This window comes from Anabrus simplex, chromosome 12 (assembly GCF_040414725.1).
Source record: "Anabrus simplex isolate iqAnaSimp1 chromosome 12, ASM4041472v1, whole genome shotgun sequence".
Lineage (NCBI taxonomy): Eukaryota > Metazoa > Arthropoda > Insecta > Orthoptera > Tettigoniidae > Anabrus > Anabrus simplex.
The window spans coordinates 78,803-222,981 of record NC_090276.1 but is presented as its reverse complement, the minus strand read 5'-3'; the positions used below and the strand labels follow the sequence as shown (position 1 = coordinate 222,981).

The 144,179-nt window shown below is 39.3% G+C and overlaps 1 long non-coding RNA gene across 1 annotated transcript; it reads right to left on the bottom strand.

Annotated features, from left to right (window-relative positions):
• Positions 1–51,205: 51,205 nt before the first annotated feature.
• Positions 51,206–138,511, bottom strand: LOC137502835 (uncharacterized). Its single transcript, XR_011018875.1, has 3 exons — positions 138,275–138,511; positions 89,020–89,152; positions 51,206–51,428 (listed from the first exon to the last, which is right to left on the bottom strand). It is a non-coding gene; the product is annotated as an uncharacterized lncRNA (long non-coding RNA).
• Positions 138,512–144,179: the final 5,668 nt, after the last annotated feature.

Below are 144,179 nucleotides of genomic sequence, written 5' to 3'. Positions count from 1 at the left end.
GATAAACGGGGTTAAATGTCGGGTTGTGAGTTTCAGAAATAGGAAAAGTCCTCTCAGTTTTAATTACTGCGTTGATGGGGTGAAAGTTCCTTTTGGGGTTCATTTTAAGTACCTAGGTGTTAATATAAGAAAAAACCTTCATTGGGGTAATCACATACGGTAAATATGATTGTTAATAAAGGGTACAGATCTCTGCACATGGTTATGAGGGTATTTAGGGGTTGTAAGGATGTAAAGGAGAGAGCATATTTGTCTCTGGTGAGACCCCAACTAGAGTATGGTTCCAGTGTATGGGACCCTCACCAGGATTACTTGATTCAGGATATGTAAAAAATCCAAAGAAAAGCAGCTCGATTTTTTCTGGGCGATTTTCGGCAAAAGAGTAGCGTTTCAAAATGTTGCAAAGTTTGGGTTGGGAAAACTTCGGAGAAAGGAGACGAGCTGCTCGACTAAGTGGTATGTTCTGAGCTGTCAGTGGAGAGATGGCGTGGGAGGACATCAGTAGACGAATAAGTTTGAGTGGTGTCTTTAAAAGTAGGAAAGATCACAATATGAAGATGAAGTTGGAATTCAAGAGGACAAATTGGGGCAAATATTCGTTTATAGGAATAGGAGTTAGGGATTGGAATAACTTACCAAGGGAAATGTTCAATATCTTTCCAATTTCTTTGCGATCATTTAAGAAAAGGCTAGGAAAACAGATAGGGAATCTGCCACCTGGGCGACTGCCCTAAATGCAGATCAGTAGTGATTGATTGAAAGAAATGAGACACTGTGCGACGTAAAGCAAATTCTAAATAAAAATGAAAAAATCTTTTCACAGCCCCTCCCAAGGGGTACGCCACTGCATCCACTCACCATTTAAGGTACAAGGTAAGCCCGGTGAATGGTCGGATACTCAAAATACACCACCGTTTGCGGTTATGACTCAAAAGTATAAAGATAAGTAAGGGACGGGGTGTAGTGTTTTAAGTAGAATCCGTATCAATAGAACGTGACTTCCCATTTTTAAAAAGTTTGATGCATCGCCTGCGATTCAAGCCTGGGCCGTCCTGATGAGAAGATAGAACCATTGGAACTGAATTATCACCATCGCCAATTACAAAATAGTTTTGATGGTGCCATTTGAGGTTCCAATCAGTTTCCCTAACCTACCTATAGGCCTACCTATGGAACTTAGGCACGCATCCGCGATTGTCTTGCTACATTCCGCCCCCCTACTGAGTAATCCCTTACTAATTGCCCCTTTCCTCATGTCGTGACATTTGTCAACACACGGTGGCATTCCCAATACTGAGGCCTCTACAGGGAAATATCCCCGCGCATCACAATCCTAAGTGTTTTCCTTTCATTAAAGCAGTACAAATATAGAGAATTTTGTATGGCCCTATTGAGCCTTGCTAGTAGATTCTTTGTCGCTACGTTAATTTAATATTTCGGCGTTAGTTTTTAAGTTGTTCGTACCGTACGTAAAACATCGGCTGATCCTCGCTCTAGTTTCAGGAAATATTTTGGGGTGGGCCCGGCCCCCCCTGCCCCCCCCCTCCCGGCTACGCCAGTGATGAGCGGATGTTATGATGACACGTTCACCACGAGGTCCAGATCCCAGAACGTGCGCAAGATTTTCAATCAGCTTGAGGCAGTGCCTACAAAGGGGATCCTTATGAGATCTTCCTGGTACTGATCTAACTGTTGACATGTTTGCTGTAAACTTCATATGCCACACGCCATTCACTACATGACAAGCCTTGATGGTCTCGAATCAGGAATTGGCAGGAGTATATTCATTGTATAAACATATATACACCTTTTCCTTCCTGCTGCAAGTTACACCACTCAATGGTTGCTCCTTATCTGAGTACTCTTCTCACTTTTCTGGCGTCAGTTATTTCTAAGTGAAGATGTAGCAAATTGTCAGATGAAAGGACTACATGTGTATTGTGTATTGATTACAAGGATAATTAAACATATTTGACAATTTGTTTAAGATTCTATTAAAGTCGAATGCTTTTGATCGATTGATGAAATCTATCAAAACAAAGGAAACAATTTTGAATTATGCATGAATGAGTGAATATACATGAGAACCGGATGTTCACGAGCTAAGAGCCCACTGCTGTTGAAGAAGTTCAAGAAGAGTGTAAACGTTAACTTTTTACATTTCAAAATCCCTTGACTTTTCAAATAAACAGAGGACAATATTATGAAGTGTAGCATAGTAAGATGATGGAAAAGAAGTGCCGGTAAGTGCCAGTGGAGGTGGATGACAGACGATTGTCGACGAGTGACGGCAATGTTTTGTAGTAGTGAAATCATGACGGCGGTTGTTTCGAATATTTAACCTTCAACTGGTATAATACGTCTGCGAGTCTAGGTTTCTACATCTCTGTACCCGTGTGTACCTTTCAGTTGGATTGTAGGCTCCATACGGTGAAGGTGGCTCTATTTGACCTGTAGTAAAAGCGTGGTAAGATCGCTGCGCTGTTTCTTAGTCTGTTATACCGAGTTATGTAGCTGTCATTTTGAGTCGTGTTAATCAGAGCTACAGAAAGTCCTAAACAACCTTCACAATTGGGCAGTTGATAACGATCTCAACATAAACCAGAGAAAGACAGTGTACATGTCTTTCCGAAAAGGAGGAAAACTAGCAGCGGAAAACAATGACTCTCGGCGAAGAACAACTCACGTCGGTCAGTACCTAGAAATACCTCGGCGTCACCCTGCAAACAACGTGCCACTCTTTCAGACACCACATGACGGAACGAGCAACAGCTGCCATCAGAGGAATATACGATCTGAAGAACATAACCAAACTCTCACTACGAACAGCAATGACTCTCTTCCACGCCAAAATAACTCCCACTATCTCATCCGGCCTAGAGCTACTGTGGGAAAGGCTAACCACAACAGACCTAAGCACGATTCCTTAAGAGAGCACTGGGCGTGGCAAGATCGTCGCCGTCCAAACTAATTAGCAAGGGAACTTTTCTGTATAGAAGACCTCCGATTCAAACTACACCTGCAAATGGAGAAGGTACTTGAGCAGAAGCATCTGAAGCAACAGGACATAGCACTGGATTTTTACGCAACGGAAGCAATGACCGATAGACGATGGACACGGGAAAATCAGGAACTAAGAAACGTAATCACTAGACTCGCCGTACATGGCTTCCATCACAAAATATGCAAAAACATAAAATATCATGAACCGAACAATGAATGTACATGTTCTGTGTGAGAATCCATGCGACAAATACCACATAACACTGTCTAGTAAAAGGAAAAAGAGCATAGTTGACTATAGCAAAGACTAAACCGCCTTGAGCATCTAATTTCATTTCTTTTTCCGATTGTAGGTTCGTTATAAAAGACTGACATAGCAGAAAAGTAATCATAAGTTGCGTTTATAGATTTTTGAGAAAAAATAGGAAGGTCCACTTTTTTAAAAGATTAATTTCGGTGTTTTGGTATTTTCTTCTGAATTTGTAATCTTGTTTCCTAAATTTGCTGTGACATGTGAAAACATGTTTCAACTAATTAAATTCAATAAACAGCAACAAATTTAATAGTAAATTTCTGGAGTCTGACGTGCACCATTATACCAGTTAAGAGTTAAAAAACAGTTTTTGTGTAAAATAGTGTTTGAATATTTGTGCTTTAATTATCTTTAAAACATGGACGTCATTAAAAAAAACTTCTTTGTATGCTTACAAGCAGAGTAAGGTATGAGTCAAATATTTGATCTGAGATTAAGTGGAAAGTTTGTTTGTACGTAACTTAACGGGAAATGACTTAAAAAAACTATTAAATCATGCTGTTGCTTTTACGCCGCACGAACTATTTTTGACGGTTTTTGGTAGACGCCGAGGTGCCGGAATTATGTAACGCAGAATTCTTTTACGTGCCAGTAAATTACCAGCACAAGGCTTCATATACCACCGGACTGAAGCAGGATCGAACCTGGGGTCTGAAGGCCAGCGCCTCTCATTCCTGCTTAACAGAAACTCGGTTTTAGCCCCCTTGTTATTGTTAACCTACCGTCTCCACATATAATTCAAATTTCTCTGTATCACAGCAATATAAGTCTTATCTCTGATCTTTCATTTGGAGGAAAAATTAGGGAATATTAGGGGCCAGTGACCTACATGTTAGGCCCCTTAAACAACAAGCATTAGGGAATATTAATTCTGTGTGAATACTGTACATAACATATGCACTAGGAGCAGCATGGGGGTGAGAGGGGTATTCAATAATTTAGATTTTTATTGCTGACATGGAAGTAATTGTCCAGTCGTCGAGGATGGTGACTGTTGTCGTCAAGCAATATATACTAGCTATATAACTCGGCGCTTCCCGGTCACTTACCCTGAAAACTCTGGATTCATCAATAATATACAGTACGTCGTTTTCGATTCGTCCCCTTCGCGAAGGGTGTCGTATCCCACATAATTTTTTTCCACATAGTATAGTAAGCCGTGTTCAACAAGTATAGTTGACAGATATGCAGGAATATAACACATACATCCATAATCTTGGCCATTTTGGACATTCTTTTTCACCCTTTCTCAACCTCCATTCCGACTGGGGCTGAACTATGACTTAAACGCAGTTATGGCAGTCCTGCCCCCAGATAGTAAGCCGTATGTGTACAATGTTAGTTGAGGGCTATGCTGGAACATACACATTCATCCGTAATCTCGGTTATTTTGTATACGTTCTTTTTCACCATCCTCACTCCGTGTCGATGCGGTTGACCTTGGACTTAAACGACACCTGGAGTATCACTATTCATCTCAACGACCCCGAAAACTGTGGAATCTATTTTAATAATGGTTGTTTTCTATTACTTTTATACTTCACCCCCCCCCCATCTTGGACGTTTTTGACTTTTTTTACCCCTCACCCTCATGCTGATGGGGTTTGAACTCGGACTTAAACGATATTCAGAGTGCCAATGTTCATCTCATCGATCCCGGAACCTATGGATTCAATACTATTTTCGATTATTTTTTTCTGCCACTCTGACTCCACAGTGTTTTATCCAGACAGTCATATGTGTAGCAGAATCTCTCCCTGGGCTAGCCTACCTTGACGCACATGCCTGCTTCGAACACCATGCCTGTATTCTATTGTAAAATTCTTGAGCTGACGTTGCCATGATTACGGCTGGTGATTCTTCATCCGATTCATAGAGTGGGATAGTGTGATGCCAATATCTCTATAACGGTTGGTTGTAGGCCCTTAACTCGGTAAGGCCCTATGGGCCCCGAAAGCCATATTTTTTGTTATTTGATCCGTGAGGCTTAAAATGAGCTTTGTCTCGTTCTTGGTATGATAAATTTTATATTTAGCCTATATTAGCCTATGTTAATGATCCAAACGGCCTAAATTTAGGGAATGGAGAGGGATGTTAACATTTCTTGTAGTTGGGGTTACCTGGGGTCCTAAAGGGTAAATAAACAAAATTTGGTTCAGATTGGTGGAACGGTATGGATTTGCATAAGGAACAGACACAGTCAATGGGTATACTGTATCTGCTTTCATGTCAACAGACAAGGCCGTATCCAGGGAGAATCAAAAGGGTTCAGGCATCCGGGAGATAGTAGGTTCGAATCCCACTATCGGCAGCCTTGAAAATGGTTTTCCGTTTTTTCCCATTTTCACACCAGGCAAATGCTGGGGCTGTACCTTAAGGCCACGGCCGCTTCCTTCCAACTCCTAGGCCTTTCCTATCCCATCGTCGCCATAAGACCTATCTGTGTCGGTGCGACGTAAAAAAAAAAAAGGGTTCCCCTCCCCCTCTCAAATGAACTTTAAAAACCCGAAAATGTTTATATTTTTAAACATTCAACGCATTAACTATTATGAAATCAACAACTTGCAAAATAAAAGAATTGAATTTAATGTATAAAACTGGGCGGTATTTAAATGTTTTTCTATGAACATAGTTAACAAATTTACTGGGAAATAATTGAAAATCTTGGTAAGATGTGTCCCTTTCATTTTAAAAATAATTTTTTCACTCCAGACGAATGGTTTGTTTGGACATATTTTCAGTTTTATGTATGTAAACGATGCTAATAAAAATGGTATTGTCTTATGAGTGTTAAAATACGTAGGCCTATATATTTGAATGGTTTTATGTTTATATGAATAAACTATTGAATGCACACAAATATGTTATCAAGCCACTAGGAGTTTTTCGAAAATGTCAGATATGTTAATATCTTTTATAATAATTATAGTGAAGAAAAGGTTTCCTCCATTTTTAAACAAATTGCAATATGATTTATGCTTGCGTGTGCTGTCTACTATGTCACGGTTTTCTCAACCCGTTGATTTTTCGGTACTACTCAAATCTCTTTCATAACTGAAACTATGCATCGTCCGCCTTCGTAGCGTACCTGTTAGCTGCCGTCATCAGAGGCCCCGGGTTTGATTCCCGGTACTGCCAGAGATTTATGTATGGCGAGGTTAAATTGGCACAAGCAGCTCCCCTCCATTGGGGGTGTGTCTGAAAAAGCTGCACCAGATCGGAACGAGCACACGAGTTTTGTCCGGCTCCATGGCTAAATGTTTAGCATGGTAGCCTTTGATTGAATGAGTTTCGGGTTCTATTCCCGGCAGGGTTGGGGATTGGGTTCAGGGGCTGGGTGTTTGTACCGTCTTCAGCATTAAGTAGGGCGCAATCCTCAGATGCGCAGGTCTCCTATAGGGTGTCATCCCCTGCACTAGGCCTCTCCGAAGGCCACACTCAGCCTCTATTAACACTAATCAGAGTGAATGTAGAAGAACGAAGACATCAACAAAAGAGTCTTGCAAACTTTCTAACGTGGGTTAGAGTTCACTACGGGTGGCAAGAGGTAAGTGAGGAGACTGGGCACGGTCTTGTTAACAGTAGTATCTTGTTGGCTTCTTGTGCTAACGCTGTGGCTATGCTCAATAACTTGTCTACAGCCAGCAGAAAACAGTGAGTTATTTGTAGAATGAACTTCTTTCCGGAAAATCTATCTGAAATTCGCTGAGAAAAGAATAAAAATGCAGACTAATATTATTACGCCAGCGGAGAACACATTTGTTGTAGCGCTGTACAGTGCTGTTGGCGGTAGAAAGTGGCCAGAGAGTGCAAACTTCCCCTTCCGCCATCATGTCCGCTTTTCCCCACCTACCCCTGGCTGGGTCCAAGGCCAACACTTGCAGCAGTTGCTCGTTAGCCAGCTTGCTGCTAGTGTTATAGGAACTGTCGGAAGGGATAGAAATGGTGTGAATATTGTATTCGGTTATTCTGGCGTGCCCAATAGTTCGTACATTGTGCTCGTTCGCACAGCCAATACAAGGTCAGGCCATTGCTTTCCACGAGTTTCTATGCCAGGGTCAGCTCCACGCTGTTTAACAGTCTGTCACTTCACACAGGCAAACGGGTACGTGCCACATTGAACATCTTTTAATTTTACAATGAGCGAGTTTATATACGAAGAATTATTGATAGGTGAAACTGAATAGCGTCCATGTTAGTGGGACACTTGAATCTCGTATTTTTGTAACAAACTGAAGAAGCCGAATCGGTACATACGTGTTGACAGAAAAATGGAAGAATGTGGTAAGTACGGTCATTCCTTTATTTTAATATTGTTTACACACACTCATCTCTTCAGGGGAGCGTTAAACAAAAATAGGGCATATTCAAAGAAAAGTTTTGAAGTTTATGCATCTCAATTTATTTTTTGAAAGCTGCCGTGGAACAGCTACATTTTCGAATTAGACAGCACAACTTCCTCTAACTGTCTCTGCAATCTTAGAACTTTGGCTATCAACTCCTACGTCATGCTTAGGGCTATTAACTACAGATAAAGTGTCTTAAAATGAGGTATGGTTTACAGTTTAGATACAGTTTTACAATATTACACATGTTTTAATTACCGGTATATCATTCAGGGCCCTGTAGGTCATAGAAATGAGACTACTACGTATAATGTTCAATAATGGATTTCTAACTATGTCGCTGTCAATGATGACATCGCCCTCTCAAGCCCAATAGGTCAGATGAATAGTGTTCAAGAGGGCACATTTGTTTAATATAGCAGTTAAAGATGTGATAGTTGAAATTATACACATAGATGAGAAAACAAAATTCTACTTTATGCCGATGATCTAGTGCTGGAATTAACAAGAATTATCAAGAAACATAACAAAACTACGGATTTCCTTCATCAGGCTAGGGAAATAAGCAGAGGAAAATAAATTTATAATTAAGTAGCAAATGTAGCCGTGCTTCGCTACGGTATTCTACATTGCATACGGATTTTTACGTAAATTACTGTACACGCGGTGAGGGAGACTTTATTAAATTGCACCTCCTAGCGTTATCGGGGAAACTGCATGGGGGAAATCCTCATACGTTCTTTCCCGTGTAACGTGCGAGTTGTGGAGTTGTGATAACGGAAGGCCCACTTCTCTACTGCCATTCAAGATCGAGTTGGAAAGTTTCATTATAATGGCAGGCCCCCTTGCCTATCACTCACATTCCAGTTGAGTAGTTTCATCATGATGTCAGGCACGTTCCCTGCTGCCAGTCAAGATTGAGTTTTGTTGTTATTATAGGAAGACCCTTTTCGTAATGCCAGTCGGCTTACTGCCAGTCGCATTGTATTGGAGTTACGATTATATTAGCAGGCCACTTTGCCTTAAGCCAGTCAGTTTTTAGATGGGTAAATTTCGTAATAATGGCTGGCACTCTTGCGTACTGACAGTCGCAATTGGGAAGGAGAGTTTTGATCAAATTTGTATGCTCTCTTGCCTTCTGCCAGTCAAATCGAGAAAACAATTGTTCATTACAACGGTAGGCCCTCCGTACTAATGCCAGTTACAAGAGTTGGAGGAGGTCTCCATTCCCACTGTCAGTCGAAATAGATGTGGGGAGTATTCATAACAATAGCAGATACCCTCCTGCTGACAGTTGCTATAAATTTGTAAAGTTGTGATGTTTGGGACATCACTGTATAATTTTAATTATTGAACTATATATTTAATTGATAATATGTATATATTTAATCACTGATAGGTCATTTTAAATTAATATGTATATATATAGGGCTTTTATCATCCATTTCAATCATCATTTCATTTCTTTGTATCGCGGCTATAACGTATTCTGAACGAACAAATTATTGGGTAAAGTATTTCAACATCACGCATATTTATAACTTGCAGTAAATTTTCCAATAGCCGTTGTGAGGTGACCAGAGTCAGCAGGCTAATTTCAGCCCAGTTCCAGGAAAAGTACGTCATCGAGGTTACGAGAGATATTACCCTCTCCACCTCATGAAAAGACAGTTGATACATTAACACCCACTTTTCAAACTCAGCTTCGAGACGCTTTATTTCAGCGGGAAAGTTCAGCCTATGTGAATGAACGTAATGAAGCAACGTGATGGATGCACAGATATACAAGGGAGAAGGGATGAGACCTCGAATCTTACTGGACCATGTGATATGGCTGATGGAAGGAGACTTTTGAACCGATATATACCACCGACAAGGGCTGGAGAGGACACTAACATTCTCATTCAGACTCACATTCAGATTCAGATTCGGAGATTCGGACATTCTGATTCTGATTCTCACGCTTGGAAGATACTCTTACTAGGATTCTATGTGTACACATCGGAGAAGATTTTAACTTAGTTCACTTCGCATCTGAGTATATTCTACTCAAGTTACTCTCATTGGGACTTGTTATCTCAATGACGAGAGGTAGTCAACGGGAGACCGGTTCTGACTGGTATAGGGGAGGAGAGCTTTTATTATGAATTTAGCTACGCTACTGTTCCGTAATTCGGAAGAATACGAATGTATTCTCTCCATGAACATAACCCATGGTGGTTTTGCACTTAAAATTAGGACTCATTACGACTTTATGTAAGGAGTACAATAGGAAGTGTTAAAGACAGGAAATGTGGATGTAGGACTGGAATCCAACAACAGATGAGGCAGCCTGTACGAGAGATCCACCCATCTTCAGCTTCAAGACAACAGAGTCTACATTTGGTGAGCTTATGGCATAAGTTACTGCAAGTCTTCGCGCAACAGTTCATTTTCTTAAAGTTAATTTCATTCACTTTTTCTTTTGCTTCCGTAAGTTCAGATTTCGTTAATACGCCGTTACGTCACGTTTTCATCTTAATAAATAGCTGTTTTAATTTGTATTTCATGAAATTATTATTAATGATCCTTAAATTCCAAGTTAGTGTACTTAATGATTTGTGTTCCGTTCACCCCACCCCTGGGAGTTTTTTGAGTCTCATTACGTATTTTTATTTATTATTATTATTATTATTATTATTATTATTATTATTATTAATTATCTACTTTTGTTTTCAAGCCATAAGCCTGAAGACTGGCGCCCTTGGGATACTGTTTCTGGAGAAACAATGACATATCATTTATTTATTTTAATATTAAAGTGACCCGCCACGTTATAAATTTGTCATACATCTGTGGGCTAAGTGGGTACGTCACAAAGTATTAATAATAATGGCAGACAGTCACTTTCTAGATCGGTACAAATAGACTTCAATGAATATAGATCAATATACGAAAGTATATGCACTTTTACAATATTTCAGACATTCACGTACGGATTAACTGATGCTTAACGGTACTTCATATCAACAAACAGATTGCACTATGACACGCATCGTATAGCGATCTAAATGGTAGATCCTATGAAATTTTCTCCTATATCCTCTATTTGTGTTAAATTGAGTTAGAAACGTTGAATAGGACGGAACTTGGGTACAGTTTCCACACACTGCATTATTTTCCGGATACACTTGTGACAACTAGAAACATAGAATTTGGTTCACATATGGCGAATATGTTCGTCCTGAATTTGATGATTCTATCCTTACTATAAGTGTGTCGAACTATGAAATATACGTGTAAAAAGCACAAAACGTATGTGCAATTGAGAAATACCGCCAAATCTAACGTAAAAGGGAGAGGTACAACAGTAAGTCATAGGACCAAAGTTGTTGATCACTCCATATTGAACCAAGATTGTGCCATCCGTTTTGTGATAAGACTTTCTGTTTAGCCACCAAATACCTCGAAATGAAGGTCTGCGCCGTCATTAAAATTGCTTCCATATTTCAATATTTCTTGGATGTAAAAAATGGAAAATTGGCATTTTTCCGTCCGTTATAGGCTAATTCAAAAACAAATAACATAAGCAAAATATATTCATAATCTTATCTTAGAAACTGCCATTACAAACTAGAGTAACATGAGACAGAAGACGTAATATAAGAACACATGTTCTTAATATCAGGAACTACATAAGCACGGTAAACATACATTCACACACACATTTACTCCACAATATTAATTCAGTCTGGCGACACACATCAAGGAGATGCTCACGGCAAGACGACTTAAAGGGATTTAAGCCGTTTATGGCTCTGTTATGGGGGAGACAATTCCATATTCTAGCTCCTGCAACAAAGGAAGGGCTATATGCTGCTGACCTGCTGAGAGGGATAGCAAGTGTGCTTCCGGAGCGTGTGTTATGCTGGTGGAAAAGGAAAATAAATTCAGTTGTGAAGATAAGTAGTATGGGATATTCTCATGCAATACTCGAAATATTAATACTGCCACGTGGAGGTTTCTGTACTGTTCAAATTTTAGAAGAAAGTTGACGATAATAAGGGGCAACATGAACATCATAGCGTAAGGAAAAAATAAATCGAATACACGAGTTCATAGCACGTTGTAATCGGTTTAGTTGTCTCGTGGCAACAATTAGTACTATGCCAGAGTAGGAAAATATAGGGAGGATAAGAGTATTTATGTTGTATGTCCGGCGCTCCCTTTCTCGCTCCACCAGCCAGCTGCACGCGCGCCTGTGTATCATTCTGCCAGCTTCGACGCGCAGCCCTCAGTGCGCGTGCCTGACCATCGAGTGTACTATAAATAGGAGCTCCCTGCCTGCTCACTCGCCCACTTGCCCCGGTGTCCAGCTCCAGAATACACCCTACGTCGAGCACGGAGGCTACTCCTCTTGAAAATGTGCTTCGACCAGGTGGACTGAATTTCTGGCAGTACGAGGTTTCACCTCTGGTCACCGTTCCCTTACCTGTTTTCCGCTGCCTATGTTTCGTAATTCTTTTACAAGCCATTTTCATTCCCTAACTTATGCAAGCTCCCTTAGTTTCGCTAGGTGGAATTTCTTCAATCAATTGAACTTGCTTTTTTAGGAATTCAGGCACTTCAACAAACAAGGACTCTCATGACATTTATGTTAGTGTGCCAGATAGTTCTCGACTATCAACGTGTCAATTCACAAAGACTATCTTTTCAAGATAGAAGTGTATATAAAGACTGCAAACCTGTACATATTGTATAAAGACAGACTTTTCTCAAGATTCAATATTACTTTTTGCTTCAAAATAAATTTCAGTTATTTGTGTAAATATCATAAAGTGAAGCAAATAAAGTTGTGTTCTGTAAACTTCAACCTTGGTTACAACAATTTATATGCCTAATTCTCTGTTTAGTGGCAGCATATTAATATTTTAGTGGGTGGAGGTAGGCGTACACTTTTCTACAGACATTGGTAATGCTCTCTCCCCAGTTAAGACTCTCATGTATGACACCTAGATTTTTTGCCGATTTTTCGTACGGAATAATTTTATCAGATTAAGTTAGTGGAGGATTTTTCTTTCTTTTTAGCACACTGATTTGTTTCATGTGCCCAACAATTATAGCTTTATTTTAATTAATCCATCAGAATCTATAGTTTCATGAGCGTATGTACACATATTATTTAAGTCATAATTCATACAAACTATTCCTTGATTTATGTCCGAAATTTGAGTGATAATATATTTGTAGATCGTCAGCATACAAGTGGTATTTAGTGTCTCAGCCGTGTTGATGTATCAGTAATATAGACAAGAAAGAGAAGTGGTCCAAGTACTGAATCCTGTGGCATTCCTGAATATTTTGTTACCCATTCAGATGACCTATTCTGAATAATTACGCTTTGTTTTCGTTCGGTAACACACGAGTGAAATAATTCTACCGCTGTCGGCCCTAGGTGGAGTGATTTCAACTTAGCATCCAGTATTTCTATATTTACTGTGTCAAAGGCACTGCTAAAATCAAGAAGTGCAAGTAACGTTACTTGCCGTTCGTCTATCACACGTCTCATAACTTTCAGTAGGGCAGTGGGCTTACTGTGTCCCTTTTTGAAACCAGACTGAAGTATCAAACAATTTGTATTTTAGTCGGTTAATTGCACGTGTGCCATGCGTTCAGGTGGATTAGAGAGAGATGGAAGTATGCCGAAAGGTGGATGATGTCTTATAAGTACAGGTGAGGGAGTTTTTGGAACAGATTTTATAATGGCATTTCTCCACATTGTTGGAAAGAGGCCACTTGTGATGCAGGTGTTTGATATGAGTAATGACAGGAAGAATGTCAATGTGTTTTGAGTATGGATATTTCATCAGGTTCTATAGTTGGTGTAGTCCACGTTTCACGTCAATCTGTGACTTCACGAAATTCAAAGAATGGCCTATTTGGTGGTAGTTGGTTCAGAAGAGAATTTGTATTTCTACATACTGTTACAATTTTCGGTTTACTTTTTAATTCAGAAAAATGGTCATCTAATCTCTCCACAGACATGTGTATATTACATGGCTGGGGCAAAACTTCCCCAATTCAAATGGAACGAAGTTTTTTCCAAGTGTTTGGCACATTTACATTTCCAGCCAGGGTTAATAAAAGGAAAATTTCTTATTTCGGGTTATTTTAACTACATTCCGAAGTGTTCGGCTCTTCAAGCGCACTGGGTGAGTGCGTCTGTAGAGCTGGTGTAACGCGTCGCGGTGAGACATCATTTGTTCGATATCCTCGGTCAGCCATGTACAGGGGGGTCGGGAGACTTTGTCCGTGCGCGTAGGTGCATGTTTGTCCAGTATAAGCGAACTAAATTTTCAACTGTCTTATCGATATTGACGTCATCCCATGGAATATTCAAGGCATCAGCTCTTAGATGATCTAAGTTTATATGTTAAATGTTCGTGAATGTGATGTATCTCGTTTAATACTTGCGTACTATGAGCGAGTAAGACAAATATTGTCATGTGTCGATGTGCTGGGAGTAGGGATCTGACCATGCGATACTATTTTCTGTGGATTGTTGGTGATCATTAACTCAATTAGCGTAAGTGAAAATGAGGTATGATTTGTCGGTTTCAGTGGAAGTATCGTCATGTGTGGAAAATACTTAAGTTGTTTTGTATCTCCAGCCTCTTCCAGTAAACTAGTATTTAAGTCTCCAAATATCAAAATATGTTTATAAGCAGGTGATAGTCCCTGTAGAATGTCTTCAATGTCTGACAGGAGACCCACCTGTGGTGGCTGATAAACTATTCCTATTAGGACTTTAACTGTTGTCACAGTGATCCCGGCAAAAATGAACTCGGGTCTCGGGTCAGCACAGTGCGCAGATGTGCATATAATTTTTACATTTAATATAATCTCTACAGAACAAGGCTACTCCTCCACCTCTTTTACCTATTCGGTCATGCCTGTAAATATTATAGCCCGTTATGTGAACCATACTACTAGGAATAGTTGCGCGTAACCAGCTCACACTAACACAAGCTACGTGTACATCACTGTTTTCAAGAATAGCTGTTAGCTTTTCGTGATGGGCAGGTAGCGATTGGGAATTTAAGTGAATACAGTTTAATGCTCGAGAGTTGGTCTGAAATACTTTCACTAATGAGCTCTGGCAGCGGGGTGTCTCCAGTCTCCGATAGGAGTGGTTAGGGGTAGGGGGTCACAAGAGTCTAGCTCCTGAGGGAGCAATAGTTTCATGTTTCGCCACATAGCACTGTAAGAAAATAATCGGACAACTTCGGGAAAGTTCGGTGAGTGAGCTTTAGTTTCAAGCTATGGCACGTAATGTTGCGAGCGCGCTGGTGAAGCGGGAGCAGCTGAGAGACATGCTTGTACAACGTAAACACAAACAGCTGATACGGAGTGCGACTCGGTCGTCGTTACTATATATAATACTAGGCCTATAAAATAACTTCGTAAACGAATATACCGAATGAAACTACAGTGAAGTCACCAAGTAAGGACTTTTGTCAACAGAACAAGAAGAAATTATAATAAAAATATAATACTCACCATTGACGACTAGCGTATGGGAGAATAGAGACTTGTCATTTTGTCACTTGTCGTAGCACATTACAAACGCGCACACACTATAGGCAATAAAACACTTGTCATTGTCCGAAAATTAAGTTCGGATAACTGTCAAATATGCATTTCTAAGCTTACTAGATGCCCTAATGCTACTGTACTACAAAATATTAGTTCAGTGTGGTACCATAAGACAGTTTCTTAACCTATAAAATACTTTTTACTGAGGTGTGTGTCTCAGTCTTAGATCAAATACAGTAGACAGTACTATACGCGCACTTTATCTTGAGCCCGGATCTCCATAGTAACGAATGGCAACTAGGGCTCAAGATAAAGTGCGCGTACTATACACGACACTTACGGATTTCGCCTTGCTAAAATGGGAGACAATTCGACGGTGGCGCTCCTAGTGACTTGACCTGAACAAATCGCGCTAAATTCAAATAACAATGGAAATGCATATACGGAAATTGATAAATAAATTACGTCTAGAAAGAAAGTGGTATTGAGATATTAACTTCGAAGTTGCTAAAGCAATTCTGGATAAATGAATGAAGAATTATTTAAAAGGTTATTATTCAAAGACTAAAATTAGACATATAAACAAGGTGTGAAATGGACTGCTGTGAAATGGCTTGATCTTCCATTTATGCATTACTTTTTTAGCTTTAGCATACCTGCCTGAAATCTTACGGTTGGATTTGTCTTTTTTCCTCATTTGAAAACATTGTGTCATCACATTAAGACATTTGTCAATAAAAATATCGGCACATTCCTTACACATATGATGCAATGAATTAACATTTAATAGCTGGACAATTTTCCTCTTAACATGAAGCCTACTAACAGAAAGAACTATAAAATCTCGGCTTTAATCTGAGAAGAGGGATAAAAGAAAGAAAAGTTTGAAAATGTTGTCGATAGTGATGCTTTGAGGAATATTTACGTACAATTAGAGTAAAAATGTAACATACCCTTGGCAGTATAGTATTTTTAAAGTCGCTGGCCTGGAAATGATCTGAACAGATCTTATAATTCTTATACAAGCATGTTCTTGTCACGAGGGAACCTGACGAACGACCGCGCATTTTTCTCTACTTCGTAATTACTGCAGCCAAACACAGCACATACCTTTCCCCTCATGTTGAGAGGAGATATCAAGGAATGACACACGCTACTATTTAATTATGCCAACTCACTGAAAACGCATAAATAACACCAAAAACTTCACACAAAAATACACGTGCTCTTATGACAGAATCAGTACCGTTCAGGTCTATCCGCTAGAGTGAGCTCCAATAGCTGTCCCTCGATATCTCGCTCAGTGTCGGGTATTGTCTCTACTGTATTTGCTTAGATGTAGGATGGTTAATAATGCACTTGAATGAATTGATCTAAACATGAGCATTCAGAAGCAGTAGGTATTGTTCATAGGGCATTTATTGGTTCCATGCAGAATGTCCCTCATTGTCAACAGAACTGATTAAATCCAACGTAATAGCTTGTTGCTCCGCTGGAGATGGTTTGGTCACTGTACTACTTTTTGTCGATCTTTTCTTCTTGGTTGAGATGAGTCCCCGTTGAGGTTCAATTTTTCTTTTCTGAGATGTGTCTTTTGATTATAGGGCATGTTAAAACTTTGAACTGCTGCTAATGTAGGCTTAATTGGTAACAATAACTTCTCTAAAGCATCTGCTTCTTGAATGGTTGTAAAATTTTGCACCAATTCCTTGATTTCATTTAACTGAGATAATAATTTTTGTTTCTTGATATCTAACCATGGTTGATTATTGGTTTCTGTAGTACTGGTGCTTTGAAAGGCATTGGTAGAGATTTGTTTCAATAATACTTCTTTTTCAACAACTTGTAACTCTTTTTCAGAATATATTTGAAGGTGTTCTTGGTATTCTTTAGGCTGGACCTCTACCTTTGAGATAATCTGGCATACAAGATGAATGTGTTTGCACATGTTGAATCGTATGGCAGAATCGATGCACATGCAAGAGTAGCTGTGAATGCATGACTTGCAGTCATTACATACTAACTGGCACTCACAGTTTTGTTTCAGGGGGACAACTGTGTATATATCAGAACTGGATGTTGATGGAATAGTCCATATGTTGCCTTCCTGTATAACTAAATCTTTTCTTAATGTCAGACTAGTTTTGTGTCTTTGCCTAAGGTCCCTCAGCTTACTTGTCACTTTACCTTTATGCATGGTGATGACCCTGTCAAACATCTTATCTTTGAGGAATCTCATTATTGCACAAATGGATTTGTCCAGGCGCTTTATTTTCTTGCCTTGCAAGTAGATATGTTTTATGCACTTGTGCAGGTTCTCAATGTGCATATTTGTGTTCAAACCACAGTGCATCCAATAGCTATATGCCCACTGTCTGGCTGTGGGAACATAATTTTCTAAAAAATATTTACCAAAATCATGGGTGTCAGGGTCATCAATTAATTTCTGAACAGCTGGCTCAAAAATAATACTGAATGTATTCACATCTCGCTCTTGCATAAGTGATCTTATCATTTTGTACACTTCTGCTTGTTTGTCTCTAGATTTGATTTTGCCAAGGTTCTTACGCCATGCCCTGTCAACGTGCCAGGAGCAATACAGCCTTTGATTTGGTTCCCCCATAACTTCAATCCAAGCATTAAAAAATGAATCTGCCATATCTGACATAAAAATCTTTGGAGACAAATTGCCAAGCTGGTCTTTGATTTTTGAAAATAGAATCTTTAAGACTTCTTTATCAGTTCTGTTTGTAAATAAAAATGAACATGGGAAACCCTGAGGCATATCATCGATAATTATGGGAGTTATCAATTCAAAATCATATGCATTGAGTCCATGGGTACCATCAATGCATACAGTATCCCCTCCGTATTTCTCCAGCATAAAAGCTTGTGCATCATTCATTAATGCTAACACAGTCATTTTTAGCCAAGAAAGGATACTCTTCAGAAACCTTCCCCTGAGGCTTATAGAATAACACGCAATCCCCACTTCCTGCTCTCACCTCATTCACCCAGGCATCAACACTCACTGCATCATTAGAATGCTTCACAGCTTCTGAGCTCAAATTGTAAGACTTCTCAATGCTATGCAAGTCTTTTCTTGTGAGGAGATGAATTCTTTGCAGTTCTTCTGGGGTTTTCAGACTGCTTCGAATATCATCTAATATGACATCAAAAGGAATTTTTAATGCTATTTTAGCTGCCAAAGAACTCTTTTCATCCTGAGTTAAAAATAAATGCTCTAAATCATTTTGATGCCCCACATGAGTAGGTGAAAACACAGCCTCATACCTTCCCTCTTCAACTAAAGAAACTTTTATTGTCGAAGGGCAGAAACCATCAGTCTTTTTGGTGCCTTGGCTCTTTAAATGACGGGCACCCGACCCCTTTGATTTAAAGTGTCCTGAACGATGACAATTGTAATATACTGTTCCACTTTTTGCAGTGTCCTCAGAACCAAACATTAAAACATATTTCACAAGGTTTTTTGCTTCATAATTTCTTTTCCATTCCTTAAACTCTTCAAAAGAATTAAATGACTTACTTTCACTTATCACAACAATGTCATGAATATTTCGGAAATGTAACAATATATCTGACTTTTTAGAATATGTATGTGAACATACACTGCATGTAAAATTAGCGGCACTAGTTGCATTAGGGCCACTTGAGTTAATTTCGTTATGTGTACTATTAATGTGTCTATTTAAACTTTGTCTATGCCTGTATAATAAACCACAGTCACTACACTTGAACATTGTAAAAAGACACCTGAAATTATCCACATAAATTTATACACTTATAGAACAGTAACACCCATCTATTTACATGTTACAGTGCTGGCTAATCACCGCAACATTCCTTCAAACACGAGCGCGGACAAACAGATAATCTATCGCCTGATGTATAATCACTTTGAATTAGACGCGTTATATGCACTTCCTAAATTGTAACACACATTTACATGGTACTACTCTAGCTAATGAGCGTTGACTAATGAAGAACGAACACAGAATGAAAATACTATTTAATCTGTCACCCGAATTACTTTTATTTTTCTACGGTGCTACGCGACGCCAAACTCACCGAAGTTTTCCGAAGGGCTACGATTACTATTTTCCTCCGGCGCTATGCGGTGAAACACGAAACTATGGCTCTCCCGAAGAATGGCATTTATTTTCCTACGGCACTTCGTGGCGGCAAATACACAGATTCTTTTCCAGTCTGAAAAATTCTATCACTAACGGAACAAATTTCTTTCGAAATGAATGAATTTGGGTTTGCAACTGCCCTTGAATGTCTCTTGCCTGTTATATAAACCTACAGTTCAACTAGCAAATTCGATCGTTCATTTCCTTCACGAAAGCAAACTAACAGTATAACATAAGAGTTTCTGTGGCTGGACTGTGGTTATGCCGTAGATGCGGATTCCAATAACGACCAAGAAGAAAAAGTAATTCGTTGTGGGAACAATGTGGTTAGGGGCGCACAGCTGTGAGCTTGCATTCGGGAGTTCGACTTCCACTGTCGGCAGCCCTGAAGATGGTTTTGCTTGGTTTCCCATTTACACATCAGGCAAATGCTATGGGGGCTTTAGAATAACACTCACGTATCCCCTGCCTGCCGTAAGAGGCGACTAAAAGGGGCCCCAGGGGCTCATACCTTTGAAGCGTGGATTGGCGCGGAGCTGAGTACTAGCACTGCTTCATCTTACTTGTGCCAAGCTCCTCACTTTTATGTATCCTATGATCTCCCTTGGTCAACACGTGTTCTTTCCCGACCCCGACGGTATTAGAGCATTCGAGGCCTCGGGAGTCTTTCATTTTCACGCCCTTCGTGGCCCTTATCTTCCTTTGGCCGATACCTTCATTTTTCGAAGTGTCGGATCCCTTCCATTTTTTCTTTCTGATAAATGTTATATAGAGGATGGTTGCCTAATTGTATTTCCTCTTAAAACAATTATCACCACCACAACCTGGGGCTCTACCTTAATTAAGGCCACGACCGCCTCCTAACTCCTAGCCCTTTCCTATCGCATCGTCACCATAAGATCTGTGTCGGTGTGACGTAAAGCCAATTGTAAATATATATACACTATGTAGTATTTTAATTTCTACCAGGAAGTGAACTTTGCAGTCGCAACGACCTGATTCGTATGGGCTCTTCTTGAATTATTGTGTGATACATTTACTCTTCTTCATTAATCGTCATAGGAATATCACTTTTCTATTCAAAACGCATTTAAAAAAACCTTTCTAATGTGCTTTTATGGGGAGACCAGGACACTGGAGCGAACCGAGACTTCGTCTCTACAACACAGGCACTCAGAGTCGCCTGCATCTTCGAAGAAACCATTGAAATGATGATGATGATGATGATGATAAAAAGGTGATGAAAAATAATTTGCTTTTGTGTGCAAGTCATTCTCGCACTGCCAATTGGAATCGCGCTGAGGAATGGAGCGATAGCCGTATACTTAGCGGCACTGCTTTAACTTTTGCTTCTCTGTCAATTTAGTAGGCCTGCTTGAAAAGACCGCGCATGCAGAGGCCTCGTAGACAACGACCCGTTTCGTAGCTGGTTCGCAAGATCCACTACACCAGCGCGCTCCCGACGTAACGTGCCATAGCTTGAAACTAAAGCTCCCTCACGAAAGTTACCGATGTCTTCCGATTATTTTCGTACAGCGCTATGCGGCAAAATACGAAACTACTGCTCCCTCAGGAGCTAGACTCTTGTTAGGGGGTCAGTCAGGTCCACAGCTAACAGTGGCTATAAAGGTACTCATCACACAAAGTAGAATACATGTTTCTTACCTTCGAATCTCCTCCGATGTCGTACCAGCTTTTCATGCACTCACTCACATTCACACTCAAAAATAAAACACGAATTGTCACTGTCCGGTTGCGGAGTATGTCGAGCTCCGCGGGTATGTTTAGTGTTTCTTCCCGTCCTTGTCCATTATCACTATTCGATCATCCTGTGACGAGACCCGGCTCACGCACCTTGTTGAGCAGCCCTTTCCCAGTAGCATTGAGACACTCCGTGACCAAGGATATCAAATTAAAGTTGAACACCAAGATAAGAGCAGCGCCGCAGTTTTCTGAATTCTCTACTCCATTCAAAGAAGGGGAAACCAAAGCCGCAATAAAAAGTATGAAACTTGGAAAAGCTGCAGGATTTGATGGAATTTATCCTGAATTTTTGGCTCATTGTGGACCAGCCACAATAAAATGGTTAACCAACTTCTTCACTAATATTCTGCAAACTGGAAACATACCACCTCTGATGAAGAAAACAAAGATAATAGCCATACTGGAACCAAATAAAGACCCATCTAAAGTGGAAAGCTACCGTCCAATAGCACTTCTAAGTGTTAGATATATACTCCTTGAGCGACTGATCTACAATAGAATTTATGAAACAATCAACAGCTACATTTCTATAGAGCAAGCAGGATTTAGACCTGGAAGAAGTTGTAATGATCAAGTACTGTCTCTCGCCACGTATATCGAAAATGGATATGAGAGATCCAAAAAGGCAGCCACGCTTACTGATTTCCTATCAGCTGCCTATGATACTGTCTGGCGAGAAGGACTCCTAAAGTTTTTGAGTGTGATCCCATGTCGTAAACTTACGGCCTTACTTAGCAATATGCTCAGTAATAGGTACTTCCAGGTCTACGCAGATAATGACAGAAGTAGTGTTTAAACGATGGTTTACCTCAAGGACCAGTCTTTGCCCCCTTCTTTTCAGTCTGTACATATACGACCTCCCAGACACATCATTAAGAAAATTCATTTATGCTGATGACATTTGTTTGGTGACTCAGTGCTCCAACTTTTATGATGCTGAAACTACTTTAGCCACTGATCTGGAAGGCTTGGATGTACACTTTTGAGGATTTAGGTGAAGGCACCATTTCTTAAAAACAGTTATATCTACGTTCCACTTACGCAACAGACAGTCTAATTACAAATAAAAAGTCAGATTCCGAGGGAAGTGTTGCCGTTCTGCAGTACACCAAAATACTTGGGAATAACACTTGATAGAACTTTGACTTTCAAGCAACATCTCTTAAATGTAGCTGCTAAAGTAAAAACCAGAAATAATATTCTTCAGAAACTTGCTGTTACATCATAGGGAGCCAATACTCATGTTCTAAGATCAACAGCATTAGCCTTATCATATTCTGTTGCTGAATACTGCTGCCCCTCTTGTATCAATAGTGTTCACACAAAGAAGATCGATGTACAACTCAATCAGGCAATGCGCATAATCACGGGTTGTATTCAGCAATATTCCACCTCCAGCCCTAAGACGATCAGAAGCTCTCCTAAAGGTTTGGAAGTACATTCAGCAGAACCCCCAACTACCCATCCATCAAGATATTACGCACACTGAACATCAACGACTGAAATCAAGGAAACCACCCTGGCGTACAGCAATGGATCTTGAAAGAACCTCTTTTCATGCTAACAGTTCATGGAAAGCCCAGTGGGATCAGTCTTCAGTAGTGAACAAACATCTGGTTGAGAATCCTTCTAAACGAGTACAAGGATTTGACCTTCCAAGACGACAGTGGAGAATCATCAATCGGATACGAACTGGACAAGGCAGATGTGGTTATCTGTTGTGGAAATGGGTTGGACTAGGTCTGCAGATTGTGATTGTGGTGTCTCTTCTCAGTCAATCCACCACATTGAAAGCTGGAATTGGGCAGTCAGAAACAAAGGAACACTAATGGACATTCACCGCACATCGGATGAAGCAGTTGATTGGGTCAAAATGCTAGACCTTGAGTTATAGTATTGTACGGACTTGTGACTGCACCTTTACCCTGAACTATATACATGTGTGTACATAGATTCATCATACGATAAATAAATAAATAAATAAATAAATAAATAATTAATTCCGTGACCAGGAGATCCGCCCCTTTGAGGGCACGTTTAGCCCGCCAGACCGCATTACGTTGATGATGGCGAGTGCATTTCACTTATCGGCCTCTTCCCTGTTGTTAGAACATCAGCAGCAGCTGTTCTACGGGTGCTCACCCATGGCAGCAGTCAATGCTCTCGATGTTTAGCTTCTGCTTCACCGTATTGAGCTACATCTTCCTTTGGGCACTCACTGATCCCATGGATGAAGAGGCAATTTCGCTTTCACTGTTCGCTGCGCTCCTTTATGGAGACCAATTCAGCTCCTACAGTGGGCTGGAAATCAGTGAAGTCCGAGCGGAGATCCTGGAGTATGTTGTGGGAGTTAGTAGCACTGTTGACAGCCACGGTCGCTTGGCCGAGACGAGCTTGAAATTATTTCAGCCGATTTGAAAACAAACCGTATTTTGCACGGCCTTCAGTCATTTTGAATTTCGTAAACTCTTAACGGTAAGTTACAGTAATTAGACTGTTTTGATCATTCCTGGGCCGCCTCTGTGGTGTAGTGGTTAGCGCGATAGCTGCCACCCGGGTTCGATTCCCGGCTCTGCCACGAAATTTGAAAAGTGGCATGAGGGCTGGAACGGGGTCCACTCAGTCTCGGGAGGTCAACTGAGTAGAGGTGGGTTCGATTCCCACCTCAACCATCCTCGAAGTGGTTTTCCGTGGTTTCCCACTTCACCTCCAGGCGAATGCCGGGATGGTACCTAACTTAAGGCCACGGCCGCTTCCTTCCCTCATCCTTGCCTATCCCAATCTTCCCATCCCCCTACAAGAACCCTGTTCACCATAACAGGTGAGGCCGCCTGGGCGAGGTACTGGTCATCCTCCCCAGTTGTATCCCCCGACCAAGAGTCTGAAGCTCCAGGACACTGCCCTTGTGGCGGTAGAAGTGGGATCCCTCGCTGAGTCAGAGGGAAAAGCCGAACCTGGAGGGTATACAGATGATGATGATGATTATTATTCCTGAAAACTAAATGAATCTGTAAATGAAGATTTGGCTAGATTAACACAGAGCGACTTCGCAGACGCCATTTTGGTAATCATGACAAAAACGATCGCCAGTTAACATGATGGAACAATATTTCCATGTCAGCAATGCTCGGCGTTGATACGGACTAAACTATTTAAATTAATCTACATTCGTGAACTTTTATGATGGTGGTCCCCCTGTGGGTGGGGACGGTAGAATAACACAAATTGTAACCCTTGCCTGTCGTAAGAGGCGAATAAAAGGGGTCTTACGGGCTCTCAATTTAGGAGCGTCCGTTGGCGTCCACGGGGCCCGTAGGCGAGTCGTGTTATTGCTTTCACTTACGTGTGCCAGGCTCCTCACTTTTATGTATACTATCCGACCTCCCGTGGGCTGACCCCGACAGTATTACGTATGGAGGCCTAGGGAGGCATTCATTTTCACGCACTTCGTGGTCCTTGTCTTCTTCAGTCGATACCTTCAATTTTCGAAGCGTCGGACCCCTTCCATTTTTCTCTCTTATGCATAACACTAATGATCGGAAATTGTATTCTGTATGACTTTTGTTATGTAAGTTAGTACTTTTCGGTAGGACAAAAAAATTGGTGTTTACAAGTTAAATTTTAGGCGCCTTCCCCTAAACAGCCATTTCATCCAGTTGAATACAATATTATTTATAGCCTAGAGTGTGTTATAGTTCCTTATTCCCCGACTTTACATAGCGATTTTCATTACATTCTGTTAGCCCACTTTCTCGTGGTTCGGCGTTGTTATGGGCTTACCATGAGTATCTCTGTTAACATAGCCAGTACGGTGAAAATGTATGCAGTATTTATCGACATGACTACTAATAACATAAATATTTGTCGGACTCGTTGGCTGAATGGTCAGCGTACTGGCCTTCAGTTCAGAAGGTCCCGGGTTCGATTCCCAGCCGGGTCGGGGATTTTCACCTTGATTGGTTAATTCCAATGGCCCGGGGGCTGGGTTTTTGTGCTGTCCCGAACATCCCTGCAACTCACACTACACAAAACACTGTCGTCCACCACAATAACACGCAGTTACTTACACATGGCAGATGCGCCCACCGTCATCGGAGGGTCTGCCTTACAAGGGGTGCATTCTGCTAGAAATAGCCACACGAAATTAACATAAATATTTGAGAATTAACTTTAGGCGTTCCGCTAAACTGCCATTTCACTCAGTGTGAATAAAATAATTATATGCTAGATTATAGTGGTTCATTTCCCGACTTTATGTAAATCGGTATGTAAAGTCTTCTTTCTTTATTCGTGTCAGAAGTATCAACTTATAGATATTTAACAAAAAGCAACATCTACATTTCTACTATACAAATATACAAGTCTATTATACAATCACAGATAGAGCAACAATATTCAAGAGCTAGATGATGCTTGCCCAGTATTGGGCGACGTCAATAGCCGTTTTTTCCGTGATGTGCGTACACACAATTGTTTTTAAATTCTCAGCAATGTACAGACAACTCTTAGAAGTTACACTTGCTAGGTTTTATATAGAGTTCAGATGGAGTCAAAACAAACTCTATTCAATGCAGTTATAGCTCGGAGTTGTACTTTGGCGTCTGCTCGTGAGAAAGCTGCGTACAACTGTGTCCAAAACGAATCGACAGCTCAAATGCTCTCAGAGCACTGCGGAGAGTCTTGGAATTAAATCCAGGCCTTTGGCACGCATTCTATGGCACCCCCTACCGGCCAACATTCAACGGACGGTGCTCGAACCGGTTAACCCTGGCCACTGGGTGGGTCGCAGAATGGAAAACATTTATTCGAGAGAGAGCATTTTTCACTGAACAGTTCAGATTTGATGGCTTGTATATGTGGAAGGCAACAGAAGCCAGGAGGCACGCCGAAAGATTTAGCTGTTTATGTAGGTCGTCATGATGGAACGTACGTTAGGTTTATTGTATTTTACTTGTAAAAAAGACAAACCTTCTCACTACCGCTGTGACATGTAAACAATGAGCGTTCGAGTGTTGGTCTCGCGCCCTTGTCAGCTGCTTCGCGGGCGATGTTGCTAAATGTGCACGAGGACCATGCCAACCGGTGCTTGTTATCAGCAGGGAGGCCCTTCTTGTATTGGTGCTCTCAAGCCGAGCACATTTAGCAAATCCCATCTGAAGTCTCCCGTGAAGCGATCTGATTGGCTAGCTTCAGCAGGTGATAAAACAATAACAACCCTCCATGGCTCGTATACCCGGTTCACCCTGTGCTGTCCTGTGCTAAGAGAACTCGTAGTTCCTTTATTACAAGACTTGTTTATGGTGTGGTTCGACTAGTGCGCTTCCTGGCTCGATCGCCCCGACCTATCTTCCATTGAATGTGTTAAAAATAATAATCGTATGGCCTCAGCTACCGTGTCCAAACATTTCAATTTGACGCCATCTGGCTGTCTGCTCGTCAATTTCGACGTTCCGTTTTACTCTAGGCCCACTAGATGGCAGACCGAAGTGAATGTGTTGGGATGACATCTGATGCAGTATGTGAAAACAGCAGGTGAATGGTATTAACCACACTGTTTTGTATTCTCGTATACAGATGATCGTACCTGCGACAAGGTGAGGGTTGTGCACCGAAGTTCCCATTGGACACCCGTGTGTTCAAGTACCCTTACAGATGTTACCTGAAGTGAAAATGCCAGACTAGCGGTCACTCACATTATCAGGTCTTGCGGGTGGTTCTTTCCTTCTGTGTGAATATCTGTCTGCTCTACAAACTTTCTGTCGTTATACCTAGCACCCTGTGCTAGGAAAGTCCTATTTTTTGGACCACACGCGCCCGTACGCGTGCGCGCACCCCCCCCCCCACACACACGCACAAATAATCTCGGTCATTTTACACTTTGTTTTCCTCACCTTCTCACTGCGCCTTGTCGATTTGGGCGAACTTCGACTTAAAGGGCGTCTCTACGACCCCGAAAACTGTGAATTCTGTATTTGTCATTTCAGATTTTTTTGTTTTGCCTTGCGACCCCATTCTCTACGAATGTTAGCTGTGCCTCAACCACGCATTATCTACATCTGATCGTAAGTCACATAGGCCTATGTACGAAGAGTAGGTTTAGTTGAAATTGCTCCAAGCGTTCGAGTTATCTTGGTACCTATTCAAAACCCGTCAATTTCGGGATTATCAAGTAGCATGTGCATGATTACGGTTTTTTCGCCCCAACTTCAATGCTCATAGGTGGGCAACGCTCTCCCTGTCAGCGGCTTCTGTGCTCACCGTGGCTCTTTGCAATATAATTTTTCTGCATTATATCTGATCTTGATTTGATCTCTTCATACCAGTACGTTGGGTTAATATACAAATAATACTGACAGATGTGCAAAGTTGCCGGGACTATTTCCATAGCAACTCTCTTTACGCGCTATAGATAGATACCGGCTATCGTATGTGTGTATGTTTAGTCATCAGCCCGAAGGCTGGTTAGATCCTCAACAGTTCCGCCATGAGCTGTCATAGATGGCCTAGGCATCACTGAAGAGGCGTACTAGGGAAATGAGGAGTCGGACAACTTTCATAAAACTGCCTCTGATAAACACCGTTCATCACTGTATCGGAGGAAAGGTGTAGAAGAGAAATTGTAAATAAATATTGCTATGACCTATGTTAATGTAAAACCAATCATAAGAGGTAAATTCAGTTTTATGCTTCCGTCTCTTTCTGAAGCACTTCCGCCTGCTGAAATTTTGGAAAACTCTTACCTAATACTCTACTGAACCTTATTTTAAACTGAAATGCCAAACTTCCCAAAAATCCACCCATCCATTTCTCCATGATGGTGTAACGGACACAGAACATTGTGTACGGATCATTCTAGTCTTAATACTGCATTGTCAATACAGACAGCGGTGAACAATGCTCTGCCGTTGAGTGTACACACTCCCCATTCTTATCAGGTATCGAGCAGCTGCGATACTGTGTGTCTCATGCAGCCTACCAGTAGTTATCAGAACATGCACGAAACGGAGGAATTGCATGTTGAAACATAAAATTATTTATCTTTCTTGCAAATTGGGCCAGTATTCACTTGGACTGCTGTAGTCGATTAGCTCCCTCAGCACCGCAGCAGTATTGCACTCTATCGGAGATGGGTGGAGGCAAAAGAGGCAAAACGCATCAGAACGAACAGTAGTCAACGAAATGTTACTGTTGATCAGATTTATTGGCTTTCGATATTAAATACCTTCGCATTTACTTTTCTTTGTACTCTATGATATAGGGCATTCAATGTCTCCTTCCTTTCACGAGTCCTTGTCAAATTCTTATTGCTACTACAGATTTTTCTAATTTTGATGGTCGTCATCACACTTTTCCTTCTCTTTATGAGCCGTTAACTTAAGAGCTTATGACAAAAACACCACATTCTCCAATTAACGTGACTGATCAACATTTCCATGTTAGCGATGCTCCACGCTGTTATGGACTGTCCAAGAAAAGACTAAATTCATGAATGTCTGTCTTATCACAGCGCCACGGAAAAACTGTAGATCGGTGTTGTATTTTGTATGGTATTTATCCATAGAACTTCTAATAACGTTAATATTTCAGACTTAAATTTGAGGCGTCCCCTAAACCACAGTTTCACACTGAGTGAATGAAATCATTTATGACCTGGAGTGTAATGCCTTTTTCCCCGACTTAACGATTTTCATTTTCTGATAAGTAATTTTCTTGTGATGCGTCGACAGGCAGACACACAGACAAATAAAAATATCTGTTCCCTGTCACTGTGGGCACAGCCAATACAGAGGTACATATCTAAAAAATATTCCGAGCAGGTTTGACACGACTGCGGTATATGATTCTGGCTGGTGTGTGAACGGATCTGTCTGGACCAACCTTTCTCATTCTGAGGTCTATCATTTTAAGTTGTTTCCTTTTTGTTAATTCAGACGAAAATAATAAGGGTGTATGGGTAACATGACTCGGTGTGATGAGTGCGTTCGGTTTCCTTCACTTCTATTCGAACAGAATCCTAGAATCCTACGGCAGGTCTTGATGTTCATTCGCGTTAGAAAAACTGGTTTCTTTTGGTGACCAATACAATCTCACTGAAGTATTTCAGTCAGTAGGATGCATGAGGGTTGTGAGACATCCGGCTAAAAAGACAGGACGCATTAATCTGGTGCTGGAAGGATTTAAGATCCGAACATGTGCGTGATGAACTGGGTAGGTTTGCTTATCGACCGAGACACTTAGGAGTGTTGAAGTTTTCCTAAGACATTAATTTCAGGTAGCTCACCTTCACATAAGTACTAGACATTTTCATTTTTATTTCCACTTCAATTTACTGAATAAAATGAGATATTCAATTCCGTGCTAAGTCAGATAAAAGGAAATATTTAATGTTCGTTTCACTTGTTTTACAGTATTTTCAAACAGGTAAATTATGTAAATGCGTACACACCTTCGTGTCACAGCTAGCATTATTTCAGGAGGAGAAATCGTTCCACATATTGCTGTCTTCATATTCCAAATGATGAAGATAATTTTTAGTAACATGTCAAATGCAAAAATTTAACTAGCTTTGTGTCGTCCTATCGTAGTTTTAGAAACAATGCGCTAAATGCATCAAATTTGCATCTGTCTTGCAACACAAGATGCGCCCGGTCTTTTTTTTTTTTTTTTTGTAAAAGTAGTATACTGCGTTATGCGCGTACAATGCTGCCTTACACCACTGAAGTGGAACACTGCACGCTTGACAACTCCGCACGGTTTACCTGCTGGCCGGCGAAATTATCGTTCTGCCGTGGACAAGTGGCCTAAGCCGTAATTCTTCTACAATACTGCTAAACAGATTTGTATGACTTGCCCCGTCGTCCTGCATTACTAGCATGTCAGGCTGGTGGCCTCATGTCTACATCGCAGGCGCAGTGTGTTTATGCATACCCGCCGTACCTACCCGTACCATTGGTTGCATACAGAAGTGCTTGAGGGGCAAGACAAGTTATGTAGACCCGCACGACATTCTTGCTATGGTTGTTGCCTCTCGAACGATTCCTAAGGGGTTAGTCATATGTGTAGCACGTATGTGCAAAATTCGTTGAGAATTTACCAAGGGCCGCCTTCCAGTACTTCCGAATTCCAGACTTACTGGGTCTATCCTGTTCAACTGCCTGGGACCTCAGTTTGTTGAGATCAATTATTGGTGTGAAAAAGCCTTCGAGGTTTCCGTATGGCTTAACATGAGCAGTTGCTTTGACTATCCGTTAGCTCTCGAGTCAGACGTCTTTCATCTATCAGGAATGCGGAGAGTCAGTTTTCACAACCGGAAGGCGATTTTTTTCTCTGCATTCGAAAATATGCGAAGATTCAAGTACTGAATTATTGAGCTTTAGGCTCGTGTGAGTTCTTGGTGTACTTGTGAGTGTGACAAAAAATGTACTGATTGGGTTTGATTTTCAATTTTTACTTGCATTTATTTTAAGAAATGTATAATGTCCACAATGATGCTAACACATGCAGAGCCATTGATTTCTGGATTTAACATTAAAACTCCTACCAGGATATTTCTTTCATATAATTTTAATGTGATTAAAGGTGTTGAGCATGAAGCAATTCATTTACACGTTGGGGATTGTATTCTTTACTTCGGAAATGTTTTGAATTCTCAAATAATATCGGGATCTCGTCAGAGAAAAACGGTCATGTGGGTTAAAAAGATAAATTGGCGGACTTGTTTGCCGCGACAGATCTACTCGTTGTATGGTCCCGTTTATGAGTGAATAAATGTTGGTCGAAATTATTGGCTACTGCATAAAGATCCTGACAAAGTTGTGAGATGATCGTCAGGCAATGGTATGATGTTTATCGGAGTGAAAGGTCAGGTCGTAAGTTTCACGAAGGGGAGAAGTCCTCTCGGTTGTTGTGTTGAGACGACGAAGAAGAGATCGTCATTGTGGTGATCACATAACCGGGATTGTAAATAAGTTTTACATTGCTATGGGGTTTATTTTGGGGTTTTAGTAAGCATGTAAAGTAGGCGTGCGACCCCATTTGGAGTATGTTTATATTTGTACGGGTCTCTCGCCAAGCTTACTTGACACGAGAGCTGGAAAAGATCCAAAGGACAGCAGCATGATTTGTTCTGGGTGATTTCCGATGAAACGAAATGGTGTATGGCTTTTAGTGCCGAGAGTGTCGGAGGACATGTTCGGATCGCCAGATGGTCTGTTGATTAGACGCCCGTATGCGACCAGCGCGTCGTGATGAGGATGAAATGATGAAGACGGCACGTACACCCAGCCCCCGTGCCAGCGGAATTAACCAATTATGGTTAAAATTCCCGAGTTTGTCGGGAATCGAACCCGGGACCGTGTGAACCGAAGGTCAGTCTCTGACCATTCGGCCAAGGAGTCGGACATGATTTCCGATAAGAGTAGTGTAAACGAAAATTTTGGAAACATTAGGCTGAGAATACTTATATGTAAGGAGATGAGATGTTTCGAGCTGTCGGTGGAGAGATGGCTTGGAATGATAAAAACTGCACTAAAGCTTATTCGCTTATTAATAAGAGTATAACAGGTCATAAATCGAAGATAAAGTTGGAATTCAAGAGCACAAATTGGTGCACATATTGATTTTCTAGGAAGAGGAAGTAGGGATTAAAATAATTTATCAAGGGTGATGTTAATAACCACTCTAAATGCAGGTCAATGCTGTTTGATTGATCGATCAGTTATTTGGTAAAGATTGGTACAGATTAATGGGCTATTGCCCTACACCTGTTCATAAATGGATGGTAGTATTGTTTTGATTAAATTTTAGGGTGCTCTGAATCAATATTGTGGATTCAGAATCAGTTACTTCTTATAGATCAGAACACTCGTTAGCCTATTACCGCTATCCTGACTCTTCGACAAGAGTATTTAACTCTCATCAGAAGACAGAAAAATTAGATTTAGTGCCTTGTGTTCTCACAACATGGCTGGTACGGCTCGCATGGTCATGTCACATGATTCAAAAGTACTACTCGACAGTTTCGTAAAAGCTGCACTACTCTCCAACAAAAGTGTGTTGAAGTCTCCCAGAAGGTTGAAGAAGGTTGAAGGGAACTAGTGAAAGCAATGTATAAGAATTGTTCCAGTCGCGTCCAAAATTTGTTTATTATGCTTATGGATGAAATTATGAAGGAAACAAAACAATATTTGGAGGGGATATGAAAATTCAGGCCAGTGAGATGACGTTCCTGAGGAGTGTGGTAGGAAAGACAAGGAGAGACGGTAAGAAATGTTGACGTCAGAAAAGAGATATGGGTAGAAAAACTGAGTGATAGGATAGAGAAGCGTAAATGGAGATGGTTTGGACATGTTATTGAGGATGTAGGCGAGAAGGATACAAAAAGAAGTGTAGGAGGTTGATAGAAGGAAAGAGGGCAAGAGGGTGGCCTAGAGCAAGAACTGTATGGACTGGAGGGTTATCTCTTTGCTGGTCTCGAGGTCTCTTGGGGTGCCTATTTCTTAATTGTGTTTGGGGTGGTTTGTTTCCGGGTTCCTTGGTTCGACTCTGTGTTGGTAGTATTATCTCCTTAACTTGGGCACTTTATTGATTGTTTACTTTTAGACATTTTATTACCTGTTAATTATGTGAGGTGAATTCTTTTAGATTACTTTAATGTGACGTCGACTGATATTTTAAGAACTATTCTGTAGCTTAAGAGTTGTGTTCAATTTCAGGTTTCATTTATGGATTATTTCGTTTCCCTTTATTTAAATTAATCTCGATCATTTTGAACATCTTCATCGGCAGGTCTCTGTAGCTGAACTAGTACTTAAATGGCATCCCGAGCATCACAATACATCTCAGCGACCGTGGAAACTATGGATTCGACGCTAACGTTGCTCATTTTTTATTTTTCTTGTATGTCATTCCCTCTCCTAGGAATGCTAGGGGTGTCTTACCCCTCCAGTATCTTTTCGAGATGGTAATTCGTGTTTGTGCGAAGTTTGGTTGAGAGCTGTTCTGGAAGATACTGTACACACTTACATCTACAATCTTGGTCATTTTCTCTTTCACAGGAATTGTATTAACTTTTTAAAATGTTTTCTTAATTGTGACATTGACTGCTAGTTTATGAGAAACACTGTGTGTATAATTTTACGTTTTTTGTTTGAGATCTTTTAGTTTCGCATTAAAGTTTTCTTTGCGGCAGCCCAGATTGTCTGGGAAGTAGTTAATCCTTTGAAACAAAATGTATATGTGCGTCGCGTTATAGATACGTTCATGACTCCAACTGTCACTGGGACTGCCATCAATCAGCCGAGGTACCCCGAAAACTGTCATCAACACTAATCTCTGTCAATTTGGACATTTTCCTTTTCGCCCCTTCTGAACCACCATGCCGTTGGGTGATGAACTTGGAATAAAACGACGTCCGGAGTGTCGGTACTAATCTAAACCATCCCGAAAACTATGGATTTGACAGTAATATTCATCGTTTTCTACTAATTTTAATATCACCCCCTCCGCTAAAGGTGCCATATTCCATATCATTTCATTTCCAGGTAGTATAGTGAGTCATGTTTTCACCAAGTTTAGTTGACAGCTATGCTAGAATATAATACATACGTCCATAATCTCGGCCATTTGGGACATAATTTTTCACCCCTTCTCGACCTCGATTCTGACTGGGACTGAACTATGACTTAAACAGCATCCAGAGTGTAACGATGTTATGGGAGTCGTGCCCCCAGAGTTTTAGCAGATATAGCCATCAGTGTGTGTACCACCAAGGCCAGGTTTCTTCAACTCTGTTAAATTTTACTTAACAAATGTTAACTAACAATTGTTATTAATTTAACACTTCGTTTAAAAGTGCCCTGTTTCACGAACACATTTCCAACATTTCTTAGAAAACAATTGTTGAAGACAAACTAACACATTTCCCTGAGATTTCTGAACGCGTTTGGCAGTGAGCGTCTTTTGTTTGTTTACATAAAGCGCTCCTGGTGGTGTGTTGAAATAGTATTGTCAGACACATGGTTGACATTATTATAGGTTATGGTCAGCGGAGACCGATAAGACGTAATCATGTCAAGTAAGAGGCAACAAAAGCGTTATTTTGATGAATGCGAGACAAATGTTATAGTTTTAATTTAACATTATGCGAGTGTGCTTAAAAAATGAAAGAACGGGTTGTTACATCACAACATTGGATATAGCCTATTCTTATATTCTTATCACCGGGGAAATGTGATAATGGATATCTTTTGAATAATTTTCGGGCATTCTGTTATTGCGAGGAAAATAATGTAATGCCTTGTTGCAGTGGCAGCAGGAATTCTTTGCAGGATTCTACACACTTTTCTTGCACTCATGAACATTGTCTCCTACAATTACATAAGTGTGTCAAGCATAATATCTAACAAGTAGAGGCGAGACCATGCGGTCAACCGATTTCACCTATCTTCAATTTACCTGTGGGGAGACACTCAACAGTAACTCGTGTATAAGGGTTTAAGTCAATACGCTTTTGTTTTCGAAAAAAAAATGAGGTCAGATGTCATTACACAGAATCCGCTTCGGACAAAGGGGAGGTGATAGAACACTAAAACGCGAACAAATTTTACTTAAACATGTCAAGTCCGAACCTAATAACTTCTGAAAAATTGATGAATCCTTGATTCCAATCCAAGGCATATATGTTTGGGAGTTACATCACAGCGAAACGGAGTGGTGGCCTAGTGGTTACCGTACTTATCTGCGAACCTCGAAGACGTGAGTTCGAGTTTCGTCGCAGCTATAATTGTACAAAATAAATTAATATTTGAGGGAACGATAAGATAAAAGTTGGAACCATAATATTATGCAAATTGCAGTACACTTTATTTTCTACCTGAAATTAATATAGACCTAAACGTTCTCACAGTTACTGCTGGATATACATTAATTTGAGGTAGAAAATGAAGTTCCACTGCAATTTGATTATTAATTTTATTCGAAATTTTACAGTCACATTCCCTGAAATAATAATTTAATTTGTATAAAAAGTACGGCTATGGCAGGACTCGAACTCACGTCGCCGCGTTTCGGAGACAAGTACGATGACCACTCGGCCACTGCTCCATTTGTCTGGGTTGCAACTCTTCAAGTATATAGTGTACGCGTTGCATTAGAATCGGGGGATTCATAAAATTTTCGGAAATTATTAGGGTGCAGACCTGACAAGTTTTAGTAAAACGTGTTCGCATTTTAGTGTTATATCACCTCCATGTGGTCCAAAGCGGATCCTGCCTCATGACATTTGTCCTTATTTTTTTTTCGAAAACGTAAGCGTATTGCCGCCTCTGTGGTGTAGTGGTTAGTGTGATTAGCTGCCACCCCCGGAGGCCCGGGTTAGATTCGCGGCTCTGCCACGAAATTTGAAAACTGGTGCGAGGGCTGGAACAGGGTCCACTCAGCCTCGGGTGGTCAACTGAGTAGAGGGTGGTTCGATTCCCACCGTAGCCATCCTGGAAGTGGTTTTCCGTGGTTTCCCACTTCTCCTCCAGGCAAATGCCGGGATGGTACCTAACTTAAGGCCATGACCGCTTCTTTCCCCTCTTCCTTGTCTATCCCTTCCAAACTTCCCATCCCCCCACAAGGCCCCTGTTCACCATAGGTCAGGCCGCCTTGGCGAGGTACTAGTCATTCTCCCCATTTGTATCCCCTGACCCAGAGTCCGAAGCTCCAGTACACTGCCCTTGAGGCGGTAGGGGTGGGGTCCCTCGCTGAGTCCGAGGGAAAAACCGACCCTGGAGGGCAAACAGAAGGAGAATGAGAATACGTCTTACTGTTGAGTGTCCCCCAACAGGTACAACTGCTGCACTGGAGTTTCAATCTGTTGGAAATTCTAACCCTGTCTAGTACCTTGTTCATTATGGCTTTGGTAATTAGAAATATTTCTTCACATAACTCTTATTTCTTAGTATGGGCCGTCCTTTGCCTTCTTCAGTTTATAAAGTCTTCATACAGCAGTAAATCTTCAAACTTACGTCTTCTACATGACTCCATTTTGAAATTTTAGCAGCTGTTAAGAGTTTTAACATAGGGCTGCTGCCAGGTTAATTTAACACAAGTATGAACAATTTGTTCGAGTTAACAATTATTGACCGGGCGAGTTGGTCGTGCGCGTAGAGGCGCGCGGCTGTGAGCTTGCATCCGGGAGATAGTAGGTTCGAATCCCACTATCGGCAGCCCTGAATATGGTTTTCCGTGGTTTCCCATTTTCACACCAGGCAAATGCTGGGGCTGTACCTTAAGGCCACGGCCGCTTCCTTCCAACTCCTAGGCCTTTCCTATCCCATCGTCGCCGTAAGACCCCTAGCAAAAAAAAAAAAATTGATGAGACGACCGTTTTGTTAAATGTGTTAAGTCTCCTTAACAGGAGAGTTAAGTGTTAACATTCGTTGAAGAAACTGGGCCTAAGGTATTTCACCTACCAAGGGCGGAATATATCTGTGAATTGTGTAGTAGGTTGTCGTAGTACAGGGCATGTCTGTATATCTTTGTAATTTTATGCACGATGTGCGCATAATATAATAATAATAATAATAATAATAATAATAATAATAATAATAATTAAGAGTATTGGGTTTTTTCAAGAAGTACTGTGGACATAAGATTTCTTAGGAATGTGCTCCTGGAGTGTTTGTGTTTATCCGTGTTAAGCATGTAGACTATCAATGCTTAAACCGTTTTTATACGTCTTCTACACTACCACTAAACAGATTTGTAGGACGGGCCCCTGGGGCGGCGTGCTATAAATTCCTATATTACCAGCATGTTAGACTGGTGGCCTCATGTCTACATTGATATGCAACCAATCATACGAGTAGGTACTACGGTTATGCATAAACACACAAAGTGCTTTAGGGGCAAAGAAAGTTATATAGCCCCGCACGACACAGTTGCTAGTGGAGGTTGTCTGTCGAACTGTACGTAAGGGGTTAGTCACACGTGTGGCATTTATGTGCAAAATTCGTTAAGACTTAACTAATAGTCGCCTTCCAGTACTCCCATATTGCAGAGTCAGTGGATCATTCCTGTTAAACTGCCTGGGACGCCTGTTCATTAAGTTCCATTCTTGGTATGAAAAAGGAGTCTAACTTTCGGTATGGCTAACATATTGACTACCCGTTAGCTCTTGAGTCGGAGGTTCTTATTCTATTGGGGTATGCGGAAATGCATTTTTTGAAACCGGAAAATGCTTTTTGCTGTGTATTGGAAAATATTTCATTGTTGATCCTTTGGATCGTGTGAGTTCTTGATAGTGTACTTGCGAGAGGGACAAAACATTGTAGCGATTGGTTCGTTCATTTATATTGAGGACTGTAAATGTGGTAATTAGAGCTGTGCCATGTTCGAATAACGTAGTTGGCATTGAATGACGAACGCAGCATTTTATTAATAGGGTCTTGTTTAATCTATTTCGTATGTATAGAATTCAACTAGGATGTATAAGAAGCAAGAGCTCTGAAAAGGAAAGTAACATTACCTCCGATATAAAGAGCAGTTCAGTTGAAATAGAAGGGAATTTCGTTACCTTACCAACCTAACCTGACTTTGTCACGACTTTTGTACGGTGCTTATTGACTCACGGCGTACGAACTATGCTTGTGTACTGTTACTTGTCGGACTGAAGTGAAACCCCGCTGTAATCATACATTTCAAGAAGGGAGCCGAATTACTTGCACATGAACGGTTATAGTAATGCGTCTATCAAAATAAATGCAAGAATATATAACACTTGAGTGTGAGGGAGAGTGTATTTCCTTAATTCATCTCTGAGCTTATTTATGAATACCTTGATTGATCATTTACTTCCATTACTGATAACGTACTCGTATTGAGGTTAGGTTGTTTATGGTTATGTCTCGTGATTTCAGTATGTAACTAGTGAAGTTGGCAGCAATGATGAGCTATGAGGGCGGTGTATTTTGCACGTAAAGCATTTGCACTGAACACTAAAAAGCAGAGTACTATACACCCCCGCTTCTCCATTAGAGTGTATGAAAAGCGTAATGTGCGGTCACTTCACACCTTGGGGAAGCAGTGAGGTCTGTTACCCTCGGCGAAATACCTGCCACTAAAAGCTGTGGGAATCTCAGTCGGTGGTGCTTCCGTACCCGGCGGACGCACATAGGGATGAGAAAATCATATGAACATGTGCTACAAGAAATCCTTCCTTTTATGTACATTGTCATGTGAAAAAAATAAGGAAATAGGTGGTGATTCCTTACCTGGTTTGAGGCTGTAAATATATGAAAGGTTTTTTTTTTAGAGCACCTGAAGTGGCAGAGAGGGGTGATCGCTCCTCGATGCCTCTTTTGTGACTGTCTCTCCCGCTCTAAACAGTACTTTAACTTACATACATGCATACATCATTATAGACCATTAAGCCTTTCAGCGTTCAGTCTGCAAGCCTCTGTGAATTTACTAAATGTCCCCACAATCCTCTCTTTGTGACTAGTGTTATGGCCGCATTTAGTTCCATACCTCTTATCTTCACCTCGTTAGAAACTGAGTCTAAACATCCTCGTCTTGGACTTCTACTTCTCTTACCCTCTATAGAGAGTCCATTATTCTCCTTGGTAATCTATCCTCCTCCATTCGTCTCACATGACCCCACCACCGAAGGCGTTTATGCGTACAGTTTCGTCCATCGAATTCATTCCTAACTTAGCCTTTATCTCATTCCGAGTAACTTCGTGCTATTGTTCCCACCTGTTTGTACCATCAATCATACACGCTACTTTCATGTCTGTTACTTCTAACTTATGAATAAGATATCCTGTGTCCACCCAGCTTTCGCTCCCGTACAGCAAAGTTGGTCTGAAAACAGACCGATGTAAAGATAGTTTCGTCTGGGAGCTGACTTCTTACAGAATAGTGAACACACGTCCCAAATACTTGAAACCAGCTTTGTATCACCAATCTGACATTCAATTCCGTTGAATTTCTTATCTTACCTACTGACATCAATTTAGTCTTCGAAAGGCTAATTTCCATACCATACACATTGCACCTATTTTCAAGTTCCAAGATATTAGACTGCAGGCTTTCGGCGCAATCTGCCATTAAGATCAGTCGTCAGCATAGGCCAGACTGCTTACTGCATTTCCACCTAACTGAATCTCTCCCTGCCACTTTACATGGATCATCTGCTGAAAGGTATAAAGTACGAACACCAAAGGTGAAACATTACAGCCTTGTCTATCCCCTGTAAGTACCCTGAACCAAGAACTCATTTTACCATCAATTCTCACTGCAGCCCAATTGTCAACGTAAATGCCTTTGATTTTAATAATCTACCCTTACACCCATAGTCCCTTAGTATGGCGAACATTTTTTCCCTCGGTATCCTAGCATTTGCTTTCTCTAGATCTGCGAAACATAAACATAAGTGTCTATTCCTCTCGATGTATTTTTCAGTTTCCTGGCGCATGTTGAAAATTTGATCTTGACAGCCCGTCTGTGGTCTGAAACCACAGTGGTTTTCATTCAACTTCTCTCAACCACTAATCGCACCCTGCCTTCCATGGTGCCAGTGAATAGTTTGCCTGGTACACTAATCAATGAGATACCTCGATAGTTGTTGCAATCCTTCCTGTTCCCTTGCTTATAGTTTGGTGCAATTACTGCCTTTGTCCAATCTGAAGGTACCTTACCAACACTCCATGCTAATTTTATTACTCTATGAAGCCACTTCATCCCTGCCTTCCCACTACACTTCACCATTTCAGGTCTAATTTAATCTGTTCCTGCTGCTTTATGACAATGGAGTTTACTTTCTACCTTTTCCACTTCCTCAAGCGTAATTTCACCATCATTTCCCTCTTCCCCATGTGCTCGGTTGTGACACCACCCGAAAGATTTCCTTTCACGTTGAGAAGATTTTTCAAAATATTCCATCCACCTATCCAGTGATTCCCTGGGATCTATTATGTGTACACCTCAATGGCCCAAAACACTGTTCATATCCCTTTTCCCTCCCTTCCTAAGATTCTTTTTTGCTGTCCAGAAATGTTCCCCTGCGGCTTGACCCAGCCTGTTCAGGTTACTACCAAAATCTCCCCAAGTCTTCTTTTTGGATTCCACGACTATTTGTTTCGCTCTGTTTCTTTCATCTATACACAAATCCCTGTATGCCTCGGCCCTTGTTTGGAACCATTTCTGATAAGCCTTCTTTTTACGTTTACAAGCTGCTCTCACTTCATAATTCCACCAAGATGTTCGTCTTTACCCATCTTTACACACCGTTGTTCATAGGCATTCCATTGCTGTTTCTACTACAGCATCTCTGTATGCCACCCATTCTCTTTCTATATCCTGAACCTGCTTACTGTCTACTGTTCGGAACTTCTCACTAATCATATCCGTGTACTTCTAATTTCCTCGTCCTGGACATTTTCTACCCTTATTCGTTTGCAGACAGATTTCACTTTTCTATCCTAGGCCATAGAGATACTTAGTTCACTATAGATCATATAGTGGTTTGTATCATCAAAAAATCTCCGGAAAACCCGCACATTCTTAAGAGATTTCCTGAATTCGAGATCGGTTAAGATAGTCTATTATGGATCCGGTACCCCTAGCCTCCCATGTGTAGCGGTGAATAGCCTTATGCTTGAAGAATATATTGGTAACTGCTAAACCCATACTAGCACAGAATTCCAGCAAACGCTTCGCATTCCTATTAGCTTCCACATGTTCTCCACATTTGCAAATCACCCGTTTGTATCCTTCAGTTCTGTTTCCAACTTCCGCATTGAAACGCCCATTAGCACTATCCTGTCTTTGATGTTGCCCCTGACTACGATGTCGCTCTCAATGCTTCATAAAATTTGTCAACTGCACCCTCACATGGTGAATACACTGAGACAATTCTCGTCCTAATTCCTCCAACTGCCCAATCTACCCACATCATTCGCTCGTTTACGTGACTAACAGAAACTATGTTGCGTGCAATGGTATTCCTGATGAACAGCCCTACCCCAGACTCTGTCCATCCCTTTAAACACCCATCAAGTACACTTTATAATCTCCTATCTCTTCCTCGTTATCGCCCGTTACTCGAATATCACTTACTCCTAGCACATCCAGATGCATCCTCCTTGCTGACTCAGCCAGTTCTACTTTCTTTCTTCCATAAGCCCAATTAATATTGATAGCTCCCAATCGAATTCCATTTCGTTCGCTTCCAAGAAGCCCGTCGCCTGTCAAATTGGAGTGGGGCTCCGTTACTCTCATAGGTCCGAGGCCTGTTTGAAATGTTCTGAGCTCGGTCAATTCATGAACCAGGATGCTACACTACTTACACATAGTCCGAGTGAGATCTCTCCTCTAACGGGTTAGGGACCATCGGTGGATTATATAACCCTAGCCGCCTGAGCACAAGGAAGGCCATGGCTCAGAAAATGTCCGAGATGCCCCCTTTCATTCCGTAGCAACTGGTATCCCGACTCTCAGGACCACTCAGCCGTTGCCCATGGTTCACGAACGAGGACGTGACTACAGTAACCCACACCATGAACCACTTTCACTTACATAGTTGAATTAAAACTGAAGATCGCCATTTTCTTTGTTCCTAATGGCTAGCTGCGATCAGCTGTGATAAGGTTTGATGAAGGCAATTTTCACATGAATAGTAGCCGCAGGGTTACCACATTCGGTGAAAGAAGGAAAGAGCGGCATGTATCCCGCACTGGGTACAGAACATTTACCGCATGCATGATATTGTATAGATGTTGTAAAATTTCAGTGATCCACTATCTCCATTATTTGAATGTAGTAGCATGAATGTTTGACTGCATACAACAGGGCCTACCTTTACTCTAGTCATTTGTGTTGCGACGTAATTATTGAGAAGCATCCCCCCATTACCCTACATTGAAGACTGTTGAATGTGTGGTTGTTTTGTAAAGCGTGTGTATTTAGTTTATTAAGTGTGTATTGCGCTGTGAAGTAGTGTATTATGTACATACACGTGTACGAATGTCCTTTGCCGTGTAACTGTGTGTTCGAACACTAACTAAAAATATATTTTCAGTTGACACTCATTCCTCGATATTTCCAGTCTAAAATCACTACAGCCAAAACTACTTAGGACGTTTTTGTGGGGACCAAAACAATTCATAAAGAGGGAACGTGCTAAAGAAAAATGAAACAATTTCGCAGTTAAAGTTTAGGTTAGGTTTGAACGTAAAAATAATTATTTTAAAAACAAAGAAATGTGTTTACAGTTATAATTAATGAAATAAAGAAATACCAACATAGTAAAACTTCAAAGAGAAACGTTCTTAGAAACGCGAACTGTACACGTCGCTTACAATTATGTTTAAAGTTGTGACAGGAAAGTCCAACATGTGGTAGAGTTGCACATGTTTCCTGTGTGGTGTAGCATCCCCTTTAACTTTTCATCATCGGTAAACTGTCTAGCAATGTCCTGCAAACCACCATGCGTAGGTACAGTGTACGTTGTTACATACTTAATTTACGAACGTAAAAGCAAGCACCAACATGTTAGCTGTATACTTAAGTACAGTCGGCCTATTTACGTACATAAGTCACTCAGGAGTAAAACGCGTCCGTGTGTATGTACGGGTGCACCCGCTTCCGCTTCCGCTTACACACACAACGGGTCGAGTGGTGAAAAACTCGCCGCGCTTTCCAGCGGTTCATTTTCAACACTATTTTCAGTGTGGGTAATGAATATGGACCATCATAGTCTTCTTTTAGAGTTAAGAGTGCCCTGTACATTTCGTTAGATAAGAAGATGGGTAAAATTTTGAAGATGCTCTCTAAATCTCGCTTTCCCAAACACGAGACCACTGTTATTTCCGACATTGAAGTCAAGTTCTGAGTGTCTATTTCGGGTTCCATAACCAACCTCTATACATCACACAGAAAAAGGGAAAACCGCACGACTAACTTTTAAATTGAAAATGAGAAATACGATACGTCGAATCGGTGAGAGTGGGCCTACTTTCGTTTATCGTCGAAATAAATTTCTACTTTCATATAGGTTCTGCACTGATGTCGCGAGCACGGTCGATCCGTTACACCAATGTCCAATAATAAGTAATTGTGGGCGTGGGACCGCGACTCACCACGGACTGCTCGCACAAACATTTCTCCCGCGCGGTGTTACTCTCCGCCTCCGCGTCATTTGAAAGATTCTATTTGAACAATCAGTTCTTAGTTCAGGCCTAGCCGGTTAAGCGCGGAAGCGGGTCGAACCCGCGCAGTCTGAAAGAGGCTCACGAACGTGAAATTAAGCACCAACACGTCAGATGCAAAGATAATAAGAATGCCGCCCCTTGCGAACCGCACTCCGCGGCCGTGAAATTAAGTTCTCTACCAAATCCTTATTTGGGCCAGTTGTCGCTGGCCTGTCGTGCGCCCAACGTGCCCGGGAACGGTAACTTAAATTTCTTATGGTGGGAGTTACGAACGTACTAAAGAGTGACGTAAGTGTGCTATCCAGGTGTCTTTAGAATGTGTTAAATGGGACACGTCCTGGGACTTCGGAATAACGACGCAATAACGAGGGAAATGCCCTAGGGAGGGACGTCTTAACCAGTTTCGACTACATTTTGTATGCATAGTTTTGTTCTCAAGGCATTTACTTAATTTTATTTTTTTGGAAAGTATTTTATTGCCTGTGTAGTCTAGTGTAGTACCGTCTTCGTTGTTGTAGCGGCGATCGGGGATTAATTATACAATTATAAAATAAAAAAACACTTGGAACATTAAATAACATTTAGAATCGTTAAAACCATATCATAAAATACAAAATAAAACAAGGAAAAATACACGGAATCTCTAACGGCAGGATGGGGACATGGGAGGAATCCTGCTTTGTTGTGGATCGAAGGACTTTTGTGGCCGAAACTTCGACCAAAGAATAATTAAGTTAATACCTACTTATACTAAATACTTATTTATTATAAAAACATTAAAGAAAAGGAAATAAGCAACAGTACTAGTAGCATAAACACAAAATAGAAATACAAACCCAGATGAAATGAAGTTGCAGTCTTACAATCTTACCGATGCTAGTCTTAATGGAAAATACTTTTAATTTTTTCGTAAAGGTGATCGCTTCACATTACAATGCAGGTCAAAGGATAATATTTCCAAATGAAGCAGATTTACTGAGGTCAGTCCCAATGAGAAATTTAACTTAAATTACAAACCTGTTAGAAAAAGCTTGCCTCGTGCGAACGTGAAGATGTAAAATATAACAAACTTTTCAGTCTGTCAAACACCCAGGAAAAAAACCGTGAAGATAGATGTAAGACGTCTTTACACCATCGCAAATGACAATTGATTTCTCATGGAAACATCGACGGGTAAACTGCCGTGACGAATTAAAACGTGAAGTGAATTTCCAGATGTAAATTAATATAAAATTAAGATTTACTTACCCCAAGAGAAGGCAATCTCCCATGGAGCACACGTCCGCTCTACATGATGCCGAAGACAGAATTAAGACACCCTGCGGCGCCCGTACCGAAAGTAGCCCACGCTGGATGGTGTAACCGGAAATGCGGAGCAAAATTAATGACCAGTGACAAATGTTTAATTGGACGCTTATTATCTTGTCCTTTGGAAACGTCTCGAAGCTTATATCTTGTGCAAGTACCAGAAAAATCGACACGTGTGGTACAGGTGTCCCACAGTTTTCGACGATAAAAATTAATACAATTTCAAATGATCCAAAATTTACTTGAAGGAGGCCAAATATGTAAACTCTGGTAGCACACGTCACACTTCTCAAACATATTTTCTATAAGGGTTCAATCAGGCGTAGAATACATCCAAACAGCCTTTTCAGTAACAAATTGCTAATAATCTTCTGAATATATTTCACCGTAAATCACGTGAAGTTTGCAAGAAGCTTTCCACTTAAATGTTTAAAATTTGTTAGGATACTTATGTCTCGTTGGATGAACAGTTTGTGTAAGCAGATACACTACAGAGAATACGTGCCACTTAGCGAGATACCTCAAGCGCACCTATCGGGGCGCCCTTGAAACTGAGTGTAGTAGTACACTGTATGTATGTTCAGCCTTAAGGCTGGTTGGATCCTCAACAGCTCCGCCATCAGCTGTCATCGATGGCCTAGGCATTACTAAAGAGGCGTTCTAGGGAAATGAGGAGCGATGTAGTTTCCCGTTGCTTTCCTTACTGAGCCAGAAGTTGCTATTACATATCAGTCTGCCAAGCCCACTGAAATGCATGCACCAACCGACCCTATGAGCAACATTTTCACACCATTCATAGCAGGGACTGGCTGCAGAAGGAATGTATCGCTCATACCTCAGTCATTTTCGTATCGTCAAATCCAAGGATGAGACTGAGACAGATCAGTGAAAGTAACAAAATTGCTCTAGCCTATACCAGAAGACGTAGTGCACTGTAAACACTAGGTCCTGTCAGGAAAGGCATTAGTACACTGTACACTATGAATTATGTGTCTGGTAGCAAGTCGCCTTTAATTAAAAACTGGTTACATGAGTTTCTCCATTTCACATGAGGTCGTAAAATTATATTTTCTAACGTTTGCAGCAGAGAAGTGATGAAAATAGATTTATGTTTCCCCGCTAACGAGCTATTACCAATTTAGTAAAATAAGTATGGTATTTTAATTGATGCGTATTAAAATACGTAAAATTGAATCTAAAAAATATCTTAGAACCTGTTTGAGAGTCTGTTGTACGCAGCTAAAACAACCTTTACGAATCTGAGGCTGGTATTCACTATTATACGTTTGTGCTGGTTGGAAGTGTAGTGTGTAGCCTGAGTAAGAAGAGGAAAGTGTTCGAACAATCACAAATACCCAGTCCCCGAGGCTGAAGAATGAATTAGACGCGATTGAAGTCATGGTTCCGGCCGGGAATCGAATCTGCGAACTTCTGAATCAAAGGCCTCAGCGTTGACCATTACCCAAATATTCTGACGAAACGAAATATTTGAGTTTCACTTGTTTCTATCAGTGTTAACATGCAACTTTCGTAGTATAACAGAGGAATTCAGTTTCATTATTTCTATCAATTAAGCATGCAACTTTTATAGTTTCGATCTGCCGGGCTGAGTGGCTCAGACGGTTAAGGCGCTGGCCTTCTGACCCCAACTTCGCAGGTTCGATCCTGGCTCAGTCCGGTGGTATTTGAAGGTGGTCAAATACGTCAGCCTCGTGTCGGTAGATACTGGCACGTAAAATAACTCCTACGGCACAAAATTCCGGCACCTCGGTGTCTCCGAAAACCGTAAAATAGTTAGTGGGACGTAAAACATATAACATTATTATTATTATTATTATTATTATTATTATTATTATTATTATTATTATTATTATTATTATTATTATAGCTTCGATCTTGCTGCCAGGTGCGCCACTGTCAATATGTCTGTTTATTACGGGAGAATACAAAAGTTTCTGCAGTGTATTTGGTGTAAGTCACTCGTGCTTCACTGCCGTACAGGTAGTCGCGCCACTGGTCTGGATTACTCCAACGCTACTTGGAGGGATGTGTTTCTGTAGCCCTCCTAGTGGTTATAGTTGCTAACGTGGAAAATTATCACTGGCAGGTTAGAAGAGATAGTGTACATTTTCTAGTTGTGTGCCGAAAACCCGGATTCAATTCTAAGCCTCTCCTTAGAATCCATAAGGAGCAAGGGCATACGTCGCTGTTGGCGATTTGTCCGTCGGATGGTGACTTAAGTTTTGAGCAGTCCCAAAGAGTAGGCTACGTGCCGACAATGGGTTTCACCTTCTCCGTACTTCATCATCCCAAATCAAGATGTGCTGGTCCACTGGACACTCCTGGCGTACGATACATATAATTAAATAATGCGTGTTTTTGTGATGGTTGGTAGTGATGTGTGGAAAGTGTGTTGTGACAAAATCCAGTCCCCGAGTCAGAGGAATTAGACAGGCCCGGCTGGGAATCGAGCCCAGATCATCACGGGAGAGATGCTGTGACGTCACACGTTGAGGCAGCTTTAATAAGAATCAGTGCACGCAGGTAATCTATGATAGTGGCGTAAAAGGCAGAAAGAGTGTGCAGTTTTCAGTATGGTTTACTGCGCCATTGCAGCCTGCACAAATCATAACACACACGCAAAGAATCATTCATTCTCTAAAATAAAAGGCGACGCCCTGCTTGTAAAAGGAGAAATTCGTTTTGAAGAAATAATGCAAGGGTTTGTTCCGAACATTTTGGAAATGATAATACGAGATTTTAAGTAGGAGTTACTTCAGTTAAGCCGATATGACACACTGGTACACATTTGAAGTTGTCATGTGATATAGGTTCACATAACTGAGGTTGAAAGTAAAGGTTACATAACCCCTGTAGGGTGGGGGACGCAGACGAAGAATACACCCACGATATCCCCTGCCCGTCGTAAAAGGTGTCGTGTCCAAGGTCACGAACCTTCATCAAGTAGCAGTACATAAGTAATACATAGTGATTATTTTTGGTAACTAAATCCATTGGCCGCGCTGTCTGAGCAGCCATGTGTTGGGGGTGATATAGAATGACAGTCAAAAACAGAGTTGTGTGAGGTCAAGAGGTCTCACGGGGAAGTCGATACGGACAAATCTAAATAGTCACGTCCTGTCGTCTGGAGATGGCAAGAAAAGGGGGTAGTTTGAAGGATACCATACTTAAAATTAATGGGCGACCCAACTAAGTGAAACGGGACGCAGTCATGTTTATGATGAGAAGTATTAGAAATGGGGGAGTTATTTTATGAGCATAGGTTTAAGGGCGAGAAGTCATGTTCATGTTAATAAATATTGCCACGTGCATAGTGTGGAATTTTGTGTTACATGAGGGAGGTGGTAGCACCAAAGGTAAGCCAGTAAGGCTTTATGTAAGAGGAGGGGAGACCCTCATATCATATTGCTAGTCCCTTTAAATACGTATGTAATTGAAGGAACAAGCGTCTTATTGCATTAGTCTTCGCTTTGGAAGCCTTGCCTTCCGCTCACGTTAGAGAATTGCGATCAATTCTCCAAGCGGTCTCGCTACTTAGAATATTTCTTAGTAGATCAGGTTGAATGGTGCTGCTAACACTTGGTATTCACCATTCATACTTTGATTCTCGACTTAAGCCCTAGTTCTTCTGGGTTTTATCGTAGTTGGCAACTTAAAGGTTGAGGAATCTCTGTGAGACTCCACGATACGCTTAGCATTTCAGTGGTACTCTAATGCTTTAGAGTCCACTTGCATTTACTTGGAGTAGCCGTTCTGAGGAAGGCTAGTTCCTGTACGTCACAATACGTGACAGACTTCAATTGTACGTCTATATTCTTTGTACATCATCTGTCAATATACGCACATATATAGAAAATCATATGAGTTTCAACTCTTAACCAACTTACCTAACGCCTATAAATTACCATCTTATATCCCTTTCGTTTTTAGTACTGTTGTTAGCCATGAGGTGATTCCACTCACCGCTCGGCGTCTCACCTGTTGGCCGGGATACGACAAAGGCGACTAAAAGGTGTAACCAAGGGATGATTGTATAGAACCACGAAACTCCTTGTAATTAGTACCACCACGCGGGGAACACCATGGGTCGCTTTTACTTGCGCGTAGTACCACTATGTACCACATAGGTTTGTGTTGCATCCGGGAGATAGTTGGTTCGAATCCCACTATCGGCAGCCTTGAAGATGGTTTTCCGTGGTTTCCCATTTTCACACCAGGCAAATGCTGGGGCTGTACCTTAAGGCCACGGCCGCTTCCTTCCAACTCCTAGGCCTTTCCTATCCCATCGTCGCCATAAGACCTATTTGTGTCGGTGCGACGTAAAGCCCCTAGCAAAAAAAGGTTTGTGATTAGTAGCAAACGAGAGCGCCACGGCTTTTACAGTACCTGTGATGAGTAGCACTATATGAGATGACGGAACCCATGGTTCAAATCAAATCAAAATCTCTTCATTTGCAAATGAGGTGTCTACCTCATTTGACATTATTGTCAAGCACTAAATATTAAATTAACAAGAGAAGAAAATTTTCCTATAATACAATATTATACAATTTACGCTAACACCTCCCCACCCTTTTTATCTTGCCGATAATTAGTACCCGCTATATGAGGAACACCATGCGATAGTACGAGTCCCTGTGGTTAGTACACTTGGGTGATGAACACCATAGGTTTGCGTTGCAATGTGCGAAACACAGTAGGTCTGTAATACATGTGCGAATTTCTTTACCTGTGAGTAGTACCATAATGTGTGGAATGCCGCGAATCCACGCTACTCTTGATTAGTATCGCAACATGACAAATACCATGGTTCTACTTTTCTAGCGATAAGCACCATTATGAGAGGCCGATGGCTTGGATTTTGGACTCCTTTCGACTACAAGCATCATCGGTTCAGTATCGTGCTATAGAAGCAGTCCCTTGATCAGTAATACTATTATTTTACGCCAGCTTCTGTGCATGTGAGGCACTGTGAGTCGGTTCCACTGATCGTTTTAACTTCATATCCATCTATCCATTCATTCTTCGTCTTCACGTTTTGAATTGTGGTCAGTGGAGGATTTGGGGTTTTTAATATGCCATTTCATTTCGTACCATTAGGGGCCGATGACCTAGATGTTAGGCCCGTTTAAACAAGCATCATCAAAGGTTATGTATTTCTTGACATGGCTATGAGGGCTGTAGTAAGGATGTAAATGGGAGGGCATAAGTCACTGGTAAGACCCCATTTAGACTACAACTTGTCTTGGGCTATTTCAGAGTAGTTTTACGAAAATGTTAAGTCTTCGGGCTGGGAAGATTTGGGAGTAAGGAGACAAGCTGCTTGTGTAAGCGGTATGCTCCAGGGTGCGAAAAGACATTAGTAGGGGAATCAGCTTGTGTGGAGGTTTTGAAAGCAGGAAATGTCATAATAGGAAGGTAAAGTTGGAAATCAATCCTTCATAGGAAGAGGAATGATTACGAAGGGAGAAGTTCGATAATTTCTGACTTGTTCGATATTATTTACGGTAACACAAGATCCGGTAAACAACTGATAGGGAATGAGCCACCTCGGTACAGTCGTAAATGCACATCAGTGGTAAATGTAAAAGCGTATAATTTTACCTTGTTATCAGGACGAAACCATTATGCCTATTGTTTCTTTTCTTTTGGTTGTCTTGTGTTTCTTTCTCTGGTTGGGAATTGTATATTGTTCCTGTGATTGTTGTAGATGGTTATGGTGGCGGAATTTACTGTCAATAGATAAATTTTGGTAGGAATTTATTGTTTTAATGACTTTTCTTATTTCAGAAAAGTACATTTTGTTGACTGCAGTACATACAATTGTGTGTGGAGAGAAGAAAGGTAGTTGACCTGAATGACTTGGTTTACCAGCGCAGTGTACGTACAGGAAGGAGTGATCGTGGTCGTCGTCGTCAGCACACAAAATAAGTGAGTTATTATGCCAGTATTGTTCATTTAGTAATCAAACGTTTTTGTTATAATTTTCTATTTCTCAATATAAATGATGATGATTTGTTGTAACTATAATTTTTTTCGGTCTTTGACCAAGTGGTTTTGCCGTGACATCCAAGTACTTACGATATATTGTGCCATATTTTGTGATGGTTTTCTAATTAATTGCTCTGCCGATAACGACAAAGTGTCGTGACTTATATTGATTGCAAGGGGCGTGTTGAGGGAAATAAATTCAGTCCAGTTTCATTCAGTGACTGGTGTAGATATGTAGTTTTATACCCCACATAAAGATTGAATTAGGTGGATGAAATCTATCCTTGGAACTTTGCACGAAATATAACCAGTTCACGTAAGGAACTCTGTTGTCAGTTCACGTTTAGACACACGTACATGCTTTTTATGTAGATATGTTTATAAGATAGGAGGCTTTGCAGAGCAGGTATTAGGTATACTTACAGTGTGTGTGAGATGTCATGACATTATACCTGGGACAATAATAACTAATCAGCAACTCTAAAAATAGTCAAAATTTCCATAACTGTGATGTATTTAACTTATCGTGACTTCATAGTTATGTTACATTAGCGATGGGTTGTTCATGAACAAACTTAGCTCTTTTGAATGAGTAGTTCAGAAGAGTAATTCCAAAAACAAAAGCTAGTTAATTTCATTGACTCTAGTTCTCTTTTAGTCAGTACAGTAACTGATTTCAAATATTCACGCAGCATAGAGATGCCTGGCCCCTTCATTTGGTGCAATGGTCTTGGAATGCTGTGCCCTTGGTGGACTGAAATGAAGTAGCAAATAACACAACACATTACTTGCCTGTTTAATTCCTGTATGCACTTATCCAATCGGTTAAAGGCAAAGAAACACAATTAAATTATAATCAACTAGTAATGTAACATTACATTTCTAATTCTGACTGTATTGAAAAAAATCATAACCTATGATGTATTGAAAAGGTTGAACCATTATATAACTTATTTCAATTTAATTGTGAACTCAGTTCAATAAAGAACATAATAGAATTCTTATATTTAAATGAGGCTGTAAATATATTTATGCTAGGTGAAGTGGTAGTATAGTGGTAGGCCTAAAATTCAATTCTCAAATATCAGTTATTAGTGGGATCCTTTTTTTTTTAATAACATATTCATTAACTGCATGCTCCATTACAATTTAAGTAATACTACATGCATTAGTGTTCTTTTTGTAGTCGTGATTACATTTCTCTTTTTGTTATGTTACCCGTACCTCCGTGTTTGATTTTAGTGTGTCTAGCCTAGATATCTTTCAGCGATAGTCTTCTTTCTTGACATTACTATGCCGTACATCAGATTATCAAAATTGATGCACTTCACAAATAGTTTAAAGAACTTGAAGTGTGTTTATAAGTTCATTCTTGCTTGTAGGCCAGTGGCCTCCTGAGTTGATTACATTGGTCTTCAGGTTCATCAATTCGTGTTTTAATAATTCACACTCATATAGGATGTGGTCCACGCTTTGCGTTTATTCGCTGTATCGACATGTCACATGCTCTTGGATTTTAAATCTATGCAGATAGAACTTGGAGTGATTGCCAAAATAAGGACCTATCACAATGGGAGTTAATCCGGTTATGACACAGTGCCTCATGTGATGTTGTACGGTAGGCTTTAGCTATTTTAATGTTGATTAGTCATTACATAATTTCAATGTATTATAAAACTTGGTTGTGGATTGTATCCGTAATGGTATTCCACAAGACAGGATATGTGGAATAGCTCTTATGTAGATTATATATATAACATCAGGGCAAAGTCCCAAATTTCTTTTGGCAGACTTTGAGAGAACAAGTTTCGAGCACTTATCAGTTACGTATTGTATGTGCTGGTCAAACTTAAATCTGTTGTCTATAATGACTCCAAGATATTTTGATTACTTCTTTCAGTGTCTTGTTATTTAAATATATTTGCACATTCTACCGTACACTGGATCTCTTGCGTGTTATCATTGTTTGAGATTTCTGCTCATTAAACACAACTTTGTTTTGTGTACCCCAAGTCTATATTTTACTCAGAAAATAATGCAAACATAGAACTATCTCCAGTTTGCTCTTTCCTTTGCATTTTCAGATGTGCTCATCCTAGTCAATCACCTTCGTACACTCGTTGCAGTTGAGATTTAAAAGCGATTCATACTGGATGTTCCAATATTCCGTTCCGCAGCATGAACCCTGTGGACATCCTTTACTTATGCCTCAATGACGCTTCAGCCTGCTTTCAGAGCACATCTCTTCTCACTGAGATAGCTTTGCGTGAGTTTGTAGAGGTTTTTAGGGTAGTTGAATCCTTTCAGTGCGTTCAAGACCCAGGCCACCAGACCGCATCAGAGGCTCCTTTCATGTCCAAACTGATCATTGCGTGTTTGAGTCCATCTTCAGCAAACTTGTTGACTGCCATCAGTGCGTCAACTGTTCCAGTTTGTGGCATGAAACCATACTGGTTTCTGTTTAATAGGTCTCGTGAGTTAATGTGGTGCGTTATTCGATTTATGAAGAGCTTTTCTAGCACTTTGGCGACTACGTTCAACAGACTTATTGGTCGATATTTAGAAACATCATCACTGTTTACTTTTCCAGGTTTGATTATGGGGTACAATGATGGCCCTTTTCCATACTCTTGGGAAGCATCCAGTTTTAACACATGTATATATGATAGTATGATATGTATGATGGTAATTGCTCATAGAATATTTTAGTATGTCAACTGTTATTAAGTCTTCTCCGGGTGCTTTATTATGATGTAGGTCCCGTATGGCTGCGACTACTTCTTGATTGAATGGGATATCGTCATCAGTATTTGGAGGCTGTTCCAACTTCCTTCTTGCTTCTATGTGATGTATGCTGTCTTCAGCTACATCATCGCAGGGGGTAAAATGAGCCATTGTGTAGCTCATTGTATCCACTAAATTAGACGTGTATGTACCGTTGGGCTGTCTTAAGGTTGATATTGTACAATTGTTCCTAATTTTCCCTGAAGCTAATTTGTACACTGTGTTCCACAGGTTTACTGTTTTGGTTATATTACAGTATGTTTTCCATGATTTCATTTTTTCTTTTCTTATCACTATTTGATACTCTCTTTCAACTGCTTCGTATATTAGTTTCCTTTGTTGTTGCAAGGGTTCGTTTTCTATAGTCTTCTGATAACTTCTTAAAGCGTTTAATTTTTTCCTCATTACGGTGAGCTGAGGTACCCATCAAGGAGCCGCCCTGTGTTGTAGCTTGAAGAGTTCTGAATTATTTAGAACAGGCTGCAGTTTCAAAGCCTGTTCTATGTTTTATAACTTTACGTAGTTGTTCATCCATTTCTTTTATGTTATTTATTTTTCTGCCATACTGTTCCCTTGCTGCTGCAGAGAGGTTAACCACAAGTTTTTCTAAGTTCTCTTTTATGTGTCTCATTCCACAGAACTGGAATTCTTCTTCCTTGGGGCTCGATACACCAAGATTTATTAGTGGTTATCTTGATACATACTACGTAAAAAAAGTTAGAGATTACAATGTTCGATCATTTGTCTTACATAGGGTTTTTTCTTTACGTTGCACAGACACAGATAGGTCTTACGGCGACGATGGGATAGGAAAGGCCTAGGAATTGAAACAAAGTGGCCATGGCCTTAATTAAGGTACAGCCCCCGGCATTTGCCTGGTGTGAAAATGGGAAACCACGGAAAACCACCTTCAAGGCTGCCGACAGTGGGGCTTGAACCCACTATCTCCCGATTACTGGATACTGCATTCAAAGATAAAGGGTAGGATTCTCCACCTGTTCAGTACTACTTAAAATGTGATATAATTAAAATGTCACATTTTTATTGTCAATTTTTAGGTACCGGTTTCGGCATTTTTTATGCCATCAACAGCCTAGGGTTAAGCAAACAAGAACATTGAGTACATTACATATGTACGTACACAGATAAACCTTCTCAAATAACTAGCAATTAATAATTGCGTCACAACATAAAACATTTGACTACACAAATATCTCTCTCTCTCTCTCTCTCTCTCTCTATATATATATATATATATATATAGAATCATAATAAAGTTCTAGAAAGGAGGTAAAATTATTCTATATACAGCTCTGTGCATTTCTATCACCTGGTAATGTTAAATGCTGTAATTGTGTTTAGAATTACAGTAACTAACAAGTTTCTTGACCATCTAAACAGCTGATTATATATTGCTCCAAGGTCAATTGTCTAATTTTAAAATCTTTTTGAACGTTCTATCATGAGACATTTGAGCATATATACATTATTAGCTAATTTTTCTGAGTATTACTATATGAGAAGACCATTTTATTGTCCGATGTATGTAAAAAATAGTTGCTCATGGATTATAATCGGAAAGCCATCATAAATTGGTCGGAGTTTTATAATCAAATGAAAAACTTCCTTGGCATGTATCTTGCTTAAATCTTACTGACGTTAAATACTGGATACTGGCTGCACTTAAGCGACTGCAGCTATCGAGCTCGGTTTATATAGTTTTACTATACTGGCTGTGGTAATATTCATGAATTTAGACTCTCGTTGCGTGGTCCAACACTGATCTACAAGAAAATGGCTGAACAGAATAAAATAAAAATGGATTTGTTATGTGGGGGAGTAAGGCAATACAGTCTTATAAATAACTGTATTCATACAGAGTAAAATGGTAATTTAGGGGTTGGCCAAAAATTTCTCACGTCTGTGCTTTTTGTGGTCCTTTCAATAAGTACTACATCATGGATATTATACAGAATACAATTTCTGTTTGTTTATTTCTTAAGGCCAGTTTACATGATGACACTAGGTTTCGCAGCTAATTTTATGGAACATATTTCATGGATGGTTGTTTTGGGATGAAAAATGAAAACCTACAACCTGTTTTCCAGTCATTGACCGGGTCAGGGATGTAATGAATGAAGCAGATATAGACGTTAGTACGATGGGGTTGCCACTCCCAAAGTGATTTATTAATGAATGATAGATGCTATGAAATGAGAATGGAGAGTGTTGCTGGAATGAAAGATGACAGGGAAAACTGGAGTACCCGGAGAAAAACCTGTCCCGCCTCCACTTTGTCCAGCACAAATCTCACATGGAGTGACCGGGATTTGAACCACGGTATCCAGCGGTGAGAGGCTGACGCGCTGCTGTCTGAGCCACGGAGGCTTTCTGTGTTTTGGGATATAAGTGCATATTCTAGTTTCATGGATCTGCATTTTACTTCAATCCACGCTCACATCTTTGCAGCAACTACAGTCACGGCAGCGATGTTGTTAGCGACTCTGAAGGCTGCGAAAAGAAGCATAATAAATATAAATAACTTCCTTTTGAAATTATTTTTGTCATGAACAATGTTGAACTGGGGAATTCTTGGCTTATGAATTTATTCTGCGACTTCTTACTGTTTTCCATCTTTCTTATTGAGAGCTCATTGTGTAGGTATCGCTAATAGAATGCATTTCGTTTTTGAGTTTGACAATTATTGTCAGTTAATGCATATTACTACATTTAAGAATAGAAATACCAGTAGTGCATTCGACTTCATTTTTAAAATAATATTGTTACAATCACGTAAACACGTCTGGACTATTTTGTGTCCCCATTTAAGTTTGCAAACGAAGTAATTGATTAAAACTTTTATAACCTCAAAATTACCCGGTTTGTTTCACAGTAAGTTGGAATTAACAGGAAGCTGTAATTCATGCCTGCGCATTCAAATAATTCGGTTGTGAAACAGTGTCATCGTGTAAACTAGCCTTTGTACTGTTTTATCATACTGGCTATGAAAATATTAATGAATTTAGACTTATTTTACTGAGCGTCGCTAACGTGGAAATACTATTCAGTCGTGTTAACTTCCGGTGGTGGTTTTTGTGGAAATTGTCTTAAGATGAAGAACTGCGTGTTCATCAGCCCATATGGATAAGGGAAATTGATCACTATAAAAATGAAAGAAAATGGTGAAGGAACGATTGTTTGAAGAATAAGACATGAGGAGTTGTGAATGGAGAAATGCCCTAATATCGACTCAGAAGAAAACTAAATGAGAAGGCCTGAAATATTGGATGCCCGTTAATTTGATCAACAGTATCATTACATGTTTGTTGTGATGCTGTTCTGTTCTCACTCACCTCTGATAGATGGCTATACTCCTGCATGGTTGAAGGGAGTTTACTCCCGGAGTAGAACAGCCTGCCTGCATTGTAGTGGGATAAAGGAGATAGTTTGGTAGTTAGATGACTGTTTTTGCATGCCATTCCTCTGGTTCATGCTTGTTCTGATACTGCTGGTACGTGACACACAGGTACATTTGATCCCTGTCAGGAGGTGCTGATAGAAATTGGGAGGGTGAACACTTAACAGGAAACGGCAGTTCACAGCTGTCTGTGGCTGGACCATTCCGGCTCTTGAACTTGATATTGTTAGAACACCAGCATAGTACTGTTCGTGAAAATTGTGAAACTGTCATTTATCATTTGATGGAGCATTTTATATGTAAAGAATTGCTTAATCTCTACATTCTGGTCTGTTAACATTGTATTCTGACAAGAATACAAACATCATTGTAATGACCTGTGTCGAGTATCTGTATCCGCTACAGCATCACGGTAAAACAGTTGGGTGGATTTTAATGAAACATGGCATTTCAGTTTAGAATAAAGCCCAGTATGATATTAGTTATATGTTTAAAAATATTCAGCAGGATGGGGTGCTTCAGAAGGGGCCTAATGCATAAAACTATTCGGGTTGGTTTCGCAGGAAAATAGCGTATGGCATTTACAGTGGAACCTTGGATTGCGAGCATAATTCGTTTTCGCAACATGCTCGTAATCCAAATCGCTCGTATATCAAAGCAAATTTTCCCATGAGAAACTATTGAAATTCGGATGATTCGTCCACAATACAAAAACATTTATTCGCATAACATTTCTAAAGCAAAATATAACGTAAAACAATTAAACTGCACTTTACCTTACTATAGAATCATTGTTGGTGTGAGGGAGACGAGAGATAACATGAGAAGAGTTACTGTGTAGCACGAATTTCACTAACGGAATCACTGCTATCGGTTGGCTCATTGGAAGTGTTTTCTTTTCGTGTAACTTTAACGAGGAACCTGTCCAATGACTGTTGCTTTTGCCTCTCTTTGAGGATTTCACGAAAAAGTGACATTGCATTGTCATTGAACAGATTCATCCACTGTAATCATCTCCTTCTTCCGACCGAATTCCTTGTTAGCCTTCTTTTCGTTCACAGGGTCCATCATTGCAGAACAGTTATATCACAGATGACAGAAACAAAACATGTATACTCGTATGGTGTTGACTACTGTTGTTTATCGCCAGACATTACAACCAAATATTACCTGAATTGCAAGCAGATTATACAAATACTTATCTAACCGCAATTTTGTATATAGTTATATATTTTTACGGACCCATTATATCGGAACATTATAACTAATCAAATACTGTTGTGAAAACCTTGTTAACCCCATTTTACCCCAAGCAATGTATATATAGCACCACATATTAATAATGTTAATACAATGTATTTTTCACAAGGTATATATAATATATACCACTGTTTTAGTTATGTGTCCAATTTAACAAGATTATCCAATGCCTATGCTCAACAAAACAAATAGTTTTTTAAAAGTTTAACCCTATTCCAAGACATAAAATAAGAATAATGGGCTTTATAAACTGATACTTTAGAATTTAAGATATATGCCAACAAGTTATTGCATACTAATATTTTAATCACAAGTGTCCAAACCAATAATTCTACATTTTCATATGACCAATAATCAATTAATGTAATTTAAGAACCAATTTTTAATGTATATTACTGAACTTACTACTATTAATTTACACAAATGTATGTATATCTCATTCCACATTGTACAACCCAAATTAGATAGTGATAACATGAAAAATAGCATGTAATTTCATGGATGATGTATGTTAGCTAACTACTTACCTTGACACTGTATGCTGGGAAACTTAGGATTGACACATACAATAGCTCAAATGTACCAAGACATACATACCAACATTTATGATCAGTTCGATTTAATTTAAGTTTTAATCATTATATGTGATGTTTTTGTAAAATATATCTTTTATGCATGTCAACTGAAGATGCCCCCCTAGGGGTCGAAACCGGTCTTGACCATATTTACTAGCTGAATGTGAATAAATTTTGTATTGATAAGGTGGTGACTTATATTTATATTGTTTTTTGGTGTTGACTATGCGAGCGAGGCACGCCAACTGAAGTCCAGTGCGGGAAATGATTACACACTCTTTCCCAGGAAAGAGAGTGGCAGGGGGAGGGGAAAACAAAGGCACAGGGGAGGTGAAAACGTACGTGATCGTTACGCTCGTATTGCGAAACCTCACTCGCTTATCAAGTCACAATTTATTTAAAATATTTGCTCGTCTTGCAAAACACTCGTAGACCAAGTTACTTGCAATCCGAGGTTCCACTGTATTTAGAATTTGTGTTATATAAAAAATTAAGGGAAATATCAGTGGCAGTCATGTGGAAGTTTATGTCTAAGAGGTGGTAACTAACTTTAGTAATAATGTTATTTGCTTTATGTCCCATGGACTATTTTTACGGTTTCGGAGATGCCGAGGTGCCGGAATTGTGTCCCACAGGTGTTCTTTTACGTGCCAGTAAGTCTACAGACATGAGGCTGGCGTACTTGAGCACCTTCAAATACCACCAGACTGAGCCAGGATTGAACCTGCCAAGTTGGGGCCAGAAGGCCAGCGCCTCAACCCTCTGAGCCATTCAGCCCGGCAACTAGCTTTATAGACTGTCGAGAGAGTTTCTGTTCCCTGGTTGTGTAATGCGTGGAGTACCGAGTGAAATGTCCTGCTGTAACCAACAAACGGTGTGCACTGCAGTAAGCTAAATCTTCATCCTTCTCTATAATATGGTTGAGAGTTTCGATACGGTTTGCCGTACTAAAGCCTTGTTCACATGTTAGGTTCCAGTCTAGGAGTTTCATCAGCCTTCTTGTTATTGTCTTTGAAAACCATTTGTTCAGACTGGGCATAAGACTTATTGCCCTATAGTTGTTCAAATCATCCTTTGGCACTTTCTTGTGTAGTAGAATGATGGTCGGTCCTAGATTTCAATTCCTCTGGTATGACTTGTGTGCAGTTGGTTATGTTAAAGAGTTCCGCTCCCTCTTTTATAAAACTTAATTCCATATGCAGTCTTCTCCAAGGATCATTTCATTCATTTTCATGTCATTCTTTTGTCAGGTAAATACCAAATTTGACACCTGAGATTTTCATAACAAATATTGTATGACATGAAGTGTCAAATGGAGTTTTTCCCACTTTTCAGAAATGACTAGAGCTACTGGGTGTGAACTCCAATCTTGGCATCTACGGACTGGCACTAACACTAATCCACAGAGGTAGCCTCAAGGAATACAGTGAAAATGTTAATTTTCATTGGAACTTGCTGGGTGGTTCATACTAAAGCCTTTCCATTAGTGAAAGAAAGTTGGCTTATAGTTCTGTTGCAGGTTTTACCGACCTGTATAGAAATATTATAGGGCCTACTTCTACTGTATTTGTTTCTCGTGCAGTTATTCAATCCTCTTTGAAAATGAAACGGGAAACAAAGTATTTATCTTCCTAGCAGGATAACTTTTGTCTTCAATTCCCTCTGGTTGTACTTCTATGCGAGCACCAAATGATCAGTGACAAGAAACTTCTGTGGCTAGATTAGGTCTCTCCAGGTGTCTCCAGCTAGACCACTGAGTTTGCAGGAGAAGGTCTTGTGCATCATTAGTTCAGACTTAGACTCTTGGGAAATGCAGTAGAACGTTAAATACCAGGGCATTAGATAGGCCTATCATTTGTTTTCAGATGTTGCTGAAGAAATGTAAAGTGACAATTCCTTCTTTCAGTTATTCTTGTACCATGAACGAAAATGAAGCAGTGTAAAGGAGAAGTGGTATGTTATTCTGGCAAACTACTACTATTATTATTCTTCTTTCTTGTGAACACACATGACTTTTCTACTGAGTATGTGGAGCAAAGTCTGTGTGAAATGTTAATAATTTCTCCTTGTTTTTTCTTGACATTACAAAAGCCCGAAAGCTGCATTACCATGTCTATCAGTACAGGCTGTGAAAGCATCAATCCAAATAATTGATGTTTAATAAACTGTTATCTAATCTTCCTCTGTACTTCGTGAGGGATCTAAATTAACTCGTGTTCATGTTGTACACAGTCGATGACTTAGTCATGTAGCACTTCTGTTTTGTTAATGACAAAATATAATCTGCTCATACTTAGTTCCAGAATTCATTAAGTGGTCAATTCCCATCTGAGAGGTATCAACAAGTTATGCTCGAAAATAATTTGTGTGATAGTTTTTCTTCCTCCCTTCTGTTTTGTACCACTACTTCAAATATTCAGGGGCTACTAAAGAATGATGCTGGGAGTAACATTTATTGTTGGCTCAGTTAAAAGAAAAACCTATTTGCATCTGATGCTGAGTCCCAAGGAGGACAGTACTTACTGTTGGAATAAGCATTCACATTCACTTCAGATAGTTAAATGTTTTTCTGTGGTAGTTAAAATAGTGCCACCCATAAAGTACTGTATTTATCTGCTTTTTCTTGTTGTTAACATGTCTATGGCCTATTTTTACCAAGTTGCCATGGTGAGCCTCGTCAGATTTCCTTGGTCCTTCTGGTCCCCTCCTCATACCTGTCACGGTGAGAACCCCATTACAGTGTTGATCTGAACTTTAATTTTATTCTGTATTTGACTTTCTGTTAGATGTTTGTGTCCTCTGATGACGTTTCAATGTGGAAATGTTTATTCTGGGAGTTTGCCTTGGGTTTGAGTATTGGGATCTGAACTGATTCCATAATATTGGTGATGTGTAGTCAGTCAGTTGGTCCTGTAAAAGTTAATATGATGGACTTTGATTCCATTTTCCTCCATTGCCACATTATTTAGAAAATGTTTAGTCAGGAAGTGTATTTTGTGCAGTATGTATATTTTGTAATTGCTGTAAAGATACTTTCTACTTCCTGAAAGGGTATGTTGTAAAAACAAAATAAGAACAGGTAGGGATAATCATGACTTACAGTAGAACCGTGATTCTCTGAACTGAATGGGACCGGAGGTGATCAGGGCCAACAAAAGACTGATTTACATTAAAGTAGTGGGAAAAAAATGCTATTATCAGTGATCTTTACAGGAATAATAGCAGAGCCACTTCAAACAGTTCAAGGTTACTGTAATTAATGCATGAAATATTGTACACAGTACTGTATTTGAAAAACTTATTTATCATGAGATTTACACATAATTTAGGTACTGTTATAGGTATGGAAATAAAGTACTGTACTGTAATGTGATACGTTATGTGGTCTGCATAATAAATGAATAATAATTTTTGCATAAAATAAGATGCATTTTGCTAAATATGATCCAGAATAATTAAGTTCCACTGTACTAATTTTGAAGGTAAACTGTTTCATAATTTGTTGCATTGTGCTTCTTGCTTAACTCCTCATTTGCTACGTTTGTTGTAATTTAGGTCACATGGAAAAGATAAAATCCTGGTAAAAAAAAAGTCAATTTTCATTGACAAATGTACTTCAAGTGAACTTAACTAATCAGGCAGTCAGTACCTTTCATATTAATATTATATTTGTAAGAAAATATTAAATTCATGTGAAAGGTACTGACTGGGGGATTTATTCTGAATTAAGAGAAAAATGATCAGTAAATCATTCACTACATGTAAAAATTTGTTTACTTTCTTGAAATTTAATCAATTAGAGAATTGAGAATCCACTGATAACATTCAGAATTTGGCAGATACCTCCGCTTGTGCTGAATCCATGTGTGTTTCTGTAATAGTGGCTTGTCGCCTTTAAATGCTGAGCAACCCTTGATGAGTGTGAATTTCACAAATGTGTGTTCAGGCATAACTTTGTGCAGAAATTAACTACATGTTTCAGCACAAACTTGGAGTTGTAGACATTGCCAATCACAGATAACAGAAATGTTTGTGAATAATATACAGTATTTTTAAGGACATTTGAAGATCAATTAATAAAGAAAAAATATTAGTTGTTGCTAAATATGAGTGCATGATATTGTATGTTCTGAGTATTTAATATTTTACCAGATTTAATTTTAATTAACAAATTATATTTCACCTCTCGTGGAATACACGGGGTTTGTATCTACCTAACAAATCTCTGTTCATTTGTTTCTGAGAAAAGTGTGTGTACAAGGAACTCTCACAATTCCATGTGCCCATTCTTTTTTGAGGAACTGTACACACAAAGTGATCAGCTGTTATGTCCCCAGTAGAAGCAACTTATTGTCATAGAGGATTCTTTACTAGTTAATTCAGAGGTTTGTCTGTACTTCGCCACAAAAATAATCAACAGTGATTTTAAAAGTAGTTTAAATGATAGCGCTGTAAACACTGCTTGGTCAACTTTGTGGTACAATGGAACAACAGTTTGACATTGTATATTGGCCTAAGGCTTTTGAAAAATTAAGATAAGGGTTTTTTATTTACAAAAGGCTATAACTTGGGATGGAGTATACTCAGTTTGATGCTGGTTGTTTTGTACAATAGATTTGTGTCAGAAAGTGCACATTTGTTAATGAACTGTTTTTAGTGTGAAGAGGCTATTTTCTTTAATCATTATTGCCAATTAATTATCTGTAGAAAACATTAATTTCATAAAATTTCAACTGTTGTTCAAAGAAGTCGAAGGGAATGGATGATTTTCCCAAAACATGTATGGTAAATTAAATAGTTCCCTATCATTAGGTTTATCAACAAGGTGTGCTCAAGAAAAACTATCTTAAATAGTTCTGTAATAGATTCATAATTTTGACAGCGGTCTTAAAATATTAATATAAATTACTTTGTAATAGATCAGTTGGAAGGCCACTTTGAAATAAAATACTAAAGTGTCGTGCGTTTGAACAACGTGGATATGTCTAGTTCTGTGGCAGATGCTAGTAGTACTTTCTGTAATAATTTGGGTATACTATTTGGAACTGATCAATTGTTATTTTTTTGTATGTATTCTGGGTCTTGAGTTGCCATGCCATATGCAGAGTAAAATTATGAGAAACTTTGTTGTTAGTTCCACAAACTAAACATCCATAATTCCATTAGATAATTTTCCTGTGTTGTATTTCCTACTCCATTTGATGGAAGGAATATTGAATCAGTCAATTAATGTAAAATTTCTTTTCTTGGTCTTTTCATGTGTTACTGTTATGAGGACACCTTCATGTTACATTCGAGATAAGTGAATGACTGGTATTTAAATTAGTTGTAGAGAGGTAATTCAAAATAACCAGGCTAAGTCTAAAATATTGTATTTTATTGATCAACTTCTTTGAGAAGCACTCCTTATGTTCAGGAATTAGGGCAATATTTATTATAGTGTAAGTGAAGTGTGTGACAGGTGTGGCTCAGATAATTACCTCCATGGAAAAAGAAATAAAAAATAAAATAAAAATTGTGTGATGGTCATGTTTTTCATGTTTTTACTTTGTACAACTGCAAGTATTGAGGGACAAGTCAAGAATAGTGTTAGGAATAGCCTTTGTCATAGGGTCTGTTCATTGTTTTAAGTTATTTTCATTTCATATATGCTTATGATTAATAATAATAATAATAATAATAATAATAATAATAATAATAATAATAATAATAGAATCCTATTAGCTGGGCTGAGTCACTCAGCTAGGTTCGAACTTGTCAACTTAGACTCAGAAAGCCAGCGTCTTAACATCTGAGTCCATTGGTACTTAAAGGTGCTGAAATATGCCAGCTCCATGTGGCAGATATTCCAGCATGTAAGAAAACTCGCGCAGGACCAAATTCTGGCACCTCGGAGTCTCTGAAAACCATGGAAGTAGTTGGTGGGACGTTAAACCCATAACGTGATAATAATAATGATAATAATCATCATTATCTTCTGGTAACTCGCAACCAGGATAGCGCTAACATTTTGGACAATGCTTCTTGTTCATGTCCAGTTCATTCAGTCTGTGTGGTGTATTTTTCTTTGCTAACTTAAACTCTAACACCTCTTAATATTGCGAGGACTGTTACTTGTGTCAGTTAGAATATCTCCTTTTCTTGTTGTTAACCTGCCCATGGCCTATTCCTTTCCAAGTTGCCACGATGGGCCTCGTTGGCATGAAGATGTTACATTCCTCAGTCCTTCTGATCCACTTCCCATACCTGTGAGGGTGAGAACAGTAGTTGTTGTTTGGGCTGTTAGTGTTTAAGTTGAATTTTATTTTTAACCTGTATTTAATTTCCTGTTATGAGATCTTGTGCACGGTGATGAATTTCGACAAAGTAAATATCGGAATTTGACTGACTGTCTTCATTGTGGGAGTTGCGGCTGTAGTTTAAGTGAAGGATCAGCAATGACTCCATTAAAGTGCACCACTCCTACAGAGCCAGGAAGATTACCACCTTACATCTTCTGTGACCACTTTATAAGTGGCCAACTTTCTTTTGTCATAGGGTAGGTATATGGTAAGGAGTGCCAGTTCTGTTGGCGTTGAAAATGAAACTGCGTATGGCTTTTAGTGACGGGCGTGTCAGAGGACAAGTTCAGCTCGGCAGATGGAGGTCTCTGACACCCATAGGCAACCTGCAAATCATGACGACACACCTGGCCCCCATGCCAGACAAATTAACCAATTATGGTTAAAATTCCTTACCTTGGCAGGAATCAAACCTGGGACCCCTGTGACCAAAGGCGAGCACGCTAACCATTTAGCCATAGAGCTATTTTCACACTAAGAAAGTTACGGAAAAATGCAAGGAACGTATAATAAACAACACGTGGAACATATCCATTATTTGGTGTGGTACTACTTTTAAGAAATTACATATTTCTGGTCTAGATCACTTGTGATATTTGATAGTATTAAACTACTGCAACGCAGGTGGATGAAATACTATTTAAAAAAAATGAAGTGGAAGTAGCACCTTTTGAACACACTCCTCAATTGTATTGTTGTGAAATCTGAAGGTGTGTGCGTGTGACGGGCTAGCGGTGTTTCGTTCCCAAACATAACACACGCAAATGCGGTAGCTAAATAACTAATGATAGTAATGTATTCATACCTTTGCAGAAGTTTGGAATTACAGTATATATTCTAGGTTATCTCACAGTCCAGCGGTCGTGTTCTTACTTGAGCAATAGCAAATTGTTCTAATTTACTTGTTGAGAAAAAGCTGGTGTGAATCCTCGGCTGGAATTACAAACCTCTGTTGGAATGTGTTTTTGTTGTATGTTAGCTTCTTCAGTCTACCAAAACTTATTTTGAATAAATAAATTTATATACAGCCTGAAGAAGAAAACATATGGTAACAGAAGTGAGTTATAAATGAAATGAGTTGAAACTGAAAAGAGATGGCTTCAGATATCACAAAATACGTGAAGAGTGTTGTGCTACATCAGCAAAAATGTGAATTGTAGGTGTAGGAACTTTTGTCAATGTTACATTAAAAGGTAAGTTATCAAAGGTTTGTGAAGATTAAGTTCTCTATTGGCATATTATTTAGAAAATGTTTAACCAGGAAATGTATTTTGTGCAGTATGTGTAGTTGCTGTAAAGATGCACTTCTTAATTCCTGAAGTGGTATTCGTTGTGAAACTGAAATGAAAACAGATGGTGACAGTCATGACATACAGTAGAACCTCGATTTCCCGAAGTAAACGGGCCCGGAGGTGATCTCGACTAACAAAAACTCAAATTATATCAAAGTAGTGGGAAAATGCTGTTATCAGTGATCTTCACAGGAATAATAGCAGAGCCACTTCAGACAGTTTAAGGTTACTGTAATTAATAAATAGATTATACAGTGTATGAAATGGTGCATACAATACTATATTTTCCAATAACTTACTAATCACCTAAGAGCCTCCGTGGCTCAGGCGATAGCACGTCATCCTCTCACCGCTGGGTTCCGTGGCTCAAATCCTGCTCACTCCATGCGAGATTTGTGGTGGACAAAGTGGAGGCGGGACAGGTTTTTCTACGGGTACTCCGGTTTTACCTGTCCTCCTTCATTCCAGCAATACTCACCATTATTTCATTTCATCAGTCAGTCATTAATCATTGCCTCAGAGGAGTAAAACAGACCTCGGCAGCCGGCACAATTCCCATCATCGCCACAAGATGAGGGCTTCATTCATTCCATTTCTGAGCCAGTCACTGACTGCAAAACAGGTTGTAGGTTTTCTTCTTATTAATCACTTAAACGAGAAATTTAAACACATCATTTACTCTTAGATTACAGTAACTTACAGTACTTTATTTCCAAAACTATAGTATATTATATATTATTTGTTCTGCATAATGAGTGAATATTTTTTGTTTAAAATGAGAGGTTCTTAAATTAATCTGGAAAAAAAGAGCCAAACAAATTAAGTACTACTGTACTAATTTTGAAGATAAAGTGTTTCATAATATTGTTGCATTGTGCTTCTTTCTTAAGAAAATAATAGTAAATTTGTGTGAAAGATACTGAATGGTGGATTTATTTTGAATTAAGATAAAAATTGTCAGTAGTCTACATTAAGTGGAATGTATTAAATCATTCGTTACATGTAACAAGTTTGTTTACTTTTGTGGAATGTAATCAACTTAAGAATTGAGAATCCACTGATAAGATTAAGAATCCATGTATGTTGTTCTGTAATAGTGGCTTGTCACCTTGAACAATAATTTATTTGAATGCTGATCAACCCATGTAGAGTGTGATTTTTACAAATGTATGTTCAGGCATAACTTTGTGCTGAAATCTTCACGTAGCCTGATTTCTGCACTAAGTCAAGAGTTGTAGACATTGCCAATCACAGATAACAGATGTTTCTGAAAGATATACAGTATTTTTAAGAGCATTTGACAAGATAAATTAATAAAGAAAAAATACTAGTTGTCGCTAAATATGAGCACATGGTATTGTATATTCTTAGCACTTAATATTTTATCAGATTTCATTTTAATTACAAAAATATATTTCACAACAAATATGTATGTTCATTTGTTTCTGAGGAAAGTGTACATACGGGAAACTTTCACAATGCCACGTGCCCATTCTTTGACTGTACACACAACAGTGATCAGTGATCCCAGTACAAGAAGCATATTGTCATAGAGGATTCTTTGCTAGTTAATTCAGAGGTTTGTCTGCACTTTGCCAATAAAATAATGAACTCGCACTGATTTTTAAAGTAGTTTAAATTATACCACCATAAACACTGCTTGTCGTTTTGTGTTATAATGGAACAATTTATTAATATTGTATATTGAACTAATTATTTTTGAAGAATGGTGCTGATTGTTTCCTATAAGAAATTTTAGTGTCACAAAGTTCACATTTGTTAATAAACTGTTTATGGTGTGAAGAACCTATTTTGTTTAATCATTATTGCCAATTAATTCTCTCTAGAAAACATATTTTAAGACCACTGTCTAAATTATATAGAATGATTCATATTCATTACTTCGTGATAGATCTGTTGGAAGGCCACTTTGAAATGAACACCACGGGCATGTTTCTGTGGTATTTTTTGTAATAATTTGTGTATGCTGTTTGGAACTTACCTTTTATTAATGTTTATAGTTTTGTTTGTGTTCATCTTAGAAGTAAAATTATGAGAAACGGTACTTTATTTTGTGGATCTAAGAAGAAACAGAAATAATTCCATTAGATTATTTTCCTTAATGTGTAATATTTCTTGCTCCATTTGATGGAAGGAATGATAAACTAGGCAATTAATGTAAAATTTATAATCTTGGTCTGTTTATTTGTTACTGTTACGAGGACACAAAGTTTATTTCAGATAAGCGAATGACTAGTATTTAAAGTAATGTGGGTCTTACAATTTTACGCTTAGTTGTAGAGATAAGACAAAGTGTGTTTTATTAACTACTTTTTGGAGAAGCACTCCTTATGCTGTCCAGGAATTTGGCAGTATATAGTGGAAGTGAAGCGTGTGACAGGTATAGCACAGATACTTACCTCCACGTGGATAATAAAGAAAAGTGTTGTTTGATGGTTATGTTCTTCACCTTCTGAGGAACAAATCGGGAATAGTGCTGGGAATAGCCTTAGTCATGGGATCTGTTCATTGTTTAAAGTTATTTGAATTGTTTATATTCTTCTTCTTCTTCTTCTTCTTATTATTATTATTATTATTATTATTATTATTGATGGTAGAAACATATTAGCTGGGCTGAGTTGTTCAGTTGGTTAAGGCGCTGATTTTCTGTGCCCAAGTTGGCAGATTTGAGCCTGGCTAAGTCCGGTTGTATTTGAAGCTACTCAAATGTGTCAGCCCCACATGTTAGATTTATTAGCATGTAAAAAAAAACTCATGCAGGACAAAATTCTGGCACTTCGGTATCCCTGAAAACCATGAAGGTAGTTGGTGGGATGTTAAAACAATATTATTTTTGCTATTAGGAACCTATAGTTATTCACAACTGGGATAACATAGTTCGGACAATGCTTCTCGTTCATGTCAAGTTCACTCTGTTTGGTATATTTTTCTCTAGCACCCTTTACTGTTACTTTTGTCAGTTAGTATATCTCCTTTTCTTGTTGTTAACCTGCCCATGGCCTATTCCTTTCCAAGTTGCCACGATGGGCCTCGTTGGCATGAAGATGTTACATTCCTTTGTCCTTCTGTTCCACTTTCCATACTTGTGAGGGTGAGAACAATAGTAGTAGTTCAGGCTATTACAGTGTTGAACTGTATTTTAACTTCCTGTTAGATCTTAATGCACAGTGAGTACTTTCAACAAAGTAAATATCAGAATTTGACTGACTGTGTGCATTCTGAGGGTTTAGACTGTAGTTTGAGTGAAGGGTCAGCATTGACTCCATTAACTTGCACCACACCTCCATAGTCAGGAATATTACCACTTTGCATCTTCTGTGATGACTGTGTAAGTGGTAAACTATGTCTTGTCATAGGCATGTACTACAGTACATGCCAGTTTGCAATATTGAGGAGTGTCCGTGGTGTTTCCACCACCCTAAAAAGGTTGTAAAAAATGCAACGAATGCACATGGAAAGTAATCATGTTTTGGTATGGTACTACTTTTAAGGAATTACATATTTCTGGTCTGGATTGCTCGTGACGTTTGATAGTATTAAACTACTGCAATGCAGGTGGACGAAATCCTAAATAAGAAAATTGAAGTGGAAGTAGCACATTTGGAACAGACACTCCTCAATTGTATTCTTGTAAAATGTGAAGGTGTGTGTGTGATGGGCTAGCGGTGTTTTGTTCCCAAACAAATGCGGTAGCAAAATAACTAAACCAAAACTAATTTTGAATAAATAAATTTATAAATGGCCTGAAGAGAAACCATATGGTAACAGAATTATACATGAGAAATTTATAAATGAACTGAGTTCAAACTGAAAAGAGATGGCTTCAGATATCTCAAAATATGTGAAGAGTGTTGTGCTAAAAATATGTGAATTGTAGATGCAGCAACTTTTGTAAATATTACATTCATAGGTTAAGTTGTTAAGTGTTTGTAAAAATGAAGTTCTCTGTTTAGGGCACTTCGATGTGAAAGCTGTATGTTTCTAAGGCCCAATTTGTAGGTTAATATTGAAGAAACTATGTTAAAAGTTTCATAGTCTTTGAACAAATAAACTGCCTATATCCCTTAGTTCTACAACAGGAATAACTTGCATTACTGCCACAACTGTAGCTACAATTTTCATGGATTATATTAATTTGAGTCACAATTATTTGGTGCAAGAATTTTTTTCAAAAAAATATTACTTGGGCAAAATTGGCTCTCAAAAATAGGTAATTTTTCTCAAAAAAAATCTGGAGGTGTTTCGTGCTATGCTACTTTTCAGAAAACAATGTGTATTTTGCAAGTCTTCCTTGTGGCTTATAGACAACTTCAGAAGTGTTCGATTGTTAGACTCTGTTCATTTATAACTTGTTTCTGTTATTCTGTTGCCATGTTTTCTTCTTCAGGCAGTTTATGAATTTATTTATTCAAAATTAGTTTGCTGTGAAAAACAAACTTGAGTTTTAGTGCCGGGCTGAGTGGCTCAGGCGGTTAAGGCGCTGGCCTTCTAACCCCAACTTGGCAGGTTCGATCCTGGCTCAGTCCGGTGGTATTTGAAGGTGCTCAAATACGGCAGCCCCGTGTCGGTAGATTTACTGGCACGTAAAAGAACTCCTGCGGGACTAAATTCCGGCACCTCGGCGTCTCCGAAGACCTTAAAAAAATAGTTAGTGGGACGTAAAGCAAATAACATTATTATTATTATTATTATTATTATTATTATTATTATTATTATTATTATTATTATTGAGTTTTAGTACTTTTCACATGCAGGTGTCATTATGGTAGACTTGATTTGTGGACAGTGTTTCTTAGGTTGAGCTCTCTGTACTTGCCTGAAACAGGCTCCCAGTAAAATATGCATGCACCTCTGCCCCATTCTAAATCTTCTTTTTCAGCAGTTGATATCACAATAGTGGTTTTGTTGTGTAATTCTTCCCAGACACAGTATACACTGTGACTGCATTCAAGTTCTCTCATCGCTCAAAATAACCGCTATCCTATGCAGGTGAAGTCCAAATAGTATGCCACATAAGTGTAGTTCGAAATTTCATCTTGTGCATGGCTCTCTCTTTGCCAAGGTGCTACGATAAACCTCATGGGCGTGAAAATGTAGTCTTAATTAGAGGTGTATAAACTCCGCATTTAGCTTGCCCATGCTGCTAGCCGCACGTAAACAACAGTACAGGCAGGCTGCTGCACTCCTGGCCAGATCAAGCTCAGCCCAACTTGGGCAGGCTACAGGTTAGCTTGCTTGCTTGCTTGCTTTCTTCTTCCTGCGGCATTAATCGATGTTTGCTCGTTCATTGTGCTGATATGAGACTCGCGTGAATGCAGAGAGGAAAGAGGTTGTTATATGCCAGAATTTATATAGGATTCGTCAACATAAATATTATTTTATAGTTATTTAGTATTATGTTAGTCATAAAGTTATGTTGAAATTTATTTCGTAATTTAGACGTCTTATGTAACTAATTAACAAAAATAATATTTCTCTCTATCAAAAATAGTTATTTAGTAAAAAGTAGGTTCTCTGAATAAAATATTTCAATATTTAAATGAACATAATGACCGTTGATGGAAATTTGACCATAAATATAATGTATTAATTATTATTCGAGAAAATTAGAAGCAGAGATATACATAATGTAGGTATAGGTCATAAATATATTTAAAAAGATTAATTTTGTGGGTAACATTTTTGAAATACATTTAATAATTTAGAAATCCCTTCCCCAGAAAACCTAAACTGAATAGTTTTATAATTATTTCTTTTGAAGTGTAATTTTACCACTTGCTCTCTTAGTTTGTGGTTGCCGCGTACTGCATACCAATATTTAATACATGGACACATTATCGTTTGCGTGCGTCACTGAGGTCATAAGTCTTTGCGAATCAAGACGGGAACGTTTTTCGCTGATTACATTTCCCGACCAGTTGACGATCCTCTCGCTGGAGGCACTCGTAGCGGGTATGTTAAGCACTTTTTTCGCTACACAGACAAGTCGGGGCAGCCTGTGCGAATTATTTTTCCACCACCGCAGTATATTTTCGTCACTAATAAACCCCTCTTGCACGTACCTACTGTCCTCATCATATATCATTGGCGAATTCTCTGCCCAATCGCCAAATTTCGCTTTCTTACGTTGCACTGATCTGGAAATATATCCGCCCAAGTTATCGATATTTTATGGTAATGTTAGAATATTAAAAACATCTAATTTGCATAGGTATAATACATAAGAAATAACCACGGAATCCTACCTTGAGCACACATTTGTCGAGCTGCCTCAAAAACAGACATTTGTTCTCCTGCATTTAGTTTCTTTAATGTGCGATATTTAGGCACCAAAAAGTTGCAATTTTGTTTAACATAGCGACTTCAAATTTCTGCTCCAGGAAGACACCACCGGTTTGTTTCAAAAGCTTTAAGTACTGAAAATTAATCTATCTATATATATATAAAAGAGCTTGTCCTGACTGACTGACTGATTCATCATCGCCGAGCCAAAACTACTGGACATAAAGAAATGAAATTTTGGGGATATATTCATATTAAGATGTAGGTGCTCGCTAAGAGAGGATTTTTTGATATTCCGTCGCTAAGGGGGTGAAAAGGGGGGGTGATATTTTAAAAAGAGTGTATCTATATCTCAAAACTTTAAAAGTTTACAGATGTAAAAATTGGTATTTAGAATCTTCTTTTAAAATAAGGATACACGTATTTTTTTTGTTTTCTGAAAACCCCAATAGGAGGGGTGAAAAAGGTTGAAAATGGGGAAAAATGGGTTGAATGCCTTCAATCAGGATACCGGTACTTATATCTCAGAAACTGAAGATATTACAGACCTGAAAATTGGTACATTTGATCTCTTAAAAATAAAGAAACCCGTATTTTTTTTGTTTTTGGAAAATCCAATTAATGGGAGGGTGAAAAGGGGGTGAATTTTTAAAATGAGTGAATCTCTATCTCCAAACTTTTAAAGTTTGCAGATGTAAAAACTGGTATTTAGAATCTTCATTAAAAATAAAGAAACACGTATTTTTTTGTTTTCGGAAAATCGCAATAGGAGGAATGAAAAGGGGTGGAAAAAGGGTTGAATGCCTTTAATGAGGCTACTTATATCTCAGAAACTGAAGATATTACAGACCTGAAAATTGGTGTCTGGGATCTCCTTTAAAAATAAAGAAACACGTATTTTTTGTTTCTGGAAAATCCAATTAAGGGAGGGGGTGAAAGGGGGGTAATATTTTAAAATGAGTGTATCTATATCTCAAAACTTTTAAAGGTTATAGATGTGAAAATTGGTATTTAGAATCTCCTTTAAAAATAAAGAAACACGTATATTTTGTTTTCGGAAAATCCAATTAATGGCGGTTAAACAGGAGTGACAAATTGGGGTGAATTTTTGAAAGACTATATCTACAGAATATCTTGGAAACGTAAAATGTTACAGACGTAAAAAGTGGGTGTTTGGAATCTCCTGTAAATGTAAAGAAACATAGGTGATTTGTTTCTGGAAACTCCACTTAAGGGGAACTCAAAAGGGGTGAAATTTTGAAATGAGAATTTTTACAGTATATCTAAAAAACTTAACATGTTAGAGAAGTGAAAAATTGTATTTTTATCTCTATTAAACATAAAGAAACGTGTATTTTTAGTTTTCGGAAATATCACCTGGGTGGAGGGGGGGGGGTTAAAGTGACTGAAAATGGTGTTGAATTCTTTCAATTAGGCTACTGATATATCAAAAATGAAGATTTTACAGACGTGAAATTTGATATTTTCAATCTGCTTTAGAAGTAAAAATACACGTATTCTCTTAAAATCCAATGAAGCGGGGGGGGGGGGGGGAGGGGAAGAATTGAAAAATTAATTGGCTTAATTGTGTGAGAATAGATACATCTAATAAAAACTAAAGTTATTACAGATGTGAAAATTCGTATTCGGATCTCCTTTAAAAACAAAGAAAAACGCGTTTTGGGCGGGAAACCATCTTGGAGGGCGGGAGTGTAAAGGAGTTGAATTCCTTTCATGAGGACACATAAATCGGAAACTGAAGAAGTTAGAGTCGTGATAATTGGTATTTAGAAGATCCTTTACTATTAAACAAACAAGTATTTTTTTCGGGAAAGTTCACTTTGGGGGGGGGGGGGGAGTAGTGTGAAATGAAGTGAAAAAAGTAAATTACTTTTATGGGGATACTTATATCTCAAAACTGAAGGTAATAGACGTGAACATTGGTGTTTGGAATCTCCCTTAAACATAAAGAAACAAGCCTTCTTTTAATTTTTTTGCGGGGGGGGGGGGGGGGGGTTGTGGCGGTAAATAAACTTAACGGCGGTGGGGTGTAGAAGGAGGTGAGACCAATTGATTTTACTGTTATTAATGTACTTATAAGGATCCTCCGTTGCTCAGGCGGCACCGCGCCGGCCTCTCAAAGCTGGGTTCCGTGGTTCAAATCCCGGTCACTCCATGTGACATTCGTGCTGGACAAAACGGAGGCGGGAAAGGTTTTTCTCCGGATACTCCGGTTTTCCCTGTCATCAGCCATTCCAGCAACACACAATAATAATTATAATGTTCCGGACCGTCGTCAAATGTGCGGACCGCGCTGGCAACGGCTCCTGGACGGGTAATGACTAAGAATGCAGTCCGGCCGCGGGTTCAGTGCCGCCAAATCACCCAATATGACACCACGCCGGATCTCCTGAAGGATTTTATCCATATTAAAAATGATTAAAGGAAAAGATAGCAAAGATTTACGGACCCAACTGACCAGGAGGAATACCTGAGCCTAGCCCGGGAAGTACGAAATCGATTGCTGGAAAGGAATATTGAAAAATGGGAGGAAACGTGCTGTAAAATAATAGAAAACGAGTCAGATCGGGAATTTTGGAGGATTCTCGCAGAAAACGAGTGAGATCGCGAATTTCGGCGGATTATATATCTAAAACAATAAGCATTCAATTATAAATTTCAGTATAATACCGTAGCGAAGCACGGGTATCTTGCTAGTTTAGTATAAAAACATTTTTACATTTAAATATCAATAGTCTCGCATTAAAATTTAAAAGAAATGAAATATTACCTGTTCATCATCCTATGGAGTACAATGGGATTTTAAGGCATAAAACCACGGAAGGACCAGATATAAAGTCGGCTTCCTTAAATGACTTAAGAATGTTATGAGCAGGCCAGTAATGTTCTGATCATACCCGAGCATTTTATAAGAGGCACCCTCCTTATCTAAAATAGTTCTCTTAGCATCTCTCTGGGAGTGAACTGATTGCAGCATGTCAAAATAACTGTTCCACCGAGTGGAAACATACGGTTTCATAGATGGTTGTATCCTCCCACATAGGCCTCTTCTCTTAAAGTACGAAGCCAGATATTTCACTGAATGGACAGCAGCTAACACATTAGGAACACTTTCTTTCAAAAAGAGTCGTTCAGAACATGCTTCAAGACTATTAATAATATGAGCCATGCATGGAAGACGCTTGTATATGCTGAGGGCCTTAACAATATTGCTTCCCTGGCCTGTTACAAATGTAATTTTGTAAATATCTTCATGAGAAACGCCGTGTCCTTTCAAACGATCTTCCAATTCACTGCGAATATTTTCACCAGTTATTGGACAGTCAGGAAAGGCCGAACACAAGTCCGGCAGTCCGAACGGGTCCCAGGCAACCTGTCAGGCTTAGGGAAACCCAGGTTTTGGTTTGCTATGACTAGCGCGCTCAGTACGCGTGCACTCTTGCTTCGCTGGCGCTCAAGCTAAGCTGCTTTGCTTGTTGCAGAGCAGCTTGGGACAGGCAAGCCTGAAGAACAATTTGTACATCTTTAGTCTTAATAGTCTCGTACTTTATAAATATTCACACTTAAGATTTTATGCTCAGAAGTCTTTGGTGTCCATAAATAAGATTAGCGTTCGTCAACTGTGATCTGCATGCAGCCTTGTATTTGATGTAGCTCCTTTGTCACACTACTCGTGTGAGGGTACAGGAGATGGTGACAGTGCTGTGATAACGAGATTCTGTTAATGTAGAATGCTCCACAAGTGACGTGGCACTTAGTCACACCGTAGTTAACAATTTCCTCTTGCCGTTTTAGGGGCACTGAATCATTTATGACCGTCAGTAAAATATTTATTTATTTAATCACTTCAGGCCTTTTCAGTTGTCGATATAAGATAGCAGCATTTTGTGCTGTGTGGCATTCCTCTTCAAAGATGTTAGTGGCTAATGTGCCTTTCAGACTCTGTTCCACTGGACTAGAAACTAAACCTTTGATATAAAAATCAAAGGCTGGTATTTAGCCTATAGGGTTCACATCTCTGCTGGAACACACACTGGATCTTCAAAGGACACTTGTAGTGGCGACTCAACTCCACACTAGTTGCCAACATCTTTGAAGGGTAGGACAGTCCAAGTAATGAGCCCGCTGTCCGACTGGTGCTATATTCTGGTATTCCACAACTGAGTAAGCCCAAAGAGCTTGAATATCTTATATTCTCAAATAAAGGTTTACTGCTGGGAATTGAACTTCTTAAATCCATCTTCGTCAAACACACTTTGTTCAGATTAGTTTATATATATCGTAACCAGGTTGCTTGCAGTTGTGGCCTTTAGTCTGATTTAATTATTTTCTTCTTCTGTGACACTGCATGACTTCTGAATAATGTTATATTATACCCTTCTAACACTTTGGCACATATTGTTGTGAAAGCTTTTGCTCATCTTTAGATGAAGTTACCTTGGTTAGCATTGGACTATGGTAGCAATTCACATGTCAGTACACAACAGTTCACATGTGCAACAGGGAGTTGTATTTGTACTGTCCATCACAAGTGATGCATAAGTAGTGTTACTGCCATCCAGCGAGGGCTTTTCAGAACAAGATTCAGTCAAGTCCAAACTTGGCTGGTTAAAAATTAAAAAAATAAAAATTGCAAATTCGTATTGCAGTCAAGTTGTTCTCTATGGCAGAGACGTAACTTAAACGTGAATGTGCTGGATTCCTTTATCAAATGTGTCTCATCAATTTCGCTAACCAGTACACACATCATTTTTCAAAGAAGTTAAACTTAACTGGATTTAAGAAGCCATCTGAATATTTTCCACCTCATAAGCCTAGGACATAAACTATAAATTGCAAGCCTTCACAACTTTTATGATATTGCTGCATTATACACATGAATGAAACACAGCATTTTATCAAGAGCACATATTCAAGAACATTGCAACCGGCTGTTTATAAGGAGACCTTAATGAACTCTTAACATATAACGGACTTGCAAGTTCTTTACTTGTTATATGTTTTTAATGTTTTAATATTTTCAAAACGGTTTTAAATAGTTTTTACACACCCACTTTAAGTCATATTATGAATTGTATGTATGCCTATTTTTCAATAACAGCTGAGGGTGACACTATTATGTGTCGAAACTAGTTCTGTATAATTCTATAAATGTTGTAGTTGAATAACAGCATTAAATTTTGTATTGAATACGTGGAAATACCAAAACTTTATTTATTTGTAATTCTTAGTTCAATACGGAATAATGAAATTTCTTACGTTAAATTGTAGGCCTTCACGTTTAGTTTTCTTCCGACTCTGAAATACCGCTCTTATCATAGTCGATACAGTAAAACTGATTAAAACATAAATGATTGGAAATCTAATTCTTTATAATTTAAGTTACGGCCGGTTGGGTTTCGAATTGATAGCTTGGGTCATGATCTGAATATCGATATCGGTGGTTGTCTTGAACAAACTTTCAGCGAGGTACCTCCGTGGTTAGTTCCGCGACCTGATATACGTCTAGATCTACTCCGTGGACCCATGGTGGATACGGATTCCTCCGTTTATCGGAGGTATTTCCAAGACTTCGTTCACCAATATCCGGCCGCGAAACATATCTCCACGGATGGTTCCAAAAACGGCGATAATGTTGGTTGCTCTTTCGTCACCAATGACATGAGCACAAAGATCTCGCTTCCTAGTGTGTGTAGCGTGTATACTGCGGAGCTTTACGCCATCTTAGAGGCTCTACAGTTTGCACTGCGTGACGAAAGAAGCCACTTTCTTATGTGTAAGTTACCGACACGTTAAGCTCTCTGAAGTATATTTTAACCTGTTTCACGCAACACTCACTGGTGCAGCAGATTCATGACCTTCTAGCCAGGTTAAGTGATGCTGGCTCCAGAATCACTTTTGCGTGGTTTTCAAGCCATGTTGGGATTGCGGGAAACGAACTTGCGGATGAAGCTGCAAAGGAAGAGGTACTATTACCTCCAAGACCTGTTCTCATCCACGTCGAACCATATTGGCGTCCTGGGAATCGGAGTGGCTAGGTATCTGAATTCCCAATAAGGTGAGATCAGTTAAGAAGACAACTACCGTGTGGCGGCCCTCTTTCCGCCCTTCATGGAGAGAGGCCATAGTATTTTGTAGTGTGAGGATAGATCATTTACGATCTACTCACTCGTATCTCCTAAAGAGGGAAGACCTACAGTGTGTTCTCGTGGTGCCGACTTCACCGTGGCCCACATCCTGACAGAGTGCACCGATCTCTCTGGCCTAAGACGGAGCCTCGGCCTGCAGGAAACCCTCGAACGCATACTAGCCGATGACGCGACTACTGCTTATCCACGGCCAACTCGAAGTTCAAGATGGCCGTGGCTTATCTCGTCATCCGCTTTTTGTGCGACAGTGGATTTATCAAGGGTATATAAATTACATGTGCAATGTTACTCAGGGAACGCACGTTCCCTTTTGATTCGTTAGTAATTTTTCGGTCTAATTAAAACAAAAAATAATTTATTTTATACTGGGTTTCCAAATTCCTTAGTTGAATAAATAAATTTAAAATAAAAAAAATATTTTCCACTAATTTGTTCAAAGATAATGATTACCTCGTTGTACTCCCTCTTAAAACAAAATTCACTAACCCCCCCCCCCCCCCTCGTAAGAATAGCCTCCCATTCCAGCTCGCTCTGTTTATCTTCCTGCTAGGTAGAAATTCTTGCGGTGTTTACAGCTGACAGACAGGAGAAGTGAAAGTTGAAATCCGCCTGCTATGCCAGGAAGGCGTAACCTACTTAGCCCAGGTCTTGACTGGGTCGTGCTTTATTGAGACCTCATTCATGAAGAAGTGTATTTCACACGTGTATTTCATTTTAGATGTCCAGTGATTTTTGGCTTGATTTTCAGGGTTTTTCATTATATGTTTATTTCATTTGTCATGTGTGACAGTGCTTATTTTTCGTTGTCCATGTCTGTTTCAACGTTGTTTTAATTAGCTCCGGGCTAAGTTAAAATGCAAATAATTTTTAAGGGAAATCAGCTTCAGTGCTGATCCATTTGTGACAGAGCGGTCTGTCAGTGGAAGCAGTGTAGTTATAGTAAGATTAGTGAAGCCTGGGTTAGCCTTGTTGTGTTTTATTACTTTGATTTTGTAAATCTGTAAATAATGGATCGAAAGTAGCTAGATTTTCTTTAGTCGAGGAACATCTTATCGGACGATTGTGAGATCGCACCCTTTCGGTGATACCGGCATACTTACTTGTCGGCGTCGATTCAATGCAAGATGTAGATCCTAACCAAGATTTATCATGTTTTTATTTGTTTTCATTTCATCGGCATTTGGTCCGATTATCGTTATTTTTGTGTTTTATTGTAAATAACTTCAGATGTGCTCGGCACATGGTTGTACTTTTATTGACCGTTTGAGTCAAGTTTACTTTTTTTAATTTCATTCTCGAGTTTAGTGTGAATAATTTGTCATGTGTTTAGTTCAATAAATCCATTTTATCCCAGAATTTGCTTGTTATTCACAAAATAATGACACTGTTTCCCATTCATATACCATTGGTATTTACGTCTTTGGGCGTTAAGGCTGAAACTAACTTCCAAAGTTTTAATGAACGTACCACGATGCTCTCAGACTTAGCCTGGCATATTTTTATTTGGGTGGGAACGGTTCAATATGTTGATTGGAATTTATGGTTTTAATTACTTTCATTTCAGGAAAACTTTTTGTCGACTGCGTTACACGTACGGTTTTGCTTGAAAGGGAGAAAGGTTATCAATCAGCATGAATGCCTTGGGACTACCAGCGCAGAGTATGTCCAGGAAGGCGTTACGATTATCATCGGCACACGAAATGGGTAAGTCCATGAACCAATATTCTTCGGCTGATAATCGAATATTTTTGTTATAATTTTCTATTTTGAAATCTAAATGTTAATGATTTTGATTTAATTTCTTTCTATGCGATAGCTACAGTGTGGTTTTTACAGCCGAGTACAAATACTTACGATATTTGGCGCCATTATCGCTTTTTCATACTTTTCTCATCAAATTGCTCTTCCGATAAAAGCAAAATGTTGTGACTTAAACTGTTTCACAAGGGGCATGTTGAGGGTAATTTATTCTCATTGGTTGGATCCATTCAGGAAGAAAGATCGGTTTAGTGTGTTACCGTTCATTACAACTGGATTAAGTGGACGAAATCCACCCTTGGGACCTGCAAGAACTATAACCGGTGCAGGTAAAGAACTCGATAGTTGGCATATAATTTTGGATGCTCATAAATGCTATTTAAGTGGATATGTTTGAAAGATCGAGGACCTGCAGATCAGGTGTCTGGTACATTTACAGGGCGAGTTATGTGTTACGATGTCATAGCTGAGTGTAAGAGAGAGAATTAATATCCTATAACTTCAAGTAAAAATGAGTCGGTTCTCCTAACTGCTATGGACATCGTACTTAAGTCACATTGGTGGTGGGTTGTTCATGAACAAACCCTTAATCTTTTGAATGACTCGTTCGAAAGAGCTGGCTCGCTGCTTGAGAGCTGGTCATTCAGTTCCCAGGCGTTGTTAGTTAGCTCAGTGGCTTACGGTCTTGCTTCCCATCCGGAAGGCTGAGGTTGGAATCCCGGCCGATCCTCGGTTAAGATTTCATCTCAAATCATGTGGTGTCTGGAAGGGCATCCCGCCTTAAACCACCAACCAAAATCAAAATGAGTCTAGGTGTTTCAGAGACCCCAAAATGACTTGGAGAAACAAAATAAAGTTTTATTAATTGGTTAATGAGATGATTGTATCATGAAGTTGCGCTCCAAGAAAAAAGCTAGCTTATTTCATAGTTGACTCTTGATCTTTTTCAGTCATTTTAGTAGCAGACTTCAAATAATTGCATAACATAGGCTATATAATATAGCTTCTTCACACCGTGCTTTGGTCTGGCAGCCTGTTAAATAATAGTAAGGATGTAAAGGAGAGGGCATATGTCTCCAGTAAGACACCAACTGGAGTATGGTTCCAGTGTATGGGACCCGTTACCAGGATTACGTGATTTGAGAACTGGAAAATATCCACAGAAAAGCAGCTCATTTAGTTTCTGGGCGATTTCCGATAAGAGAGTAACGTTACGAAAAAACGAATATGTTACGAAGTTTGAGCTGGGGAAACTTGGGAGAAAGGAGACGAGCTGCTCGACTAAGTGGAATGTTTAAATTATAACCATTTGGGAGATTCACAAAATCAGTGCAGCCTTAATGATCAATTATATTTACAAAACGCACAATACATATTTCGACTCCTAAGAGCCATCCTCTTCTGTTCAAATAGTCTAAATTAATTAGCTATAAATATTGTCTACATAATGGTTGTACAAACAAAATAAACATTTACAACAAGGCCTAACGCATTAAAACATTAACACATTAAAACACTGTATACACAGTATGTATCAAGTACATTCAACATGAATCTTAAAGTTCCCAGTCAAAATTAAAGAAACTGTGTTGTTCAATTTTCAGATTTTAAGGATTTAAAAATGGGACTGTTGTAATTTAATGTTAAAACATATGCCTTTTCTGCATTATTTGTTGAGACTTATGCTGGAGGAACACGTTAAAGGAAGAGGGAAATACTTTTAGGTTGAATCCTATAGCTGTATTGAATTGTACGGAACCTTTTCATTTGTAATAACCTAGTACAAACACATATCTGGAAAGGAAAAAAGAATCTAACGAATACGGCGACAACCAAATTATGAAGTATAAATTTGTGAAAATGGTGTGAAGTAGGGAAACTTACCCTTATTTTGTTCTTTTATACCTCGCTTTATTTTAAGTACCGCAGCCAGGTTTGCGGCCACTGCTGTGCGTCTTGTGTTGTACCTACATAATACATCCAGTACGGGGGCTGTAAGTGGGGGAAGAGGAGGGGAAGGTGGAGGGAAAGGGTAGCTGTGTGTGTGAATGGAATTACTGGGGTGGTCTTTTTAAACGATTGAGCTTTTTCAATACCTAATGTTTCCAATAAAGAGGATATTTGGACAAACAAAAGATTCTTACTTTTCAGGATGTCCTTTACATTATAGTTCCTGTTGGAAAAAAGTGGTCATGAAAAATATATCATTCTTCAATAGTATTCAAAAGATCACCTTTTGTAGCTTTCGTAAGTATGGTTAGGTTTTGCTTAATAGATGAAAAAGCATGATTCGCCTCACTCAAGTGACTACTCATTGTTGAGAATTTCTGGTGCTGCTTCGTATTGACAGGTTCCAGGTACGTAGTTATATGCCCCGTTTGTCCAATATACGTTGACAATTATCAACTTCAGGAATAGCCCTACATACAAAACTTCCCAGTTCATCCACAATTATCCTACTAAGCATTACCTATTTGATGATACGTCCCCTATTAAGAACTCAGCAGATTTTTGTGAGATGTCTTTAATACAGTATCATAGGAACAAACCGTGTGGTGAGGTGTTACACTAAAATTCTCAGACAAGTACTCTGATGTATCCATTAAGGAAACTGTAAACATTATTATGGGCAACTTGACCTCTCAAGGTCATCTTAGTATACCTGAAATCAGTGTCGTTACAGGAGTTATTGAGTTTATATTAAATAATTATTTTACATTTAATTAAAAATGTACAACCAGAAGGGCTTTCCAAAAGGGGCTCCGGTCTCAGGCATTTTGCCTAGTATCATTTTGGACCACTTAGAGTACACAAGAATTATAAGAAAAATCCAAGGATTAGAATTATGGATGAGTGTTGTTAATGATACTTTTATAATAATAGATTCAGGGTAAAGAAACATTACTATCATTACAACACAAAGTTGCGGTTAACTTTCGAAAAGTAATAAATAAAATAGTCACCATTCAGAACAGTGAATACAGCTCCAATAACAAGTAGAAAACAGCTTTATTTTATTCAATATCCCTGACAGAATGAAACAATGGTCTGACAAATCCTCATCAATTTCTTAAATTTCTCAAAATATAATGCCTCTTCATTAATCCTATTCGGTTCTATGACTCGGTGATTATGGTGATAAATCAAAATGAAGGAAAATATTAATCACTAGCTGATGTACCCGTGCATTGCTACGGGATTCTCAGAAAGTCTGACTTTGTAGTTTTCCTAATTGAAGTCAACATAGGTCATTACAGAAACGTCACTAAGAAAGTGGCAATTAAAAGCAATGTTATCGTATAAAATAATCGATCAGATGAATGACCGCACATTTTCTCACTTTCAACGAACAGTACTATGGTGCCGATCTAACAGTCCAAAGTTTCATACCTGGAATGACCAGGCCGCAGACAGCCATGAATACTCCTCTGCCATTATTCCGTTACATATGCACGCTGCTCATTCCAATCAGCGCCTCAGGGTAGGGATTGAATAGCTCGAATGCTATGATGTACCAGTGTGTTACGTACCAGTTATATCAGAAAATTTATGATCCAGAGGAATGGCATGCTAAAGAAGAAAGTTATCTAACTCCCCACCTACTTTCCGCCAATATTCAGGCAGTTTGTTAAACTCGGTACGATCGGGCGAGTTGGTCGTGTGGTTAGGGGCGCGCAGCTGTGAGCTTGCATCCGGAAGATAGTGGATTCGAACCCCACTGTCGGCAGCCCTGAATATGGTATTCCGTGGTTTCCCATTTTCACACAAGGCTGTATCTTAAGTCCAAGGCCGCTTCCTTCGCACTCCTAGCCCTTTCGTATCCCATCGTCGCCATAGGACCTACCTATGACCGTGCGACTTAAAACAAATTCTAAAAAAAGAGCCCTGTCTGTGTCGGTGCGACATAAGGCAAATTTTAAAAAATACTCTGTACGCAGCAGTAATCCTGTTTTTTCGGAGATGAGTGGCAACAGAAGACACAGAGCACATCACAACAGACAATGGTGAATGTTATTGTTAATCAGTTTTATGAGCTTTCTATATCGTAGGACTTCACATTTAATTTTCCTTCGACTCTATGAATAATTTTGACGCCCTAATAGCATAGTGTAGACTGTAGTTCCATATTCTCAGACTTTACATACCGTTTTTCCTGAAATTCTGTTTACCGATTTTAGTAGTGTAGCAAAGGAGATTCTAAAACATTGGGCTCACTGAAAGCATAATTTACCTGCAAAGTTCAGGAAATCATGGATTTTTGCAGTTTCCACGCAACATTTCTCCACCTGCCTTCTCTGGTGGAGTGCTCTTATCTATGTTGGAAGTCATGTTCCTTCCACGAGAGATGACAAAGAAAATTTTCTGGACCAGGAAATTTGTGATCCTATAAGTGATGTATTGTTATTTAGATTCAATACGACATGAATTTCGCACGTGATAAGACTTTTTATAGCTTAATAAGGAACTCACTAACGAGGTTTCATTCTGTTTGTGCAGACATTTTTGTCGTTATTGTGTACAAAACTGGCTCATATTACTAATGTTGTCAAAAGTGCTTAGAAAGCTTCTTGACTTAATCGTAGTGTCGAAGTAAAGTCAACACTATACGACACAAAGTTCTGGTTGTTTTAAGTCTTTCTTCTTGACGGTTTTCGGGGGTGTCACGGAGTTATAATGAAGTCCTACAAGAGTTTTTTACGCTAAATTTAGACGTGAGATTGTCTTGAAGCGATGAGCCGGAATCAAGGCTGTGCTAGGCTAGCACCATGCCTCTGTGGATCAGCGGTAGAGTGTCGGCCTCCGGATCCCAAGATAGCGGGTTCAAACCCGGCAGAGGTAGTCGGATTTTTGAAGGGCGGAAAAAAGTCCATTCGACACTCCATGTCGTACGATGTCGGCATGTAAAAGATCTCTGGTGACACATTTGGTGTTTACCCGACAAAATTCATTAAATCTCAGCCATAGACGCCCAAGAGAGTTTCGGTTTACTCTGCCTGCCATCTAGTAGGAGCCTAGAGTAAAACGGAACGTCGAAATTGACGAGCAGACAGCCAGATGGCGTCAAATTGAAATGTCTGCACACGGTAGCTGAGGCCATACGATTATTATTATTATTATTATTATTATTATTATTATTATTATTATTATTATTATTTATTATTTACCATTCCCTGAGTGCTTGTATGTAATGTTAGGTACATACCAGAGATACCCCCTAGCTGAACATGTCAGTTCCCCTCCACAGTAAGAGGCGACTGCCAAGAGGGACCCTGCTTCCACTTTCTTATACCATGATCCTTCCTGTTTGTCCTCTCTTGATTGGCTCTTGTTCTCTCGCAACTCCAGCAGTGTTACGTTAGTTAGGCCGCGAAAGTTTTTGCACCTTACTCCATCACCTATCCTGTAATACTGTCTTCCTATAAAGCCACCAAAAGACAGTTTTTCAAGTTCAAAAATGTTCCGTTGTATGGTCTAGTGTCCGTACTAAAGGCTACAGCCTTTGAGGAATCGACAAAGTTGGGCTGACGAGAAATGTTCAGGAATCTGGATGGGAGGCCTTATAGTGACAGATGTCATTAGAGCATCATCACTCACTGCAATGGTTCTGAAGAAAATGAGTAATAGATCACTTTCAAGGTGAATCACACAGAAGTGACAGTTCCACCTTCGCAGGCACTGTTGTTGCATCAGCTGATACCATCAAGACTTCAATATATTCATATCCTCTTGTCTGCTTGGTCTGAACTCTCTACTGGTGTTTGGGTGATCACTCCAGCATTTTACAGATTATTCTCGTCATTATTTTTCCCTTGGCGTGTGTATATTTCATGCATGTGATGCATAAGTGGTTATCTTAATTCTTTCCACACAAAATATATTACGGCTCGTTTGAGAGATTTTAATTTCGTGTGGCTATTACTAGCCGATTGCAGCCCTTGTAAGGCAGACGCTCCGAGGGTGGGCGGCATCTGCCATATTTAGGTAACTGCGTGTTATTGTGGTGGAGGATAGTGTTGTGTGTGGTGTGTGAGTTGCAGGGATGTTGGGGACAGCACAAACACCCAGCCCCCGGGCCAATGGAATTAACCAATTAAGGTTTAAATCCCCGACCCGGCCGGGAATCGAACCCGGGACCCTCTGAACCGAAGGCCAGTACGCTGACCATTCAGCCAACAAGTCGGACGTTTGAGAGATAGAAAACCCAAATATTTAGACCTCTAAGGTTTTTTGGAGATAGTTGAAAACAGTAAAATGGTCACTATCTCTACCTCTCATACAGCACAGTACACTTCCGCAAATAGGATTGTGGGGATTAAAATATCCATCCATAATACAACAGTGAACACAAAATCAAAAGGACTGGAAATTGAAAGTTCGTTCTAAATGAGTACCTAGTTAGAATATCAATTACTTCACAGTGCGGTATCATAGAGTATTATTGCCTGCAGTATATGCGACACTACATAATTAACTTCTTTTCAAGAGGAGATTCTAGTATATTTCGCTGTCTCCCACAAGAACGAAAGCCCCTTGTCACTTCTGAGCCAATTGTATTCATAGCTTCTATAAAAACGCTAGTGACCGGATGTTGGAGTGAAAATTTTTTAATTATTCAAGGCGGTTAAAATTTCCTGGCGGCTAGGCGTAATTATATTGTCTTCTTAATCACTACTGCCATCTCAATAATGAGTGTTTTTCCCTTATATTTCATGTGCACATTATCAAGAAGGCTTGTAAGGTAAGAATAAAAGCTGATTGCTAGTTCGGCGATGATCATGATTGTATATTCAGCTGCTCTAAGAATCGTTGAATGTTAATCCACTTTCTGTAGATACGAATAAATTGTTATTTAACGACTGTTTACTTTTAACTAAGTACACTCCTAGCTGTGAAACTACTGAAAAACATGTTGAATAGCATCAGCAGTTCATGTTAAGCGAGATATACTCAATGTAAAAGGATTCCCTGGCTAATTCATAATATAGTCTGGACAGGGCATATCGCGACAAACACAAAATCTTCTTCAGAAAAGTTGCCTTTGTTTTCTGAATTTCTTTTCAGTTGTTTTTGATGAGATAGGGCCAAATGATTTGTATCCCATAGGTGGCGATATGACTTCTTATTTTACTAAAGATTTTCTCAGCTGTGTCAATTGATAGTCTTCGTAGAAGTTCGATATCACTCATCGCACTTACTGCTGCTGTCGCCCTCTTTATTACATGTTTCATGAAGGAGCGTTCAAGGGTTGCAAGGTTACCCCAAGTTCTGTGAAATCATTTACAATTTTAGGGAGACTTGTTCATAGGATAGTTACTCTCTGATGGCAACTTTGCCACCCCTTCTGAATATCATGTGTACCATTTTGTCCATGTTTTACTGGTATGTTTATTTTTGTCCAGGATACCAGTAGATTCCAGCATTTCTGGAAGTCTTATAAATTGGAAGAGCAAAGTCCATTTTATAGGTATGTAGCGAGATTTGCCCTTCAAATCCCATCAGTATTTTCATGATGTCTGCAGTAATCAGGATGAATAAGATCGGACCAATCGGGTCACCCTGTAGATCTCCCCTTGTCTGGATGATAGGTCGTGAGGATTTAAGATTGTCTCTAAAATGACTGTATTTTATCCTGTAGGATGTTTGCCAGTATATTTCCTAAATAATTCCCTAAAATTTGCTCAAGTTTACCAATAAGAATCTGATGATGCATCAGGTAAATAGCCTTCTTGTAGTCTATAAAAATGACATGGTATTTGCCCCCTTTGTCTCAGAGCTTCCGACATCTTCCAGTAAGTTCTGTATTGCATGTAAGGTTGATAATCTTTACCTGAACCATATTGTTGATCGGGAATGATTTCAGTAGTTAGCGAGGTGAGTTTGTCCGTTAGTATTTTGGAAAAGACTTCGATTATTGCATTTTATGAAGTGATACCTCTATACGAATCGGTAGAGTTTTGGTTTCCTTTACCTCTGTATAGTATCTTCAGTAAGGAGGTTTTAGAGCTAGTTGGTATTACGCTCATCTCTAGATACTTATTGAAGAGTGCATTAGATATTTTTCCCAACTGTGGAAAGGCGCTTTTCAGGTGTTTGTTGTTCTCACCTCACCCAGCAGCAGATATCCATTACAGAGGATATGAACCCCGATGTTGGCATCTACAGACTGGCACTGCCACTAATCCGCAGAGGTAGCCTAAAAGGAGGAAGGTAAAAATGTATATTTTCCTTGGATCTTGCTCGGTGGTTTTTTTTATTTGGTGAATGTAAGAGGTTACACAATATTTATGATGTAGGTTTTACAGAGCTCTATATACAGTAAATAGTATAGGGCCTACTTGTTTTTGAGGGTTACTTGTACTGTATTTGTTTCCTGTGCAGTTTAAAGATGAAACTGGAAACTAAGTACAGGTTATCTTCCTATCATGACTTCTATGTTGAATTACCTGTTGGTGTACTTCCCAAATGAGGTCCAAATGTTTGGTGACAGTAGTTGTGTGGCTGGTTTATGCCTCAGAGGAACATGGTGTGCTGGCCTCTAAACTTCCAGGAGAAGACTCTTCAGAGGTGCAGTGGAACCTTAAATAACACAGCATTAAATAGGCCTACCATTTGCTGCTGTAGCAGTGGAAAGTGAGAATTCTTTCAGAAGTAATTCATACCTTCTTTTAGTTACTTTTGCAAAATAAATAAAAATGAAGCAATAAGAAGAGCTTGGTCTGTGATATGTTACTATGTGATAAACTGATCCTTTGGGACAATAAACTGTGTTTCGTATGAGTCTGAACTCATAAAATATGGCTGAACATTTCTTAGTAAGAACTTACGATTTTCAGATCCACCTAACTTAATTGGTACATCATACAGCCATTGTTATAAAGTGGATTAGGTGAATCTGAAAATCATAGGACATTTTTTTTCATAATTTGGTGTAATAATAGAGAATGTATTGGAATTTATTACATGTAATTATCAACTCATATTTGTAAATTTAGAGTTGATCTTGTAAACTGCCAATGACATGTTCATGTAGCACTTGTGTAATATTCAGGACTAAATATAATAAGTTTATAGTTTTGGTGAATACTAGGTTCTAGGATTGCTGAATACTTGGTTCTAGAAATGATAAAATAGTTAATTGCCTTCTAATAGAGGTGAAGTAATTTTGCTGGAATATAATTTGTGTGATGGTTATTTTATTCCTCCATTCTATTATGTACCACTACCGTAAATGTTGAGGGATAGGTAGAGAATGACCTGGGAGTAACATTTGCCTATGGTGAAAGAAAGAAAGAAATGAGCACTTGTTAATCAAAACCTACAGTGTGTTGGAAATGATCCTACGCAGTGACCTTGGCTGGTGATGATACCAGCTGAGAAGAATGCAAGGCTGTTAAAGTGAAGGTCGGGTGAGGTCGTTAGTACAGTGCAAAATTTAAGATTCTTACTATGGAGGAGCAAATGGTTTTAGTTGAGTGGGTTTTCCAGGAAGATGACGAATAAACGGCCTCAGTGAAAAGAGGACTTTTTCTGACTCAGTATCTCAGTGCATTAGAATAGGTAAATTCCATACCTGAAGCAGTTTTTCATTGCTCCGTTGAGTGCTAGACTACCAATTTTAACTGAACACTCAGATAGGCTATACTGCTTACTGCGGAGAGTAATTTCTAACTTACTGTATTATGTGACGGTCCCAAGCACTGTACATTTCTTTGGTATGTGTTTCTTTGGTAGTTTAAGAACTTATATCCTTTTCTTGTTGTTAACCTGTCCATGGCCTATTCTTTACCAAGTTGCCACGGAGGGCCTCGTCGGCATGAAGAAGTTTCATTCCTTAGTCCTTCTGCTCTACTTCCTATACCTATGAGGGTATGCGGAATTATACTAGTTTAGACTATTATAGCGTTGAACTATATATTTGACTTGCTGTTAGGGATGTTAGTACATTGTGATATCTTTTCAACTGCGGAAATGTTCATTTTGGGAGTTTAGCTGTGGTGTGAGTATTGTGGATATGTAGTCTATCCTCTAAAGGTTAATATGAATGTAAATTACATAAACAATTTTGGTCTTTGAATCAGTTTTTCTCTCTTAGCATTTTCTAAATAATATGCTAAATCGGGAAGTGTATTTTGTGTATTCTGTAATAGCTGTTAGACTTATTATTTCTTGGAATGTTTTTTGTTGTGAAAACTAAATGAAAACTTTATAGTGACAGTAATGACCTGCAATAGAACCTAGGTTCTCCGGACTAAATGGGACCGGATGTGATCCAGGCTAAGGAAAATCTGAATTATTGTAAAGTAATGGGGAAAATGCCATTACAATTTCTCACCAGAGCCACTGTAAATAGTTTAAGGTCACTGTTATTAATAGTGTATGAAATAGTTCATACGCCACTGTATTTGAATAACTTGTTTAAATTTAGTGTTTAAGAGGTTCACTAATTACCAAGTTATTTACTATTATGTTATAGTTTCAGAAATGAAGTACTGTGCTGTGTGTTCTGCAAATCAAAAGAATAATAATTGTTGCATAAAATATGACACTGACATTTTAACTAAATTTGATCCAGACTGATGCGGTTCTACTGTGCCTTTTTATAGGACAAACTGTCATTTGTTACATTGTGGCTTTTTCTTAAGTCGGCATTTCCTGCCTCTGATGTGATTTTGATTATCCGGAATGTCATTCTTCTTTCACAAACACACACCTTTGTACTGATACAGTACCTTCACATATGCAGACTACAAACTCACATTGCTGATCATAGAAAAGTGAAAAGTTTCTGAAAAGTATACAGTATTTTAAATTTAAGAAGTAATAAAGCAATGAATATTTACTAAAGAGTATTTTTATATGGTATTGTATGTTCTTTGAGTTTAATTTTTTCAGATGTAATTTTATTTGCAACTAACCTCTTGTGTAGATACAAACACTGTGCTTACCACAACAGAAACATAAGTTATAGGTTCAGTTGTTGCTGAGAAACTTATCCAATACCATGCGCTCATTCTTCGTTTGAATGACTGTTCATTTCTTGACACGCAAAATGAGCTGTTATGTCCCAAGTACAAAACTCAACTTTTCAAAAATTCTCTGAGACAATATAATTCAGAGGTTTGTCTGCACTTAGCCTATAAAGAATCCACCTGCATGACTTCAGTATCAAAAAGTGCTTATTTTTTTTAACAGTGTTTACATTGTGAAGAAACTTTTGTTTGATCATTATTCCTGATCAATTTTCTGTAGTGAACAGTTATTTTATATGATTTAGGTAATGGTCTTAAATATTAATGTAAATTACTTCGTAATATTTATGTTGAAAGGCTTCATTGGAATAGAGAACAAAAGTCTCTTGTTTTTTGAACAACATGGATATGTTTGATTCTGTAGCAGACCGTAATCATATTTCTATATTTCAACTTGTGTATGGTCTTTGGAACTAGTCTATTTTCATCTTTTATTGCTTTGTGTATGCAAGTTGTTTGGTTTGTTTTTTGATCTTCAGCAGTCATGCTGTATTAAAAGTAAAATCATGATAAACTGTACTTTATGGGTGTTTGTTGTTAAATCCACAAAATAGTGGTGACCCTGATGTGAATGTTCTGTATATTATGTTGCTGTACAAATAAGTGACACTAGGGCTATGACAAGCAATTTTTACCTGATGCATCCTGGTGTTCAAGCTTCTGGCATTTTAGTAAGTGGGCACTTCATTTCGCCATCACCAAAAGGATCTGAAAACCTGGACATCAGCATGTGGACCTTGTCTGGAGAGACACTAACTCTGCAATTGGAAGGTACCACCCAACTGCAGCAAGATTGTCATATTAATGTTGAACATTTTGGGTCCATTACTTCCATTGCAAGGATATCTCTACCTTATCACAGTTATTGACTACTTGTGACGATGGCCTGCAACAGTTCCACTAGCAGAGATTACAGCTGAATCTGGCTCATTTGCCCTATTGCCAATGTGTATATTTCATTTTATTGTACCTTAAATCATCACTACAGACTGCAGAAGACAATCTGTATGCCGACTACTGAAATGTCTTGCCAACGCACTAGGCATTTCGTACATAAAAACTAGTCTACCATCCACCAGCAAATGGCAAAATGGAACGGAGTCACAGTCAGTCATAGTCTGCTTTAATGCATGACTGTCTGACAAATGTGTTTTGGATCTTTCGCTGGTCTTTTTGGATCTTCACTCGTACTTCAGCTGGAGTTGTATGAATTTTTAGGATGAAGTTACATCTTTCTATAGTCACGTTACCAGGAGCTTTCCTTAATGAATAAAAGTGGCTCATGGACGTTCAAATCTTTGTTTTCTAATTAAAATAACAGATGAGGAATCTAAAATTCATTCCCACTGAACACTGCAACCAAGAGTAAATCTGTCATCAGTGTAGGGTGAATAAGAAAATTGACATTATGCTGTTAAGACACTCCTTCGGCCAATATATGATGGGCCATATCCAGTCGTCTCACAATGATTAGTATTTAGAGGTGGAGGCAGCTACAGGGAAATAGTCTGCATCAACAGATTGAAACCCGCCTTCATTTTTCAACTTAATTCACCTGCAGACATAGAAGGCAAATCACAAGGAACCATATCTGGTATTCTGAAATCTTGAACCACTGTCACCCCTGAGACATAATCGTCTGGCAATCAGACCAGTGGACCTTCAATACAGACTACAAGATCAGGTCGACATGTTTCCTACCCTCGAAGGTACATGGACGTTCTCACTACAGCGGGAGATGGTTATTTGTAACTTTCTGTTTTGTACAACTACTACATGTGTTGAGGATTTCTTCCGGGAATAGCCTTTGCCGGAAGATCAGTTCTTTTAAATTATTTGCACTTAATAACGATGATGATGATAATAAAAGGAACCTATTACCTAATGGTCTCAACAAGGATATCACTAGCAGTTTGTGAACCCGAAGTGAATTGGAAGAATTGTTCAGAGTTATTTGGTATAATTTTCTTGGGTATTTTAAACTCTACCGCATTTTAATCATGCAAGTGCTGTGTTGCCTTTGTCACTTAGTACAGTATACCTCCTTTTCTTGTAGTTAACCAGTCCATGGCCTATTCTTTTCCAAGTTGCCACGATGGGCCTCGTTGGCATGAAGATGTCGCACTCCTTAGTCCTTATGCTCCATTCCCTGTACCTCTTAGAGTGAGAACAATACTAGTAGGTTAGGCCATTTAATTTTAACCTGTATTTGACTTCCTGTTAGAGGTCTTTATGCACTGTGATTACTATCAACAAAGTAAATTGTATAATTTGACTGTGTGAACTGTGAAAATGTTGATCATTGTGGAAGTTAATATTGTGGTTTGAGTGGTCTGCAGTGATTCCCTTTAAATGCAACCACACATAAATATCCAGGAAGATTACCATTTATACATTAGTCATAGAAGATACAATACAAAGTGGTAAACTTTTCCTTCTGATAGGACAAATACTGTGTAAGGAGACTTGCCACTTTATATTGTATTATTCAAGTATGTTCCACTGTAAGGAACATACTACCATGATGGTGATGTTGATGTAATATTATAGAAATGTTATCTGCGAATACCAGTAACTACTTGAGATATATTTATGTGAGGGTAAAGTTACCTGTTACTATCTAGCATGCAGTGCTGTCAGTAGAGCCTTGTTGATGAGAATGTAGAGGGAGTTTCAGGCTTGATATGTAAAATCTGATGATCTAGCGATGGTTTATTCCCTAACAAATGTGTTAGCAAAGTACTTTTGCAAAAGTTTACAATGATGTGTTCTGAGTTATCTCCCAATGCAGCAAATTCTCAGCCATTTTTTAGGTGACCAATACCAAATTGTTCTAATTTTCTTTGTGGGAGCAATAGCTGGTGGGATTCTTACACTGGATTTACAAACCTGTGTTGTGATATGCACATTTGATGATCTATTTTTGTGATTTGTGAAAAAGAATTATACTTACTGATCCACATCTCCAAAAATATGTGAATTCTAGATGTAGTAACTTTTCCTGTAGATAATGTGCATGAATGTCTTGTGTAGGATATGTAAACATGTCCCTATAGGTTTATTTGATCTCTGTTAAGGGCACCTGGATGTGAAACCTGCAGTTTTCTAATTCCCATTTTGGAGGTTCATAGCTAAGAAACTATTTGTTCCATGGATACCACAGTTTGTCTCCTCTTTCGCTCTATGTCTGAGATGTTGAGTAATTACTCACATTTCTACTGCAATTTTAAGTATAATTTTCACAGATAAAATTACTTTGAGTTGCATTTCCTTTTGAGTTAATAAGACTATACGTACAATGGAGGCTTAATTGTTTCAAAAAAGCATTATATTCCCTATTGAAATGTGTTCTCAAAACTAAGTTTTTGTGCTATGTTACTTTAATTTTCAGAAACAAAGAGTCATCCTCACAACTTAACATCTTAAGAAGTGCTCGATTACTCTAGTTATTACGGTCCCTGAAAAAAAAGTACCTGAAGTAGTTCAGCCATGTAATGTTAGCTGAGGGAGTGACGGTGGTGCTGCCATATTTAAAATACACTTTTGTTACAGGAACATACACATAGTTTCCGATTCAGGAAAGCTTCTTTTTGACTACGGTTTACATCCAGGTACCATTAAGCCAGATGTCGAGCACTTAACTTGTGGACACTGTTTCGTAGGTTGAATTCTCTCTACTTGCCTGGCTATCAGACACAGTATACACTGACTGCACTGAACTTCACTCAGTCCTTATAAGAGATGTTATTGCTAGTCTACGGAAGTGAAGTCCAAATAGTGTGCCACATAACTCCTGTTCGAGATTTACGATATGTATATTTATCTTGTACGTCTTTTCCAACTTTCTATGATCAGCCTCCTGGACATAAAAATGCTGTATGCTTAACACTCCTGTACTTGTTAAATACTCAAAAACTTAGAATCTTATGTTCAGTGAACTTCAGTCATAAATAAGATTTAACCCTCAGTGATATACATGAAGTTTTGTATTGTACATGATGTAACTATTTGTCAGACTACTCATGTAAGGGTAGAGGAGATAGTAACATTGTAGTTATTGTGATGAAGAGACTGTTAATATACAATGTTCCCAGACTACTGTGCCACTTGTAAGCTTATTGAAACACCATAGTTGATACTCTCCTCTGTCCATTTTAGGGACACTGAAGCCTTTATTACAATGTCAATAAAATACATTATTTAAACACTTTGTTACTTTCATTCAAGAATGACAAGCCTAAACATTTTGTCCTGTGTGGCACACCTCTCCAAGATGTTGGTAGCTAGTGCGCCACAGAGACCACTGCAAGTCTCTTTTGCAGTAGGAAGTAGAAACTGAACTCTTTGATATAAAAGTCAAAGGGTGGTATTTATAGAAAGTGGAGGTACATATCTCCTCTGGACCACTCACTACATTGCGCTTGCTGTGTTGTCTCAACTCCACACTACTAGCCACCAACATCCTTAAAAGGTGCAGTACAGAAGTTATTGAGCCCGCTGCCAGACCGATGTTATGTGGTTTTTCCACATCTGAGAAAGCTAAGTAACTTGGATATGTTAAATTCCCAGTTGGGAATCATTAATTATTTTAGAGAATAACTTCCTTAAATCCATCTTTGTCAGACAGTTTGTTCCTATTTGAAATGTCATTGCTGGTAACTTGATAAACAATGTAACTAGGATGGTAGTTCTCACAAACATTCTACGCATGTGTATGACCAATTATTGATTTTTACTGTTTTAAGCTTTTTGAAAGAGTGCAATGAAATTTATTTCTAATACATATTCTGTGTGAATTCAGAACTCAAAAGATTTATGGAGTGGAGTAATTCATTAAAACTTGGCCTAATTATGGCAAATTTATTTAAGTGATGAATGTTCAAATGTTGAGAACAAATATGTTTAAAACTGAATGACTGAAATTATTGTACTGTATAAGAACTTAAATAATCTTGAAGTACTTTTAACGTTTCTGGACCATTTCTGCTTGGAAATGTTTACAAAACTAATTGTTGTAACATTTTCGTGTTTATGGTTAATTTTCTTGTTCTGAATGCTAAGTATCTTGAAATACTGTACACAAGAAATTGATTTGTACATGCCATGTTGAAAGATAAGGTTGGATAAACTCTTTATTTATTGCTAAGTGAAAGAAATGTTTAGTCATAATTTATTTGCATAACAATTTCACTTCATAGAATAAGGTGGCAGACATTATTGAAATTTAGACCATTTGTATAGCTTTGAGCTTTCATTCGGGAGATGACAGGTTAGAAACACACCGTCGGCTGCCCTGCAGATGGTTTTCCATGGATTCTTTTTTTCACCCCAGGCAAATTCTGGGGCTGTATCTGAAAGTAACGGCCTACCTTCCCAATTCCTGCCCTTTCCCATCACTCAGTCTGTTGCGGCCGACGTAACAACATATCGCAAGCACATAACAAAGTTCATTTCCATAGGCGCACAAATACAATTTTGCAAGAAGTCAGATAAAGGAACAGACTGCCCTAAACGAGTAGACAGAACATATCACTGAGAAAGTAATTTAACACATTTATTACACATGAATAAATGCCGCAAATCTACATACACGGTGTTTCAAGAACATACATATTTCGAATGCATGCATTTATTAAACTGTTCGACATACGAATATTGAACATCCGTAATCTGAAGTAGAGAGGTTCGTAAATATGTGTGTAAAGCAGGCGCGGCTCCATAATACGATCTGCAGAGCTGCAGAACCACCACAATGAAAGATACCGGTATACAGTAATATTTAGCGATTAGCGATTCCATCCTTCATATTGAGTGTTTATATCGAGCCAAAGATCGATACCCATACAGCTGCTGGTGATCTGGCAACCCTGTTTAGATCTGTGAACGAGAAAACATTAGGAGAGCACACTTAACTACAGCTTTCTTTCCGATAGGTGGCTAAGGGTCGCCCATAAGATTCTGTATGAACTGCACGCCTTGCAGTACGTCTGACCTATTCCCGTGACCATAGTTAGTAAATAATACACTAGATAGCGCCACCGTCCGTGAGCTAGCGAGCATGTTGAAATCTCAGCTGTTTGGGAAAAGCTCCCTCCATTGTACTCATCAGTGTAAATAGAGAACTTAAACTGTGTGGAATTGATATGGTTTAAAATTCTTACATGTCATCATTCTCAGATACTACAGTATAGTTGTGATGCTTCTGTTCAGTAGAAAGAAAGCTCAAATAGCTTAAATGCAGGATAAATGCGTGATAAAAGATTATGGTTGTGATTAAGTAACACAAAATCAATTTACTGTCCATGTTCAGTCTTCAAACAATGTACCTTATGATTGGGGGTATGTATATTTTTCTATCTTTGGTGTAAATGATCAGGACTTCAAATTCTATCCAAGGACCGAAAACATTCTCTCGTACGAAATGAATGAGCGAGTTCTTAGACCTACAAGTAATCATGACTATATTTCTTCGTAATGGTAGTGATTTCTTCCGAGTTAGGTAGTCATGAAAATGAAAGCAGAAACGCTAGTACCATCAGATGATGTTCCCCCTCCATTAAAGAAAGCCGGCTGCCAAAGATGTATGCAGGTCTCGGAACCTTTGTAAATATGAATGCGTCGATAGGTCAACATTTTTCGATAAGGGGAAGAGGGGCTTTATTTTTTGCAGCTTTTTAATAGTTGTTTTTTGTACAAGTCAGTTATTTATATTGTCGATGTCCCTCGAAATTGGGGTCTTACAAATTGAGATAAACGTTTATCGGTATTATTTTTGTATATTTTCGAGAACTGCACACTGATAGGACATGGAGTAAAGCGTTTCCGCGGGGTTGGAGGACGGATTCACACGAGCTCAGCTGACACTTTCCGCATGCAATATGAATTTAGATTTGTCTATTACACTTACTGCAATGGACTGGGGTCACAGAGCAGAACCACGAACATTATTCAGCACGAGCCGCCACTGGTGTAAAGTTTCATATGTCCTCCAGCGCCGCGAACAATATCACATCGATACTCAAATTCCTCCCATACTCGGGCAAGCCTGTCCTTCGTCACTGATGTTACGGCAGTACGGATGTGGTTCTTGAACTCTTCCAGGCTCTTTGGGAATGGTGGTTCATAAACGTTGTCTTTAACGAAACCCGACAAGAAGAAGTCGCAGGGTGTCAAATCCGGTGATCGTGGAGCCCAGCTGCGAAATGCTAAGTCGCCAGCTCCTTGGCGACCAATCCAACGGTTCGGTAGAGTTTCATTCAGATATTCACGCACTTGGCGACTCCATTTTTCAACAAGACGGGGCACCCCCTCACTGAAGTTGTCTTCGTGCTGCCTCGGAAACGAGTTTGGTAACATAGCGAGATACTGCTGACCGTTAACTGTGTTTCCAAAGACTGGGCCGTAAACAGATGATCGGGATATCGCACAAAACACACTGAATATGTACGAGATTCGCCCAAAGTCAATGACTGCATGTAGGTTCTATAGGTCCCAAATTCGAATATTGTGTTTGTTCACCTGACCACTAACATGGAAAGTCACTTTATCCCTGAACACGATGTGTTGTGCGAAAGTGTTATCATTGTCAATAGCATCAAGAATCTCGTTACAAAATGCCACACGTTTGCGTTTGTCATCAGGACGCAGAGCTTGTAATAGCTGTAACTTGTACGGCTTCATAACCAACCGACGTCTCAAAACACGCCAAATTGTTGTTGTAGGCAGTTGTAACTCCCGACTGGCACGACGAGTTGGTTTTGAAGGACTGTACGTTGGAAAGCAGTTTCAATTCGTACAACATTTTATTCAGGAACACGAGGGCGGCCAGGACCCTTTCCTTTACATACACATCCTGAATCTACAAACTGCCAATACCATCTGCGAATGTTCCACCTATTCGGAGGATCAATTTGGTACCTCAACCTGAAACGTCCTTGCACTGTAATCACGGAATTGCACTTCGCAAACTCGAGAACACAAAATGATTTCTGCTACGGAGTAGCCATTTTAAACATACGAGGTTTACCAAGCAAAACATAAGACAACTGACATCTAGCTGCTATTAATATAAAGTAGACTATGTATTCGTTTCTCCAATAGCCGAACCGAGGCGCAGCGATCGATAGGTTTGACAAAATAATACTTTGTAAAACGTATATCTTTTTGAAACACCCTATAAATCAGAACGTCTGTCTGTGTATCTGTACCTTATAGAAATCCATACCGTTCCACCAATCTGAACCAAATTTGGTATACTTATCTTTTAGGACACTGTGAGTAACCCCATCTACAAGAAATTTTAACATCTCTCTCCATTCCGTAGATTTAGGCCCTTTGGCACATTAACATAGGCTAATATAGGCGAAATATTCTATTTATCGTACAAGGACCAGACAAAGCTCATTTTAAGTCTCACGACGCGTAGAACAAAACTCAAAACTAGAAAACCATGTTTTAAGGGCCTAAAACCAGCTGTTTTGGAGAGGTGGTGGTGGTGGTGATTATAGTTTTCAGAGGAAGTACAACTGGGCAACCATCCTCTATATAACACTAATCAGAGAGAAAAAATGGAAGGGGTTCGACACTTCGAAAAATGAAGATATCGGGCAAAGGAGACAAGGGCCACGAAGGGCATGAAAATGAAAGACTCCCATACGTAATACCGTTGGGGACTGAAAAGAACAAGTGTTGACCAAGGGAGGTCGGATAGGATAGATGAAAGTGAGGAGCCTGGCACAAATAAGTGGAAGCAATGCCAGGACTCAGCTGAGGGCCCCGTGGTCGCCAACCCACGCTCCAAATTTCAGAGCCCCTGAGGCCTCTTTTAGTCGCCTCTTACGACAGGCAGGGGATACCGTGGGTGTTATTGTACCGCCCCCACCCACAGGGGGAGCTGTTTTGGAGATATTGGCATCACACTACCCCACTCGAGGAATTGGATGAAGAAATGACCAGCAGTAATCATGGCAACGTAAGCTCAAGGATTCTGCAGTAGAATCCAGGCCTGGTGTTCGAAGTAGGCACGTAAATGTATGCTAGGCCAAGGAGAGAATCTGCTACACATATGCCCCCACCCCATGGCACTACAACCCTTGAAGGGCCTGGGCCTACCAAGCGACCGCTGCTCAGCCCGAACGCCTGCAGATTACGAGGTGTCGTATGGTCAGCACGACGAATCCTCTCGGCGGTTCTTGGCTTTCTAGACCGGGCCCGCTATCTCACCGTCAGATAGCTCCTCAATTCTAATCACGTAGGCTGATTGGACCTCGAACCAGCCCTCAGGTCCAGGTAAAAATCCCTGACCTGGCCGGGAATTGAACCTGGGGCCTCCGGGTAAGAGGCAGGCACGCTACCCCTACACCACGGGGCCGCTACACATATGAATGTCTCGAAAAAAGCACTATGGGGGTAAGCCACCCATATGGGTTGTGGTCGGGAAGGGGTGGCATATACTGTATAAAAATAATCGAAAGTGTCGAAACCATAGGTTTCAGGGTCGCTAAGATGAACAGTGACACTCCGCATGTCGTTTAAGTCAAAGTTCAGTTCCCATCGGCATGAGGGTGATAAGGGATGAAAAAAGTCCAAAATGGCACAGTTTATGGATTTATGTGTGTGCACCCCTCTGTGCGAGAGTGGAAAGGGGATGAGTTATAAAAGTAATAGGAAACGACCAATGTTAAAGTAGAATCCATAGCTTTGGCATCGCTGATATGGCCTTAAACGACATCTGGAGTGTCAACATTCATGTTCAAGCGCATCGGCAAGGGGGTGAGAAGGAGTGAAAAAGAAAATATCGAAAATAACCGAGATTAATGTTGTGTACAGTTTTCGGTGTCGCTCGGCTGATTGGTGACAGTCCCAGTGACAGCTGGAATTGTGTGCGTTATATCTATAATGCGACGCGTAAATACATTGCGTTATAACTTATTTTCATTATTGTTTGAAAGGATCGACCACTTCCCAGACAATCTGGGCTGCCTCAAGGAAATGCTTTAAGGCGAAACAAAATAATTTCAAGCTAAAACGTAAAATTATACACATAACATTTCAATTTTAAAATTTACAAAAGGATCCATAAACAATCAACGTCACAATTAAGAAAACTTTAAAAAACACTTGAAATAATACAAATCCTATAAGTAAAAGGTGTGAAATAGAAAATTACTTAAATTGTAGGTGTACGTGTGTACAATATCTTCCAGAATAGCTCTCAACCAAACTTCGTACAAATACGAATTACTATCTCGAATGACGTACAAGAATAATCGAAAACGACTAATATTAGCATTAAATACAGTAGACAATCAGTGGCGGCCGGTCAATACGTGCTGCCGGGCTCCAGCACGTAGCTTGGAACTGTAAGGAATTATTATCAGTACAATTATCCTGGTGCCTTTTCTTTGTTTTGAGTACGGTATGAATTTGTGTTTTGTGAAAATCAGGACGAGATCTGTCGACCACCTAGCTCTGTTCTCCCGAGGAACTCCTCTCGTGCTTAGAGCTGGGGACGGAGCTGTTGCTCCTATGATTGCAATCGGTAGTGCGAGTGCAGCGCTCCCTCCGGTATTCTCCGGTAGTCAACTGTTGCTTGGGAACCAATCGGTGGTTTCGGAGGGCGAACGGAGGACGGAGCAACTGTACTGAATGTGTGCTCGCTTGCACTTCCAGTAGTGGAGCGCAACGGATGTGGTAGCGACGTAGTAAATACTGCTTTATAAGTATGAAGAAGGCGAATATATGAAATATATACATTCGCAGTTATCGTTAACGTTTAATAATATATATATATATATATACTAGCAAGATACCCGTGCTTCGCTACGGTATTATACTGAAATTTATAATTGAATGCTTATTGTATTAGATATATAATCCGCCGAAATTCGCGATCTGACTCGTTTTCTGCGAGAATCGACCAAAATTCCCGATCTGACTGGTTTTCTATGATTTTACGGCACGTTTCCTCCCACTTTTAAATCTTCCTTTCCAGCAATCGATTTCGTACTTCCGGGCTAGGCTCAGGTATTCCTCCCGGTCAGTTGGGTCCGTAAATCTTTCCCATCTTTTCCTATAATATTTTTAATATGGATAAAATCCTTCAGGAGATCCGGCGTGGTGTCATATTGGGTGCCTTGGTGGCACTGAACCCGTCCAGGAGCCGTTTCTAGCGCGGTCCGCACATTTGACGACGGTCCGGAATATTATTATTATTATTATTATTATTATTATTATTATGTGTTGCTGGAATGGCTGATAACAGGGAAAACCGGAGTATCCGGAGAGAAACCTGTCCCGCCTCCGTTTTGTCCAGCACGAATGCCACATGGTGTGACCGGGATTTGAACCACGGAACCCAGCTGTGAGAGGCCGGCGCGCTGCCGCCTGAGCAACGGAGGATCCTTATAAGTACATTAATAACAGTAAAATCAATTGTTCTCACCTCCTTCTACACCCCACCGCCGTTAAGTTTATTTACCGCCACCCGCCCCCACCAAAAAAAATTAAACGAATGCTTGTTTCTTTATGTTTAAGGGAGATTCCAAACATCAATGTTCACGTCTATTACCTTCAGTTTTGAGATATAAGTATCCCCGTAAAAATAATTCACTTTTTTTCACTTCATTTCACAATAATTCCCCCCCCCCCCTTAAGTGAATTTTCCCGCAAATAATACTTGTTTCTTTAATAGTAAAGGATCTTCTAAATACCAATTATCACGACTCTAACTTCTTCAGTTTCCGATTTGTGTGTCCTCATGAAAGGAATTCAACTCCTTTACACTCCCGCCCTCCAAGATGGTACCCCACCAAAACGCGTTCTTCTTTGTTTTTAAATGAGGTCCAAATAAGAATTTTCACGTCTGTAACAACTTTAGTTTTTATTAGATGTATGTATTCTCATACAATTCAGTCAATTAATTTTTCAATTCTTTCACCCCCCCCCCCCTTCATTGGATTTTCCGAGAATACGTGCTTCTTTACTTTTAAAGCAGATTGCAAATATCAAATTTCACGTCTGTAACATCTTCATTTTTGAGATATCAGTAGCCTAATTAAAAGAATTCATCACCATTTTCAGTCACTTTTACCCCCCGCCCCCCTTTCCACCCAAGTGGTATTTCCGAAAACTAAAAGTACACGTTTCTTTATGTTTAATAGAGATAAAAAATACCATTTTTCACTTCTGTAACATGTTAAGTTTTTTTAGATATACTGTAAACATTCTCATTTTAAAATTTCACCCCTTTTGAGTTCCCCTTAAGTGGAGTTTCCAAAAACAAATCACCTATATTTCTTTACATTTACAGGAGATTTACACCCACTCTTTAGTCTGTAACATTTTAAGTTTCGAAGATATTCTGTAGATATAGTCTTTCAAAAAATTCACCCCAATTTGTCACTCCTGTTTAACCGCCATTAATTGGCTTTTCCAAAAACTAAAACATACGTGTTTCTTTATTTTTAAAGGAGATCCCATATGCAAATTATCAGTTCTGTAGTATCTTCCGTTTCTGAGATACGTGTATCCTCAATTAAGGCATTCAACCCATTTTTCACCCTTTTACACCCCTCCTATTAGGATTTACAGGAAACAAAAAATACGTGTTACTTTATTTTTAGAGGAGATTCTAACTACCAATTTTTAAAATTTACAGATGTAAAGTTTTAAGATGTAGACACACTCATTTTAAAAATTCACCCCCCAATATTTGGACTTTCCAAAAACGAAAAAATACGTGTTTCTTTACTTTTAAAGTAGATCCAAAATACCAATTTTCAGGTCTGTAATATCTTCAGGTTCTGAAATATAAGTAGCCTCATGAAAGGCATTCAACCCATTATTCACCCTTTTACACCCTTCCTATTGGGATTTTCCGAAAACAAAAGAAGACGTGTTTCTTTATTTTTAAAGGAGATTCTAAATACCAATTTTTACATCTATAAACTTTTAAAGTTTTGAGATATAGATACAGTCATTTTAAAATATTACTCCCTTTTTACCCCCCTTAATTGGGTTTTCCAGAAAAACAAAAAATACGTGTTTCTTTATTTTTAAAAGAGATCCCAAACACCAATTTTCAGGTCTATAATATCTTCAGTTTCTGAGATATAAGTAGCCTCATTAAAGGCATTCAACCCATTTTTCACCCCTTTTCACTCCTCCTATTGCGATTTTCCGAAAACAAAGAAATACGTGTTTCTTTATTTTTAATGAAGATTCTAAATACCAATTTTTACATCTGCAAACTTTAACAGTTTGGAGATATAGATTCGCTCATTTTAAAAATTCACCCCCTCTTCACCCTCCCATTCATTGGATTTTACAAAAACAAAAAAATACGTGCTTCTTTATTTTTAAAAGAGATCAAAAGTACCAATTTTCAGGTCTGTAATATCTTCAGTTTCTGAGATATAAGTACCGGTATCCTGATTAGAGGCATTCAATCCATTTTCCCCCATTTTCACCCTTTTTCATCCCTCATATTGGGATTTTCTGAAAACAAAAAAATACGTGCTTCCTTATTTTTAAAGAAGATTCTAAAGGCCAATTTTTACATCTGTAAACTTTTAGAGTTTTGAGATATAGATGCACTCATTTTAAAATTTCATCCCCATTTTCATCCCCTTACCGAAGGAATATCCAAAAATCCTCTCTTAGCGAGCACCTACATCATAATATGAACATAACCCCAAAATTTCATTTCTTTATGTCCAGTAGTTTTGGCTCGGCGATGATGAATCAGTCAGTCAGTCAGTCAGGACAAGCTATTTTATATATATAGATTTCCGATAAAAGTCCATGCAAATATAACGAAAAATGTCTATTCTATTACCTTTGAAGTGTAATATATATGATGGACTATAACTATTCTCGTACGTCCTCGCGGTGTTGGAGCCAACGCGCCCGCCTATCGCCCGGAGGTCCCGGGTTCGATTTCCAGCCGGACTACGATTTTTTTAAATTGTAATGATTACTATCCCAGTCCTGGGGACTGGGTGTTTGTGACATCCTTAATCTTCCTTTCCTCACACACAACATTCCACACTACCGCCATTCCAATTACACGCAGATTCATACAATATGGTGCCTGTAGGGGCAAAAGATCCACATGGGTCGACGCCCCGAACAAATAGCATTTGGAAGAAAATAACCGATGTTGTAAAACAACGCGAGAAGCGGGACTCGATCCAGCGAACCAGCGCTTTCGGAGCTTGAACGCTAACCACTCGACCACCGCCGTTTCGTGTTCGTGAACCCAAAGCACCGGTACATATTCGACGCGAAAAGTTATCTTGCGATTTTCTCGAGAACGCCTTTGTAGTACGCCGTACTACTTGCACATTATGATGTCCTAATGGACTACGAAATGTGTACAAAGTTGGAAGGTAGTCCGTGATCCGAACGTCATGGCCTCCCCTTGTAAGTGCATTGTACCTGTATTCAGTCTGTGCGTATTAAATTTGCGTCGATATCTCCTGTGCTTGTTGTGTTGTGTAAGTAATGCAAAGTATATTAGAAAATAAGTGTGGTGTTGGTTTGATATTTAATCCCATTTTGAGATGGTATTCGTGTTTTAGAATATTTAAAGGCATTTAATAAATTTGTACAGAAATGTATACCACACATGCCACGAAAACCGTCTGATGCATGGCTTTTCTTTGAAATTACCGATGATAAACATCAGCAAAATGCACGTTTTGCGGCCGCATTTACGCGACGGGCGGTAGTGCATCAAAGTTGTGGGATCGTATCAAGAGGCATCACAAGGATGAAATCAGCACATCGGCTTCAGCAGAAGAAAACAACATTGAGGTATTAAGCGAAATATGTTGTGAGAAAAGGGCATTGAATATACGGGTGAAATACCATTACGTTGTCATGCCGCTACAGTACATTCACTCGGTATAACCGGATGATGACGTCACAACAACTGCAGCCAGCCACTAGCCAGCGCTCTACCGTCAGAACTACTCAGCCCGGTACAGCATATAAACAATTCCAATCACTTCTTTCTTTTCAGTAATACATGAGCTTTCTTTCTTAATCTGCTTACCCTCCAGGGTTGGTTTTTCCCTCGGACGCATCGACGGATCCCACCTCTACCGCCTCAAGGGCAGTGTCCTGGAGCTTCAGACTCTGGGTCGGGGATACAACTGGGGAGGATGACCCGTACCTCTCCAGGCGGCCTCACCTGCTATGCTGAACAGGGGCCTTACGGGGGGATGGGAAGATCAGAAGGGATATATAAGGAAGAGGGAAGGAAGCGGCCGTGGCCTTAACTTAGGTATCATCCCGGCATTTGCCTGGAGGCGAGCTGGGAAACCACGGAACACCACGTCCAGGATGGGTGAGGTGGGAATCGAACCCACCTCTACTCAGTTGACCTCCCGAGGCTGAGCGGACCCCGTTCCAGCCCTCGTACCACTTTTCACATGTCATGGCAAACCCGGGAATCGAACCCGGGCTCCCGGGGGTGGCAGCTAATCACACTAACCACTACACCTCAGATGCGGACGCAAACTGAATTTCAACAGATCAAAATCTGTTATTCACAGCGTAACAAAATAATGAGGCAATCTTGAAACGACTGCAGCATTTGAATGACAAACGTAGAAAGACACATGCACCTGTGGAATTGATACTGAAACGTAAATTGTAATTCCACCCAAGATCACCATTACTACATTGCCCACATTAAAGTATTTGAATTTTCCGCCCGTGAATTCAATCGGAGGACTACCGGAGGTCTCCGGAGGGCGAGCGAAAACAACTGCTCCGCTCCGCTCCTACCGTTCCCAGCTCTACTCGTGCTCATGTGAAATGAGCTCTGGCCTGTAGCCTGGAGGAAGCAATACGCAGGCGCAGCCAAGCTTGCAACACTCCCCGTAGCCGGTAGAGTATACCATCAACCGGGATCAACTTTCACTGATCCCGTCTATAGTTAGTTGTCCTCCCGCAAGGGGGTAGAAGTGCTCGATGCTTCCTGCTACCCTGATGTTGGACGTGATTCTGCCACTAGAGAGCAGCATCGTCTGGGCTGAAATGTACAGCGTAACTGGGGAAAATCTATCGCAAACATAACGTTGTTATTAAGGTAACCAACCAGTATCCATCTTCCTTTTGTGTCAAAAATAAGGAATTCGTACGTGAGTCAAAGAATCTTGGACTGACCCTAAATGTTATCCCGCATTAGAATGTAAATTATAATAGAGGAGGTCTCAATAATTAAGTTGGCAGCACTTTCAGTTGCTTTGGGCGGTGTTTGATCTCGCGATTATATTGTTGGTGCGTGTTTTTCTATCACTGTGTTAGTGTTAAAGCTCATACGGAGATTTATCCAATTATTTATCCACTGCAGTGTATATGAAGTGAAATTAAACTAGTGTTCTTAGTGAGGATCTACATTTCCAAGATCCTATTTGCACTGCAGATTGAAAACAGCGTATTTAGCGTTTTTTGTAGCACGTAGGACGATTTTTTCACGAGCCGCCGCTGCATTTATGCATTACTTTTTTAGCTTTAGGATGCCTGCCTGAACTCTTACGGTTGGAATTGTCTTCTTTCTCATTTAAAAACATTGTATCATCACATTAAGACACTTGTCAATAAAAATATCGGCACATTCCTTACACAATGAAGCAATGAATTAACATTGAATAGCTGGACAATTTTCCTTTTAACATGAAGCCTACTAACAGAAAGAAAATCTATAAAATCCCGGCTTTAATCTGAGAAGTGGAATAAAAGAAAGCATAATCTGAGAAGAGGAATAAAGGAAAGTAAAGTATGAAAATGTTGTCGATAGTGATGCTTTAATTGTATGTAAATATTCCTCAGAGTAAAAATATAACATATAACATACCGTTGGCTGTATAGTCAGGATTTTTAAAGTCGCTGGCCTGGAAATGATATAAGAATTATAAGATCTGTTCAGATAATCGTAACGTCGCTTTTTTCTTGTATACCTTATCCAAATCACTTCTGTGACATTTCAAAACCCACAGATCACACCTACAACAACACATCGGCATACTTGCCAACTTTTAAAAATAGGAAGATTTTTTGATTTCTAATTCTTTGATTTCATCAAGGGTATTGCACCACGGTCTCGGTAAAAAAGAGGACAAGATAAAAGGCATACATATCTACAGTTACAATGCGAGTGCACAATCGTTGATGGCCATGGAATAACGTGTTATAAGAGCAGTGAAGGAATTTCAACGAAAAACTTCGAATTAAATAAGATATAAAGTATACTTTATATAATAATACTAAAAGTATAGTGTCTAGAAATCATCACAACTGTAAACCCCTAGTGTACAGGTAATTTAGCTTGAATTTCGCATCTTATCAAGTACGCATTTCGGGAATAGATCACGATCTATAGGAGCCGCCATCTTACCAAAGGTACAGCAGGCAGCATGGCGAGTATACAAGAGGTTCGGTTAGATACTACTGCTCCATGCGGAGAATGTGGGAAATCGACCATGGAAGCGGATGTAGCTGTCGAATGTGATGGCAGCTGTAAAAGATGGTATCACAAAGAATGTGCAGGTATCAGTGCAGGTGAGTTCGCTGTTATTAAGAAAGCAAAATGTTCGCTCATTTGGTTATGCAAAGAGTGTAAAGATGACTTTGCCATGATGAAGAATGGGAAAGAAGAGCTGAAGGCAATTTGGGAAAAAATCCGTAACATGAAAGATATTATAAAACAGACAGTCTCAGAGGAAATTAGGAACGTTTTACCGCAATTAAAGCAGAGAGATATGAGTGAAATTTCGAGCCACTCAAAGGTTCCAGCATACAATGACAGACAAAAGGAAAGTCTGACCAAGAAGAAAACTGCGCCTAAACCACCTGCTCTACAGCTCAATAATCAAACATCAAATGACCTTGAGTCAAGGTTTGATGCCTCATCTGTCAAGCCGGATCACTCCCAGGCATCCGATACCAACATCCAGTTCACTGCTCCGTTAATCAATGACGGGGAAGATGACGAAAAGAAAGATAAGGAGTGTGAAGTTTGGTCGGAGGTAGTTAAACGCAATCGTACGAGTATACCATTTATTAGAGGATCTAAACAAACTCAAGGTAACAAACTTCAAGCGGCAGCCAGGGTTGCTTGGTTATATGTTGGTAGTTTACATCCAGAGACAGAGTCAGAGGACCTCATGAATTATCTACAAGACAATGGGATTAACTGTAACATATCTTGTTCTCAACTGAACACCAAAGGGGCAAACAAAGCTTTTCGTGTTGGATTAGATTTTAACTTCTTAGACACGGTTAACTGTTCAAATTTCTGGCCTAAAGATGTGCTGGTTAGGCGATTTTCTTTTCGCTCCATTAGGAAAACCAGTACGCATTTCGATACACGCAATTAAGCGACAGGATGACCCGTCCCCTCAAGAAATTAAGCTGCTATCTTGGAACACTGAAGGACTACTAGGTATAGCTTATTCAATTCGAGCAATGCTGCAGACGTGTGATGTTGCAATATTTGTGGAAACTTTTTTAACATCGGAATGGAATGTTAATAGTCACTACTCAGCGCATGTTCTAGCTGACAAAGGACCTACCGGAAGACCTAAAGGAGGAATTTGTTTTTTCTCAGATAAATTCTCGCCTTTCGTTGTACAGCGAAAGTCCAAGAATGCTCTTGTAGTGCGCACTAGACTCTGTGTTCTCATTGGTGTTTATTTTCAACCTTACGCCAGTTCAACGGATATTATTGATGAAATTAGCCGCTGTTTGCAAGTGACAAAAAGAGAGGATACAGTAGTCCTGGCGGGAGATCTTAACTGCCGTATAGACATTCCACTTCAGAAAACAAGAGGTCAGTAGTTACTTAGAGGAGGAGGGTTTTCATCTACTCAATAATAAGGATCAGAGGACATATATTTGCTACAATGGCATGAGTACGATAGACCTTGTATTCATTAACTCAAAATTAACTCTAATCAGTCAAGTAGTCAGAGCAGAAACAGAGAAAAAACATTTACCAGTTGAGACGAGATTGAAACTAGTTAACTTTTACTCGTGCCCAGAAGTACTACCAACTCAAGTGAGCAGGCGGATTGATTTGTCCTTAATTGGTGACTCAGAAAATAGGATAATTATTGAAGAACTACAAAGTGGCACTCTGTCAGAGGCAGCAACAAAACTAGAAAAGATCATTAAAAAGGCTGTCATCTCCAACGACATTCGCCAAAGAAAAGCGAAGCCTTGGTTTACTATGGCGTGTTTCAATGCAAGGAAAATTGCTTTACAAGCCTTACAGGATGCAAAAGTGCAACGGACAAAGGAACGGTTAGCAGTTTACGCTAGGTTAAGAAGAGATTATAAAGTCATTGTCGCAGAAGCTAAGAAACAGTTCAGAGAGAAGGAAGAGAGACTACTAATTGAGGAAGCGAAACAGAATCCATATAAAGCCCTTCGCCCAAGGCAACCATCATTCCCAAAGAATATACTGATGAGTGTATGGGAGACACATCTAACTGCAATCCTACAGGAGAGAGATACGCGGCCGGTTAACTTTCATTTAGCCCACACGGAGGCTAGCGTCCATTACGAGGAATTCACACTTGATGAAATATCAGATACCATCTATAACCTGAAAGACAAGAAAGCATGTGGCCCTGATCTCTTATTCAACGAACATTTGAAAGCTACTTTCCCAGTATTACAGAACTCGATATCACTACTACTAAACGAATGTATGCGTCAAGGTAGAGTACCAGAAAGTTGGAAACGATCGACAATTAAGATGTTATATAAAGGGAAAGGTGATACAGCAGATCCCAATTCTTATAGAGGTATCGCACTGGAGTGTATTCTCTTAAAGACCTTGACTGCTTTAGTTCATAAACGCATTACAGAGTTCATTGCGGACAAACTCCCAGATTCTCAATTTGGTTTCAGGAGTGGTAGGTCAACACTTCAGGCAGTTCAGTGCCTTCAACGGGACATAGAGGAAGCCTTGGATCAACCTAGAGGAAAACTTCATGCCATCTTCATTGATTATTCAAAGGCTTTTGACACGATTGACAGAACTATTCTATTAGAGAAGTTACAAAATATCACCGACCATAGTTTCTATCTTCTTCCACTAATCAAAGATCTGCTCACCAGCAATTGGATAGAAATCAGTGATGGCATTACCAAATCAGGTCCCATTTTACAAACTATTGGTGTACTCCAAGGTGACCCGTTGAGCCCTTTGCTCTTCATTATTGCAACGGCAGACATTACAAAATCGATAACGTCTAGTAATGTCAAATTACTCATGTATGCAGATGACATGGCCTTAACGTCCATCTCAGAGTCTGACCTGCAAAGTAATTTTAACAAAGTGAGTAAATGGGCAGAAGATACTAAGCTGAGACTGAATGAGGATAAGACCGTCTCGATGACTTTTAGGAGAGGAGGCAAGAATGGAACATTTTACTACGGAGACCGGCAGTTAAGATCAGTATCAAGTTTCCGGTACTTGGGAATAACATTTCAATCGGCTGGAAAACAATTTTCCCTTCATGTCAAAGAAAGTCTAAACGCGGCCATTAAAGCAATGGGTGACATCAAACTTCTCAGCAGCTTGTCACTGACGACGGCCATAGAGTTGTTTCATCTCAAAGTCAGTCCAGTTGCGTCCTACGGAATAGAAAACATATGGGTGCATCTTACCAAGGCACAATTGCAAAGTTTAGAGAGTGTAAAATCAGCATTTCTTAAAAGAGTACTTTGTCTATCCAAGTACACTCCTTCGCGCCTCGTTTACGTACTGACAAGAGAACTGTTCTATGTAGAAGAGCTGCGTCTGAAGTTCCTGCTTCCCACCACCGCGGCGTATAAGGCACTACTGCAGGAACTTCTTCAAAAGAGGAACAACATATCGGACGATTTTTACCTCAGTGACGCAATGATTAATTTAGAGTGGATGCAAGGAGGTTATAAATTAAGACATATATCAACAAGGCTCGCCGTACATGGATTTCACCATAAACTGTGTGAATCCATGCAATTTCATGACCCCTGCCATGACTGTAAGTGCAGAAGATGTGGTGAACTCTGTGAGAGATACCATGTACTAAGGTGCAAATTGAGAACAGAATCTCTGAGACACTTTTGTGAATCAGTGTAATACTTGTATTCATGCACATTGTGCGCAATTAAATATTTATTATAATGCGAATTAACTATTACATTTAAAATCTTAAACTAAGAAAACAAAAACGATTGCAAGAAAACGTACCTAATAATCGTTCTCATTTATGACACATCTGTCTAAATGTTACATACGAATAGTATAGGTCAAGAACTGACTACAACTTACCAAATGGTGAAGAATATACACATGTAGGTGATTAAGGCTGCTGTGTTTACTTGTTTAGCATTGAACTGGCAGCTAACTTTGCCCTCTTCAACAATGCACTGTCATACTACTGCTCATAACACTTTCCACTTAGACTTGATTTGACCGCCAATAGTTTACTGAGATTTTCGTCATTCAGAGATGATCGGAATTGTGTCCTCGTCTTTTTTACCTGGCTGAACAATCTTCCACACTCGGCATTGCTGTGTGGAATTGTCAGTATTGAGAGCATTATTTTTGCGATTCTATCATATTTGAAACGCCCATGTGCACCTCGTATATCCCCTATAGCAGACCAAGAACAATCTACTCTTTCTCCTTGCACAACAGACAATGGTAAATTCTCCACTTGGAGAGCACAAAACTGGCACTGTAATGCATCCATTGCTTCTTGTTCATCTTCACCATCTTTCACTGGCAATATAACAGGAAACTTTGAAACGAAATACTTCATGGCATGGAAGGAAGAAGTCTGCAAAGAATTTATCTGAGCTACTTGAACATTAACCAAAACATCACTATTCAAGTTAAATTTATGAATAATATTATCAAAAACTGCAATAAAATAGTTCCTGACGTGCAAATAAAAGTTTTCCTTCTCCTCAGGTGCCACATTTTCTACAAGACGATGATTTAGTAATTGGCTGTTCAACATCTCATCAGCTTTCTGATTCTCTCTCGTGTGATAGACCACTTCTAAAACCGTAGGATATTTTTTTATAACCACTGGCTTAACAAACCTACACAGAATGTCCTTCAACATATCCGTCAGCATTGATCTTGTGATATGAATGTGAGGTGCTTGCAACTGAAGAACTTTATTTCTTTTTCTGTCTTCAAACTTAAATGCCAGAAATTAATAAATGAAGCATTTTGCTTGTTTTCTCAAATGTAGGGATAATAGTCTCTCCTCTCGTGGAATACTGGCAGTGCAACTAGACTCCTTTATTTTCTTCACAGATGGAGATGAACTACTCTCCGCCTTCCTTTTTCCAGAAATAACAGAAGCTTGGTCTTGTACTCTACTGACACAAGGACCACGTTCCATTTCTGTATCTTCATGTGCCTTTAGCTTGGGAATTTGGAAATACTTCAGAGATGTGTCCGTGCTATTGGACCGTTTTACCCCATCCTTAAAGAAACTCTGAATAGGCTCCCACTCTGAAAGCATCTCATCAATTTTTACAGGAAGGGAATCTGCACCCTTCATGGCAGCCAAATTAATCAAATGACATGGGCATCCCATAATAAAGTTTTCGCACTGCTCTCTTTGTTTAGCAGCAACACCGTTTTTTCTTCCCATCATAACAGGAACATTATTTGCGCTAAAAGCTATACAGTTTGCCATCGGAACGTCATATCTTTTCAGAACATCCAGGAGCAAATCAGCAGTATTAATACCAGTAGAATTGCCTTCCAAATTTTCCATGGATAGCAAACGATTTTCGATCTTTTTCAATTCTTTGTTGAAAAACGAGACGACGGTAGGATAGAGCAAGACCGACTACAATATATCAGACCTTAATGTTACTATCGATTGGGAGGAAAATGGCGACTTCGTGGGCGAGCGTTTGAGACGTGTTTGGTTCATATCTGTGTTTACATTCTGTTAAAGAGTGTTATTTTGATCAAGTTATTGAAGTATAAAATATATGTTTGGTAAAATAGTAATCTACAACGGTTTATCAGTATGGTGTTTTGTTAGAAGTTTATTATACATTAAAAATACCATCATATAGTGTTTATATTGCCGTGCTGTAACATAACACAAAATGGGTCGTTCCTGATGCGTTCGTGGTTGTAAATTTAATTATACCGTTGCTGAAGCTTTTAAATTCTCTGCAGATAGATCTCTACAGGAGAAATATATAAGGAATATAACGGGGAAAATTTGGAATTCAAAGACCAAACTGCTATGTGTGTAACCAAAATTTGTGGTTAGGGAAGATCTTTCCAACCGATAATGATGAAGATATTCGTTTTCGTTTTCTTATCCAGTCGGAGTAATTTCATGTAAGATGACGATAAGTATTAGTTTCTGTGTAGAATATAAGTGTGTGTGTATTTATATGGGTCACTGGTCACTAGGATCTGTAATTATACGCAGCCATGTGAGAATGTTTGTTTTGATCGTGTTGTGAACCGGATTTTAATCGAACTATGGCATTGCCTCTCATACATCTATTCTGAATTTCTCTACGGAATAAAACATTAAGAGAGAAGTGGATTAGGAACATACATCGTGAATATTTCTACAAAACAGTAGTGTGCATATGTCATCTGAGAGTAAGTCTGAGGTTAGGGAAGACTATTTTTTCTAATTCTAAATGTTAGACCTATTCGTATTCCTCGAAAAAACAATTCATTTAGATATATGATAATCGATATGGTGATGTTCTTTCAGTGTCTATGTGCTTCAAAGTGTCGTGTGATTTAGATGCAATTGTATTTTGAAAGAATCTGTGCTTGCCTGCGGGAACCTTTGGCTAGATCTTGGTGTATAACAAAACGTATAGTGTTACAGATGGAGCAAACTGTACACTGTTATACAGAAGAAATAGTGACTTGCAGGGATGGTGGTGGTGGTGATTATTGTTTTAAGAGGAAGTACAACTAAGCAACCATCGTCTACATAACACTAATCAGAGAGAAAGAATGGAAGGGGCCCGACACTTCGAAAAATGAAGGTATCGGCCGAAGGAAGACAAGGGCCACGAAGGGCATGAAAATGAGACTCCCTAGGTCTCCATAAGTAATACCGTCGGGGTCTGAAAAGAACAAGTGTTGACCAAGGGAGGTCGGATAGGATAGATGAAAGTGAGGATCCTGGCACAAGTAAGTGGAAGCAATGCCAGGACACAGCTGAGGGCCCCGTGGTCGCCAACCCACGCCCCAAAGTTCAGAGACCTTAGGGCCCCTTTTAGTCGCCTCTTACGACAGACAGGGGATACCGTGGGTGTTATTCTACCGCCCCACCCACAGGGGAGACTTGCAGGGATTAGCTTCGTTCGTAACTCAGGGGTTTTATTGTACCAATACCTTCCGATTCATGCTGTGGATATCTGTTATCAAGCAGTCTACACCAAATTGAAGCTTGTCCATGTAGGTTAAAGACAACATTGTTTAGAGTCAATAGAGTTGTTTTACTCATGTTCTTCAAAGGGAAAAATCCTATTATATCTTTAGTGTCTGAACGCTTCATTGCTAAGTTTACCATCATGGTTGGAAGTGCTACTATATCATATGTCAACATATGATTTAAGAGTTTCCAGTAAGGAAGGCTTAACATTACCGGGGCTGTTCATTGGGCTGGCATAATCATTTCGGGTGTACTTCATTTTCATCGAGTGCTGAACATTAGAAATTGTCCACCACTTCGAAACTATGGCAACACGTTATGTTCATAGTTCTTATGAGAGTGAATAAATTGAGGAATTTCAAACCTTAAATTATTTTTAAACATTCAGAATGATGTTATAAATATCATTTTAACAGATGTATAATGTATTTCCATCTATCCCGCGAAGTGTAATCTAAGAGAAAACGTCATTTGACTAAGTGAAATTTCGAAATAATGAGCTTGTTGTTCTCTTTTGCTGTAGGGCTGTCCATCTATTCTGGCAGAATGTGTGATTCTAGTTGATTATATGTGATGAGTACCTGTTCGCGAAGCGTTTTAATAGGTGCAACAGTGATTTTCCCTATGATGTTACATTTATCATTTTAAATTACCTACCACCGTTTGCAAACTATGTACGTGATATTTTCGTAATTTCTGGCGGATTGAACCAGATATTGTGTAGGTAGCTCTTTCAGTGGTATCAACAGAAGCAATTTAATGTGACGCCGGGCTGAGTGGCTCAGACGGTTGAAGCTCTGGCCTTCTGACCCCAACTTGGCGGGTTTGATCCCGGCTCAGTCCGGTAGTATTTGAAGGTGCTCAAATACGTCAGCCTCGTATCGGTAAATATACTGGCAGGTAAAACAACTCCTGCGGCACTAAATTCAGACATCTCCGAAAATCGTGAGTTGGTTTATCGTCGAAATGAAGTTATTGCGTGCTACCCTAACCTTCATCAGTCTGCAGCTACTGCGCCCACGACGTCCACCATCTTGGTTTTGATATTACGGTCTGATATATTGTAGTCGGTCTTGGATAGAGCTTACTATCTTTATTTTTGCTACCATCAGTTGAAATCGCAAAAGGTTCAGTCTTTAAAGTTTGAATCACCTTACTATCTGCATCACGGGACATTTCATTAATTATGGCAGATGTTTTTGTTCTAGCACTCGCATATTTCTTCGCAGTGTCTGAATCTGGGAACATCTTTCTGAACAATGGCCCTGCGTGATCAGAACAAGACAGTGCAAGGTTATGTTCGACAATGAACGCCGTGAACAAACATTCTGCTCGAGTGACTGCATCATCTTCTTTCCCACCTACAAAAAAAAAAAAAATTACATAATGTTTTGTTCCTCTCGAGACAGCTAGCACTGTGTTTGTGTTTCTGTGTGACACTGTGAGCTACAATATCTGTTTTCCCTTCATGTGAGATATTAATATCACACCGAAACACGGAACAAAATGCATTGTAGTTTCCTTTATTAGACTGTAAAATGAACGGAAATTCAGTTTTATTGGTATCCCTGAACACTTGGAGATAACGTTTCTTATGTTTTGTAGTCATCATGTGAAGAGAAAATACCACAAACTGTCTCCGACACAACTCTCTGAAATACATTGAAGTCATTAAAATTACGAACTCGGGTCAACACAAAAGCACTGAAATACGCGAAACTACCACATACAAAACAGATCAGTATGTCTCGTACATTATTAACATATGACTTCGACAGGGGAAAAAGCACAGAACCGCAAGAAAAAAAAACACGTGGTCTAAAACTCCAACGAAACGAGCGCGCGAACCACACAATAACAAACTCACTCTTTCATCCCGACCAACGGAGTCCCTAGCGGTCGCTAGTGCGCATGACCTTCTCTGACTCGTAGGACGATTGCCGTCCCGAATTCCCACCTGAACAGCACACACGCTGTTGTAGTGAGCGGGAAATACGATACACGAAGGCGACGGATGATCCGCCCGCCAAATAAAGCATCAAATACCAGTAAATATGCTTAAAAATGAGGTTGCGTAAATTACACAAACACATAACAATTCGTCCGAGGGGAAGAGTACTGACCGTACTGGAGGTTATATTTGTCAAAAGTAGGAAGAAATAAAAATAAATCGGAAAACTGGAAGATGAGTTAAAAATCGAAAAGTTTCCGGGTAAATCGGAAGGGTTGGCAGGTATGCATCGGTATTGAAGGTTAACTGTGCACCATACAATAAAATATGCGTATTACATTTTAAGGCAGTAAAAACATGGGTCGAGCAGGTCAGAGGATTATGAAGTACTATAAAAATCTGTCACTGGAAGAATACATATGCAAACACAATATTACTTACATTTTCTTGTCACGAGGGAACCTGAAGAACGACCGCGCATTCTTCCCTACTTCATAGTTACTGCAGCTAAACACAACACATAACTTTCCGCTCATGTTGAGAGGAGATATCAAGGAATGACACACGCTATTATTTATGTCAACTCACTGAAAACGCATACATAACACCAAAAACGTCACACAAAAATACACGTGCTCTTACGACAGAATCAGTAGTTTCCAGGTCTACTCGCTAGAGAGAGCTCCAATAGCTGTCCCGCGATATCTCGCCCAGTGTCGCGTATTGTCTCTACTGTATTTGTTAGCATCGAATCCAAAGTTTCCCTGGTCGCTGAGTTACATTGGGGCACTCTTGATGCCGTTTAAATACCAGTTCAGCTGCGTAGGCATGGCAAAAAGTGAAGAAAATGTCCAAACTTACCGATATTCTTTTGATTAACGAGAAAGAAAATAATCTAGAAGACTTGAAATTGAACACAACAATAATTTGTAAACTACAAAATAGTTCTCAGTCAATCAACGTCATAATAACGAAATGTACAAAAATTTATCTTCACACATAATTAACCGGTAATAAAATACCTTAAGGGAACAATAAAATGTCTGGGCAGCGCCGGGTAATATAGCTAGTTTACACATGCAGTATGTACCAAAAAAATGTAGAAATATACCAAAATGCGTGTACTGCTGCCGGTCGTCATGTTCAGTCTGACTATAATAATGGACGCGGCGGGGCGTGGCCGTTGGCTTCAAGCGATACCAAGGTAGTTAGAGTACCTTGAAGCGATACCCACTGAGAGTAGTGTAGCGGGCAGCTCCCTATATTCTTTACTCCCTGGACGCGGCAGCACGTTGGCAACTGTGAATGTTATAAACGAAATGTGGCAGGCGCGTTGCCAACACAAAAGCCACTACACCGTCGCCGAAAACCTTTGTATTATTGTGACGTTAAACCCACTAGCAGAAGATAAATTAAACATTATACCGTAATAAACTGTGGTTGAATGTGCTCGGAATGTGTAAGTATAGGAGCACCGTAAGCAGTACTAAAGACATCTCCTCAGTCAGATGAAAAATATTGAACAGATAGTTCTTCCATTCTTTCATATTGCTCATAAACCAGTGCAGATTTCTCTCTTGCTCTTGCATCTATTGTCAGCATTGTGTAAATGTCTCTTGCTGTAAGATCAGAAAGCTGTGTTTGATGTCAGTGTTTTGGTACTCTTTAGGTCTGTATGGGTTCACCACTCTTTATTCGATTGTTCCCATATTTCATCGAATCGTGATTTTATCATACGATCTTTGTTTGTTGCAGCTTTATATGTTACAATTATTATTACTTTATTAATTAATTCCAACGAGCCAAAGGCTCATATACAGGAATTGTACAATGCGATTTGTTTAGGGACTAAAATTAATGATACATATACATTGGCTGCACATAAATATATAAATTGTTACAATGAACGTTACTCTAAATATTTCCTTTACGTTACCATTACACAAAGTCTTATAGAGTCAGCACTTTCTTTAATTTAATTTTGAAAGAAGACAGATTGGAAACTGATTTTAAATCTCTTGGAAAATGATTATATGATTGAATGGCTGAGAACTTAAAGCTACAGTTGCCATACTTATATGAGTGTATTTGAAAGAGAGCTATGTTACCTGTTTGTCGTGTGTTATAATTATAAATATCTGAATTCAGGGTGTAGTTACTATCGTGCAGGACACTGTTTAGTTTAATTTTGTGAATTAATATTGATGATCAAAAAGCAGTGCACATAGATAAGGGCATAATTTTACTATTAGCGTATAGAACTCGAGTGGGTGTGTCAAAAGGAAGATTATAGATATTTTTGATTGCTCTATTTTGTATTACCATAAGTTCATGAAGGACTGTCTTTCTGCAACGAGACCAAATTACGTTTAGGTATAGTGAGTGACTGTGGATGAGTAATATACTGTAAGCAGAACTTCCCTACGGACAATATATCTTAATCTTCTCAAAAGCCCAGATACTGGAGCTATCTTTTTTGCAATGTAATCAACATGCTCTACCCAGCTTAAATGTTTATCTATTATTAGACCCAGATATTTTGAAGTGATCGACCTCACCTACTGTATTTCCGTGCTGTTAATATATATCTTTGAATGATTATAACTAAGCCGAGTATACAAAATATTAATCATATATTGAGTTTTATTGACGTTCATAGTTAATTTATTGATACTGAGCCACTTGTTTATTGCGATGATGTATTCTACACTGGTGACAAAGTGGACTCGGTGATCAAAAATATGCAAGAAGACATTTGTGTCATCTACGTATTTAAGAGTATTTCTTTAAGTGGATAAAATCGCTGAGCAAATGCAAGATGCCAAGACCAAAGTTAGATTTCTTTTGTCTTGAACTGGAAGACTGAGGGGTAAGCTGACTTAAACCCTTCTCCTGTGTGGCAGCAGCAAGTCACAGATAACATTGTGAAGTTATCTCCCATAAGTCCTTACTGCTGACAATTCCCTATCCTTGGTTGATAATTGAAGTATCTTGTTTTCAAATGAATTCTAATTTCCCATGGAGGTTCTCGCCGCACGTCTGTTTTGAGACTGGTCTGCGAGCAGACGGGATACTGGCCTCATTGCTCTCCGGACTTGAACCTCAACTGAAATATGTGGGCACAAGTAAAGTTAAGATGTCCTGAAGATTGTAGAAGCTCGTCTGGGATCCAGTGGTTGAGGACAGTAGTTATTTGAAAAAACCTAGTCAGCTCCATGCCCACTTGACGGCAAGATGTGATAATTTGGAGTAATATGGACTAAATATTGAATCGTGCCTTTGTTTCTTAATATACTTTTAATTGTTTTAATTTTCTAAGGCCATGAAGTCTTTGTAGCATAAACAAGAAAATATATATTTGTTGAAATTCAAATGTAAGGAATAAAAGATTTTAAGTACATTAGTTCAATATAAGCAGGGAACTGATTTATATGTACTAATAATTTATTAAACATGAGGTTATATTTATTGAAATATGGAATTATATATGGACTTACAACAAAAAACCCACAATCATTTCTATTCAATAGTAGCTGATGTACCCGTGCTTCGCTACGGGATTCTCAGAAAGACTGACTTGGTGATTTTCCTAACTGAATTCAATATAGGTCGTTACAAAAACGTCAGTAGGAATGTAGCGATTGAAAGCAATGTTATCATAATAAATACTCAATAAAATGAAAAACCGCACACTTTCTCACTTTCAACGAACAGTACTGCTGTGCCGATCTAACGGTCCAAGGATTCAGAGCTGGAATAACCAGGTCGCAGACTGCCGTGAAAACTCCTCTATCATTATTCCCTTAAATATGCGCACTACTCATTCCAATCAGTGCCTCAGATTAGGGATTGAATAGCTCGAATGCTATGATGAACAAGTGTGTTACGTACCAGATATATCAGAAAATGTATGAACCAGAGGTAGGGTATGCTAAAGAAGACAGTTATCTAACTCCCCAGCTACTTCCCGCCAATATACAGACAGGCTGTTACACTCGGTACGACCAGGCGAGTTGGCCGTGTGGTTAGAGGCGCGCAGCTGTGAGCTTGCATCCGGGAGATAGTGGATTCGAACCCCACTGCCGGCATCCCTGAAGATGGTATTCCGTGGTTTCCCATTTTCACACCAGTCACACCAGACTGTACCTTAATTAAAGCCTAGGCCGCTTCCTTCACACCCCTATTCCTTTCCTATCCCATGATCGCCATAAGATCTACCTGTGTCGGTACGACGTAAAGCAAATTTAAGAAACCTAGGTACGCTGCAATAATCTTATCTATTGGGGATAAGTGGAAACAGAAGACAAAGCACATCACAACAAACAATGGTCAATGTAATGTTATTGTTGATAAAGTTTATGAGCTTTCTATATTACAGGCCTTCACATTAGTTTCCTTTCGACTCTGTGATATTAGGGCGTCATACAAAATTATTTATATCGTAGACTGTAGTTCCTTATTCTCAGACTTTACACACCTATTTTCACTAAATTCTGTTTACCCATTTTCTCGTGACTCGGCGCTGATATGGACTTAGTAACAAAAATCCAAATTAACGAATATCTCTGTGGATATATGCGGTACGGTAACAATGTATGAGACATAAGTGATCGAAAATTTAGTTATGTAGAGGTTATGTAAGAAGTTATTAAAGTTATGGTAGTTATGTAGTATTTATCGACACGACCACTTATAACATAACTAACTTATTTGAGAATTACATTTTAGGCCTTCCCCTAAACTACCATTTCACTCAGCGTGAATAAAATAATTTATAGCCTAGATTGTAGTGGTTCATCACCCGACTTTACATTCAGATTTTCATTTAAATTCTCTTCACCCGTTTTCTCGTGATGCGTGTACATTCAGACAGACAGACAGACAGATAGACAGACAGACAGACATACACAGAAATTACGGAAAAGTAAAAAAAATGCATTTTCTTGTGACTGTGGACATGACCGATACAGAAATACCATTCTTTTCAAATTCTGAGCAATGTACAGACAAAGTATATATATATTAAAAACTTGTCCTCACTGACTGACTGACTGACTGACTCATCATCGCCGAACCAAAACTACTGGACATAAAGAAATGAAGTTTTGGGGATACATGCATATTAAGATGTAGGTGCTCGCTAAGAGAGGATGTTTGGATATACCGTAGCTAAGGGGGTGAAAAGGGAGGTGAAATTTTAAAATGAGTGTATCTATAACTCGAAACTTTAAAGTTTACAGATGTAAAAATTGGTACTTAGAATCTCCTTTCAAAATAAAGAAACACATATTTTTTGTTTTTAGGAAATCCCATGAACGGGGGGTGAAAATGGGTTGAACAGCTTTTATGAGGAGACATATCTGTCATGAAAATGAAAATTTAAATTTGGAACCTCCTTTAAAAATAAAGGAAGATATATTTTTTATTTTTGGAAAATCCCAATAGGAGGGGTGAAAAGGAGTGAAAAATTGGTTGAATGCCTTTAATGAGGATCCTTATATCTCAGAAACTGAAGATGTTACAGACCTGAAAATCGGTATTTGGGATCTCCTTTATAAATAAAAGAACACGTATTGTTGGTTTCCTGTAAATCCCAATAGGAGGGGTGAAAAGTGTGAATAACGGGTTGAATGTCTTTAATGAGGATACTTATATATCAGAAACTGAAGATATTACAGACTAGACAGTTAGTATGTGGAATCTCCTTTAAAAGTACAGAAACATTCATTTTTTGTTTTTGGAAAATCTAATTAATGGGGGTTAAACAGGTGTGACAAATTGGGGTGAATTTTTAGAAAGGCTATATCAGAAACGTAAAATGTTTCAGAGGTAAAAACTGGTATTTGGAATCTCCTGTTAAAGTAAAGAAAGAGGTATTATCTGAAAATCAAATGAAGTGAGGGGGGGGGGAAGGGGTGAAAAATTGAAAAATTAATTGAATTGTATGAGGATACTTACATCTAATGAAAAGTAAAGTTGTTACAGATGTGAAAATTGGTATTTATCTTCTTTAAAAATAAAACGACGCGTTTGGGGGGGGGGGGTGGCGGGTGTGAAAAGGAGTTGAATTCGTTTCATGAGGACACACATCTCGAAAACTGGAGATAATCGGTATTTAGAAGATCCTTGACTATTAAAGAAACAAATTTTTCTTCCGGAAAATTCACATAAAGTGGGGGGGGGGGGGAGGGGAAGTGCGTGTAAGTGAATACTTATATCTCAAAACTGAAGGTAACACACGTGAACATTGGTATTTGAAATCTCCTTTAAACATAAAGAAACCTGCCTTTTTTTGGTGGTGGTGGTGGTGGTGGTGGTGGTGGTGGTGGGGGGGTAAATCACCTTAACCGGTGTGGAGTTAAAAGGGAGGTGAGACCAATTGTTTTTACTGTTCCTAATGTACTTACAACGAGCCTCCGTGGCTCAGGCGGCAGCGCGCTGGCCTCTCACCGCCGGGTTCCCTGCTTCGAATTCCGGTCACTCATTGTGAGATTTGTGCTGGACAAAGCGGAGGCGGGACAGGTTTTTCTCCGGAGACTCCGGTTTTCCCCGTCATCATTCATTCCAGCAACACTCTCCAATATTATTTCATTTGTCATTCATTAATCATTGCCCCAGAGGAGTGCGACGGGCTTCGGCAGCCGGCACAGTTCCTATCCTCACCGCTAGTTTGGGGCTTATTCATTCCATTCCTGACCCGGTTGAATAACTGGAAACAGGCTGTGAATTTTGAATGTACTTATTTTGATCATAAACCGATCATTTATAATCTTTCATGGGTTCGTTTCCAAGAGCCATCTTTTCCTTTGGAGAACCTTCTTAGATTACAGTACATTTTTTATTTATATGCCAGAAGAATCTAAACACATTTGAAATAAACGATAGGTGTAAGATTGACCGTGCAATTGTTCACTTCTATAATAAGGTCAATAATACACGGAAGTATGTCGCTCGTATCGTAAGAAGTCCAGCGCACTAGCCTACGGGCGACAATGGTGCTGGTCATACTGTCATCAATGGCAATGGCAACAGATGTAATTTACCGCCAAGTAGAGGTCTTGAATCCATATGTGGGGTCCAGAACATAATAATAATAATAATAATAATAATAATAATAATAATAATAATAATAATATTTTTAATGTTCTGGACCGTCGTCAAAATGTGCGAACCGTGCTGGAAACGGGTCCTGGACGGATGATGACTACGATTGCAGTCCGGCCGCCGGTTCACTACCGCCAAGACACCCAAGACGACACCATGGTGGATCTCCTCAAGGATTTGATCCACATTAAAAATGCTTATAGAAAAGATGGCAAAGATGTAGGGACCCAACTGACCGGGTGGAATACCTGGACCTAGCCCGGGAAGTACGAAATCGATTGCTGGAAAAAAGATTGAAAAATGGAAGGAACGTTGCCGTAATCTCTCAGAAAACGATTCAGATCGCAAATTTTGGGGGAATCCCTCAGAAAACGAGTCAGATCGCGAATATCAGCGGGTTATATATAAAACGATAAGCATTCAGTTATAAATTTCAGTATAATACCGTAGCGAAGCACGGGTATCTTGCTAGTTTAATATTTCACCGTCCTGCGTCCAGGAGAGGACACAAAAGATCCAGGCTAGCTCGTACGGGTCGCTATACATATATATGGGCTATGAGTTCCGGTTGAAAAGAAACAAACACCAAATTATGTTTTAGGAAACCTCTAATCCACGTTGAAGAACGTCTCCTACACGCTACTGGCTAGAATTCCCTATACTTTACCGAGTTGTTATGAAAACAAGTACTTAAGACTGTCACTATTCTATAAAAAAAATTAAAAAAAACATTAAAAGAAAGATAGATGCTTTAACATACAACATTTTATTATGAACTCAGCTTATTCCATATAATAGATATCATGTTTTCCTCTTTGGAGATGATAATAAAATTGGTGGGCTATGCCTACGTATGAGGTTCATTCTTGACGGAATTAGGTTTAAGTTCTCGAAATATCAAGTGTCCTGTCAGAGTACTTGGCAAATTACCTATTTACCATCTTAAAAACTCTCTAGCACTAGTAACTTGTCTGTAATGTCTATTCTTTTGGTGGGAAAGAAATTTAATAAATGTCGGTATCGGACAAAAAACGTTGGGTAGTGGTAATCATAGGTGATTAAGTGATTAACATGTCCGATATTGGAAATATTCAAGGATAATATTGTTGCTCAAATAAAATATTACATAATTAAAATACTCGCTAATGAGAATATTGGTTAGGTTGAAAAATTAACTAGGTAAAATATTAAATTGAGTAAAGGATTATTAGAGTAAGTAAAAAAATATTAGATTGGGATTATTAGATGCATCTAACGAGGAAAAACAATATTTACAGTATAGCACAATATATACAAAGTCGATTGAGGGCGGTTTTGAAAATGTGCAGGACGTATACTTGTATCTAGGATTAAACCTTTTTGAACTGGAATCACAACTTTCCTATATGACATTTCGAAACATTTAAATCGACTATTCTGTTTCCCTGATCATACTTATGTTGATCTACAAAGATGAAATAATTTTTATTCCTTCTAGTTCATTGTGTCAAAATACGCAACCAGATTAACTTGAAAAAAAAATGTTCTCCTAGTATTATAACAGGTGATAGGTGTTGCATTGCACGTAATGTTTATGCTTCTTGACATTCCTTTGCATGAATATCGATAAGTCCCTTTTAAATTAATGTATGCTCTCAAATGGTTAAACATTACATTCATAATATTACGTATATTACTCTTAACTTGAGTTTACTCACGACTTCAAGTGCTTATCTATGCGATTATATTATATCACCAAGTGGATAATATCATAATTTCATCAAAAATATACTTGGCTTACATGGTCTACTTTATATGAAGACTTTACCTCAAAATAGTAACTCATATGCCTGCAGTCAGTCATCAGTGATACTAGATATCGCCTAAGAAATAACCCTAAAGTTTATCTCACATGAGAAGAATCTTATAATTAGGAAATATATATGAAGGTGTGAACACGTTCAAACTTATCCTCCTAGTTAGGAATCCATTGGTGAGTTCACGCATAATTGTCAACAAACGGATGTCATTTCGATCGTATTCTAACCTAGTCTGTGCTTACTCATAGGTAAATTGTGAATTTATGAAGTGTTTAATTAAAAGAAAACATAATAAAGTTTAACTTGGGATATTACTGTATGTCCACATCAACATGACCATGATTATACTCACGAAGAACAACTACTACGATCATTAATTACCAATCTCACATCACCACTTTCATTAAATAACTATTGTTTCACACTTTAAATGAATATCACATTTCAATTACCTTATATATATATCATCCTATTCTCACTCGACGTATCTCTTACCTTTATCATGGCTTGTGAACTTACTTATTCCATTACAGCTTAGATTCCTTCATAATTCCAAAAATAACATTACCACCTTCATGTACCGTTGCCTACGCTATAATACAAGGCCTTGAAATGCAGTAAAGAAAACGGGTGCCATCTTAGTTCACCATTCAACCACTAGGATCGCGTTCTTGCCCCCTTCCTTGCGTTCGTATGGCCGTGTATGTCTACAAGTAAATTATATCCGAAATAAAAAAGAGCTGAAAGTTGTTTTGAGTATTTACAGTACCTTATTGATAGAGCTGTGCTTCATTGGCTTGGATAGGTCTCAAAAGTTTTAAAACTCCTACTCAGGGGCTTCTTATCAAGTTTCAAAACATTCTCACTTCTACTTGAGTGGCTAATAGAGGTCTCAAAAAATTTAAGAGTATAAAAAGAGGTAGTTTGTCGTCTTTACACTCTTCACTTAATTTCACTGATGAACCTGGCTTTCAGAACAAAACGTACACGTTTTTAGTAACTGTCGTCGGGGTAAATACTGCACAGCAGAGGTGACAAATTCCGTCATGCACTGTAGAAGAGCCACGAACGATGATTTCGGGTATATGAGGGCTCCTCGATCTTGAAAGCGAGTAAGACACAATGTTGGACTTTCACTAGCTAGAGAAGAGATATGTTTAAACAGCCTTCACTGTTTGTTTGTTCTTCTGCCACACGCAATAAGTATCCTGCTATCATAGCTAGAGAAATACCAGGCATTGTAGCTGTTGAAACTGAAACAAATTAATCATATTTATGTACTAGCGAAGTATTGTTCCCACAGATCGGATGTAATTTACCTTGCAAGGGTTTAGTAATGTTAGACATTATGTGTTCAGGAAGCTGCGGAATTTGCACATCCTAGCGACTTTCATTCCTTCTATATTTTTCATCCATCTGGCACATTCTTGATTATAGTAAACTGGTTCGTACATTGCAGATCTTATCTTCATCCCTCAGCTCAACATTGTCATGTTTTGATACCGCAATAATTCCTATATGGAGCGTTGTTTCGATTGCGTTAAGGCATGACCTTGCGTTCATTGTGTCATTATATCCTGCTTTGAGTCGTAGGAGGCTAAAGTAAAGCTCGATATCATCGCTTGTTAGGTTCCTCGTCAAGACATAAAGAAAATGTATACTTGCGAGGTATTTTACGCAGGCCACAGTGGATTGGGTAGTCAAGACTCTTGCCAATAATCTGGAATGTAGCCGTCAACGAAGTTTTCTTCTTGTATCTAGTATGGAATTCTAATACTCTGATATCTTCTTTTGGACGATCGACTATGTTGCTCCTCGTATGCAAGTGAAGTGAATGAAGTTTTTCCATTTTTTTTTTTTTTCAATAATCGCTCGTAACAATCTTCTCGCTTCGTTCCTTTTCACTGCCTTCTATGTCTCGATCCTTTTACAAGCACTTGACGAAAATATTGCCATCTTAGTTCATGGTATTGTCTGACGTTTAAATATTCGTTGTTTCTGGAGGTTCAGACTCCATTTTTGTTCCGACCGCATCTTTAGGTAAAAGTGAAATGGCACAAAATATATATAGATTAAAGTTAACTGAAGCCGAACAAAGTAGGCCACCATAAAACATAATGTACCGGACGAGTTGGCTCTTACTGCATTCATTTTCTCCAAATTCGCCTGGTAAACTACTTTTCTGATTAGTTTCTTCACCTGGTTACCATCGGCTTAGGGAACAAAAGAATTTCTGGGTACGGTACGTTTGTTTCTAAAATTAACTCTTATGTGGATTTTGAGAAAAAAATCACGGAGGAAATCAACAATGTCTACTTGAGGTGTAACTGTCTCTTATAAAATGTGCCACATGATGAAAGGCGAGTAGTACATAAGTAAAATGAGTCGTCTTAGGATATAGAACGATTCTCTAGCTTTTTTAAATCATAAGGTGTGGCATCAGTAGTAAAGTGACATTTTGTCATACTTAACACCCTGTGGCCACAGGTTTCCAGTAGCTTCATTCATCTTTTCTGCTTTAGCTTCGTTATTCCAATTTTCTAGGACATCACAGTGTAAAGATTCCTTTTAGAATGATTTTCACGTAACAAACCAGTGATTACGTCCTTAATTTCTTGTATTACCTTCTCAACAGTTTCATCGTACACGGTTGAACAATCGTTTTCAGAATGTTGACTCGTGTGGGATAGTTCGGTTGGCGTATATCTCGAGGAATTCCCTGAAGCACTCATTACTCGGATTGAAGAGAAGGGTGCTGGCAGAGATGATAGCATGGCAGAGATCTGTGTTGAAATCGGATATTACACTCGAAGTTGTTGGTTGTGTCCAAAAAAGTTGTAACCGCTTGGAAATTCCGTGTTTGTTAGCCTGATGTTCTCTGGTTGTAATATGTTGTTGTACCAGAAACCTTCGAGCACTGATAAAGATAAATTACAAAATACTAAGTTCTATGATACCTAAACTGGTTGAGGTAGCTACTTCAGGCATATTGTAACAATTATAATATACAGCTGAACACACTGCTTAGTGGTACGCACGAGAACACTACGATCCATCTCGCTGGCAGTTCAAACCATGAATGACTGGTAGTGAACTGGATGCAGGTATGAAGCAATGAAAGGGAATGCCCGAAAAACGAAATAATAGGGAAACCACAGGCACACTGTCGATTGTTGAGCTGCACATAAGTTAAAATATTGTAAGATTTAAATAAGACTTGTCAGTTTCTCCTTTATTGAGAGGACTGTAATTTAATAAAAATGAATACTTTTTAGTCGAAATGTGGACTGTTGTTTTCATGACAGGGAATATAATGTTTTGCTAAACTCTAATATATACGAGGGTTGGGGCAAAAGGCAACTATTATTTTTTTCTTGAAGATACCAGTCCGGTTGGAAAATGTGACACACAGACGAAAGGACAAGGTGTTAACTACATGTGTGATCAATGAATAGCACTGAAATATCGTAACACACTAATTTATTACGGTATTATACAGAGCAGTATGGCCTTCCCGGTACAAAAAAATGACAACACAGTACACATAAAGTTGACATGACAAACCTGGGCCTAAAGACCCTCAAAGTAGTCCCCTGCTACTGATACCACACGCTGCCAACGATGTGGGAGGCGCTGAATACCATCTGCCTCAGCATTTGCCACACCATGTGTGAATCTGGTCACCTGTTGGCGCACATCATTAGCAATGTCCTCTCGTGTTTCAAATCGCCTACCACGTAGTGGTTCCTTAATCTCTCGAATGAGATCAAAGTCACAGGGCGAAATGTCGGGAGAGTACGGTGGGTGCTCCAATTCTTCCAATCTCCAAAGTCGCAGTAGCTGCCCTACACACTCTGCTTTATGTTGTTTTGCATTGTCGTGCAGGATTATTGCACCGTCCACAAGATCCGGACGTTTCTCCCGAACGCCACGTCGTACCTGTCGCACCAGGAAGTCCTTGTAGTACCGTGCGGTCACTGTTCTGCCATGTTGAACAAAGTGGCAACCGATGACACCCCTGACGTCAAACGCGACGATCACCATCAATTTGACTGGGGAAGGATGCTGACGGACCTTCTGCCTCCTTGGTGATCCAGCATGTCGACACTCCGCGGACTGACGTTTCAGTTCTGGTTCGTATGCCCTGGCCCAAAATTCATCGATGGCGATTATTCGTGGCAAGAATTGATCGTCGTCCTGTTGCCAGCGTGCAAGGTAGTCGGAGGATATTACATAGCGCACCCAACTTTGAACTTCCGTCCGTGCATGCGGTACCCACCGCGATGTGATTTTGCGCAGTTGCAGCTCATTGCGTAATATCCTGTAGGCGTTGCGTTTCTCGATGCCATTTGCCCTCTCTAACTCCAGTAGCATCCATCGTCTGTCTTCATCCAGGAGATGCTCGATGACGGCACGTGGCACGTCGGTCCGCACACTGATAGGTCGTCCCGAACGTTGCTCTTCACTGGCTGACACACGTCCTTGCTGAAACTTCCCTACCCACCGTGCTATTGTACGGTATGGTAGGCCATTATTCCCCAGGGCTTCCACTAATTCACTGTGACATTCCATTGCATTTCTCCCTCGGACAACGGCTATTTTGATATACTTCCATCTCGCACGACACTCACCAACTGACTGATTCCACAGCCCTCGTGCGCTACTACCAGGTATCACTGAGTCATCTGTTGTTCTGCATATGCCTGCAGAACTTCCGCACGACACATATACGTTTGTGATCCGTTCACATATCTACAAGAAAAAAATAGTTGCCATGACTTTTGCCCCAATCCTAGTAGGAAAATATGGAAAATGAAAATTGTTTTTAACCCCACTCGTCATTATTCGTAAACTTAATACAAAGTATAATTATTTATCCAACGAACCTTCCACCTGAGGACTAAATATACATACATAATTAATTTTAGTTCAATAAATAGACAATAGATATGTATTTACATACCCCTTCCTTGATTAGAATTGTAGATATGAGGCCATGTCGGACCGTTGTCCAGCAACATGGAACATTGCCTGTCTCCGAAGACTGGTGAAGGGACCCGAAGGGGACTTACCCTTCAAGTGAGCAGTAACAAGGGAACATCGGCAATGGTTAAGACGCCGATCGCGATGAAACGTGGAAAACACATTGAGGTACACTTAAAAGCATCAATTTTGGGTGCCGACATTCACTAAGGCGTTAACTAAGGGCCTAAAAGTTGCGACATTTTCAAGTTCCGCGCGATCAGCGATGAATACCTGCTGTCCAATGTTAAGCCGCCACACTGCGTGCCTGGAGACACACCTCTGCACCTCCTCCCCTCCCCACTCCAACTAGTTCGCCACCGCACGTTTCCTTTCTCCCCGCGCTTGACGGCTGCTTAGCTGTTGAACGGACCGTCTCTATACTTTGCTTCTTTTTGTACTATAATCATTGAAATCCTTTAAATAACGTTCCGTTTCACACATAATGATAACATTTGAATAAAATATGTATGTTTTCATTCTTGCTAATTCCGGTGAGTTGTCACATTCGTGGGTACAACCTGTGAGTAAAGTACCACCGGGAGTGGTCAAACGTGCGATGGGGTACCGCGTCCTACCTACGCTTAAATTATTATTTACTTCTAAAACGTCTTAAAGCCGTCGGTAGCGTCCTTTAGAGTGGGCATACGTATGGAATTAATTAAATTAAATCACCCACCACTAAATAAATCTCCCACCTTTAAATAAAAAGGTATTTAATGCTGTTTAAAGAAATTACGTACCCGAGTAGATGATCTCAATGAATGTAATGAAATGCGGTACCTCGGGATATGGAAACCTGGTTACAAGTCCAGATCTTTTTATGTCCCCTTCGCCCCACCCATTTTGTGTACGCTATCAGTTGTGTCATAACGAAACGACATCGCGGATGACAACAGCAGCAATTATAATCTCCGAGTTTGAAACTACTGGTATTTTCCGTATTGCTTACTCTGGTATAAGGAATAGGCCTATAGGTAGAATGTTTTTATTTGTGCTTGTACTGAACGATTTATTTATGTTTTGCAGTGATAGACACAACACATTTCAATTTGCAGCAATGGTGGTCGAATATGAATCAATTTAATGCATAGGCAACTTTGATATGAATATGACATGGAATGTAGTAAAGTTTGACGTAAGAATAAAAGCCATGAAAAATCAAAATGTGAATTTATATATGCAGTAGATATGCAGTAATCACAGGCAGACCTGTAGTCTTACTTTACCGGTACTTTTGTGTTATAGCTGACGAAGGTCTATGTATTCAACAAGTACCGGTATTAAAGTATCACACTACAGTCTTCTGGGTATAATGGCAGTAACATACGCAAAAAGTCAAATGGCTATTGTACGAACTGGTACAACGAAAAACAATTACAAGGCAACACAAGAAATGACTCGGTATACATTACATCGGGCAAACTCCCCGTCAATAACTGATAGTAAACCAAAATAATCTTTGGTCTATTCGAAACATTGAAAAATAGTGAAAAGAAAACCGAATCAAAACACAATTAACAACAGGCACCATACATTTTTTTGCTAATTGCTTTACGTCGCACGGGCACAGATAGGTCGTATGGCGACGATGGGATAGGAAAGACCTAGGAGTTCGAAGGAAGCGGCCGTGGCCTTAAGGTACAGCCCCAACATTTTCCGTGGTTTACCATTTTCACACCAGGCAAACCATCTTCAGGGCTGCCGACAGAGGGATTCGAACCCACTATCTCCCGGATGCAAGCTCACAGCTGCGCGCCTCTAACCGCATGGCCAACTCGCCCGGTGCAAACGTTTTCATAAACATTTCAGAAAATGTAAACTAATACAATGTCAGCCTTCATATCTCTCCTTTGCGTACTCTGTGGAAATTACAAAGTTTAGCACCGGTTCTCTTCGACAGCTAAGCATACGTGCAGGCGCGGTTAGAAGGGAAACGTGCGATGGCGAACCAGGAGGGGGGAGGTGTGTAGGGGAGGAGGTGCAGAGGTATGGCACAATGCAGACAGTGTGCCGGCTAAGCACTGGCCAGCAGGTATTCATCACTGTTCGCGCGGAACTTGAAATGTCGCAACGTTTAGGCCCCTTAGTTAACGCCCTAATGAATGTCGGCACCCAAAATTGATACATCATTTTTACCTGTACCTCAATGTGTTTTCCAAGTTTCATCGCGATCAGCGACTTAAGCATTGCCGATGTTTCCTAGTAAGTAACATTCAGCAAAATAAACTCTCTGTGAGAAATGTTGGGGAAATGAAAACCCTTTGATGTACAACATCCATTATATCAAGAGTAAACAAGTTTTTGGCATACTGAAGTAGTATTGATACAGTATCACTCACTTCAAACATTTTGTGTGCTGCCCTGTAGCTTCGACGACTTGCTCCACACGTCATGTGTACTGTTCAGAGAGGGAGAGAGCACCTCTGTAGGATGATAATCCGCTAGAGAAAATCTGGGATGCCTAGCAGATAACACCTGGCCATAAGGCATTTAGGCGCATTATGCAACACTCATTCACAGGTTGTCAGGTAACAATTCTTTGAATCATTGTCTGCCGGAATCAGGAACCCTTCTGTGCATATTTGTGTACGTGCAGTAGGTATTGAGGTATCCTCATTGAGAGAGTTGGGAAAAATCGTAACTGAATTAATGGGTAAAACATTATGGACCTTCTAAGAGTTCTCAATAAAGTATACCTACCTTCCTTACTTATTAGCAATTGGCATGAGATCTGTCTCTTGGGTCGTTAACGGGTTCTTCGTCACTTGCTTAGGTAAAAAGTGGGTTTCAGTAATTTTAATCTATCTACTAAATGAAAGATGAAATCTATGAAATCGCGGTGTATTCCATGAATTATTTAAATGAGGAAACTTAAAAAAAAAAACACAATTTGAACTTCTTCTGGTTCTGTCAACACAATACTAATTACAACGTAGAAGAGAGATATACTGGTTTGAGAAGCTTTGACTCAACTGCCTGATGGGCATCCTTACTAGAAACCCCTGTCATAAGTTAAGAATGACGTAAAGAAAGTCTGGAGATCCTTAAATTCGGCTTCCATGTGAGACTACATGTACCATCATAATGATTCGTGATGATCCAGCCCTCGTAACATGAACTGTGGACTCTTGGTATAATTAGGGCTGTCGTATTCTATGAATAGGCCAGGTTGGGGACTCGGGAGCGTATAGTCAGATTGGCAAAGATTGAATTACTCTTATATTCTAAAACCCTTGAATATATACAAATATATTCAGTGTTACTGTTGACACCATGTATTCTGACACCATTTAAAACTCAAATCTCTTCTCAAATTTCAGATCTTTCTGTAAGTCTTTTAAGGCTTTAAATTACAAGAATATATTTATATTCACTGGCTGAATACTTAACTACGAGATTAAGCCGATCTCCGTCCAGTTGAAGTCCTCTCTCTTCTTTCTTCTATGTTGACGTCCCTGGATCTCGTTACCTCGAAGGCGATGCGAAACTTTCCCAAATAAGATTGAGTGCTGGTTTATAATTATTATATTCCAACACCTAATTGACTACTGGTGTGGAAAACCCTGTGATCGTTCGCTTACGAATCATACTCCGTTCAAGTGCCTATTATCCTTCTAACTTGCTAAAACTTTAGCTACACACTTGCGGCTCTACTCAAGTTATACCAGTACCCTTAACAGTTCTCCCTGGCCGTCCATCAGGGCCTCCGGCTTACATTCTAAATGCTGAGAGTCGAAAAGCAGACAGTCAAAAGTCTATCGTCAAAAGCCTTGTTGTTTCGAGTTACGGGTTTATATAGTTTCTCCCATTCCTTGGAGAACACTCCACTGACCAACACATCACCACTCTTAGTCACTAGTACACGTCACGGCATCACTGCTCTTTGATTGGCTCCCTAGTATGGAACTTCCCTGTCACATTGCAACTACACACGACTTTCTCGAACATTATGGGAGTGTTTCACATGTTCCTTACACGTGACATCCACAAGAAATACGCAGTTCGCTTGCACAAGTATCTTTCGTAAGATTGAGTCACAGCCCTGGCTTACTGGTTTCTACGCAACATAGAATGTTCTGATTCTTTCTTTGGAATATTCTATCATTCCCATTATTATTATTATTATTATTATTATTATTATTATTATTATTATTATTATTATTATTATTATTATTAATAATTACACAGACTTAAACTCTCCTGTAATTTCCCTTCATATATATTGAAACGGGAATGCCCTGGGAGCATTCGCGTTCATGTATTTCTTGAGGAGAACTCGCTAACCAGCGCCTCCTAGAGAACAAGGCCTGGCAATACGATTCGTGACGTCACGCGACTGGGCTCAGCCGTGACCACCACGGCTCAGCGCGAGTGGATAGTAGATGAAGCTAATTCCTTACGAAAATTGAAAAATACTCTGGTTGAAGTGCATTCTACGAATATTATTTCTCGTACACGCGCATATCGGAAGTGAAATGAGTAATATACCGTATTAATTAGAAAGAACAATTAAAAATGCAAAGAATTTTTTTAAGAGAATACTGAACAACTTTAATAATATGTCTATATGACGCTTTCTTACGTATATTTAAGAGTCAAAAATAATCAGTTCCTTTTACAAACTTGCCATAAGACCTCTCTGTGTCGGTGCGACGCAAAAAAAAAAAAAAAAGCAAGCTTTTACAAAACTGAACTTGCTGATAAAGGATAAAAAAAACATGTACGTACAGAAAAAAGCTATTAAATAAAAATAACGTATAAACTACCTTGCTTACAGTATATTAGCAGCAGTCCAGGAACATACAAGCTGTAATGCTCAGTGTTGTCGGTCATGAAAACAGGTAAACCTTTTTTTACAATAGAAGCCTCACATAAATTAAGGGGGTGAAGAGCTCACACAATTTGGCTGTTATACAAAGAGAATGATTACAGTACATGCCATCGATAGTTTGTTCATCAAGTCATCAAAATTATATTCGCATTCCCTACTGTAAATAAATGTACTTATATGATTTTGGATCCTGATTCAAATAACCAGAACAGGGAAAAAATTGACATTCTTAAATTTGAAAAGTAGCATGCCAATTCTTATAACATTTGAACTGACCTTCACCCAGAAATTTTCTGAAATTGTTTTCAATTTTACTTCACCAGGTTGCTTAAAACTGAAATGGACATGAGGTGAACATGATATAAGAAAATATAAAAGGATATCTCTATGAACATTAATTGTTACAATCCTAAGAAACCATATTAAGAACTTTCATCCCTGCCATTACATTAATACAGAAGTAGCAGAACACACACTGAACTACTCATTTCATGCTTTATGAACCAGCTGCATTATATAGATATGACACACGTGAGATCAATTAAGTAATTAATCCCCAATTTTTCACAGATGCATGTTAGATTCATTACATAACAAAAGCTGGAAGGAGTACTTTCTCCCAGAGGAAATTCATAACCACAGTGTGAATAGGCTATAATGCAGGAAGAGGAAATTCATAATTGAATTCACAATTACTCAAACAGGAATGTTTACTACTGAAGGAACTTACAGTGGTTAGCCCTGAATTCAGAGTTTACACATTCCCTTTGAATGTAATTCATAGAGGTTCATCAACTCAGTGATTAATAATAGTAATGTACTAAAAAAAAATGAGAGCCTCAGCTTACCACAGACTAAAGGAAAGGATGGTTAATGATTTTGTAGGATATGTGCCAGCAAAAGCCTCCGTGGCTCAGACGGCAGCGCGTCGGCCTCTCACCGCTGGATATCGTGGTTCAAATCCTAGTCACTCCATGTGAGATTTGTGCTGGACAAAGCGGAGGCGGGACAGGTTTTTCTCCGGGTACTCCGGTTTTCCCTGTCATCTGTCATTCCAGTAACACTCTCCATTATCATTTCATAGCATCCATCAGTCATTAATACATCACTTTGGGAGTGGCGACCCCATCGTACTAACAGCCTATATCTGCTTCATTCATTACATCCCTGACCTGGTCAATGACTGGAAAACAGGTTGTAGGTTTTCATTTTCATGTGCCAGCAAGGTAATGAACAGTATTTGTTAAATGACAAAATACCTGTTTAACATAAAAGGTGTCCTCTCAAATGTAACATCACTCCCTGAAAACATACCACCTGGCAATAAATATGATAAAATAAAAGTGCTCTTGTGTTATTACTGTGTTCTCTTCTAAATAAACTACTATGGAAAATAGAGCTACTAAATGTGTTCCTTTTCAGTGCAGTTCCAGTCTTGTTTTACAGATATTGAACTTAATTTTTCTTTAAATTCCTGGAAGTTCTTGAAAGAAACAGTACTCACATGAGCTTCATAGGTCTCTAAACTTCGAGCAAGAGCCTTGGCGAAACTTTCATTGTCTACTTGACAACGCCTATCGTCTGGAGCTTCTCGGTGGGCAGATGTGGTATCAGACAAGTACTCTGGGCAGTTTGGAAACTGAGAAGGAACAGCTCCTAAAACGTTTAGACCAAGTTAGAATGCATTCGCCTAGATGTAAATGCGCTCGTCTATTAATTCATGGCACCACTTACTTCACAGGACCATGTCATGTCTTAGATATATCTGGTTGATTTTAATATAAAATGAATAGCACACAAGGAGACAGAGAAAATCATTGAACTTATAATAATTATACAGAACCTAACATAATTGCAATAAACACAATAACATTGCTGTCTAGCCTAAACTAAAAATATTAACCCATACTAAGTGGTATTTTCCCTCATGCGATATAATAAACAGAACTGCCTCACTTGCAGTTAAGGGTCCAGCACAGAAGGAATACTTGAAAACCAATACCGTACATGCCGTCATAATTTAGGCCCTATAAGTTTTCCCAGAATATCACTATACCCCCAACAGTAGTCCTATGAAGTATTGTGAATACTTAGCACATCCCAAACTAAATATAATAACTGGTCAATTCAATACAGCAATTGCTTCAATCAGTAAGATAGTAAATTTTTTAGGGTGATTTATATCTTTGCTATTTATGAATGAAATATGAGACCTATCCACAAACCTTTCACAAGCCTTGGATGAGATAAAGGTGCAGTCAATAATTTCCCATTTCTCTCATCGTGCATGCTGGTCGTCCTTTTAACCTCATGAGTTATGAAATGGAGCTCGCACACCTACAACACTGGGCTCCATTTCAAGGACCATTCCACAACTTAGTTGTTAAGTGATTGAATGATTGAAATCATATAAAATACACTAAGACTTATCTTTGCATTTTTGGAAGGAACGAAATGATCTCGGCGAATAGCTCGTAACCACTTAGCTCTCTCCGAGTCGTCAGTTGGAAACGAGAAAACACTCACTTTAGGGCCAGTGCGATAACTGCCCTTACAATTTGGAACACTGCATTTCTGAGGCATCGTTATTCATAATTTGAAAAACAGTGATCGCAATTCACAACACACCATTAAAAATAAACTCGGTTCTAACCTCACGTGGTGGTCATGCCGGCACTTTAAACACAATTTATCAATATCAACAATTTATAAGTACTATCACCTTTAACTGAACTTACACTAATAGGAATATTAAGCGAGTGTTAACACACAAGCCTTGATTAACATTAATATAATCGATGAAAAACACACATAATAGGGAAACGCGTCCTCATACACCAAGCAGTAACAAGCTAACTGAGTTACTGGCATGGGCCTCCTTCAACATACGTCATCAGCTACTCTCATTCGTATTGCCAGGCCTTGTTCTCTAGGAGGCGCTGGCATGCAAGCAAGCGCTGCTACAGAGTGCCAGCCAAGGCCAAGTGACGTCACGCCGAAAGTTCTGTTCGATTGTAAGGTATTTCATCCCGAACGGAAGGTTAAATCGTAATCTGGAGAACCTCACCTTGTAGGCCTGAACAACAAATGCTACTACCCAAAATGTCATTAAAATCGGCGGAAGGATGGCCGAGATATGAATTTTTTAAGATGCTCACATTTTCAGTCTCGCCGTCCGACCTTGGGCAATAAAAGGAGGTCGCCAGCCTAGTGTGTGTCAATGTGTGCGCGAGTGAGCACATCGTCGTGAACCAGTCGCCTCGCTATGTGATACGGTTTGTTACTCTGTCCGGCTTAGGACCGGGGTTCGAAAGTACGTAATACTGGTGTTGAAAGCCTCCTCTGTGGACTCTTAACTTCGCCTGTAAGCGAATGCTTATTCAATGATAATATCGCTCTGTCGAGCCGTGTAACATCAGTTCGTTTTGTGAATTGTGTAATTGAATGGACTGTACAGTAATCACTTCATATTTTGAAACTGTGCTTAAAGGACTTATTCTAAAGCACAGTCTTCTTGCCATAACACAGTCTCTTGTAGAGAAAACAACTATTTTGTGCCCTGGTGAAAGAACAATTCTTTTTATGGACAGTACCACGTTGTTTCGTAAAGGACAGTGCCTACTTTTCTTTCAAAGACTGTATCAATCACTCCGTGAGAAAAACAGTGTCGACATTTTATTTTCATAAAACTGTGCCAACCTTCATTTTTAAAAGACTGTATCAATCCATTTCACAGAACTGTGCTAACATTTACTTTCATAAAACTGTGCCGATATTTCCTTTCAAGGACAGTGCTGATTCGTGGAATAAGGTACGTTTATTTCTTTTCGAGGGACTATGTCAATTCCCCTCATAAAGAGTGTGTTTAAATTTGCGTGTAATATTGTGCATCAGTGAAACTTTTACCTCTGAGATATAACCATGTTTTGAAGCCTAGGTTTCGTGTTGGCTGAATGGTAGATTTTAATTATACGCTCCTGTATTGCGCTCTAGCCTGATTTTCATGGAGGCGTGGTAAAGGAAGAGCACAATCGGACCACGATAATTCTATGAAGGCTCGGTGGTAGAAGTTTATTTTACACCACCGAACTCTATAGCTGCAGTCGCTTGTGTGTGACCAGTGTCCAGTATTCGGGAGATAGTAGGTTCGAAACCCACTGTCGGCAGCCCTGAAGATAGTTTTCCGTGGTTTCCCATTTTCACACCAGGCTAATGCTGGGGCTGTATGTTAATGAAGGCCACGGACACTTCTTTCCCACCCCTAGCCCTTTCCTTACGCATCGTCGCCATATGATCTATCCGTGTCTGTGTGACGTGAAGCAACTTGTAAAAAATACAATTAATAATAATAATAATAATAATAATAATAATAATAATAATGTTACACCACGATAATGCGATGTAGTTGGGTGCCATGGAAGCTTTGCGGTAGAATAATATGCGATCTATGTTTTCATTCATGTAGCCGCCGAAGTTCCAAATATGCCCCTCTGATGGGATCTAGCCTTGGTTTCATGGAGGCTTTGTGGTAGAACCATAAGTAGGCCTTTATAATACGATGTAGCTTTCTTTCACGGAGGCGCGACGGTAGATCAACATTCGCCCCGTATATTGCGCTTTCGCCTGTTTTCGGTAGGCGTGCTAGAACCATCACAACTGGTCCACCTTAATGCCATGTAACCTTGCTTTCATGTAGGCGCGGAGATACAAGTTCAATATACGTATCTGTATTCGGATATAGTCATGGTTTATGGAGACGTAATAAAATGAGCACAATCTGACCACGATAAAGTGGTCTAGTTGGGTGTCCTGGAGACGTTGTGGTAGTACTGCAGTATACGCACCTATAATGCGACGTGGGCTTCGATGTAATGCCGGCGTTGTGGTAAAAGCACAACTAGGCCTTTAAAATGCAATCTAGCCCAGGTTTCCTGTTGGTGTGATGGTAGAAGGCGATCTAGCCTTAGTTTCATAGAGACGTGTTCGTAGAAACGTAAGTGGGCAGTTATGATGCGATCGTACCTTGGTTTGTTTCAGGTGTGCTAAAAGGAGTTCAGCAGGACCTCTATAATGAGATCTACCCTGGGTTTCATGAGACGTGTTGTTACAAGTAGAATTAGGCCCTTATAATGCGATCTAGGTGCTTGGGTAGAAGTTTAACATACGCGTAAATAATGCGATCTAGCCTTGCTTTCATGTAGGCGCGGTGGCAGAAGTTCAATATAAGACCCTATATTAACTGTAGCCTTGATTTAATGGATGCGTATTGAAAGGATCACACCCAGGCTGCTAAAATACTCTCTGGTCTGTTTCATGCAGGGGTGCTCAACTAGACCACTGTAATTCGATTTAGCTTAGCTTTCCTTTAAGCGCGGTGGAGGAATTACATTATACGCCACTATAAATCGATCATCCCGCGTTTGATAGAGTTGTGGTGGTAGGAACAGAAGTAGGGTTTTATAATTTGTTCTAGCATTGCGTTATAGCGGGAAATATTAAACTTCTACCGTCGAGCTAGGCCTTACGTGGAGCCTCCGTAAAAGCAATCTAGCCTGGGTTTATGGCTGCGTGTAATACAACGGTAGAAGTTCAATGTACGACTCTATAATGAGGTCTAGCCTTTCTCTCATAGATATGTGCTAAAAGATTCAGAACTGGACCATGATAATGAAAGCAAGGCTAGATCGGTTTTAAGTCGCGATGGTGGAGTTTCAATATACCCCCTGTAATACGATGTAGCTTGGGTTTCATGGAAGCGTGGTGTAGAACCGCAATTGAGTCTTTATATTGCGAACTTGCCTTGCTTTCATGGAGGCGTGACGGAAGTAGGTCGATATTCGCCCGTATATTGCGGTCTAGCCTTACTCTAAAGGAGTCTTATTGAAAGAAGTAAAACTAGGCCGATATAATGCGTTCTGGCCTGTGTTTCACGGAGGGGTGCTGTAATGATCTCATATGAACTACGATTATGTGATCTAGCCTTGCTAACATGTAGGCGCGATGGTTGAATGTAAATATACGTCTCTATTATCCTTCGTTTCAGGGAGTCGTGATTAAAAAAGCACACGATTATATGATGTAGCCTGGGTTCCAAGGCCTGCTAAAAGGATCACAATTGGGTCACGATAATGAGATCTAGTCTCGCTTTCGTGTAGGTGGGGCGGTAGAATTTCATTATATGCATGGTATAGGCGAATAGGCCCCGGGTTCGATTCCCGTCCAGGTCAGGGATTTTTATCTGGATCTGAGAGCTGGTTCGAGGCCTACTCAGCCTACGTGGTTAGTATTGAAGAGTTCTGACGGTGAGATAGCTGCCCTGGAGAATTACGGACGAGAGGATTCGTCGTGCTGACCACACGACCCCTCACAATCTGCAGGCTTTCGGGCTGACCAGCGGTCGGTTCGTAGGCCAAGGCCCATTAGGGCTGTAGTGTCATGGGGTTAGTTAGTTTATAGTGCGATCCAGCCTTTCTTTCATGGCTGCTTGCTAAAAGTTGAAGAACTTCACCACTGAAGTGTGATATAGCCGTTTTCATGCAGACTCGTAGGTAGCTCATTATATGCCCCTGTAATGCGCTGTAGTCTGGGTTTCGTGGAGTTATACTCCTTATAGCACAACTAAACCAGTTAAAGCGTTCTATCTGGATGCCATGGAAGCTTTGCGGCAGTCAATATATATATATATAAAATAACCGTCTTACTAAAAAAAAAGTCCTTATACAGTTGTTTAACTCCTGTTTAGTTATACAGTGAGTAAACCCTGTATACGCGTTTTACATTTTTCTTACTAATAAACGAGGTATACGCATTGTATTTACTATACAGCACTTATTCCTAAGCCTTGGAACGAGTGTATCTCTTCCTGCAGTTCACTGACGTATTTCGCACGTTCACCGCCTTTATGATCGCTTCTACTGGTTATCTACGAACAAAACTTTCCGGATAGTCGCACAGTAGCACGGCATATCGAAAAGGCAGTGCCAACATTAAGTGTGACAGCTGGAAATTGGCTTATAATGATATCAACATTTCTTCAGCTTGCTTGTGTAATGAACGCAAAAAAAAAAAAAAAAAATGGAAAAGCTTAAGAAAAGATCAATAGCTCCTAACTGGGATAGTACGGAAAACGTAAGCAATTGTAATTGAATCGGCGAGTTGAAAAGGGTACACATTCCAAAATACTTCCTTTTCTTGAGAAAGGAAAACCTGCTTTGTAGCTAAACGAAAGGTTTGATCAAAAATGTTTATATTAGGCATTTATACATCATATTTCTGCATATTCAACTACAAAGTATGGAACTCATATTTCGTACAGTTTTCAAGTTAGACAATTTTTTATGTCAAGGAATATGTCCCTTTTTATATTGAAATTTGAGAAAGATCTAAGATCTTTGTACTCGCAATTTCAA